At 45.4% G+C, this 144179-nt stretch overlaps 2 pseudogenes across 2 annotated transcripts; both read left to right on the top strand.

Annotated features, from left to right (window-relative positions):
• The first annotated feature begins 63488 nt into the window (after positions 1 to 63488).
• On the top strand, positions 63489 to 136546 carry LOC311121744 (2-hydroxyacyl-CoA lyase 1-like; annotated as a pseudogene). The gene is made up of 10 exons: positions 63489 to 63539; positions 63944 to 64042; positions 64272 to 64336; positions 64496 to 64568; positions 64757 to 64834; positions 65011 to 65105; positions 65405 to 65517; positions 66124 to 66259; positions 134567 to 134672; positions 136463 to 136546. The product of its transcript is annotated as a 2-hydroxyacyl-CoA lyase 1-like (transcript).
• On the top strand, positions 89012 to 132466 carry LOC311121748 (serine/threonine-protein phosphatase 6 regulatory ankyrin repeat subunit A-like; annotated as a pseudogene). The gene is made up of 25 exons: positions 89012 to 89042; positions 89075 to 89145; positions 89446 to 89646; positions 95081 to 95168; positions 95592 to 95743; positions 103541 to 103744; positions 104128 to 104206; positions 104456 to 104570; positions 104839 to 104985; positions 105514 to 105582; positions 105929 to 106069; positions 106672 to 106783; positions 107000 to 107026; positions 107203 to 107277; positions 108627 to 108828; positions 109311 to 109398; positions 109621 to 109738; positions 109962 to 110181; positions 111207 to 111378; positions 111592 to 111737; positions 111864 to 111946; positions 112041 to 112123; positions 112252 to 112330; positions 112536 to 112688; positions 132459 to 132466. The product of its transcript is annotated as a serine/threonine-protein phosphatase 6 regulatory ankyrin repeat subunit A-like (transcript).
• Positions 136547 to 144179: the final 7633 nt, after the last annotated feature.

Genomic DNA, 144179 nt, shown 5'->3' with positions numbered 1-144179 from the left:
TATGGAAGCTTCAACGTTGACATGTAACCAAATCCTGTCCATCCCTAATACAAGTATATATATGCTTTATCACCCCCAAACCCCTAAATATCTCTAAAATTCCCCATAGTCACATTGTCAGTCAAAAGCTAATCGTTTAATCATCAACGTCCTGCTCGTCTTACTACCTGGTCCATAAAAATTACATTATATTTGTCATCTCTAACCTTATGTTCATGCTTACCCAAAGTTATCATATAACATCCCAATATGATATTCCTATAAACATACCCTTTACCTCATATGTTTTATTAGAACAACAACAACTTTTATCCCTACTGTTTCACCTGCATACTTCAGGATTCCGTTGTTACCTGATTTTCCTTTCCCATTTAACAATTCCCATAGGGTAATCCCTTTACCCAAGAACACTTAAACCCTACTGTTCTGACAACTACATTATTTTATCGGTCAATGACTGTTGCCGATACCACAGTTATGACAAAGCATAACCCTGACCCAGACCCGCTAGAGGCTGCGCAACCGTCCAACACGTCTTGGGCTGGCATCCCCAACAGACATCAACCCTCAAGATTCCTCACTGATTCTTACAGAATGAGTTAATCTATCTCTAATTTTCACAACAGAGGAACGAGCAGCACTGATCAGATGCCCCCCCCCCCCTCCGTCATCAAAATCAAAAGACCCCATCCTGCAGCTTCCATGATGAATCTATATTCTCCATTTCAGATTAATCTATATTACTCTCTACTACTATCTGCTCTACTTTTTTAACCCTATTCGTAGTAACCTAAACCCCTGAGTCTCTCTTGCTGCCTCCTTTAATTTCAGAAAAGTTGTCATCCTTCCTACATTTGCTATTACCATCGTATCATTAATCCCTTCCCAAAGTTACCATTAACGTTGTTGATTTAGTTGATGAATTAAAACCCTTAATTCCCTCTAGTGGGAAACTACCAACATCCTATTCGATTATTCCCTGTTGGAGTGACTACTGTAATAAACTTATCCTTAACTCCCTCTGTGACTGTGGAAAGTTTTACAGACTTCAAATCTTCCATTATAAGCATCACCTTACAAATTACATAGCCCTTTAACCAATCATTCTTAACCGGAACAAATTTCTATGCTTTCACTAGATAAGTACACATATTCTCCCTGATCTTTATCTGTAACATTACGCAACATAAGTGAACAGTCCCTCCTAACCCTCTTCTAAACTATACCTCCTTTTACTCCTGGTCCTGATAACAATACTTATTCTCCATAATTATCTCTCCATATGAGAGAAACGTCCCCATCCTAAACCCTAATAAGTGTTTTCCCCCTAAAATTGGTGCTGTATTGGTTCCCTTATAATCAAATGCAATATATTTATGACTTTAATACCTATCAATGTTGAAAGAGTTAACTTGCTTCTCACTGTTGTTATAATAGACTGAAGTGTTAATGTCCTTATTTACTCCTAGTTTTCCCCCAGTTTTCCCCTAAGACTTTGAACTCTTTCCTTGTACTTCCATCCATCACCACTAGTGTCACTTTTTCCCCAAATCTCAGTCCTATCTCTAAATCCTTGACTTTCAAACTTTTGATTATAACAAAAGGTACCCACAATTACCTTGATCTTCCTATTCTAAAGTGTCATTCATTACTGTTCTCTCTCTCTCTTACTACTAACGTTAAAACTTAGCTTACTGTCTCAGAGTTCCTTCACCCCTAGTTCTCCTAACTTATTTTAATCTAATCTTTTCTCTCATAACATTTAAAACCTTTTCCCCTGATTTATTGACAAAATCTCCTACCACCAAATTTTTGGAATATGTGATTGGGAAAGTTCCCCACCTGCTTCTGACTCATTACACACAGACTTGGCAAACGACTAAACACCTTTTAGCCTAACCTCAAATCTCTTTGTGTCAGGATGTAACCCAGAATAACAGTCACTCTATTAAGTTTATTTTCCCAGACAGATTGTCTAACAGGTAATCTAATACATTATCATCCTTCCTAGGATATTATCTTTTAAGCAAATGATTCCCAAAAACCCTACTTCGTAAAATATTCTACCAGACAGTCAGTCGTCTAGTGTGCATCTTATTGTACGCTTCAATTCTCTTCCCAACACTACAATAACAGTATCTTCTAATATTAGTACTTTAAGAGTAAGTACTACCTCAAATCCCTATCCTAATTAGTTATCAATTAGTGAGATGTTTAACCTCTTTAGGCTGAACACAGATAAGTTTTCCCCTATTCACTATCACTTCTAATGGCCGGTGGTTTCAACTGTTAGCTATTTTCTCTTCTCCTCTAATCGATGCTCTCAGCTGATACCCCCCTTCCGGATATTGTTCAGTTGAAGCTGTAACAGTGATTGTTGATTTGGTTCACTCTGATTCTTCATCACACAAGCTTCTCTTCTCCACCAATTGTATGATTGACTTCTCAGAGTTTCTTCGTCCTGTTCTTTGTTGTTGACATATCAGGATTCTTCAAAAGCTTATATTTCAAGTTCTGTCCTCGAAATATCGTCTTCCATCATCTTCTTACTTTTCTTCAGCATCTTTGCCTCAATGTATTCTTCTTCTCCTCCAATTCTTGGGATTAAAAATGTTCTCCGCAGGTTTTCTCCTTGTCTCTTCTGTATCTTCAGCGTCTCGAGCTGTTCCTCTAGCTCCCTTACCTCTCCCAAAGTCGTCTCTTCCTCCAGGCCTGATACGCCTCGGTCTATATCTCCTATTTCTTCTTTGCCAGTCATTGTAGGATAAAATCCTCTTGAACATACAACACCTTTAATCTCCAAATCTTCATCACTTTCTTCATCAGAACTCGAATCTCTTGTCTCCTTCTTCGTTCAACTTTCATCAGAGATCAAGTCTCCAGTATCCTTCTTTCCTCTCTTGCCACTTCCTTCTGATCACAGAGTCACCTCCACCCATGGCCTCTCATCAATCACTCTCATCGTCATCATCCTCATCTCCTTAAGTTCCCAGACATCTCGGTTTTCTTCCGTCTTCTTGATTCATCTTCATCGTTGTTTCTGCTCGTATTCGTCTTCATCTCTGATGCCATAATCACCCTGCTGGATGATGTCTTTCTGCTGAATCCATATGTGAGAAAGGTGTACTAACATCTGCCATTAGTCTCTCCTAACACTACCTTAGTTAAATAATTACTATTTTAGTCAATTTTCCCCTATATCAACCCTTTTAAATTCCTTTATTGTGAACTATGTTATTCTAGCCTGTATAGCCTAAGTAGCCTTCCCCCCTGTAATTCTTAATATAACCTAAACAAATCCATTAACAATCCTGAATAATTAACCCCAATTCCTATTCCTATGTCACCAATATCAATTAGTGTTGGCTATCTTACCACAACCCATCAAATGCAAGTAAATTAAGTTAGTAAACTTCAGACTAAAATACCCATAAACAAAGCCTTCTAACCTTACAACCCTTCAATACTCCAATTCCCATAACCCCTTGCTCTATTAGCTCTAATTATCATAAATTTACAGAAGAATCCTCAATCCATCCTGGATTCCCAACACATCTGTAATTAAACCCCAGTGATACACAGCTTCCAAAATGCAATTTTTAATGAAATAGTATTTGCCAAGCCCATGTAAAATTGTCATAACATCACATATCTTGTTAGGATGATTTTGTGTACTAGCCTGATCCGATCCTCTCCTGCATCATGTGATGTCACGTCATGTGACGTCACGCCACGCACACGTCAGCCCCTCCTCTCTCTCTCGTCTCGCCGTTCCATGTTCCTCTCATATTTCAAAAAACATAGAAACACACAAGATTTCAGCAGTTTATGCAATTAACCAAGTTATCCACATTCAAGATTCGTCCGCTTTACATTCGCTCTAAGACTTTAACTCAGGACGAATAGATCGCCCAAAAACCTTGATTTTAATCCGTCATTTAATTATTTAATTCAATCTATTATAATCCGTTATCCTATATTTAATTTATAAATTCAATAGGCTACAAAACAAGTTTCATCTTTAACCAATCGCAGTTTAAACTTATAAGATTCGTGTTAAACTCTCCCTGTGCCTATTTGTTCCGTCGTCTGTGTTCCTCTGTCTCCCCCTGCAGTTTAACCAATGTGTTGTTTTGCAGAATCCCACACATGCGCAAATATCATTTTAACCTCATGCTTGAGTTGCAGCATCCCCTCGTGGTGTCGTTTAGTGCCGTAAAACAAAACGTTCCCTAATCTCGTGCCATAAACTCCCCTTTCTGTAGTGTAGTGTCGCAAAATTAAACGCATGCGCACAACCATTCAAAAACCCCTTTTCACCGTGGAAGAAAGATTCTCTCTTCTCTCTCCCCAAACAGAATAATACCAGTCCAGCTGTAATTCCCATTTCCCCCTTATAGTCAAACAACATTTAACAGCGCTCACAAAACATACAACCTGACTTACAGACAGTGACAAGTTTAGAGACTTTAATCCATCGCAATGGAATCTCTAAGGATATCCGTTAGCATGTAGCACGCAACACAATTAGCCTGTAGCATTAGCCTTTAGCTTAGCCTAAGGTACACCGTGGCACAAAACACAATTAGCCGTTAGCCTTAAGCATTAACATCAGCCTTTAGCCACGATGTACCACGTGGCCTGAAACAACCCAGCCTTAGCTTCAGCCTCTAGCCAACTGCCGCCTACTAGCTATACAAATGAACACCCCGCACCGCGGCCCAATCATTGTCCATGATTATCAATAATATCTCCTTCTAACTTTGTGTTGCCGTAAGTTCTGGATAATCATAGAGAGGTTACCCCAAGCATTATAGTTCGTCAACCATACGATGAGTATATAACATACATATAATTCGTCCAGCTTAATAATTCCCAGAATTAACCATACACCACATAACGCGTTGCAAGGATTTTATGGCCCATTCCTATGAATCGCCTCGATTCGAGGGCTTTTCCAGATCCCCCGGTGCCCTAATTATGCAGACATCTTCCCAACATTATTCTCTACCAATCCATTTGTACAATCCATTGTTGTAAACAGCGTTTACACATCAACCAAATTTAAAATATTTTCGTTCAGACTCCCAGTTAACAGCCATAACGCCACCCGAAACACGGTCGTAAGGGTACACTCCTCCAGTGTACATAAGCAGTAACAAAACCAACCACTTAGCTGTGTCTAGTCGGGTCATGACTCCAGACCAAAATCAGCCCGAGTTAGCTTGTCGACTCCAAATGCAGCAAAGAAGGATTGCATCATCCCTCCTGGCAAGCTCGCCATTCTGTCGTATATGATGAATGGTGGCAATTATCGCTGTCAACAAAAGAGTCCATCCATGCTGCATCGTGTCAGAAGTTTTTATTCATACCACGAGGTTACAGCATAGATTACAGACACGCGTTGTCCGGAGAACGGCTCCTCAAGATTGCTATGGCCGTTCTAACGTCTCATCGTTTAACCCCTATTTATAAACACTGATGCCCCCTCTTCTGGCCAATCACCAGTCTCCCCTGTCTACAACCCACCTCCTGTCTGTGATATGTGGTATTACACCTAAAACATTCCCTCTTGATACTACCATAAACAACATTCTATTTCTTCATGAAAAACATTTAACAAAGGCATAATCTTCAGATACGATAGTGGAAATCTCTTTTCCTGTCTCTCTACGTTTTTCTGAATCTCTCCACATTGCTTCACAGGCTAACTGTTCTTTTGAAGCTGCATGCTTATTTAAGCCCTTGCCTGTTCCAATTGCATGCTTCCAATCATTACATCCCTTAATGGAGAAGTTCGCGTCCGATGATACAGATTTGAATTTCCTGCACGCATAACAAAATGCGGAGTCCTTTTCCACCGAGTACTCAAGCCAGTCCCTGTTCAAATACCAGCTAGAGCAGGGGTGTCAAACGTACGGCCCGCGGGCCGGATCAGGCCCGCAAACGGGTTTAATCCGGCCCGCGAGATGATTTAAAAAATAAAAATATGTTTTTATTTTTTATTTTTATTTTTTAAGTATAAAAATGCGCTGCAATTTTTCAATAAAATAAACTGCTGTTCCAATTTCGTCCACTGGATGGCGCAATAGCAATTGTGTTAAGCAAGCAAACTGTTTATACCGGGGCAGAGCAAGTAGGTCAAGCACGTGCAGCCAATGAGCTACTTTGTTTTGCCCGCGATATTTATTACGGCTTCTACTTTTAACATTATGTGCTTTGGCACCCTCATTGCCCCAATATGTCTCTGTCAAAAAAGAGAAAAGTGGACGCAGAGTGCAGAGTGTTCCAAGAAAAATTGTCATCATATTTAATCACGGAATTGAATGGGAAAGCTGTATGTTTGGTGTGTTCAGAGCATGTTGCAGTGCTGAAAGAATATAACCTTCGTCGCCACTATGTGAGTCTTCATGCCGACAAATATGACAACTTTCAAGGACAGCGGAGATGAGAGAAGGTGAATGAACTGTTGGCGGGTCTGAAGAAACAGCAGTCTGTGTTTACTCACAGCCGAGACATCAGTGACGCTGCAGTGAAAGCTAGCTACCTCATTGCTAATGAAATCGCAGTGGCTTCAAAACCATTTAGTGAGGGTGAATTTGTAAAAACATGCATGATGAAGGCAGCTGAGATTTGGTGCCCTGAAAAGCGGCAGGCTTTTGCAAATATCAGCCTGACAAGAAACACAGTTGCAGACAGGATTTCCGATCTTTCAGTGGATTTGGACAGCCAGTTGAAGCAAAAAGTAAAGTCATTTATTGCGTTTTCGGTTGCAATTGATGAAAGCACGGACATTACAGATGTTGCACAACTGGCCATTTTTTCATCTGCGGAGTTGATGACACATTGACCGTCACCGAGGAGTTCGTGGAGTTGGTGCCGATGACAGATACAACGACAGCAGCTGATATTTTTACCGCACTGGTCGGCGCGCTGATCAGGGTCGGAGTGGACTGGTCCCGCGCTGTCAGCCTGGCTACAGAAGGTGCGCCCTCAATGATCGGGAAAAAAGCAGGCGTTGTGACAAAGTTCAGAGAGAAAGTGCAATCTGCAAATGGAGGACGTGATTTTTTGACTTTTCACTGTATTTTGCACCAGGAGGCTTTGTGTTGCAAGTCATTAAAGATGGATAACGTCATGAAGGTGGTCATCCAAACTGTTAATTTCATCCGATCCAGAAGCCTGAATCACCGTCAGTTTGACAGCCTTCTCAGAGAGAAAGACCACATCTATGGCCTGCCATACCACACTGAGGTAAGATGGTTAAGCCGAGGTGCTGTGCTGAGGCGTTTCTTTGATTTACGAGAAGAAATTGAACAGTTCATGGAAGAAAATGGCAAACCAGTGTTAGAATTTCATTCCGCAGAATGGATGCCGGACCTTGCATTTATGGTGGATGTTACAGAGCACCTGAATAACTTGAACAAACAGCTGCAAGGGCGCAACAATACGTTCTTTCAAGTTGAAGCTGTCATTGTGGGAGACGCAACTTGCCGGTGGTGATGCAGCTCACTTCCCCTGTCTGAAAAATGTGTGCGCGACCCAACATGTGGCAGACATGAAGCGGTTCAAAGATAAAATAACTGGACTGTTACGGGAGTTTGAGCAACGCTTTCAGATTTATGTTTATATGTTTTTATGTTGATGTGCTATTGTTTTTAATTGATTTTATTTTATTTGTATATTTAACCTATTCTTGACTCTGTGGTTCTTGCACTTGTTCGGGGAACAGGATTTCATTATTTTTATCTACATTTCTGCCTGAGAAATGACACCCTGATATAGTTATGTGATCTGTGAAACAGTTCTGTTAATCACTGAGGCATTGTGTGTTTGTGTGTTCTTTTTCTTAAAAATTTTCAAATAAACTTGACGTGTTTTATGATTAATAGTGATGTTGTGCTTGTACTATTTTGGACACACTGTCCTCAGGCTCCAGCTTTATGTTGTATGTTGATCGTATTAAAACAAAGAAAACAATCTGAAGTTGTTGTTTTTAAGTTATATATACCATGATTTTTCCGGTCCGGCCCACTTGGGAATAGATTTTCCTCCATGTGGCCCCTGAGCTAAAATGAGTTTGACACCCCTGAGCTAGAGGAAAATGATCATTTTTTTTAACCAAACATTTTGACTGAATATTTCCTCAACACAACCTTTTTGGGTTTGTCCATGCTGAGGTCACTCATACCCACTGATTCAACAGGCAGTTGTGGCCCAAATGCTGCCCCGGACTCCACGGAGCTACTAGCATCAGGCTCAGACTGTCGTCCAGGGTCTCCTTCTCCAACTACAACATCAGGAAGCGTCGGTGTCGTATCCAATTTGGCAGAGGAGACTGTTGGTGGGCTTTTCAACCACTTACGGATATATATGACGAACTGAAGCGAGTAAGCCGGCGAAAACTCATCCAGCTTTCAAAAATGCGCGGTAACTGTTGAGCGGCTACACTGACGTAGGCTACGTCACGTACGTAGCCTAACTTTCTTTTTATTAAGGCCGTGATAGGCTGTTGCAGTGTAGATTCCCATCAATCAAACAAAATCACACCATTGTTTCTTTATATTTTTTATGTTTTAATGATAAAGAATGCAACATTAATGCAACACAAAATTAGCAACTATTATAATATATATATATATATATTTTTTTTACATTTACATTTACGTCATTTAGCAGACGCTCTTATCCAGAGCGACTTACAAAATTGGTGCATTCACCTTACAGCCAGTGGATAACCACTTTACAACCATTTTATTTTTTATTTTTTTTGTGGGGTGAGGTAAGGGGGGGGTAGAAGGATTACTTTATCCTAACCCAGGTATTCCTTAAAGAGGTGGGGTTTCAAGTGTTGTTCCACCATTGGGGTGCGAGAGCAGCGAACAGTTTTGACTGGGCTGAGCGGGAACTGTGCTTCCACAGAGGTAGGGGGGCCAGCAGGCCAGAGGTGGATGAACGCAATGCCCTCGTTTGGGTGTAGGGACTGATCAGAGCCTGAAGGTACGGAGGTGCCTTCACAGCTCCGTAGGCAAGCACCATGGTCTTGTAGCAGATGCGAGCTTCAACTGGAAGCCAGTGGAGTGTGCGGAGGAGCGGGGTGACGTGAGAGAACTTGGGAAGGTTGAACACCAGACGGGCTGCGGCATTCTGGATGAGTTGTAGGAGTTTAATGGCACAGGCAGGGAGCCCAGCCAACAGCGAGTTGCAGTAATCCAGACGGGAGATGACAAGTGCCTGGATTAGGACCTGTGCCGCTTCCTGTGTAAGGCAGGGTCGTACTCTCCAAATGTAGTAGAGCATGAACCTACAGGATCTGGTCACCGCCTTGATGTTAGCGGAGAACGACAGGGTGTTGTCCAGGGTCACGCCAAGGCTTTTTGCACTCTGGGAGGAGGACACAACAGAGTTGTCAACCGTGATGGCGAGATCATGGAACAGGCAGTCCTTCCCCGGGAGGTTCAGCTTGACGTGGTGATCCGTCATCCACACTGATATGTCTGCCAAACATGCAGAGATGCGATTCGCAACCTGGTTATCAGAAGGGGGAAAGGAGAAGATTAGTTTTGTTTCGTCTGCGTAGCAATGATAGGAGAGGCCATGTGAGGATATGACAGAGCCAAGTGACTTGGTGTATAGCGAGAATAGAAGGGGGCCTAGAACTGAGCCCTGGGGGACACCAGTGGTGAGAGCACGTGGTGCGGAGACAGATTCTTGCCACACCACTTGGTAGGAGCGACCTGTCAGGTAGGACGCAATCCAAGAGTGAGCCGCGCCGGAGATGCCCAACTCGGAGAGGGTGGAGAGGAGGATCTGATGGTTCACAGTATCAAAGGCAGCAGACAGGTCTAGAAGGACAAGAGCAGAGGAAAGAGAGTTAGCTTTGGCAGTGCGGAGAGCCTCCGTGACACAGAGAAGAGCAGTCTCAGTTGAATGACCAGTCTTGAAACCTGACTGGTTTGGATCAAGAAGGTCATTCTGAGAGAGATAGCAAGAGAGTTGGCTAAAGACGGCACGCTCAAGAGTTTTGGAGAGAAAAGAAAGAAGGGAGACTAGTCTGTAGTTGTTGACATCGGAGGGATCGAGTGTAGGTTTTTTGAGAAGGGGTGCAACTCTCGCTCTCTTGAAGACGGAAGGGACATAGCCAGCGGTCAAGGATGAGTTGATGAGCGAGGTGAGGTAAGGGAGAAGGTCTCCGGAAATGGTCTGGAGAAGAGAGGAGGGGATAGGGTCAAGCGGGCAGCTTGTAGGGCGGCCGGCCGTCACAAGTCGCAAGATTTCATCTGGAGAGAGAGGGGAGAAAGAAGTCAAAGCATAGGGTAGGGCAGTGTGAGCAGGACCAGCAGTGTCATTTGACTTAACAAACGAGGATCGGATTTCGTCAACCTTCTTTTCAAAATGGATTCAGCAGGGAGGTGAAGGTGGTAAAGAGCTTCCTAGGGTTAGAGGCAGATGCTTGGAATTTAGAGTAGTAGAAAGTGGCTTTAGCAGCAGAAACAGAGGAAGAAAATGTAGAGAGGAGGGAGTGAAAAGATGCCAAACCCGCAGGGAGTCTAGTTTTCCTCCATTTCCGCTCGGCTGCCCGGAGCCCTGTTCTGTGAGCTCGCAATAAGTCGTCATGCCATGGAGCAGGAGGGGAGGACCGAGCCGGCCGGGAGGATAGGGGACATAGAGAGTCAAAGGATGCAGAAAGGGAGGAGAGGAGGGTTGAGGAGGCAGAATCAGGAGATTGGAGGGAGAAGGATTGAGCAGAGGGAAGAGATGATAGGATGGAGGAGGAGAGAGTAGTGGGAGAGAGAGAGGGAAGGTTGCGACGACGCATTACCATCTGAGTAGGGACAGAGTGAGTAGTGTTGGAGGAGAGCGAGAGAGAAAAGGATACAAAGTAGTGGTCGGAGACATGGAGGGGAGTTGCAGTGAGATTAGTAGAAGAACAGCATCTAGTAAAGATGAGGTCAAGCGTATTGCCTGCCTTGTGAGTAGGGGGGGACGGTGAGAGGGTGAGGTCAAAAGAGGAGAGGAGTGGAAAGAAGGAGGCAGAGAGAAATGCATCAAAGGTTGACGTAGGGAGGTTAAAGTCACCCAGAACTGTGAGGGGTGAGCCATCCTCCGGAAAGGAACTTATCAAGGCGTCAAGCTCATTGATGAACTCTCCAAGGGAACCTGGAGGGCGATAAATGATAAGGATGTTAAGCTTGAATGGGCTAGTGACTGTGACAGCATGAAATTCAAATGAGGAGATAGACAGATGGGTCAGGGGAAAAAGAGAGAATGTCCACTTGGGAGAGATGAGGATTCCTGTGCCACCACCCCGCTGACCAGATGCTCTCGGGGTATGCAAGAACACATGGTCAGACGAGGAGAGAGCAGTAGGAGTAGCAGTGTTTTCAGTGGTAATCCATGTTTCCGTCAGCGCCAAGAAGTCGAGGGACTGGAGGGTAGCATAGGCTGAGATGAACTCTGCCCTATTGGCCGCAGAACGGCAGTTCCAGATGCTGCCGGAGACCTGGAACTCCATGTGGGTCGTGCGCGCAGGAACCACCAGGTTAGAGTGGCAGCAGCCACGCGGTGTGAGGCGTTTGTATAGCCTGTGCGGAGAGGAGAGAACAGGGATAGACAGACGCATAGTTGACAGGCTACAGAAAATGGCTATAATAATGCAAAGGAGATCGGAATGAAATGAACTAAACATCTGGGAAAGCGAGAGAGCGGGGCCTCCTTCACTTACGTTTCACTGAAATATAACTCTCCCAACTTTCACCTCAGAAAGATCCACCTCACTTTTTAAGAGATCTGTGCCTCAAGTGGGGGTTGCCAAGCATTTTTGGGGGCGGGCCCGGCCCCCTATGGCCCGCCCATAGCGACGGGTGTGGTCCTCTTAAGCACATTATTTCAATATTTCCTAGCTCTGAATTGACGCAGGTTACACTTTTGCAAAACTACTCGGTTAAAAATAAGAGCATGAATGACAATAAAGGTATGACTTTAATTATATGCATAATGATGTAGTAAACAACATCGCTCAGCGTGGGAACTTTTGGTGGGGGGGAAGTAGCCTTTATAAGTCTCCATGGTGGGTAAAGACCATCACTTCGTTGTCTTGTTGGGAATAGTAATAATTTGTGACAGTACGCATTGTATTAGTCTAAGAGTTGTTTTTCATTTTATTTCTCACATTAAAAAGACATTTGAGAAGGATTTGAGAAGCGAATTGCTTGCAGTTGTACATATGACGCACAGACACACTAAAGCTGTACAGTGTAGTTAGAAAAGACAGTTTACATTATTTGCAGATGTGTTCCCTTTTATTTACAAATCGAAAAATTTAACATTTGAAATGAATGTGGCAGAACAGTTAAGCCAAGAGTTCCTGTGGGAGTCTTCTCCTTCAGTCTTTTTGCCTCCTATGCCTCGTTTCCCATTAGATGGGATTTTCCCAATGCCAACTTCACCTGAGACAGCCGCTATCCAGTGTCATGTGTTGCTGAATTACAGATCTCGCTATCCCAATGTCGCTGCTGTCCATGGTGCTGAAATATCCAATCTCGGGCTATTTGCATACATAGGACCATTCACACTTGACACCACACACACAAGTTAATGCTTTTTCTCTCACACACTTTTGAACATTGTACAACCTGCAACAAGACACTGAAACAACACTTAATTTCAAGTTTGTTTCTTTCTGAATAAAGATTAAATCAATGTGTGGAAGGAGATTGGACAATGTATAGGCATTCCCTATAGCTGTTTTTGACTGGAGCATGATCCGATTGCTTTGTTTGAGCCAGAATGGAAATTTGGTCTGAGAAACGACGCCCATTATAGCATGACTATTTCAGAGAGAATTAACTTTATGTTATATGTAAAAATATAAATAAGGCAGTGTTTATATGACCCCCTTTCAAACAGTCACTTATTTATCACTTTCTTGCAGATATACAGTGCATTCAGAAAGTATTCATACCCCTTAACTTATTCCACATGTTGTTTTCTTACAGCCTGAATTCAAAATGGATTCAATTATAATATTTTCTCTCACGCAGCTACACACAATACCCCATAATGACAAAGTGAAAACACGCTTTTGAAATTTCTGCAAATGTATTGGAAATTACATACAGAAATATCTCATTTACATAAGTATTCCCACCCCTGAGTCGATTAAAGCTGTGTCTTTCTGGGTAAATCTCCAAGAGCTTTGCACAACTGGATTGTAAAATATATGCAATATACATTATATAGACAGCCATTTTTTTTTTGCCATAGGTTTTCAAGCCGAATTAAGTCAAAACTGTAACTAAGCCACTCAGAAACATTCAATGTCGTCTTGGTAAGCAACTCCAGTGAATATTTGGCCTTGTGTTTTAGGTTATTGTCCTGCTGAAGAGGGAATTTGTCTCCCAGTGTTTGTTGGAAAGCAGACTGAACCAGGTTTTCCTCTAGGAATCTGCCTGTACTTAGCTCTATGCCGTTTATTTTTATCCTAAAAAAGTATCTAGTCCTTGCCAATGACATGCATACCCATAACATGATGCAGCCACCACCATGCTTGGAAATATGAAGAGTGGTACTCAGTGATGTGTTGTGTTGGATTTGCCCAAAACATTACGCTTTGTATTCAGGGCATGAAGTTCATTTCTTTGCCACATTATTTGCAGTTTTACTTTAGTGCCTGATTGCAAACACAATTCATGTACAGGTTTCCTTCTTTTACATTTACATTTTAGTCATTTAGCAGACGCTCTTATCCAGAGCGACTTACAGTTAGTGAGTGCATACTCTGTCAATTAGGTTAGTATTGTGGAGTAACTACAATGTTGATGATTCATCCTCAGTTTTCTCCTATCAAAGCATTAAACTTTCTAACTGTTTTAAAGTCACCATTGGCCTCATGGTGAAATCCCTGAGCGTTTTCCTTCCTCTCTGGCAGCTGAGTTAGGATGGACACCTGTATTTATGTGGTGACTGGGTGTATTGATACACCATCCAAAGCGTAATTAATACCTTCACCATGCTCAAAGGAATATTCAATGTCTGCTTTTTTTGTACCCATCTACCAAAAGGTGCCCTTTTTTGCGAGGCATTGGAAAACCTCCCTGGTCTTCATGGTTGAATCTATGTTTGAAATTCACTGCTCGACTGAGGGACCTAATAGATAATTGCATGTGTGGGGTACAGAGATTGTGTAGTCGTTCAAAAATCACTATTATTGCACACATAGTGAGTCCATCTAACTGATTATGTGACTTGTTAAGCACATTTTTACTCCTGAGCTTATTTAGGCTTGCCATAACAAAGGGTTGAAAACTAATTGATTAGATTACTAGATACTAGACTCTGTCAATATGTTTTTGGAAGTGGCTCTGCATTTCTTGCATACATATCATATTTATTTAAGGATTATGACGACTTTCTAAAAGGACAAAGCTGTTTCTGTGTGCTCCCTTGTCTCCACTGTCACTCACCACATCCCTCGATGCGTGCAAACAGAGCATCTATATCAGGGATGGGCAACTCCAGTCCTCGGGACCTGATTGGTGTTAAACTTTTTCCCCAGCCCCAGCTAACACGTTTGACTCTAATAATCAAGTACTCATGGGTTTCAGTTTAGAATGCAATAAGTTTAATCATCTGTGTTTGCTAGGGATGGGGAAAAAGTGTGACACCCCTCCGACCCCCAAGGACTGGAATTGTCCATCCCTGATCTATATGGTAGGACCAGTACCAGACCTGAATGAATGTGTCTGTTTTGAATATTCACGGAGACAGAATGATGTGGTTGATAGCAGAGACGTCATGCCAAAAGGGGGCACAGGGTCACTTGCCCCCTCAGATTTGTGATGTTTAAATTTGTCTTGTTATATTTTCTCTGTCATACTACTAACCATGAAGTTGGCTTTAGCTAGCCCAGATAGGATCCCAATCTCCCAACCTAATAACTACACTGAACAAAAATATAAACGCAACATGTAAAGAGTTGGTCCCATGTTTCATGAACTGAAATAAAAATCCCAGAAATGTTCCATTCGCACAAAAAGCTTATTTTTCTCAAATTGTGTACACAAATTTGTTTACATCCCTGTAAGCGAGCATTTCTCCTTTGCCAAGATAATCCATCCACCTGACAAATATGGCATATCAAGAAGCTGATTAAACAGCATGATAATTACACAGGTGCACCTTGTGCTGAGGACAATAAAATGCCACTCTAAAATGTGCAGTTTTGTCACACAACACAATGCACAGATGTTTCAAGTTTTGAGGCAGCGTGCAATTGGCTTACGGACTGCAGGAATGTCCACCAGAGCTGTTGCCAGATACGTTTATGTTTATTTCTCAACCATAAGCCAAGGCGGCTTTAGAGAATTTGGCAGTACTTCTAACTGGCCTCACGACTTCAGACCACTTGTAAAGCAGCGTATGGGCGAGCTGTTGGCTGATGTCAACGTTGTGAATGCCCCATGGTGGCAGTGGGGTTATGGTATGGGCAGGCATAAGCTACGGACAATGAATACAATTGCATTTTATCGATGACAATTTGAATGCACAGAGATACCGTGGGATAGTGTACGTGCACAAAGTGAATTTGTAACATGTATATCATTCTTACTTGTTGTTCTTTATATTTACTACCATTGCCTATTGTAAGTTGCCTCTCTGTGTTTTACTGTGTTGTGTAATACTCCGCAGGTAGCATTATGCCATTAATACAGCCCTTCCTTTGTTAATAGCGTTGTTGCTCTACTTGTGCTATCAGATATTGTGCATATTCATTACCCCTGTTATCTGTCCATTACAGGACCACTATCATTCCACTACCTTTCCATGTCCATTTCATCCGTGTGTGTCAATAAAGTATCCTTGAATGTAACTCTGAGGTTGCCTTATTCCCCTCTTACCGGGGGAGGTGAAAGCGCAACCTGGTCTCAGAACATTTCGTATTATTCTGTATGTACAAAGCTGTGATCAAGGCAAAGGGTGGCTACTTTGAAGAATCTCACATCTCAAACATATTTTGATATGTGTAACACGTTTTTGGTTACTACATGATGCCATATGTGTTATTTAATAGTTTTGATGTCTTCACTATTATTCTACAATGTAGAAAATACACAAGACACAGAGGAGGAGAAACTATCCAACACCCTGGGAGAGAGAACGAGTGACCTCAGTCGAACTCACAGCCAGAAAGATGGGTTAGATACAGGAGAGGAGGAGGTTACCCCGGATGCCATCACCCCTGCTCCTGTGAGCAAGGAATGAGAGGGGAAGCCTTCTAATCAGGCCAACGGGCAGGCGGAGCGAGAGGTCATAGTGATAGTGATTCACACCCAGAGAGAGACAGACAACCCATACAACCTCTTGGCTGAGATTAACCACACAGAGGTAGAGGCAGAGGGCCTTCAGGGCAAGCCAGTCAGCCTGCCTGCTCTGATCCTCAAGTCAATTGTATTTAAATTCATATTCATTAAAGATTTTTAGTCAAGACTTGAAAAGTGCCATTTATTTCAAATGATAATTATTCAGTGTCTGCAACCCTCAAGAACCAGGGTGAGTCTGGGTCGCCCTTTAACTGGGCAAACACAACTTGCATATCGTCATAGACTAGACCGAAACGTTAATCTTTTAACCTTGCTTAAATAAAACAATGCATTTTTAATAGTGAGCAAGAGTTTTCTATGATGATTAAAGTTTTTTTGTCGCGCCCTCCACTTTTTAAAAAAAAAAAATGTAATAAGTTAATTATTAAAAGCATTAAAATTGCGATTGGGATGTTTCCCACTTATTTATACAACCTACTCCACAAAGTTTAGAGAAATGTTCTGAAATTAATTAAGAATTAAACAGAAGAAAATCAGAATTGAAGGCAACTATAATGCAAAGAATTTAATGGTCTATGGTTCAATCCTGTTTCTGGTCTAATGAATAATTAATATTGTTCCTCCTCTTCCTTGTGGCAAGCGCAGCAGCACACTGCCCTCCAAAGCCTGCAAAAAAAACGCTGGACTGCCCCTTTCCTCGCCCTGCATGGAACATCCAGGGTCACGTCCTTGGTGACGTGTGGGGTGACGTGCAGGGTGACCACAGCAACATCCTCTGGAAAGGGACAAAAGCAGGACAGAATGTAAATAAATGCAAACCGTAGGTTCTAAACACTGGCCAGTTGAATGGGATCTTTTATTTCAGCTCATGAAACATGGGACCAACACTTGACATGTTATCATGATGAACGGCACCTGTCAGAGTGCTTTCTATAAGTCTTACTCACCTGCTTGGATGTCAGATGGCAGAGTGGCGTAGACGGCCACCATGAGAGGCTTTTCTTCAGGTGTGACGTCCACAACCTCCAAGAGTGAAGAAGCAGGGTATGCATCTGTGTTAGGGGTGAGGTCCACAAGCTCCAGGTGGGAAGAAGCAGGATCTGCCTCTGTGTTTGGGGTGATGTCCACAACCTCTAGGTGGGAAGAAACCGGGTCTGCATCTGTGTTAGGGGTGATGTCCACAAACTCCAGGTGGGAAGAAGCAGGATCTGCCTCTGTGTTTGGGGTGATGTCCACAACCTCCAGGTGGGAAGATGCCAGGTGTGCCTCTTTGTTAGAATTGATGTCCGCAATCTCTAGGTGGGAAGAAGCCGGGTCTGCCTCTGTGTTTGGGGTGATGTCCACAAGCTCCAGGTGGGAAGAAGCCGGGTCTGTCTCTGTGTTAGGGGTGGTTTCCACAACCTCCTGATAGGAAGAAGCCGGGTCTAACTCTGTGTTAGGGGTGATGACCACAAACTTCAGGTGGGTAGAAGCCGTCTCAGCCTCTGTGTTAGGGGTGATGTCCACAAGCTCCTTGTGGGAAGAAGCCAGGTGTGCCTCTTTGTTAGGGGTGATGTCCACAACCTCCAGGTGGGAAGAAGCAAGGTGTGCCTCTTTGTTAGGGGTGATGTCCACAACCTCCAGGTGAGAAGAAGCCGGGTCTGCCTCTGTGTTAGGGGTGATGTCCACAACCTCCAGGTGGGAAGATGCTGGGTCTGCCTCTGAGTTATGGGTGATGTCAACAACCATACGGTGGGAAGAAGCAGGGTCTGACTCTGTGTTAGGGGTGATGTCCACAAACTTCAGGTGGGTAGAAGCCGTCTCAGCCTCTGTGTTAGGGGTGACGTTCACAACCTCCATGTGGGAAGAAGCCAGGTGTGCCTCTTTGTTAGGGTTGATGACCGCAATCTCTAGGTGGGAAGAACCCGGGTCTGCCTCTGTGTTTGGGGTGATGTCCACAAGCTCCTGATGGGAAGAAGCCAGGTGTGCCTCTGTGTTAGGGGTGATGTCCTCAACTTCCAGGTGGTAAGATACTGGGTCTGCCTCTGTGCTACGGGTTTTGTCAGCAACCTCCAGGTGGGAAGAAGCCAGGTGTGCCTCTGTGTTAGGGGTGATGTCCAAAACCACTATGTGGGAAGAAGCCGGGTCTTCCTCTCTGCTACGGGTGATGTCAACAACATCTAGGTGGGGAGAAGCTGGGTCAAACTCTGTGTTAGGGGTGAATCCCTCAACCTCCAGGTGGGCAGAAGCCGGGTCTTTCTCTGTGTTAGGGGTGATGTCCACAACCTCCGGGTGGGAAGAAGCTGGGTCTGCCTCTGTGTTATGGGGGATTTCCACAACCTCCAGGTGGGAAGAAGCCTGGTCTGCATCTGTGTTAGGGGTGACAATTAAAATCCTGATTGGCTCTACTACTACAAGGCACCAGGATGTCATGACAAAAGGCATCTGTCAGAGTGCTTTCTATGAGTGCTACTCACCTGCTTGGATATCAGCTGGTAGTGTGGCGGAGAAGGCCACCACTAGGACAGGGGGAACTCGCAGGGTGTCTGCAGTAGGCTGGAAGTAGCTTTTCACCTCGTCCGCCACAAAGGCACAGACAGAGCTCATAAAAAAAGGGGTCTTGAGGTCATCCAGGGAGAAGGACTGGCTGATTCTCCCGAGGATCGACCTCACAGAGTCAAAAGCAGCAGCCCGGGAGAAAGGGGTGTGAGGAGAAGAGGCCTTCAACGTGTTGGAGAGCTTCTCCCCTACGGCCACCACCATACTCACAGCCATCCCGCTTAGGAGGATGGGGTGATCTGAATGGCCTTCCTCTGGCTGAAGCCACAGGGCCAGGAGGATCCTGGGCACCAGCTCCACCACCACCTGGGATGGGCTGAGCAGGTTGCTACAGGGCTTATTGGACAGCTTGTCCAGAATGCTCCTCACAGCTCTCTCCACGATGATGTGGACCTTGGGGTCGCTGAAATCAACAAAAAGCAGCAGAGAACGCTAAACGATGTGCAATGTTCACACAGAGAACACTGCCCTAGTTATTTTCTGCATAGCTCCAGATGTGTAGATGAATGGAGCAAGCTGTATGCAGGGCAATACATGGAACTCACATGTCAGCGCCAGCTGGAGAGGTGGTGTGCATAGAGCGGCGGAGCTTGCAGACAGCCTTGTGCTCCATGTCAATCATTTTTAGGCAGGTGTTTACTTCCCAGGTCTGCCGTAGGAAACAGGAAGTCCCATTAGTGTAATTTCACAACAGATATATTCTGCTGTACTGACTAGTTGTTGAAAGGCTAGAAAGGAGCTCACTGACTAATAGTCTAAGTCTCTAACTCTCATTCTCTTACCAGCCGAGCGAGTTCGTTCCCCTCCTCCAGGGTTTCCTTCCACACCCTTCAAATAAAACACAAAGCATTTCAACTTTCCTGGCTTCCTATTGATCTGTTGTTTATTTTACCCACACCTCCTGGAGTGCTGCTGGTGACAGAGAATGGCAGTGAAGGTGAGAGCTGACGTGGTACTCACCTCTCCCTAAGGGATTTTTTGCCCTGAGACACCAGCCAGTCGCTCATGTGCTCCATGGTGACATGGGGCGAGACCTGGCCTCGACTCTGGAGCAGCAGATAGTGGACCATGAACTTCTTCTGCAAGATGAGGTAAGGTGTGAGACCGTGCCACTAAAGACCATATAATGTGCTTTCAGAAGGGCCTCATTTCACAACTGCTCATGTCTCACAATTTGCAAGTCATATTAAAAACTCTTATGACCATCTTCTCTAAACTGTCTTGAAATAAAACTCTTGTTTTGGGATTAAATCTATCTCTTTTTTTCTGTGGTTACTTTTTTTGTGGGATGAATCTTACCTGTTTATTGTAATATGCTTCCTCCCAGCAGGCCTGCAGAGTCTGAAAATAAAGGCTGCTTCTACAGAATTCCTTTGAAGATAATTAAAACAATTATGCTTTATTAGGTACATTATGCACAGGCATTTACAGTATGCCAAAAGGAATATCTCCTAAGATTACCTTAGTGGGACCATAAGTGAACTCAGGAATGCTCCCAACCCTATCCATGGTCAGAGGGGGACGAAATGCAGCGCTATAAATATACGGGATGCTCTAGAGATAACAGGAATGACTTAAAGTCGCGAATGATCAATGCCTGTGGAGTCGTCCAATATGCTGCGCTGAGAATTGAGTTGTAGGCGATATTTGGATATGTTTGGCGCAATTTACATGTTTACATTCTATTGCCATGGAGAAATTGAGTTTCTAGAACCTGTTTTCTTCTATGTCTTTATTTCGTGAAATATTAAGATCTTTATTTTGTCATAATGTGTATATGAGGAATTTGGAGCCCGTTCCGATTCATGACGCGGTTATCCAGGTGCATGTTGCATAGACCTACTAATCCAACCTTGGCTTACAAGTTAAATTAAATTAGTATATATGCCTATACAAATCTATTGACCACATCCATTTAAATCAATGATTGTCAATTGAAAATGTGGTAGTTGTGTTATCCTGTTGTGCGTGTCAGGGCTCCTCTTAAGCACGTTATTCCAATATTTCCTAGAATTGACGCAGGTTACACTTTTGCAAAACTACTAGGTTAAAAATAAGAGCATGAATGACAATAAAGGTATGACTTGAATTATATGTGTAGTAGTGTGATGTTGTTCCCCTAGATTATGCACCAAATTGCACACAAGGACAGTTCAAGTAGGCCAGGTCAAGAGGGGATGTTAATAAATTAATAATAATAATAATTCAATGTGGTTTCTTTATTTAATTACAGCTGCATAGCTAATGTTATTTTTTGGTGTGCAAACATTTTTATGTATCTATATTGCAAATACACCTAATTGTAAAAGTTGTGTATATTTTGGTTTGGTCCATCGCGGGTTATCTGTATTTATGTACCATCTTATTGTTCTCTTTTGCCTGACCTTCAACTAGCAAGGTATGTTGTCCTTGGCGCCGTAATTTGTCGATATAAAACTGTGGTAAAGTTACACAAAGTGCTGTTACGCAACTACAGGTTTTGTTACAATGTGGACAATATAAAGATGTATGTTAACAACTTTCACCGAGCTCGCTAATTAGGGTACCTATTGTAACTCGGGAGTATTTGGGTCAGTGTTTGAGTGAGTTTCTATGTGCTCACGCAGGTGCCCGAGAGCTGTGGCTGCACCAAGGGCTAAGCTATTGTGTGTTGTCTCTTCGTGTACAGGTATGTCATTTATTTTTGTCAGAATTATGTTGTATATCATTTTACTTGTATTGTATAGTGTGTTGTTAGGCACTGAATGTGTGCATGCAGCACCTGTTCATTTTTGCCTGACCTTCAACTAGCAAGGTGCCCGAGAGCTGTGGCTGCACCAAGAGCTAACATATTGTGTGTTGTCTCTTCGTGTGCAGGTCGAATAAAAATTATCCAACCATCAGAATTCCAGTTGTGGCAGTGTCCTGTGGCAAGCCGACCGCCGGAGCTGTGCATGTGGATGAGGTGCACGACCTGCGCATGTGAATTTGTTGATGGCTTACTGTAAGTGAATATATACTGTAAACAGTGAAAGTGAATCTAGCATATTCATTAGATACAGGTATTCGTGCTTATTTGTATGTTTTGGATGAATTTGTTTATTGCATTAATTTTTTTGGGTATTTGAATGCACTAAATTACATTGTATTTTAGTGCTCTGTTGAGCCATGGAAGATTCTCAAATCCATAAGACGTGTTATGCTGTGGATTTTAGTGTGGGTAGAGGGAGGGGTGTCCTTCCATTTACACCAATTGTACATTCAGCTCCTGGGAGTAGAGCGTTTGCTAGTCCTGAGTTTGCAAACACTGGGAGGGGTAGGCTGTTTGTTCCACCTGACCAGGGTATCCCACCTCTGTCTTTTGATGTACCATCATCCACAGTACTCGGTGATAATGGGACGCCTCCGAGTCAGCTTAGTGACCTTATTAAGCAGATTGGTTCAGAGATAGGAGAATCTATCAGAGCGAGTTTACTGCAGCCTGGGGTTTCAAGTCTTTCTCCTGCCCGTCCCCCTCACCAACCCCAGCAGTTTCCCCTGCCTGAGCAGTGTGGGTCAACCTTTATTGATGCGTCCAAGCTGAATCTGGTTGTGAAGTCAGATGTTAGTGCTCCACCTCTTTTTAGGGGTGATGGCTCAGATAAGTACTCTGTCCTGGAGTGGGAGGAGTTAATGGAAGTCTACCTAGAGAAGAGGGGTTACACTGGGTCTGGGAATGTTGGGGAGGTGATGTCTAGGCTCATGGGGAGGGCACGTGATGTGACCAAAGTCTGGAAGCGTAACAACCTTGTTGTCACAGATGTTAAGGCGGTGTTCAGTGTTTTCAAGCAACACTTTGGGGATACTGTCTGCTCAGGTATGCCATTAGCTGATTTCTATTCAATCAAACCATATGCTAATGAGGGTCCAATAGATTTCTGGATTAGGCTTAACAAAGCTGCAGAGGCAGCCGAACAGTACCTTGTGAGTGAGGGCAGGACCTTACCCAATCAGTGCTCAGAGTTGGCAGTCATGTTTGTACGCAACTGTCCTGATAAAGAGTTGGCCCAAGTGTTCAAGAGCAAACCCATTCGTGACTGGACAGCCAGTGAGGTACAGGATCGGTTGGATGAACTGTTAAGGGAACGTAAAGCATGTAGAACACAACTTTCACAGCAGGTTGCTGCTGTTTTTGACTGCCCTCAGGAGGGAGTGGGTCCTGTGAAAAGACCTAATGTGTCATCTTTTTCTCAATGTGGCCGTGAACCAGACCAGGCATCATCTGTATCTGAGGGTGGGACATTAAATAAAATTTTGACTTTGTTAGAGAAGGCTCTGGTCAGCAATACTCAGCAATACTCAGTCTGTGAGTGGCACAGTGGTCTAAGGCACTACATCGCAGTGCTAGCTGTGCCACTAGAGATCCTGGTTTGAATCCAGGCTCTGTCGTAGCCGGCCGCGACCGGGAGACCCATGGGGCGGCGCACAATTGGACCAGCGTCGCCTAGGGTAGTGGCGGGAATGGCCGGCTCAGTTCGTAGTGCATGGTGTTTGCAACGCCAGGGTTGTGGGTTTGATTCCCACGGGGGGTATGAAAAAATAAAAATAACGTATGCACTAACTGTAAGTCGCTCTGGATAAAAGCGTCTGCTAAATGACTTAAACATGTTAAATGTAGAGGGCCCCGTAAACAGTTCCACAAATGTCAGCATGAGTGCGCTGACTGTGGAAGCACTAATCACTGGACCAAAGCTCACTGTCAGATGCACCAGCTGTGTGTCAAGTGCTTTTCTCCGGGCCACATGAGCTTTGACTGTAGTGAGGCTGGGCAGCGACAGAACCCTGGATGTGGACAGACTGGCAGGTCTCAGGAAAACTAGAAAGCCTCCGTTCTGAGGAGGGCAATGTGGGGCATTCTTATTTTTCCTCCACTGATGATGATATCCAATCTGTTTATTCTTACTTTTGTGAGTCAGTACCCAAGAACAACACAGTCATTTTTCAGAACACAATGAGAATTACTCAGAATGACAGTTTGTTTTACACCACTGTGCTAGTACAGGATAAAGTTGAGCTGAAGGGGATGTTAGATAGTGGGTCCATGGCTACTACTCTGCGCGCAGATATTGTACCTCGGTTGAGGGAGGCAGGAGTGGTAGAGGGGAACTTTCTAGCTCCTTCAGACATCATCCTGGTGGGTTGTGGTGGGAACAAACTAGCCCAGTGGGCATGTGTGACTTAAAAATTCAACTTTATGGCTTCTGTTATGTAGTCCCAGTGCTTATTGTTGATGGGCAGGTTGATGAACTCATTGTGGGAACTAATGTGTTGAAGTCTCTGATTAGACAGTGAGTTTCTATGTGCTCACGCAGGTGCCCGAGAGCTGTGGCTGCACCAAGGGCTAAGCTATTGTGTGTTGTCTCTTCGTGTACAGGTATGTCATTTATTTTGTCAGAATTATGTTGTATATCATTTTACTTGTATTGTATAGTGTGTTGTTAGGCACTGAATGTGTCCCCTGTCGGTCTGTCCCCCTGTCGGTCTGTCACCTGTTTTTCTGTCTGTGTCCCAGGAGCCAGAGTAAATGCCAAAGACAACAAGTGGCTCACTCCTCTGCACCGGGCCTTGGCTTCCTGCAGTGAGGTACGTGTACTGATACTGTCAGCCCTCACACACACTCCTGTGCATATGTGTTTGACTGTTAAGTGTGTTGTGATTTTTAAATGCACTTTAAACAAAGTTGAACATGATTTGTTCAACTTTGGACTGTGGTCCTCTGTAGCTCAGCTGGTAGAGCACGGCGCTTGTAACGCCAAGGTAGTGGGTTCGATCCCTGGGACCACCCATACACAAAAATGTATGCACGCACGACTGTAAGTCGCTTTGGATAAAAGCGTCTGTTAATGGCATATTATTATTATTATTTGAACTGTGTTCCTGTAGGAGGCTGTCCAGGTGTTATTGAAACACTCTGCTGATGTGAACGCCAGGGACAAGAACTGGCAAACGCCGCTCCACATCGCTGCGGCCAATAAGGCAGTCCGCTGGGCCGAGGCCCTGGTCCCTCTCCTCAGCAACGTGAACGTGTCAGACCGGGCCGGGCGCACGGCGCTGCACCATGCAGCCTTCAGTGGACACCAGGAGGTTAGCAATTAGCATGGACATGATTACACACTGTAGTCTACACTTTATACCTGTCCTATCCCCATGTTGAGCTTACTGTGCATCCGATTACTTACAATGGTTGAATGTAGGGCTGTGACGGTAATTGGATAACCGTGACATTGACGGTTTTGGATGAAGAACACCATGAAAATAAAATTACCGTCAAAACCAAAAAGAAGTATGATTTTCTCTCCATAAAATGTTTTATCACCTTTATTTTAATGTAGATATACTTTATCCATAGCGGGAGTGTTAACTATTGATTATATGGTATTGTTTTGCTGACTTAGTTGGAGGAGATATAGACAGTTTAATAGATGGACTATCTTTTGATGCACCGCAATCACCAAATCTGCTCTATGCGCGAATAGGAGAGAATCTTTGAAGGTCAATTCAGGTTAATTGAAGAGGGGGGGGGGGGGGGGGGTGAGGTGAAAAGTGGGGACCGGGGGTAACTATAGTACCTCTAGATCTATAGCCTACAGGCTGGGGGTGGGTGGGTAGCCTCTGACCTCTGACCTTCACCTCTGACCTTTTTCATTGTTACAGTAGATCAGAGGAGTGAGGTGAAAAAGATGGCTCTCATAGCAAAAAAAAAAACATAACAACCTGTTTGGGCACATTTCAGTTTCACACCTAACGACGATGGAGAACCAGATGACTTGGCCAGCCTGTTTGCAGAATATGCGCAAAACCCATAGGCTACCTACTAAGAATTCCAGCACCACAAACGGGACACCGATAAGTGGCGAGCACTGCCAGACACTGGAACTCGTTATTTAGTCATAGGAATGGTGCCTTTACGAACGGTGGAGAAACCCGCCTTCAAATAAATGCTCTGGAAATTTGACAGACTATACGAGTTACCGGGGAGAAAGTATTTGTCTCAAACAGCGGTCCCTACCTTGTTCAACAAGGTGAAGGGGGAGGTTCAGGCATGTCACGGTTTCGGCCGAGGCGGCTCCTCCTCCTTGTTCGGGCAGGTTTCGCCGGTCGTCGTCTCCGGAGTTCTAGCTGCCACCGCTCGATGTTTCTTGTTTGTTTGGTTTTGTCTGTTAGTCACACCTGTTTTGTGTTAGGTCTCATTTAGCACCCTATTTAGTTTCCTTGTTGTTAGGTTTGTGTTGTGTGTGATTGTTCGTGTCGTGGTTGCGCTACCCGTGTCGGTACGCTATTTTTCCTGAGCTTCCTCCTCGTTTTGTGAGGAGAGATTTACGCACCTGTGTGTGTGCTTGTATTTTATGCCTGTGTGCGTCTTTTCCCTCCGGGCTGTTTTGGATTAATTTTCGTGCTCAGTAAAGTCTTGTTGGACTTACCCTCTGCTGCCTGCGCCTGATTCTACACCACACCCATACACAGCACCGTGACAAGGCAGAGCTAAAGGACGTAGATTTGTTTATTTTTGCACTGAATATGGACATGTGGTCAAGTGTAAATATGACTCCTTACATGAACCTAACAGTGCACTATCTGACGAAAGACTGGACACTGAAATCCAACTGTTTGGAAACAACCTACATTCCGGAATTCCTTGACTGGGCCCTTGACGAAAATCTAATGTCCTGTATCGCCACAGACAACAGGGCCAACATTGTGGCTGAAGTGAGGCAACTGAACTGGCCTTGGCTAAATTGCTTTGGCCACAATCTCCATCTCGCTGTCACCATCAATGTGAAGCCAGAGCACAGGCCGTGTTCTAGGCCTATGTAGAACTCTGGTGGGCACTTTTTAGCAGAGCTGGCGATTTAAAAGAGGGACCTAGTAAGGCCCAGACCGAGCTGAACCTCCCAATTCACAACCTCATTCTTGTGAGAAATTAAGTTTTAATAACTAAGCTGTAATAACCATTTATAGGCTATTCAATGTTAAAAGAATAAGCTATGCAAAATTATTGTTCATGAATAATTGTAATTCAGATGCCCGAGCAAATAAACAAACAAAATAGGCTAGTTTCCTTGAATCACTTAATGTTGCATTACCATAGGCCCATTGTTTTATTTAGCCAATCATACTCTAATTAAACCACTGATTATAATGAGTTAATAATGAGAATATAGAACATATTCTGGGAATCCTACATGTTACGTGTGTATACTATACCAGAAAGCATGATCATTAGCTTCTTCTGGATTGTTTTAAATCGCGTAGCCTGTCGGAAGGCAGCGGGTGCGGCGAATAGGCTTCCAAATAGATGACTGTTGAGTTGTGAATGTCAGTGAAAGAGAGGCTCAACCAGGCATATCGCAATTTTTCAAAATACAATGGAGGGAAAACAGTTTGGAAAGCAATTGGCTTATTGCTTCAAAGAGAAGAAGATGAAAATACTAATGTCTTTTTAATGATCAAAATCCTCAACTTAATTGAGGGAACAGTATTATTGGCATCGGCTATATCCCCGGTGAGTGTGCATATTCACTGTCTTTATCACTGGGTCAGTGCCACTTGTAAGTCGTGTTGAAAAAGATTCTGCTAATCTCTCTAGTCATATAAAGTGTAGTAGAATTGCGTGATTTTAAAATAATAAAAGGCCACATTTTTCCAGTGAAAAGAAACCTACTCCACCACCCGCTGCATTGAACAGCCTGTGATTGAGTTATATTATTAGCCTAAATTATGACTATCCAATTTACTAATCACATTAGGAATAGTCAGCTATTTTACATAAGTTCCGAGCTGGTCATGGGTGCACTTCAGCCACGCTCAAGGTCCTAAACGATATTATAACCGCAATTGATAATAGACAGTACTGTGCAGCCGTCTTCATCGACCTGGCCAAGGCTTTCGACTCTGTCAACCACCGCATTCTTATTGGCAGACTAAATAGCCTTGGTTTCTCAAATGACTGCCTCGCCTGGTTCACCAACTACTTCTCAGATAGAGTTCAGTGTGTCAAATCGGAGGGCCTGTTGTCTGGACCTATGGCAGTCTCTATGGGGGTGCCACAGGGTTCAATTCTTGGGCCGACACTTTTCTCCGTGTATATCAATGATGTCGCTCTTGCTGCTGGTGACTCTCAGATCCACCTCTACGCAGACGACACCATTTTGTATACATCTGGCCCTTCATTGGACACTGTGTTAACAAACCTCCAAACGAGCTTCAATGCCATACAACACTCCTTCAGTAGCCTCCAACTGCTCTTAAACACTAGTAAAACTAAATGTATGCTTTTCAATCGAACGCTGCTGGCACCCGCCCACCCGACTAGAATCACCACTCTCGACGGGTATGACCTAGAGTATGTGGACAACTACAAATACCTAGGTGTCTGTTTAGACTGTAAACTCTCCTTCCAGACTCACATAAAGAATCTCCAATCCAAAGTTAAATCTAGAATCGGCTTCCTATTTCGCAAACAAAGCCTCCTTCACTCATGCTGCCAAACATGCCCTCGTAAAACTGACTATCCTACCGATCCTTGACTTCGGCGATGTCATTTACAAAATAGCCTCCAACACTCTACTCAGCAAACTGGATGTAGTCTATCACAGTGCCATCCGTTTTGTCTCCAAAGCCCCATACACTACCCACCACTGTGACCTGTACGCTCTTGTTGGCTGGTCCTCACTACATGTTCGTCGTCAAACCCACTGGCTCCAGGCCATCTATAAATCACTGCTAGGCAAATCCCCGCCTTATCTTAGCTCATTGGTCACCATAGCAGCACCCACCCGTAGTCTGCGCTCCAGCAGGTATATCTCACTGGTCATTCCCAAAGCCAACACCTCCTTTGGCCGCCATTCCTTCCAGTTCTCTGCTGCCAATGACTGGAACGAATTGCAAAAATCTCTGAAGCTGGAGACTCTTATCTCCCTCACTAACTTTAAGCATCAGTTGTCAGAGCACCTTACCGATCACTGCACCTGTACACAGCCCATCTGAAATTAGCCCACCCAACTACCTCATCCCTATATTGTTATTTATTTTGCTCTTTTGCACCCCGGTATCTCTATTTGCACATAATCTCTTGCACATCTAGCATTCCAGTGTTAATACTATTGTAATTATTTTGCACTATAGCCTATTTATTGCCTTACCTCCATAACTTGCTACATTTGCACACACTGTATATATATTTTCTGTTGTATTTTTGACTTTATGTTTTTTTACCCCAAATGTAACTCTGTGTTGTTTTTATCGCACTGCTTTGCTTTATCTTGGCCAGGTCGCAGTTGTAAATGAGAACTTGTTCTCAACTGGCTTACCTGGTTAAATAAAGGTGAACAAATTTTTTTTTTTTAAATAAGTTTGCAAATGTGATGATGCATGGAATGCTTGATATTTTTCATGGAGAAAATTAGCTTCCCCAAACTTGAGAGCAAGACTGGCCTAAACGCGCTAATGTTTTCCTTTGCTAATGTCCGTCCCGCCCCCCTGTCAGCTGTCAGTTTTGTCGATGACCACGTACATAAGACACGCCAATCACCGACACCTGAAGTTCCATGACCATCACAGCCCTAGTTGTATGCTTGAGTTTGTTCAGAGGAGGCTTTTAATAAAATCCGATCTGAGTGTGAAATGCCTTACTGAGGGTAAATGGAAGCTCCTCTTGTGCCCGGCTCAGCCTTATACAGTTTAAGGTACTTTACCGTATCCATTTCAGTAAGGCCAGATTGTCCAAATTCTACCCAAATATTGATGGTACATGTGACATGTGTAAAAGCTCCTTGGCGGACTTGACCCACATGTTCTGGTCCTGTCCCCGTCTGGCAGATTATTTGTCCACTATTTAAAACCCTTTCTGAAGCATTTGATATAAAGTTGCAGCCTAGTGCAGAAATTGCTATTTTTGGAGTACCAAACAACAATCCTTCTCTGACCAATAGACAGCTAGATGCCATTGCCTTTGCCTCCATGTTAGCCCGCAGAAGGATTTTATTGGATTGGAAATCTATCAATCCTCCCTTAGCCTCTCTTTGGCTCAAAGATCTGAAGCTGTTCCTAAAATGAGAAAAAATGAAGTTACCATTCGAGGGTCAACCAACTCATTTTATTCCTCCTGGGACCCGATGATATCCTATTTTGAACAGCTCCAAACACTTCCTCCAGATTAGTACTCTTGGCCCCACCTTGAGATTACTGCTATATAGGCCTATAAAATCACTTAATCACCTGAAATTGTTAGCCTATTACATTTTTGCTTGAAGTAACGTTGTTGTATACTTTTGTTTTGTTTTCTGACATGTAACTCAATTACTTTCCCTTTCTTTTTAAATGTGTTTGGAGGCATTCTGGGGGGAGGGGGAGGTCAAAGGGGGACTAAAAGGGGAGAAATGTACCATGTCTTTACATGTTATCTTTCATTCATTGTGAATACAAAATATATAATTTTAAAGGGAAGGCTTTGAAGCCAGATTTAGCGGATTTTGCTGTTTAGTTTTCCTCAACCTGTGTTTTGTTTCTCTCTCCTCTCCCTGTTAGATGGTGAGGCTGCTTCTCTCCAGAGGAGCCAACATTAATGCCTTTGACAAGAAGGATCGCCGAGCAATCCACTGGGCTGCTTACATGGGTGATGAGTTTACCACATCATTTACATTCTGACTAATGTCCTTTATACCAATGAATGAATGAATGAATGGACTGTGTGTTAGTCTCACAGCTCAGCTGTATGAGCCACGTCTAGTGTGTTATTATGTCAGAATCATGTACTAAGTAGGTTGATTAGATGTTTTCAGTTGTACTAACATGATGTAGGTGTTGCTTATGGTGCTGTGTACCACTGTAAACTAATCTATCTCTCCCTCTCTCTGCCTATCTCTCTGTGTTTGTATCTCTGTTTCTCTCTTAACCCCCTTACTATCTCCCTCCCCTCTCTCTCTCTCTCTCTCTCTCTCTCTCTCTCTCTCTCTCTCTCTCTCTCTCTCTCTCTCTCTCTCTCTCTCTCTCTCTCTCTCTCTCTCTCTCTCTCTCTCTCTCTATTTATCCCTCCCCCTCTCTCTCTACCATAGGGCACATTGAGGTGGTGAAACTGCTGGCCTCTCATGGATCAGAGGTGTCCTGTAAAAACAAGAAGGCCTACACCCCTCTCCACTCTGCAGCCTCCAGTGGAATGATCAGTGTGGTCAAGTACCTCCTGGACCTTGGTGTGGATGTGAGTCAACACGCATTCAAATGTGTAGGGGGTTTTCATAATAGTAATGAAGAGAGAGAGGTTAGAGCCAGTGATTTGGACCAGGGGGTTTTCATAACCAAGTAATGAAGAGAGAGAGGTTGGACCAGGGGGTTTTCATAACCAAGTAATGAAGAGAGAGAGGTTGGACCAGGGGGTTTTCAGAACCAAGTAATGAAGAGAGAGAGGTTGGACCAGGGGGTTTTCAGAACCAAGTAATGAAGAGAGAGAGGTTGGACCAGGGGGTTTTCATAACCAAGTAATGAAGAGAGAGAGGTTGGACCAGGGGGTTTTCATAAGCAAGTAATGAAGAGAGAGAGGTTGGACCAGGGGGTTTTCAGAACCAAGTAATGAAGAGAGAGAGGTTGGACCAGGGGGTTTTCATAACCAAGTAATGAAGAGAGAGAGGTTGGACCAGGGGGTTTTCATAACCAAGTAATGAAGAGAGAGAGGTTGGACCAGGGGGTTTTCATAACCAAGTAATGAAGAGAGAGAGGTTGGACCAGGGGGTTTTCATAACCAAGTAATGAAGAGAGAGAGGTTGGACCAGGGGGTTTTCATAACCAAGTAATGAAGAGAGAGAGGTTGGACCAGGGGGTTTTCAGAACCAAGTAATGAAGAGAGAGAGGTTGGACCAGGGGGTTTTCATAACCAGGTAATGAAGAGAGAGAGGTTGGACCAGGGGGTTTTCATAACCAAGTAATGAAGAGAGAGAGGTTGGACCAGGGGGTTTTCATAACCAAGTAATGAAGAGAGAGAGGTTGGACCAGGGGGTTTTCAGAACCAAGTAATGAAGAGAGAGAGGTTGGACCAGGGGTTTTTCATAACCAAGTAATTTACATTTACATTTTAGTCATTTAGCAGACGCTCTTATCCAGAGCGACTTACAGGAGCAATTAGGGTTAAGTGCCTTGCTCAAGGGAACATTTACGTCATTAGCAGATGCTCTTATCCAGAGCGACTACAAACACCCTATAGCCAGTGGGATACCCACTTTACAATTATACTTTTTTTTTTTTTTTTTTTTTTTGGGGGGGGGGGGGGGGGTAGAAGGATTACTTTATCCTATCCCAGGTGTTCCTTAAAGAGGTGGGGTTTCAAATGTCTCCGGAAGGTGGTGAGTGACTCCGCTGTCCTGGCGTCGTGAGGGAGCTTGTTCCACCATTGGGGTGCCAGAGCAGCGAACAGCTTTGACTGGGCTGAGCGGGAACTATGCTTCCGCAGAGGAAGGGGAGCCAGCAGGCCAGAGGTGGATGAACGCAATGCCCTCGCCTGGGTGTAAGGACTGATCAGAGCCTGAAGGTACGGAGGTGCCGTTCCCCTCACTGCTCCATAGGCAAGCACCATGGTCTTGTAACGGATGCGAGCTTCAACTGGAAGCCAGTGGAGTGTGCGGAGGTGGGGGGTGACGTGAGAGAACTTGGGAAGGTTGAACACCAGACGGGCTGCGGCATTCTGGATGAGTTGTAGGGGTTTAATGGCACAGGCAGGGAGCCCAGCCAACAGCGAGTTGCAGTAATCCAGACGGGAGATGACAAGTGCCTGGATTAGGACCTGTGCCGCTTCCTGTGTAAGGCAGGGTCGTACTCTCCGAATGTTGTAGAGCATGAACCTGCAGGATCGGGTCACCGCCTTGATGTTGGCGGAGAACGACAGGGTGTTGTCCAGGGTCACGCCAAGGCTCTTCGCACTCTGGGAGGAGGACACAACGGAGTTGTCAACCGTGAATGCGAGATCATGGAACGGGCAGTCCTTCCCCGGGAGGAAGAGCAGCTCCGTCTTGCCAGGGTTCAGCTTGAGGTGGTGATCCGTCATCCATACTGATATGTCGGCCAGACATGCAGAGATGCGATTCGCCACCTGGTTATCAGAAGGGGGAAAGGAGAAGATTAGTTGTGTATCGTCAGCGTAGCAATGATAGGAGAGGCCATGTGAGGATATGACAGAGCCAAGTGACTTGGTGTATAGGGAGAAAAGGAGAGGGCCTAGAACTGAGCCCTGGGGGACACCAGTGGTGAGAGCACGTGGTGCGGAGACAGCTTCTCGCCACGCCACTTGGTAGGAGCGACCGGTCAGGTAGGACGCAATCCAGGAGTGAGCCGCGCCGGAGATGCCCAGCTCGGAGAGGGTGGAGAGGAGGATCTGATGGTTCACTGTATCAAAGGCAGCAGACAGGTCTAGAAGGACAAGAGCAGAGGAGAGAGAGTTAGCTTTAGCAGTGCGGAGAGCCTCCGTGACACAGAGAAGAGCAGTCTCAGTTGAATGACCAGTCCTGAAACCTGACTGGTTTGGATCAAGAAGGTCATTCTGAGAGAGATAGCAAGAGAGTTGGCTAAAGACGGCACGCTCAATAGTTTTGGAAAGAAAAGAAAGAAGGGATACTGGTCTGTAGTTGTTGACATCAGTGGGATCGAGTGTTGGTTTTTTGAGAAGGGGTGCAACTCTCGCTCTCTTGAAGACGGAAGGGACATGGCCAGCGGTCAAGGATGAGTTGATCAGCGAGGTGAGGTAGGGGAGAAGGTCACCGGAGATGGTCTGGAGAAGAGAGGAGGGGATGGGGTCAAGCGGGCAGGTTGTTGGGCGGCCTGCAGTCACTAGTCGCAAGATTTTATCTGGAGAGAGAGGGGAGAAAGAAGTCAAAGCATAGGGTAGGGCAGTGTGAGCAGGACCAGCAGTGTCATTAGACTTAACAAACGAGGATCGGATGTCGTCAACCTTTTTTTCAAAGTGGTTGACAAAGTCATCCACAGAGGGGGGGGGGGGGGGGGGATTCAGCAGTGAGGAGAATGTGGCAAAGAGCTTCCTAGGGTTAGAGGCAGATGCTTGGAATTTAGAGTGGTAGAAAGTGGCCTTAGCAGCAGAAACAGATGAAGAAAATGTAGAGAGGAGGGAGTGAAAAGATGCCAGGTCGGCAGGGAGTCTAGTTTTCTTCCATTTCCGCTCAGCTGCCCGGAGCTCTGTTCTGTGAGCTCGCAATGAGTCATCAAGCCACAGAGCTGGGGGGGAGGACCGAGCCGGCCGGGAGGATAGGGGACACAGGGAGTCAAAGGATGCAGAAAGGGAGGAGAGGAGGGTTGAGGAGGCAGAATCAGGAGATTGGAGGGAGAAGGATTGAGCAGAGGGAAGAGATGATAGGATGGAAGAGGAGAGAGTAGTGGGAGAGAGAGAGCGAAGGTTGCGGCGGCGCGTTACCATCTGTGTAGGGGCAGAGTGAGTAGTGTTGGAGGAGAGCGAGAGAGAAAAGGATACAAAGTAGTGGTCGGAGACATGGAGGGGAGTTGCAGTGAGATTAGTAGAAGAGCAACATCTAGTAAAGATGAAGTCAAGCGTATTGCCTGCCTTGTGAGTGGGGGGGGATGGTGAGAGGGTGAGGTCAAAAGAGGAGAGGAGTGGAAAGAAGGAGGCAGAGAGAAATGAGTCAAATGTAGACGTGGGGAGGTTGAAATCCCCCAAAACTGTGAAGGGTGAGCCATCCTCAGGAAAGGAACTTATCAAGGCGTCAAGCTCATTGATGAACTCTCCAAGGGAACCTGGAGGGCGATAGATGACAAGGATATTAAGCTTAAATGGGCTAGTGACTGTGACAGCGTGGAATTCAAATGAGGAGATAGACAGATGGGTTAGGGGAAAAATTGAGAATGACCACTTAGGAGAGATGAGGATTCCTGTGCCACCACCCCTCTGACCAGATGCTCTCGGGGTATGCGAGAACACATGGTCAGACGAGGAGAGGGCAGTAGGAGTAGCAGTGTTTTCAGTGGTAATCCATGTTTCCGTCAGTGCCAGGAAGTCGAGGGACTGGAGGGTGGCATAGGCTGGGATGAAGTCAGCCTTGTTGGCGGCAGAACGGCAGTTCCAGAGGCTGCCTGAGGTGTGTGGTGCGTGCAGGGACCACCAGGTTAGAGAGGCAGCAGCCACGCGGTGTGGGGCGTTTGTGTAGCCTGTGCGGAGAGGAGAGAACAGGGATAGGCAGAGGCATAGTTGACAGGCTGCAGCAGATGGCTACAATAATGCAGAGGAGATCGGGATGAAATGAACTAAACATCAGGGAAAGGAGAGAGCAGGCCTCCCTCACCAAAAAAATATATATATATATAACTCTCCCAACTTCCACCTCAGAAACTATAATTGTTTCACTGAACCACCCGAGTAAAACTCTCCCAACTTCCACTTTAGAAATTAGAATTGTTGTAAACTACAGCAGACTGTTATCAGTAGCTATAATTAAGTACAGCAGCTACCAACCACCTAACGTTAATGCCTCGGATGAGGTTAGAAAAACAGCTGAATGGTAGCAGCTAGCTGGCTCAATCACAGGTACTCTTAACCATGAAATAACATTGGAAACAATTAACCATAGTTGCAAAGAGTTACCAGTAGCTACCCGCTAGCTAGCTAGCTAGCTTTGTTGGTCCAAGTAGTGGGTAGGCTAGCCTCGTGCTTCGCCGGAGTCCGCCGAATACAGTCCTTACCTACAATAATTACCTACAATAACCTTCAATAACTACCTGAGTAAGCTACCTATAATACCAAACTACAATACCTACCTACAATCTAAATACATGGTTTAAGCTTAACTCAACACCATATAAGAAGCCAAGCTTACCTTTCATAACGCAGCAACGATTAAACGTTGGGTAGCTAGCACAAAGATATTGTATTTAGCTACCACAGCCTGCTGGTAGTGTTGGCTGGCTAGCAATGGCTACTGTGTTGACTTTGTTTGAAAAACGGCGTCGCTGCGAACGAATGTAGCTGGCTAAAAGGATATTGTTTTTAGTTGCAACCGTTGCTATTAGCAACTCACCAGCTAATCCAGGAGGTGAGTTAGCTAGCTAGCTTAGTAATGAAGAGAGAGAGGTTGGACCAAGGGGTTTTCATAACCAAGTGATGAAGAGAGAGAGGTTGGACCAGGGGGTTTTCATAACCAAGTAATGAAGAGAGAGAGGTTGGACCAGGGGGGTTTCAGAACCAAGTAATGAAGAGAGAGAGGTTGGACCAGGGGGTTTTCATAACCAAGTAATGAAGAGAGAGAGGTTGGACCAGGGGGTTTTCATAACCAAGTAATGAAGAGAGAGAGGTTGGACCAGGGGGTTTTCAGAACCAAGTAATGAAGAGAGAGAGGTTGGACCAGGGGGTTTTCAGAACCAAGTAATGAAGAGAGAGAGGTTGGACCAGGGGGTTTTCATAACCAAGTAATGAAGAGAGAGAGGTTGGACCAGGGGTTTTTCAGAACCAAGTAATGAAGAGAGAGAGGTTGGACCAGGGGGTTTTCATAACCAAGTAATGAAGAGAGAGAGGTTGGACCAGGGGTTTTTCAGAACCAAATAATGAAGAGAGAGAGGTTGGACCAGGGGGTTTTCAGAACCAAGTAATGAAGAGAGAGAGGTTGGACCAGGGGGTTTTCATAACCAAGTAATGAAGAGAGAGAGGTTGGACCAGGGGGTTTTCATAACCAAGTAATGAAGAGAGAGAGGTTGGACCAGGGGGTTTTCAGAACCAAGTAATGAAGAGAGAGAGGTTGGACCAGGGGTTTTTCATAACCAAGTAATGAAGAGAGAGAGGTTGGACCAGGGGTTTTTCAGAACCAAGTAATGAAGAGAGAGAGGTTGGACCAGGGGGTTTTCAGAACCAAGTAATGAAGAGAGAGAGGTTGGACCAGGGGGTTTTCATAACCAAGTAATGAAGAGAGAGAGGTTGGACCAGGGGGTTTTCATAACCAAGTAATGAAGAGAGAGAGGTTGGACCAGGGGGTTTTCAGAACCAAGTAATGAAGAGAGAGAGGTTGGACCAGGGTGTTTTCATAACCAAGTAATGAAGAGAGAGAGGTTGGACCAGGGGGTTTCCATAACCAAGTAATGAAGAGAGAGAGGTTGGACCAGGGGTTTTTCAGAACCAAGTAATGAAGAGAGAGAGGTTGGACCAGGGGGTTTTCATAACCAAGTAATGAAGAGAGAGAGGTTGGACCAGGGGGGTTTCATAACCAAGTAATGAAGAGAGAGAGGTTGGACCAGGGGGTTTTCATAACCAAGTAATGAAGAGAGAGAGGTTGGACCAGGGGGTTTTCAGAACCAAGTGACCTGATCAGGAATGTATTGTTCTGTTCTCTTCCCCCCCCCCCTCTCTCTCTCCACTCTTTTCCCTCCCTTGCTCCCTCCAGATAAATTAGCCCAATGGGTACGGTAACACCCCCCTCCACGTGGCATGCTACAACGGGCATGATGTGGTGGTGAATGAGCTGATCGAGTGTGGCGCCAACGTGAACCAGGTGTACGAGAAGGGTTTCGCCCCACTCCACTTCACGGCCGCCTCGCGCCATGGGGCGCTCTGCCTGGAGCTGCTGGTGGGCAACGGGGCCCTCGTCAACATCAAGGTGAGGAGACCGGATGACCAACACTGTGTCTGAACTAAATAACACCCTATTCCCTATGTAGTGCACTACTTTTGACCAGGGGCCCATAGAGCAAGGAGCCGTGATGACACTGTCTATGTCCCAAATGGCACCCTGTTCCCTTTATAAGTACACTACTTTGGTTCAAAAAGTAGTGTACTTATAAATAGGGTGCCATTTGGGACGCACACACTGACGCAGCACATGGCTTAGTATTTGGCCCTGGTCTACATTCAAATACCAATGGAATAGGCCTAACAATGCAAACTAAATGCCATCAAGCGCTCCTCCAATACGTGTTTGATTTTGCCTGTGGTCAGCAGCACAGACTGCCGTGTGAACCATCTTTGTCTTTCTATCTGCAGAGTAAAGATGGAAAGACCCCCCTCCACATGACGGCCATCCACGGACGCTTCTCCAGATCTCAAGCCATCATCCAGAATGGTGAGTCGCTGTGAATGCTCTCAACTGAATATATATGAACCAGTAGGCTCTTCAGCATTGTCTTTTGTCTTCAAACCATGATTCAGTGGCACAGAGCAATGTTACTTGCAATGTGGTTGAACATGAAGCTTCATGAGGCCTCTAGGGTCAAGTGGTTGACGTGTGTGTGTGTCTGTGTGTGTGTATGTGTGTGTGTCTGTGTGTGTCTGTGTGTGTCTGTGTGTGTGTGTGTGTGTGTGTGTTCTGTAGGTGCTGAGATCGACTGTGAAGAAAAGAATGGAAACACACCTCTGCACATCTCTGCTCGCTACGGCCATGAGTTACTCATCAATACACTCATCACGAACGGAGCTGACACAGCCAAGTGAGAACACACACAGTTTCCAGCAAAAATGCAACATGCATCTGCAATTCTGTCATTGACCGAATTCCCGCTTGGAGACTATGCTCAACACATTGTGGTGTGTGGGGGGTTGATAGACAGGGCATTGCAGCATGCTGATGTGTTGATCTGCTGTGGGGTTTAATGAGGACTGTGATGTGGTGCTGTTTCCAATCTTAGCTGAATCAACTGTAAGTCGCTCTGGATAAGAGTGTCTGCTTAAAGTCTAAAATGTAAAAATGTGTTGCAGGCGAGGCGTCCATGGGATGTTCCGCCTCCACCTGTCTGCTCTCAGTGGGTTCTCTGACTGCTGTCGGAAGCTCCTCTCATCAGGCTTTGATATAGACACCCCTGACGACTTTGGAAGGACCTGTTTACATGCTGCAGCAGCTGTTGGGTGAGTGGACTGGTCCAGGCTTTACACCAAGGAATATTTAGTTCATGAACTGGAAAGCCACCAGAAAGAACAAACACATATTCACACTCTTACATTTCACATTGTTTAGCAGTATAAAAAAATCGTATAGATCATTAGTGCAGTATAATTTCTGTATAATGTGGTTCCATGCCATGGTGGTATTGACTTGCGCTCTGGTCTAAATTGTCTTTATATCTTCTTGAAAGAGAAGAGAAACCTGCAAACTGCTCTTGCTAGTATCACTTTTTATTATTGCTTTTATTAGCATTATAAAAACAGTGATACTAGCAAGAGCGGTGTACGGGTTTCTCTTTTCTTTAAGGTTCTCATTGTTACCATCCACCTGATAGCTTAGATGTGAAAGGGCCTTTCTGAACTTGATATCTTGTTACCATCCACCTGATAGCTCAGATGTACGAGAGCCTTTCTGAACTTGATATCTTGTTACCATCCACCTGATAGCTCAGATGTACGAGGGCCTTTCTGAACTTGATATCTTGTTACCATTCACCTGATAGCTCAGATGTACGAGGGCCTTTCTGAACTTGATATCTTGTTACCAGGAACCTGGACTGTCTGAATCTGCTGCTCAACACAGGGGCAGACTTCAACAGAAAGGACAGCTTCGGAAGGTCTGTCTGTGGCATCAAATAACTTTCATATGTGATCTTTATGATAATGGGGAATATAGTATAGGGGCATATAGGAATTATTATGGGAAATATTGTGCGGCAGGTAGCCTAGCGGTTAAGAGCGTTGGGTCAGTAAACGAAAGGTTGCTGGTTCAAATTCCCTAGCTGACTAGGTGAAAAATGTGTCTATGTGCACTGCAGCAAGGCACTTAACCCTAATTGCTCCTGTAAGTCGCACTGGATAAGAGTGTCTGGTAAATGACGTAAATGTAAAATGTAAATGTTTTACAGCTCCAATAAGTTGTTTCTGTTGTTGATGTTGAATGGTTTCTGTGCGTTCTTCTAGGAGTCCTCTGCATTATGCGGCAGCCAATTGTAACTACCAGTGTCTGTTTGCCTTGGTGGGGTCTGGGGCCAGTGTGAACGATCTGGATAAAAGGGGTTGCACCCCGCTCCACTACGCTGCTGCCTCCGACACAGACGGAAAGTACGTCTCACACCTCTCTTACGGTTGTGTGTGTTGTGGTGCCATGACCTTTCACATTTCACTGTAGTCTGGAGAGTATGTTGTGGTGCCATGACCTTTCACATTTCACTGTAGTCTGGAGAGTATGTTGTGGTGCCATGACCTTTCACATTTCACTGTAGTCTGGAGAGTATGTTGTGGTGCCATGACCTTTCACATTTCACTGTAGTCTGGAGAGTATGTTGTGGTGCCATGACCTTTCACATTTCACTGTAGTCTGGAGAGTATGTTGTGGTGCCATGACCTTTCACATTTCACTGTAGTCTGGAGAGTATGTTGTGGTGCCATGACCTTTCACATTTCACTGTAGTCTAGAGTATGTTGTTGGCCGTGTTTGAATACATACTAGTGTTAAATCTGCAGTGTGAAAGCTTGGCCACGTCTCCTTTGGGAAAGTGTCTCTGCTTGCTTATCTGTCTGTCTTGATGTTGGTATAATGATTAGTGAACTCTTGACCTCTGACCTCTAGGTGTCTGGAATATTTGCTGCGAAACGACGCTAACCCAGGCATCAGGGACAATCAGGGCTACAACGCAGTCCATTACGCGTCTGCGTACGGACACCGCCTCTGTCTGGAGCTGGTGAGTCAGAACCACAGGGGACTAGACGCCCTGCATTCACAGACCATTTTGTCTGCGTCCCAAATGGATGTAGGGCCCATAGGGCTCTGGTCAAAAGTAATGCACTATATAGGGAATAGGGTGCCATTTGGGACAGACGTTGATATTCAGTAGGTTTTAAGGTGTGGTTGCATGTTTGTCGTGGCCGCATCGTCACTCTTGATGTTCTTTTTCCAGATTGCAAGTGAAACACCTTTAGATGTGGTAAGTACCAGTTGGTTACTTTTCCTCACACTAGCTTGTTTAAGATACGAATGCAACACCCCAGTATGTCTGCAGGGGCTGGTCACTGAGATTTACAACATGAAACATGCTACTAGACTAACCTTCAAAGTAAATATGTTACAAGTCTAAACTGGCCCGTCCTTGTCTTTCCCCAGCTAATGGAAACCTCAGGGACAGACATCCTGAACGACTCTGATGTCAGAGCTCCCATCAGCCCCCTACACTTAGCTGTGAGTAAAGCCTACCTGCTCCTGTAGGGGTCTCGCCACATGACAAATGGCACCCTATTCCCTATTTAGTGCACTACTTTTGACCAGAACCTTATGGGCCCAGATCAAAAGTACTGCACTACATGGGAAATAGGGTGCTATCTGGGATGCAGGCATGGTGTTGTTTTTCCACGAAAAGTTGATTGTCCAGACACTCACACACCATGTTCCTATCTGTTCCTGATTAGTGTAAAATACATGCATATTTTGACACGGTGATGATGAGGATGATTTCCTTATTTTGCCATTTGAGTTAATCAACCTCCAACAGAGGAGTAGTAGTGTGTTTGTTTCTAAATCTCACGCTTGGCAGGGACCTTCGATGTTGATGCTGGGCGGGAGAAAAAATGGGCACCCGATTTGAGAGACACTGGTCTACTTTAGAGGTCTAGGACTGTTTCTGTTCAGGCATACCACTGGTCTACTATAGGACATTGATTATATTAAGAGTGTATATCTGTTCAGGCATACCACTGGTCTACTATAGGACATTGATTATATTAGGAGTGTATTTCTGTTCAGGCGCACCACTGGTCTACTATAGGACATTGATTATATTAGGAGTGTATATCTGTTCTGGCATACCACTGGTCTACTATAGGACATTGATTATATTAGGAGTGTATATCTGTTCTGGCATACCACTGGTCTACTATAGGACATTGATTATATTAGGAGTGTATATCTGTTCAGGCGCACCACTGGTCTACTATAGGACATTGATTATATTAGGAGTGTATATCTGTTCTGGCATACCACTGGTCTACTATAGGACATTGATTATATTAGGAGTGTATATCTGTTCTGGCATACCACTGGTCTACTATAGGACATTGATTATATTAGGAGTGTATATCTGTTCTGGCATACCACTGGTCTACTATAGGACATTGATTATATTAGGAGTGTATATCTGTTCTGGCATACCACTGGTCTACTATAGGACATTGATTATATTAGGAGTGTATATCTGTTCAGGCATACCACTGGTCTACTATAGGACATTGATTATATTAGGAGTGTATATCTGTTCTGGCATACCACTGGTCTACTATAGGACATTGATTATATTAGGAGTGTATATCTGTTCTGGCATACCACTGGTCTACTATAGGACATTGATTATATTAGGAGTGTATATCTGTTCAGGCATACCACTGGTCTACTATAGGACATTGATTATATTAGGAGTGTATATCTGTTCAGGCATACCACTGGTCTACTATAGGACATTGATTATATTAGGAGTGTATATCTGTTCAGGCATACCACTGGACTTTGCTTCAGACTGTGTGTTTGTTTCCATTCAGGCGTACCACGGCCACCACCATGCTATGGAGGTCCTGGTTCAGTCTCTGCTGGATCTAGACGTGAGGAACAGCCAGGGGCGCACCCCTCTGGACCTGAATGCCTTTAAAGGCCATGTGGAGTGTGTTGACGTCCTCATCAACCAGGGAGCCTCCATCCTCGTTAAAGACTTCACCCTGAAGAGGACCCCCATCCACGCTGCAGGTACGCATAGGATATCACGTAAGACCTAGAGATTCTGTAATTCAAAAGTTTTCCTTACCAAGATGGACATTTGTTTGGTCATGTTGCTAGGACGCCAATGTCCACTCTAGGGATATTATATAGCATAGTGTGAAAATGCCCACTACACACTGATCTAAGGTCATTTTTTGTCATTATTGCTGAGGATCTGGGGAGGGTAAGCTGATCCTAGATCAGTGCACAGGGGGACTTCTATCCAGAGCCAGGTACACAGCTAGCAGGTGACAGGCTTCAAGGGCCTCAGTCCCAAAATGTTTTATTATCTGCTGTGTTAACATCATGAGGATGTCATCTACCAATACCACTGTTCTAGAAATCTGTCTGTTCATGTGAAGGTAATAGTCGTCCAGCAATCAGCTCATATCCTCTCTGTTTAGCCTCCTCTAGCTACCAACGGTCAATCATCTCACATTCTTATATCCTCTCTGTTTAGCCTCCTCTAGCTACCAACGGTCAATTATCTCACATTCTTATATCCTCTCTGTTTATCCTCCTCTAGCTACCAACGGTCATTCGGAGTGTTTGCGTTTGCTGATTGGAAATGCTGACCTCCAGAGTGCAGTGGACGTTCAAGACGGGAATGGACAGTAAGTCAATTGGGTTTTGGATACAATTCCTGAAATAAAGAGATTTTGACACTAGGTCTACGTCCCAAATGGCACCCTATGCCCTACTTGGTGCACTACTTTAAACCAGAACCCTATGGGCTCGGGTCAAAAGTAGTGTACCATATAGGGAATAGGTTGCCATTTGGGACTCAGCCTGGTTATTACCAGTTTGTAATATGACCTTGTTGTCTTGTGTATCAGAACCCCTCTGATGCTGTCGGTGCTGAGCGGACACACAGACTGTGTGTACTCACTGCTCAACAAGGGAGCCAGCGTAGAAGCCAAAGACAAGTGGGGCAGAACAGCGCTACACAGAGGGGTGAGGAGGAGAGCTGGCTGTATACGCTCACACACAGAAAGAGACGGGGAGGCTCAAATATACATATTATCTTCAGAAAAGTAGTTGTCCATGGGTAGTGGTGTATTCATCCCTGTAGGGGGACCTGCCTCCAGACATCATTTGTAATAATTGATGATTCATTATTATATCATTGATTATTAGTTATTCAAATCCATTCTTGTCTCCCCGCCCTTCCTCCCAGGCGTTGACGGGTCATGAGGAGTGTGTGGAGGCCCTGCTGCAGCACAGCGCCAGCTTCCTGGTTCGGGACTGTAAGGGGCGGACCCCTGTCCACCTGGCGGCGGCATCCAGACACATCGGGGTGCTGGGGGGGCTCCTACACGCCGCCCAGTCAGTGGAGACCCTCCCCGTCATCACAGACAACCAGGGCTACACGCCACTACACTGGGCCTGCTACAACGGTACGTACTGGACTAACGGAACACTAGATCTTTTCTGATTTTCTCTCTTCAGCACCGTAAACATGTCCCTGAATTAGGCAGGCCATACAACTAGGGGTGTAACGATTCGATTTGTATCACGATTCGTGGTTGTCGATACGATTCAAGGACGATATTGGTTCATTTAGAACGATACGATCCGAAACGATTCAGTGACTTGAAATCGATTCAGTAACCTTTTAGCCAAAAATTCAACCAGTGTGACTGAAATAAATACCTGGATACTGGACAGTGCAGGTGAAGTTTCCTAGATTCCTGTTCCTTGTAAGGACCGCAATGGTGGCTTGATAATTTCTCGCTCGTCGGCTTCTCCTCTGTCGTCCGCCATGCTATGTTTTGTTGTCTTTGCGCCTTTGCGCTGCTGCTGGCGTGGGGCGATGACGTCACGGATAGGCAGACTGAATCGAGTAATGTTTAAAGCCTTTATCATTAAAAGTGCTAAGAAAAAACATCCATATAAAGTCTGACGTGCTTAAATCCAATGGGTTATTTCCTAGTATCGATACAATCGATTGATTACATTTTAAAACGATGTTAGAGTGATATATGTTGTCCAAAAGGCCAACTCGCCGAGCACAGATCGATGTAGTTGGATCATAGGAATATAAATCGATACATCGATGTAGTAGATGGATCGTTACACCCCTACATACAACGGTACGTACTGACTAACTGGACTGTAGCTCTGTTCTCTCCTCCATGAAGTGTACACTCATTCATTCCCTCTTGTGGCTTGAAAAGCATTCGATTGGTGTGGACGGAGCCATGTGGGGGAATGAACAAGACTACAACAGAATTAGGGGTTATGACTCTCAGTGGAGGACCTTACACTGAAACAGGACTTTGTCAGGGATTGACATAGCATATGTTGTAGCTAAAACATATTTTGTGACTTCACCATTGTCAGATGTGTAGCTTTCTCTGAGAGTATTGTTGTGGTCTGCAGCGACGTCATCTTTTTCCGGTATGAATCAATCTTCCACTAGGCCATGACACGTGTGTAGAGGTGCTGCTGGAACAGGAGGTTTTCCACAAGACCGAGGGCAACTCGTTCAGCCCCCTCCACTGAGCTGTGATCAATGACAACGAGGGGGCTGCAGAGATGCTGATTGACACTCTGGGGCCGGCCATTGTCAACGCCACTGACACCAAGAACCGGTAACTACAGCACATGACAAAGTCCTTTTCTTCTGGAGAATAATGTTGTCTTGGGAATAAAATGACCTCTGGGGTTGGATGAGGGATTGTAGATTACTTTTAATACATCTATTAGTGATTTTATATTTCTATGGTATAAACAGGGTTAATTGAACAAACTTGTTTACAACAGTCCTACATGATATCGGTGAAATAAGTTTCCTCTCTCTCCAGGACCCCCCTGCATGCGGCGGCTTTCACGGACCACGTGGAGTGTCTTCAGCTGCTGCTAGGCCACAACGCCCAGGTCAACTCCCCCGATGCCTCCGGGAAGACCTCCCTCATGATGGCTGCTGAGAACGGACAAACCAACGCTGTCGGTACGCAGCCCCCTCTCCTCCGCTTTGCCTCGCCCAGCCGGCTTAAGTTCAACATGTCTGTTTTACATTTTAATAAGTCGCTTAATTTCCTAATTGAGTTTCTTTATGTTTCTCTGTCTGTGTCAGAGCTGTTGGTGAGCAGTGCCAAAGCAGAGCTCACCCTGCAGGATGCAGTCAAGAACACTGCTCTTCATCTGGCCTGCAGTAAGGTGAGCATCCCCACATGAAGATGACGTTCATCTGAACAGTTGGCTCTCTCTGGTTGAAATTTTGGTCTGACATGTTTGACTCTGGTTTTTAAAGGGGCATGAAACCAGTGCTTTGTTGATATTGGAGAAGATTACAGACAGGAACCTCATCAACTCGACTAACGCAGCCTTACAGACGTACGTATGGTTCAGCTGTATTAATTGGGCCAGAAGAATTAGAAGAAGTGCACTATATAGGGAATAGTCTGGCATTTGGGAGGTATCCTCATTTGCTGCTGGCTAATCTGACGGTACTTTCTCCTCAGGCCGTTACACGTTGCAGCCAGAAATGGTCTGACGGTGGTGGTTCAGGAGCTACTAGTGTGCTCGCAGTCGATGAGAATGGTAAGATCCATAACGCTAACACCGTTTTCTTCTGTACTTCTCTTCTCAATGTGTCCACAAATGTTTCTCTCTAGTCCACTGCTTAGTTATTGTCTTAACTTTGTATCTCCTAGCCTGGTGTTATTTCATGTTTTTCACCAAAAGTGTTATAGTAAACGGTGATGCTCCTGAAGTGACCCTCTGCTGTTCTGTTTGAACCCCTCAGGTTACACGCCTGCCTTGGCCTGCGCCCCCAACAAAGACGTGGCGGACTGCTTGGCGCTGATCCTGGCCACCATGATGCCCGTGTCCCCCTGCAACCCGGCGCCCAGCCTGTCCTTCAGTGCCATTAACCACTACACCACCAGCCCCTCCAAGAGTGTGACCTTCGACAGCCTGCCCGTGCTGCGCAGCGAGCACAGCTCCTACTGCAGCTTCAACAACATCGGCCACCGCGACCACGATGGAGGCTTCTACAAGGATGAGGAACTCAACGACTCAGACTCAGAGACATACTGAGGGGGGTGGTGGTCGCTGCCCAGGAGGGGAGCCAAGGGCAGGCGGATGGACAGTGAAGTGGGGCAGAGGCCACAAACAAATCCACACATACACACCGTGTCTTAAATCACCACAGCCAGCTTTGGGAGGGCACGAGCCGAGACAGTCCGCACAGGAGCCTTAAGAGTCCCGCAGTTGGAGAGAGAGAAATGGAGGGAGGGAGGGAGGGAGGGAGAGGGGGAGGCACAACAGGCTGGCTGGCCACACTCATCCTCTCATACCACCAGGTGTCCTTCCAGCAGATACTGGACTTCAGAGGAACTGCTGCTGCTATACCCCACCTTTACCTTTACCCACAAAGGTCCTAAACGGTAGAAACTGTCCAGCCAACAGACAGACGGACACCTTATGACGGCAATAACCTGTAGTCCAAGGGGATAGTAGCACTTCACTGAGTGAAAAACAGACATGGACCAAAAGATGTGGAAGAAGCCTTTTCAAAACCTGTTTTGACAGTAGAAATGGGATTGAGCGTTTTGGCCTGAGAAAAAACATAAGGAGTGATGTTTCATTTAAGTTTTATGAGAGTGATGGTCATGTTTATCCGCACACTAAGACAGTCAGAACGCACCTAGCCTCTTGTCTGTAATCCATGTGGGAGGAGGGGAAATCATTTATTTTTTATGAACAAACATTTTAATAAAATCATTCATGTCTTAAGCTCCTGACCCTCTGTGGGAACCAAAGAATCGTAGTATTTGCTCTCATGAGTAATTTCAAAGAATTTCCATCCCCAATGGCACCCTATTCCCTTTATAGTACACTACTTTTGACCAGGGCCATAGGGTTCTGGTCAAAAGTAGTGTACTCTATAAAGAATAGGGTGCCATTTAGATTTTGCATTTGTATGTGAGCGACAGGACTTTTTACATTTGCGTTATTAAACCTACCTGTCCTTTGCCCTCTAGAAAATATTTTAGAAAGTAAATTATTAATTCATGTATTCTTTCTTGTGATATTTATGTCATCATTTTGTGCCTTCTTTAGTTACTGAGGGGAGGTTAGGAGAGTAGGGGCAGCTGTATGAGCGAAAACAATGATGCACACTAAGTACTACAACGTTTGTGAAAAGCACTGATACTATTCCGAGGCATACGAGGGGGAAAACATGCCTCCCTTGGAGAGGAGAAACACTGTAAACCAATGGTAGGACAGCAGCATTTAGATTTTCTTCTGTTGAAAAAAATATATATATATTATTTGTCTTGGTCTTATAATCAATGTATTTTGACAGGTTTTGCTTGCTTAACTTCTTCAAAAAAATGAAACCACTCAATCCTTTTATGTGATTGCTTGTTCAAACCCCCGTTTTTGTCTCTTTTTGAAAATAATTTTAACTGGAAATATGTACAATACATATGCTATGTTCGTCAAATCAGGATCAGGAGGTTCACAGGTTTTTTCGTGTCCTTTTTTTTCTTTAAAAGGATGAAACTAGCATGTACATATGAAATAGTGACTGAATTCGAAACTCCCATGAATTCTTTCAGTATCTGAAGATTGCTGTATATTTTATGAGTAATAAAATAAAGAAATGAGTTATGTTATTTAATAATGAACTATGGGTTATCTGTTTTATGTGACAACCGCAGTATAAATTTCTAGGTGACAGTGGTGCTAATCCCAAAAGAAAGGCTACATACAACAAGGAACAAGAAGTCTATTGGCAAAGTGATGAATATTGCATGTACCTTGGCCTAACGGTGTGGGTTATGTATTTTATTTTTCATGGCGTCCTCAACATTACAGTTTTAAGGGCAACAATAGCCTACATTTGTTTACAACTCGCAGGATTTCCATACATGAGCTTTCAACAACACAGAGTGTTGCATCAGCACGAGATCGAAAGTGCGTCAAATCTGTACAGGTCATTGTTACGTCATCACTGATAAATGTTGAAACTGATCAAAAACCGCTGGAGCAGTTCAGTCTAATCCTCCCTAGTGCTGGAGGATTGCGTTTGTTTTCGCTCTGGATGCGCGTTCATTTTGGCAAGGAAATGTGCTGATTTTGCAAGGAGATGGAGAATAAAGAGTTCAAGGTAGACATGTTATTTATTTTTAAATCTTCAATTATATTAATTACTGTGGATTAAATATTGTTTAACAAATGAAATAATGTGCTATTCATGCTGTAATATCAAACTAGAAAGTATATGGCCGGGGAGTCATGAGAGTTGGCTAAAGGTACAGTAGGGTCAAATGGGGGTCAAAGGTTATGACAGCACCTTCATAAATTCGTCCAAAATGGCACCCTATTCCCTATGTAGGCTAGTGTACTACTTTTGACCAGGAGCCATAGAAGGGTTGGCTGACGTCACGAAAATGATGCTCGCGCATCGATGGCCGGAAGTCGTGTATCTTGTTATGATTCTGTACCTCAGCTAACAACAAGCTGCCATGTGGGGAATCGTAGCTCTATGGCATGTTTCAGCTCGTTGTATGGTGTTATTGATACCATGTCTTGTTTTGAGGTGTTTTGACTGATATCATGTCTATGCAATGACTAAAATTCGCTACCTAGCTAACCAACAACAACTGTAACAATGTATTTGAGACGAGTTCATTGTTCAAATGTATTTATGTTTGCATTAAACATTTAGAGACTAAATATAGTTTACATGTTGTCTAAGTCAAACCCTGTCTATTTTGCCCCATAGTTGCATGCCAGTTTTGTTGCTAAACAACCAACCCCTCTATAGAGTGTTACAGTGGAGGTGTGATAATACCCATAAAACCTAGCGGTCAAACAGGGAAATGGTTCCAATCGTTTTTCCACCATTAATTTTTCCCATAGGCGATTTTAGAAACACATAAAATAAGGGCTGTATTTCGTGTAGGCTTTTATTTTTATTTTATTTTTATTTATTTCACCTTTATTTAACCAGGTATGCCAGTTGAGAACAGGTTCTCATTTACAACTGCGACCTGGCCAAGATAAAGCAAAGTAGTGCAATAAAAACAACACAGAGTTACATATGGGGTAAAAAAACATAAAGTCAGAAATACAACAGAAAATATATACAGTGATCCCTCGCCACTTCGCGGTTCACTTATCGCGGATTCGCTATTTCGCGGATTTTCATAATGCATTTTTTTTTTTTTGGTGCATTGTGCTCTGCATTCTGATTCGCTAAAAACTCACTCCCGCTTCTTGTATCAAAACATGCTACGAATTGTGCTATCATTTTGTCGTCTCGTGCAGTTATGTGTACGTACATAAAACAGCTTGGCAAATTTACATTAAGTTGGCCAAATTATCTTGTAATTTCGAACATCTCCTAAACCCATAATGTCGACGAAACGGCCTGGACCGACAAAAGCACCTGCGGATGGGCCCAAACGGCGGAAGATGCTACCTATCTCAGATAAAGTTAAACTTCTGGACATGCTAAGGGAAGGTAAAAGCTATGCAGCCGTTGCTCGCCATTACGGAATCAATGAATCTTCCGTTCGTTACATAAAGAAGGAGGAAAAAAGAGAACACTGCAGAGCGCAGTCAGGATGCAGCGGCCCAGTCTGAAGAGCAGTGAAACGGCCTACACGTGAGTCACTGTATTTGTATACATGTAATAGTTGCTAATTGTAAAAAAAAAAAGTTTTCTATTTCGCGGATTTCACTTATCGCGGGTCATTTTCGGAACGTAACCCCCGCGATAAACGAGGGATTACTGTATACAGTGTGTGCAAATGTAGCAAGTTATGGAGGTAAGGCAATAAATAGGCTATAGTGCAGAATAATTACAATAGTATTAACACTGGAATGCTAGATGTGCAAGAGATTATGTGCAAATAGAGATACTGGGGTGCAAAAGAGCAAAATAAATAACAATATAGGGATGAGGTAGTTGGGTGGGCTAATTTCAGATGGGCTGTGTACAGGTGCAGTGATCGGTAAGGTGCTCTGACAACTGATGCTTAAAGTTATTGAGGGAGATAAGAGTCTCCAGCTTCAGAGATTTTTGCAATTCGTTCCAGTCATTGGCAGCAGAGAACTGGAAGGAATGGCGGCCAAAGGAGGTGTTGGCTTTGGGAATGACCAGTGAGATATACCTGCTGGAGCGCAGACTACGGGTGGGTGCTGCTATGGTGACCAATGAGCTAAGATAAGGCGGGGATTTGCCTAGCAGTGATTTATAGATGGCCTGGAGCCAGTGGGTTTGACGACGAACATGTAGTGAGGACCAGCCAACAAGAGCGTACAGGTCACAGTGGTGGGTAGTGTATGGGGCTTTGGAGACAAAACGGATGGCACTGTGATAGACTACATCCAGTTTGCTGAGTAGAGTGTTGGAGGCTATTTTGTAAATGACATCGCCGAAGTCAAGGATCGGTAGGATAGTCAGTTTTACGAGGGCATGTTTGGCAGCATGAGTGAAGGAGGCTTTGTTGCGAAATAGGAAGCCGATTCTAGATTTAACTTTGGATTGGAGATTCTTTATGTGAGTCTGGAAGTTGAGTTTACAGTCTAACCAGACACCTAGATATTTGTAGTTGTCCACATACTCTAGGTCAGACCCGTCGAGAGTGGTGATTCTAGTTGGGTGGGCGGGTGCTAGCAGCATTCGATTGAAAAGCATGCATTTAGTTTTACTAGTGTTTAAGAGCAGTTGAAGGCTACTGAAGGATTGTTGTATGGCATTGAAGCTCGTTTGGAGGTTTGTTAACACAGTGTCCAATGAAGGGCCAGATGTATACAAAATGGTGTCGTCTGCGTAGAGGTGGATCTGAGAGTCACCAGCAGCAAGAGCGACATCATTGATATACACGGAGAAAAGTGTCGGCCCAAGAATTGAACCCTGTGGCACCCCCATAGAGACTGCCATAGGTCCAGACAACAGGCCCTCCGATTTGACACACTGAACTCTATCTGAGAAGTAGTTGGTGAACCAGGCGAGGCAGTCATTTGAGAAACCAAGGCTATTTAGTCTGCCAATAAGAATGCGGTGGTTGACAGAGTCGAAAGCCTTGGCCAGGTCGATGAAGACGGCTGCACAGTACTGTCTATTATCAATCGCGGTTATAATATCGTTTAGGACCTTGAGCGTGGCTGACGTGCACCCGTGACCAGCTCGGAAACCGGATTGCATAGCGGAGAAGGTACGGTGGTATTCGAAATGGTCGATGATCTGTTTGTTAACTTGGCTTTCGAATACTTTCGAAAGGCAGGGCAGGATGGATATAGGTCTGTAGCAGTTTGGATCTAGAGTGTCACCCCCTTTGAAGAGGGGGATGACTGCAGCAGCTTTCCAATCTCTGGGGATCTCAGACGTTATGAAAGAGAGGTTGAACAGACTAGTAATAGGGGTTGCGACAATTTCGGCGGCTAGTTTTAGAAAGAAAGGGTCCAGATTGTCTAGCCCAGCTGATTTGTAGGGGTCCAGATTTTGCAGCGCTTTCAAAACATCAGCTGTCTGAATTTGTGTGAAGGAGAAGCGGGGGGGGCATGGGCAAGTTGCAGCAGAGGGTGCAGAGTTGGTGGCCGGGTTAGTGGTAGCCAGATGGAAAGCATGGCCAGCTGTAGCAAAATGCTTGTTGAAATTCTCGATTATTGTAGATTTATCGGTGGTGATAGTGTTTCCTAGCCTCAGTGCAGTGGGCAGCTGGGAGGAAGTGCTCTTATTCTCCATGGACTTTACAGTGTCCCAAAACTTTTTGGAGTTAGTGCTACAGGATGCAAATTTCTGTTTGAAAAAGTTAGCCTTTGCTTTCCTGACTGCTTGTGTATATTGGTTCCTAACTTCCCTGAAAAGTTGCATATCGCGGGGGCTATTTGATGCTAATGCTGTACGCCACAGGATGTTTTTGTGCTGGTCAAGGGCAGTCAAGTCTGAGGAGAACCAGGGGCTATATCGGTTCTTAGTTCTGTATTTTTTGAATGGGGCATGTTTATTTAAGATTGAGAGGAAATTACTTTTAAGGAACAACCAGGCATCCTCTACTGACGGAATGAGATCTATATCCATCCAGGATACCTGGGCCAGGTCAATTAGGAAGGCCTCCTCGCTAAAGTGTTTTAGGGAGCGTTTGACAGTGATGAGGGGTGGCCGTTTGACCGCGGACCCGTTACGGACGCAGGCAATAAGGCAGTGATCGCTGAGATCCTGGTTGAAGACAGCTGAGGTGTATTTAGAGGGTATGTTAGTCAGGATGATATCTATGAGGGTACCCATGTTTACGGATTTAGGGTTGTACCTGGTAGGTTCGTTGATAATTTGCGTGAGGTTGAGGGCATCTAGCTTGGATTGTAGGATGGCTGGGGTATTAAGCATATCCCAATTTAGGTCACCAAGCAGTACAAACTCTGAGGATAAATGGGGGGCAATCAATTCACATATGGTGTCCAGGGCACAGCTGGGGGCTGAGGGGGGTCTGTAGCAAGCGGCAACAGTGAGAGACTTATTTCTGGAAAGGTGGATTTTTAGAAGTAGAAGCTCAAACTGTTTGGGCACAGACCTGGATAGTATGATAGAGCTCTGCAGGCTATCTCTACAGTAGATTGCAACTCCACCCCCTTTGGCAGTTCTATCTAGACGGAAAATGTTATAGTTGGGGATGGACATTTCAGAATTTTTGGTGGCCTTCCTGAGCCAGGATTCAGACACTGCTAGAACATCAGGGTTGGCAGAGTGTGCTAACGCAGTGAATAACTCAAACTTAGGAAGTAGACTTCTGATATTTATGTGCAAGAAACCAAGACTTTTGCGATTACAGAAGTCATCAAATGATAGCGCCTGGGGAGTAGGAGTGATACTGAGGGCTGCAGGGCCTGGGTTAGCCTCTACATCACCAGAGGAACAGAGGAGGACTAGAATAAGGATACGGCTAAAGGCTTTAAGAACTGGTCTTCTAGTGCGTTGGGTACATAGAATAAAGGGGGCAGATTTCCGGGTGTTATAGAAAAGATTCAGGGCATTATGTACAGACAAGGATATGGAAGGATATGAGTAAAGTGGAGGTAAACCTAAGCGTTGGGTAACAATGAAAGAGATAGCATCGCTGGAGTCATCAATTGAGTCGGTCTCCGCGTGTATAGGGGAAGGTGCAAAGGAGCTATCTAAGGCAGGTTTAGCTAGGCTGGGGGGTCTACAGTGATATAGTACAATTAGAAATAACCGAAACAACAATAAACTAACCATGTTTGGGCTGAGGCTAAACATAAACAGGATGTAGTACCGTAAAAAGGAACAGTCCAGCAGATATCAGCTGTATATCTGAGTTATCATAAGGTCCGGTGGTGAAGCACTAGTAAGAGGCCACGGCTAGCGTGTGCTAGCGGGCCAGGGCTAGCAGATGGATGGAATCTTCGTGGTTAACGTCGTAACCACATCAGACGATTTCGTCGGTAGACCAGTCGTGTAGGATCGGCGGGGCTCCGTGTCAACACTAGGTGGTCCCGTCCGGTTGACAGAGAGGTAGATAGCCGGGAGATGGGCGATGGGCCTAGCTCAGGATGATTAGCCAGACCACAGCGTCCGTTTTGTTGTAGCTGGCTGGTGGTAGCTAGCTGGTAGCGATGAATCCGGAGTTAAAGGTCCAGTGATTCAGTGATTCCGGCGGAAAAACTGATATGTTCTGGGTCGATAACGCGCTGTGCAGACTGGCCGAATATCCGGTGATCAATGTCCAGTGATTAAAATTAATCCCGCGGAAAAAAATCCAATGTTCTGGGTGAAACACCGCTAGCTGTGGCTAATAGCAAGTAGCTAGTTAGATGGCTAGCTAGTTTCAACTGGAGATTCTAGATTCTAGATAAAGGTAAGTTGATAATAGAATCCGTTCCACATTGAGTGAGGCGGGTTGCAGGAAAGTATATTTTGTAGAAGGATGAAAAGTCTGATAGGGAAATATGTACGAAAAATACAAAAAACAGGGTATTTACAGGCTATTTACAGACACACGACAGAAACAGGACTGCACTACTTCGCCATCTTGGAAAAAAGTGGCGTGACGTTTTTGTAACCATGTAAATCTCTCTCGGACAAGTTGATGTATTTGATGTATTTTTCTATTACATGTATGACATTTCATTGAGATATTTTGTGTTTTAATGACGCAAAATTGAATTACAGCCTAACTCTGCTTTCTGTTGTCGCCATCAGGCTGCAGTGGTGACCTTCACTACCGTGACCCACAAGGATGAAACTTCCCAGACCAGCCTCACCCTCAGCAGGGGAAAGAGAAGCTACCCAGACCTACACACCTTTGTGCAGGACATGAAGGACGAGTAAGTTGCTCTTTGGCTTCCCCATGCATCCCCTAGATATGTTCCCTATCTCAATTGCATACTCCTCGTGTCCTCTCTTCTCAAAACCCATTGGATGAGAAAGCCAGAGGTCCCGCCCTTCTGACCTTCTCATCCAATGGGTTTTGAGAAGGAGGCGAGGAGATTGAGAGTCTCCCATAGTCTCGGGCCAATACAAAGGACTCAACGGACCAAATAACCAATCAGGGATGTCTGGGTGTGGCCTAGTTCCATAGAGGTCCATCCATAACGTAGTCTAAGATAATAGAGGTAATGTCCATCCATAACGTAATCTAAGATAATAGAGGTAATGTCCATCCATAACGTAATCTAAAATAATAGAGGTAATGTCCATCCATAACGTAATCTAAAATAATAGAGGTAATGTCCATCCATAACGTAATCTAAAATAATAGAGGTAATGTCCATCCATAACGTAATCTAAAATCATAGAGGTAATGTCCATCCATAACGTAATCTAAAATAATAGAGGTAATGTCTATCCATAACATAGTCTAAGATAATAGAGGTAATGTCATGTAGTTCATTGTGTACTTGCATTTATTTACTTTTCAGCCATTGGAATCAGCTGAGTGAGAATATGCGTGCCGGGGTGAGTTATAGTCACCTCTAAAGTAGTTAATGTTGGTAAAATGGACCAAACATTCATTTGTGGAAATCCTGCAGGACCTTTAATCCTGAACCACTGCTTTAATTGACTAGCTTGAGTAAATGGTTCTACATTTTATATCAGTGCAGCCCCTTTAACAAACTAACTCTGTATGGTCTTTTAACATTGCAGATGAGCAGACATGAGTTTAGTGCCAAGTGCATGGATATTGTAGCATGGGTGATGGAGTCTACATCCACTGTGGTTGTTCCCGCCCTTGACCTCACCATGCAGATAGAGCTCTCTGATTCGCCAAGCTCTTCTGGATCAGGAAGTAATGAGGCAGGAGAGGTGACCTCTCTTGGCCGCAGCGTCAGATTCAGCTGTAGTGGAGGACCCAGCAGGTGCACCAGCGCCAGAACTGCCTGCAGCACACGCACTCCCACGCCTTTCCCCTCCTCTCACAGGTACCTAGCCCTATCCCCTCCTCTCACAGGTACCTAGCCCTATCCACGCATCTCACAGGTACCTAGCCTTATCCACGCCTCTCACAGGTACCTAGCCCTATCCATGCCTCTAACAGGTACCTAGCCCTATCCATGCCTCTCACAGGTACCTAGCCCTATCCGCTCCTCTCAAAGGTACCTAGCCCTATCCTCTCCTCGCACAGGTACCTAGCCCTATCCCCTCCTCTCAAAGGTACCTACCCCTATCCCCTCCTCTCACAGGTACCTACCCCTATCCACGCCTCTCAAAGGTACCTAGCCCTATCCCCTCCTCTCACAGGTACCTACCCCTATCCACGCCTCTCAAAGGTACCTAGCCCTATCCCCTCCTTTCACAGGTACCTAGCCCTATCCCCTCCTCTCACAGGTACCTACCCCTATCCACGCCTCTCACAGGTACCTAGCCCTATCCCCTCCTCTCACAGGTACCTAGCCCTATCCCCTCCTCTCACAGGTACCTAGCCCTATCCCCTCCTCTCACAGGTACCTACCCCTATCCCCTCCTCTCACAGGTACCTACCCCTATCCACGCCTCTCACAGGTACCTAGCCCTATCCCCTCCTCTCACAGGTACCTACCCCTATCCACGCCTCTCACAGGTACCTAGCCCTATCCCCTCCTCTCACAGGTACCTAGCCCTATCCCCTCCTCTCACAGGTACCTAGCCCTATCCATGCCTCTAACAGGTACCTAGCCCTATCACCTCCTCTCACAGGTACCTAGCCCTATCCACGCCTCTCACAGGTACCTAGCCTTATCCATGCCTCTCACAGGTACCTAGCCCTATCCATGCCTCTAACAGGTACCTAGCCCTATCCATGCCTCTCACAGGTACCTAGCCCTATCCCCTCCTCTCAAAGGTACCTAGCCCTATCCTCTCCTCTCACAGGTACCTAGCCCTATCCCCTCCTCTCAAAGGTACCTAGCCCTATCCTCTCCTCTCACAGGTACCTACCCCTATCCCCTCCTCTCACAGGTACCTACCCCTATCCACGCCTCTCAAAGGTACCTAGCCCTATCCCCTCCTCTCACAGGTACCTACCCCTATCCACGCCTCTCAAAGGTACCTAGCCCTATCCCCTCCTTTCACAGGTACCTAGCCCTATCCCCTCCTCTCACAGGTACCTACCCCTATCCACGCCTCTCACAGGTACCTAGCCCTATCCCCTCCTCTCACAGGTACCTAGCCCTATCCCCTCCTCTCACAGGTACCTAGCCCTATCCCCTCCTCTCACAGGTATCTAGCCCTATCCCCTCCTCTCACAGATACCTAGCTCTATCCCCTCCTCTTTTTGCAGGTATTTCCTGTTATAGGTACAAATATCCATTCCAGATCCACTTAGTGAGAAATACTACTTAGATACTACACAACCACTCTAAAACGTTTACTCTGAATGTTAATGTTTGCTCTGAGTGTGGTTTGAGATGGTTCACAATGCTTCCTTTGAATAATAATAACAAGGTTGAGTTAGTGTCCCAAATTCTTGGATCATATTTTTTATTTTGTTACCATATACTATTCATTTATGTTGTGCATTCTGCAGGTCCATGACCTCTTTGCTAAGTGAGAACGAAGAGCGATATGTCTCCTCACCTGAGGGTGGCGATAGAGAGATGAGACACAGACAACACTCAGCACCACTGAGATCTGTGTTTGGCATCTCTGAGGACTCTGTCTTCGACATGGTCCAGAGCGGCCAGTCGCAGGGTGACATCGTACCGCTGCCCAAACGGAGTAGACAGGAGAAATACAGACCTAGCAAAATGTCAACGGACGGCAAGTTTATGATGGGTATTGTCGAGTTGGTTATAAACCTTCTCAACTCCAGATTGGCTGAGCTAATGCGAAGTGTCAGTCAGGGAACTCTAGTTCTGCTGACTGGAAGTATCTCAGCAAGTCAACAGTTTGCCCAAGAGATGCTAAGCATGGCGACTTCTAAGATGTATTCCCATGCCATAGAGCATATTGCGCTCGGCCACAAGTCTCCCCTTGAGTTAGAGAGGGAGCTTGAGGCCATCTTGGGTCCTCTGGCTGGACAGGTCATAGTCATCATCATAGATAGCATCATCAAGGCTAAAACCAACGGAGGAAATGAGGGGAGAGCGTCCAGCCCCTTGACCTATTTTCTAACTGCCATTTCGGCAGAAATACAAAGCCTAGTGGTTCACAGATCGGCTAGCAGACCATCCACCAGACTGTCCAACAACGACCCACTGCTGAACATTTCCAAGTCAAAGGTCTTAAGATCAGTTCTGCTCAAAATGGCAGAGCTCTTTGGCCAAGGTCCAAGTGAAACCTGTCTAGTTCCACTAGTCAAGAGTCAGTCCAACAACTCCATTTGCGACTGGACTGTGAATGCAGGCACCATTCATCCAAGTACATTTCTGTCCGACAACAGAGTGACAGAAGTGTCATCCGATGTTGTGGATCTTGTACTTGAGGTTTTTTGGATAACAGGATTTTTGGATAACAGGAACCCGTCAAGGCCACAGAGTGCCTGCTCCCACAACTCAGCTAGTGGAGCAATAGATATGAGAGCTCTTGCTGGGGACTTGGTCAGACAGGTGTCTGTCAAACTCAGCCCATTTGTCTCTGAGAGTCAACTCTCCACCATGTCCATGACAGATCTGTCATCATCTTTTTCTGACTCCACCTTGAAGCAGTTGTGTTCTCGCTCTGTTGTTGCTCTGGCAACTGCCTGTCAAGCAATCAAAACAGAGCTTGAGAACCAGAGACCTACCAACCTGGCAGCCAGAGACCTACTATCGTCTCTGGTAGAGACCATTGAGGACATGGATATCTCTGACATCCTCCAGGGCCCGTCGGCCATTTTGGAGGAGGCTGCTGTGATAAAGCACCCAGAGATGTCCACCTCGACAATATACAGATCTCTGCTTCTCGACTCATCTCTCGCCTCCTCTAAGATGGTCACTGAGAGCATTATCTTCAACAACCCATGCCCATCAGAGGAGAATGTGAGTATTCAGAAGGAGCTCCCTGCTGATAAAGTTGACATCCTCCATGGTCAACCAGTGGAGGAGTATATTGTCAAAGCTGAGCAATGCATCACTCAGGTCATTCAGGATGCAGCTGTGACATATACTGCTGCGCTGGATAAAACCGACACTTGTGGGAAACTGTCGGAAATCCTATCTGTCCATGTTTCCTCAGAGAATATTGAGGAGGCATCCTCTGATCTCTTTGGTGGAATTATTTCCGACCTGCATGAGGTATCTGAGGTCAATAAGGCCTCCATGCGTACGAAATCAGGTCGCAAAATGTTCTGGGTGGAAGTGAGTTCAGGTTCCCAGAAGATTTATACCAAAACCCTGGACAAACTAAGGAAGCTGTTCACCTCCCACCATCTCACTGAGGGAAAAAATACTCCTGTGCAAATCGAGCTTTCTGCAACTGGACTACTTGTAACTGAGGCCACTGTGCAGGAATCTCCTGTAACTGAGGCCACTTTGGCAGTGTCTCCTGTACAGAAGACAGACAGTAAGACCCTTCTAAGTCCCCAGCCTCAGCCTACCAGCTCACCCTCGACACCTGCACTAAAGGGGTAATCAAACAGGTGATCTCGGTGCTGAGGGTGGACACTTCAAAGGAAGACTGCTCCGCTTCCGTTGGGGAGAGCACGTCAAATTCATCCTTCGACTTCAACCAGAAGTTGGACTCGATAATTTCGAAATTGGAGGACCTCACCATTTCGAGTGATGTGACATCAGCCGAGATTGCCACACTCACGCGATCTCTTAGTGCAGCCAGCAGAACCTCTAACATTTCCATCCAGAGCTTTCACAGTGCTGAGTTCCGAGCTAAGGCCAAACACATTGTGAGTGAGACCATTCTCAGAGCTGCTAGCAAAGCCAGCCATTCTTTGCTACAGAGCATGCCTAGCACCACCTTCTCACACCATGCGGTTTCTACAGCCGAAGATATAGTAAATATTATCATGCAAGACCTTGAAAGTGTATCCCAGTACACTGTGGACGACGCAGACTCCTTCCCACTAGGAGAGAAAAAGCTGGAGTTCCAGCTCAAACCCAGAGTTGTCTTTGACAACTTATTGGATGCTGCTCAAACCATGTACCACAGAGTAAAGGATAGACTGAACATCTTTTTCTCTTTTCCACCAGTGTCAGTCACCACAGCCAAATATGTGCTGGACTCCGCCCCTGTGGAGACACTCAGACATTCTAAGTCCGCTGACACTGCTCTTGTTGAGGACAGGAGCCGCCCTCCGTCTGTGAGAAGTGAGAAGCCTTTGTCAAAAGTCTGTTTGGCTAAAAGGTCTAAAGCCCTTGTGTCTTCGAGTGGCTCTTCAACAGACCACCATATAATTGACACATGCAGTGAGGATGTCACTCTGCCCACCAGGAGTATGTCAGTTGTGAGCAACAACAGTTTGAAGAGAGCCTCTCCTCTCCACGGCAGTGGATTGAGTGAAAGTTGCAAACCTCTTGTGGCTCTAAAAGACGTAACAGTGGCAGTCAGCCAAGAAGGCTTTAGCAAAACTGCAAAGAAGACGCTCAGCTTGATCCTAAATGTGATCAAGTGTAGAGTGGCCAACTCTGAGAGTTCATCTGTTGGGCAGATTGCAAGTGAGGAGTGTCTGATAGCCACTAACATGTTAGACTCGACCAGTTGCCTGACATGAGCGCTGCCGATGAAATCACAAGGACAGAATCCCATACCTCTATCGCAATGGACGAGACAGGTTCACGTTCAACGCTTGTGAGCCAACAAGAAATAAACATATCTGACACCAATATCATAGTGAAAACTATAATGGACACATTGAAGACGGACGACCCAGAGATGACTTCAGCAGAAGAACATCTGGATAGGCTCCTGTCAGTTGAAGCCCTTCAAGGTGCATCTGGCAACCTGATCGCAAAGGTCCATGGTCTCATTCAGGAGATAACCATAAACCGCCAGCTTCAATCCATGGTTGGCCACAGAAGCCTCTCTCAACCAGCGCTGCCTAAACCAGCCCTGAGGAAGCTGTCAAAGGACGATGCCTCAGAGCTCATTTACAACTTTGCCCAGACTTCTGTTAGGAGACTCCTGGGGCAGTGTATGGGAAGGCCTATGCCACCATCGGCTGAAATGGTTTTGGATCAGGTCATCAAGTTGATGACAGACGTGGTGATGGACAGCCTGACTTATGTGTCCAAGTCTACAATGGAGGATGGTAAGTGAAAGTACCTATTTTCATCTGCATAGGACTTAATTGTAACATGATGCTCAATACATTGCGTTTTATGATGTGAAATTCACTGGTTGTGTCCAAAATGGCACCTTCTTCCATATTTAGTGCACTACTTTTGACCAGACCCTATGGGCCCTGGTCAAAAGTAGTGCACTATAAAGTGAAGAGAATGCCATTTGGGATGCAGTGACTGACTTCAATGGCTGCGTCCTCTTCTCCCAGTTATTGTACACAGGTCGGTCACACTAGCGTGCTCTTCTCACTCAGACACCAGCAATGCCACAAGTGACATCACTCATGGTGTTGTAGCTGACCTTAATGCTACTGAGGAATTCCCTGCCAGGAGCCTTAGCCCGGCTGATGTAAAGGCTGACGGCATGGCCCGTCTTCCCTCTGCCAGAGGGGAAGAGACTAAGAAGAACAGGAAGTGGCGTTTCCTACCGAAAATGCATAAGTTTCCAAAGATCATGATTAAGGTAGGGTGCTCTGTGTTTTGAGATTACCTCTGTAAGGCAGGGCTGAAATTTACCCTACAGATTCACTACACCCCTATTGTCTCTCAGCATTAGAACAAAACTGTTGTCATTGTCTTTAGGAGGTTGAGTGAGGACGCTGTAATGCAATCCTAATACACATGGGAGAGTCCCAAATGGCACCCTATTCCCTATATAGTGCACGACTTTTTACCAGAGCTCTCTGGGCCCTTGTCAAAAGTAGTGCCTTACGTAGCGAATAGGGTGCCTTTTAGGATGCACACTCTGTATTTTACACAGGCTCAGTTGTCCTGATGTGTTTTGTCAACAGCTGTTCAAGACAAAAGGGGAACCGAAGAGACACCCTGAACAGGATGCGCTGCCTACCAAACATCTCAGAGAGACTCATATTTCACAGGGTAAGTGATAAGCATCGATAATGTCATATTGATGTATCACCCTATGACAAGCTTGTTAAAACAGTGACAACAGATACAGGCAGACCGACGGACAGACATGCAGACAGACAGGCAGACTGACAGGCAGACGGACGGGCAGACAGACATACAGGCAGACAAAAAGACAGGCAAACAGGCAGACAGACAGACGGACAGGCAGACGGACAGGCAGGCAGGCAGACAGACAGACTGACTGACGGACAGACAGACAGACAGACAGACAGGCAGACAGGCATACAGACGGACAGACAGGCAGACGGACAGACAGGCAGACAGGCAGACAGACGGACAGGCAGACGGACAGACGGACAGACACAAACACACACATTCATTTTCTGATTATGAAATGTTCTCATGACAGATGCTGAGTGTGAGGTTCCAGAGGTTCCATCCACTTCCCCACCCAAGGAGGACCTGACAACCACACCGGCCCCTGCTCCCCAGGAGTCCCAGTCCCGTAAACGCCCACTCATAGTCAGGGTGTTACACGCTCTCTCCAGAGCCATCTCCAAACCATTCACAGGAGCTTCTGGGAAGAAGAATTAGCCAAATGCCTGATTTTATTAATATGATATTTTAATCAGAGCCTTTATTTAATAAAACATTACTGCATTGATTTCTGTCTATAGTAGTCTTCATGTATGTGCAAGATAACGGTAAAGTACTTCAAACCACATAGTCAAAAGTATTCATAGTGAAGTACCGTTTATGATTATTGATTGTGGAAATACACATAATACAGAAAAGTTGTTGTCACATATAAAGACAGACATAAAGGAGAACTCCGTAGACCAGTCACATTCTCAAGCCATAACTAAATCCATGAATGGATCTCCTATAAGATGACAGGAGAACATTTGTAACACTTTCTATGAAGCCTATATCTATAATGCATACACTCAAGTCATTTACATTTTACATTTTAGTCATTTAGCAGAAGCTCTTATCCAGAGCGACTTACAGTTAGTGAGTGCATACATTTTTTTTTTCATACTGTCATACACTCATAATGACTTAACTGAGTTAAGTGTTAAGTAAAGTGCAGTTATAAACACATAATGAGGGATTATTATGTATTTCTTGCAATAAAAAAAGAAAAATGCTACTAGTTTATTAAATATTCATGACTGCTATTGCACGGCTCATGTCCACACTTCTGTACAATAGGGGGCAGTAATGCACCATAACGTTGGATGCCAACTTCCTATAAACCCCACTGAAGAAGAAAAAGCTACTCATGTAATGCATGCTGGAAAGCAGACAAAACTAATGATTTGCAAGAGATCTAAACACGATTTATAAGCTACTGAACAACAAGTCCAAGAAATCATTGCTAACCGCGTTTGCACTTTGAACAGATTTCTCGACAATAATAATGGAAGATGTGACTGGGGCTCAGCTCATTGCAGAGGCACTAAAAGCTCAGGTGAAGTGTGTGCAATATATATAAAACAGTGTTATACTGTGTAACCGTGTTGCTAATAATATATTAGTCGCTGATCATGTCCTTGGCAGTGAGAATGTAACACTATGAGTTGTGAAAGTGTGCCATAGGTCATTGCACTGGTATAGCTAACTATTAATATTGTTGTAGAAAAACATTTAGATGTTTATGTGGAATAGTATATGTTAACACCCTTGTTGATGCATGCCAATGTGTGTGTCAATGCAAAGAAAATCTAAACTACATTGTAACAATTCATATACAATTCAGTATGAAAATGTATGCACTCACTAACTGTAAATCGCTCTGGATAAGAGCGTCTGCTAAATGACTAAAAATGTTTAAAAAAAGGTAAATATACTGTATCTACATGTAACTCTCTACAGAATGTAGAATATATGTTTGGAATAGTTGGTGTTCCAGTCATTGAAGTAGCTAAGGCAGCTCAAGCCTCAGGAATCAAGTATGTGGGAATGCGCAATGAACAAGCCATAAGCCACCTTTTTATTACTAAACCAGCTCTCCCCAAATCATGTGATATTAACTACCCGTACATAGACTACAGGAGCGTGTAGTGTGTGAGGGTCAGTTTCATAGCTTTTTTGCATTGCTAATTATGTCTGCCTGTCTGTCTGACCCTTTGTGTGTCTGTCTGCCTGTCTTCCTGTCTGTCCCTCTGTCTGTCTGTTCCTCTCCAGTCCAGGTGCGTGTCTGGTTGTGTCTGGACCGGGACTCATCCATGCACTTGGTGGAATGGCCAACGCTAACATGAACTGCTGGTATGCTAGAACTCCACAAACAGAAGACCCTACTACTCATGTTCAGTGGTCCTTTCAAAAGAAGGGATGCTATCCGCACACTGCAAAAAATGATCTGAGGACTCCAAACTATCTCAGATTGTCAGTTGATGTCATTGTGTGATACCTCTCTCTCTGTAGGCCTGTGATTGTTATTGGAGGCTCCTCCGATCAAAACCAAGAGACCACTGGGGCGTTTCAAGAGTTTCCACAGGTACCGATTGAACCATGATATTTATGACTTTTGAACATTAGGGGGTTGTTTCCCAGGACACAGATTAAGCCTAGTCATGGCCTAAAAAGCAAACTCAATAGAGAATCTCTGTCTGGGAAACTGGCCCTAGCAGTTTAATTGCTGAAAGAGGAAATAATTTGTTATTTGTGGTCCTCTTTCTCTGTCAGGTGGAGGCATGCAGATTGTACAGTAAGTTCTCTGCTAGGTCTAGCAGTCTGGATATGATCTCCTCAGTGGTAGAGAAGGTATACAGTCTACTCTGACTCCCTCTGTGTAGTCCTCTTCATATCATTTGGTATCACCTGCAATTGTCTTTTTTCTGACCTCTAATTTTCCAGCTTAGCAAGGTACCTTAACTGCTTCATAAGAGCACAGCACAGCCTTAATTGATCTGAATTTAAGGGTGTTTGGTATGTCTAAGGCAGCACGCACTAGCATGTATGGACGTCCAGGTGCTGTATACGTAGACATATCTGGGGACATGGTCAATGCTAAATTGGACAGGAGCAGAGCCAGGTTAGTGGCCATCACTGTCTTTCATCCATTTAAAATGTATACTAATGTGTTACTGTTGAATATGTATACCTCTGAATTCACATCACCGTAGTCATTTTTATTTTATCTTGTTATACCTTTTAACGTCTGAAGTGAACCAGAAATTAAATTACTTAGAAAATATAGCACTATATCAAAATATTCTCATCAGAGAATAGCAATAAGCCTCGATAGACCTTCATGGTTTATTTACATATGCAATAAAGTTGCTAGGTAACATGTTTAATGTTTGACCTATTATTTATTATTTCCTTTGTCAGAGAGGTGCCCTGTAGTCCACCTCCTCCTGTGAGTATGGCTAACCATATGGCGATCACAGAAGCACTGGCGGTCCTGAAAGGAGCCAAACGGACTTTACTCATCATTGGCAAAGGTAGGCATTGCTTTTTTAATAGCCAGATAATCTGGGGGAAACAGAACTAAAATCTTGCATAATTGCGTCAGATACTTGGATAAGGTCTGGGGAGATGTTAAGAGAAAGATACTAACGCCACTTGCGAACTCTCCACCCCCCTAAACGGAAACTCTCTGCAAGTTTCCGGCAAGTTTATGGGCCAAATGTCCCCTCCCGTTCTGAAATTGAAAAGATGCGAGCACCTGCGAAATCGGGATTTGTCCAAATGATTAGTGGTGAAAAATCAGCGTACCGGAACAAAGTTGTCACATCCCATTCTGTTGACAGACGCTACTTCCAGTTATGTTACGTGCGTCTGTCCAAGAGAGATCAATAGCCAGCTGAGACGCACTGTAACACATATAGCACTGTACCACGGTTCAGTTGAAAACTGGGCCACGTTCAGTCGACAAATGTTGTTGACATGATTTCTCATTCTACCTGTCTGAGAGGCACGTTCGTTCTACATGCTATATTTCTATCTGAACGTTGCACAACGTTTTGCTCAGCTGAATGCATCCCAGTTGTGAAGACCAGTCTGTTGAAATCCGTGTGGCAGTGCCCTCTGTCTGTGTCCCTCTGCAGGTGCAGCCCATTGAAGAGCAGAGGGGGCTCTGAAGGAGCTGGTGGAGGGGTGTGACCTTCCCTTCCTGCCCACCCCCATGGGTAAAGGGGTGCTGCCTGACGATCACCCCAACTGTGTTGCTGCTGCCCGCTCCAGGTCAGCCTCTCCTTCTCTCAGCTGGCATCATATTCATGTACAGACCATTGACTGTATAAGTAGGACCAAGAATTTCCCTGACCATTTGAACGGACCACGAAACTCCTGAAATCCCTATCTATAACTAGTCTCTCCTGGCCAGGTCATGTCAATGTAAACTGGTGTCAATCAAACAACTACACTACTCCTATAACTAGCCTCTTTTCATTACATTTTGTTTTGTCCCTGCTCTCCTCCTCCTCTCTTCCTATCCTCCTCCTCCTCTCTTCCTATCCTCCTCCTCCTCTCTTCCTCCTCCTCCTCCTCTTCCTATCCTCCTGGTTCTATGGTCTTGGTGGGGACTGCAGAGCTCTGCTCCAGTCTGATGTTGTGGTGCCAGACTCAACTGGATCCTGCACTTTGGCCTTCCCCCCAGGTTTGACACCCAAGTAAAGGTCATCCAGCTAGGTCAAAGGTCACCAGTAGGGTTTCTTTTTTTTCCTTCTTTTTTTCGGATTCCAGATTTTCTGCTTATTCCGTTCTGATTTCTGGAATCTTCCAACAGGGATTTCTGGGAATTTGGGGAAAGTAACTGTAATTTTGCAACCCTAGTCACAGGTCATTTCATAGTGAACTACATTTCATTGTAACCAGGTATAAAGGTATTTGACTCAGTCTATTGGATTTAGTCTATCAATTATATAGCTTCTCTATAAGTCTTTGTGGTCTCTCCAAATAATGTCATGGCTGTCTTAGTGCTGTACAGTACATCTATATTTAAGCAATAAGGCCCGATGGGGTGTGGTATATGGCCAATATACCACGTCTAGGGGCTGTTCTTAAGCACGATGCAACGCAGAGTGCCTCGACGATACAGCCCTTAGCCGTGGTATATTGGCCCTATACCACAAACCCCAGAGGTGCCTTATTGCTATTATAAACTGGTTACCAACGTAATTCGAACAGTCAAAATAAATTTCAAATCAAATCAAATCAAATTTTATTGGCCACATGCGCCGTAATACAACAGGTGCAGACATTACAGTGAAATGCTTACTTACAGCCCTTAACCAACAGTGCATTTATTTTAAACAAAAAAGTAAAAATAAAACAACAACAAAAAAAGTGTTGAGAAAAAAAGAGCAGAAGTAAAATAAAATAACAGTAGGGAGGCTATATATACAGGGGGGTACCGGTGCAGAGTCAATGTGCGGGGGCACCGGCTAGTTGAGGTAGTTGAAGTAATATGTACATGTGGGTAGAGTTAAAGTGACTATGCATAAATAATTAACAGAGTAGCAGCAGCGTAAAAGGATGGGGTGGGGGGGCAGTGCAAATAGTCCGGGTAGCCATGATTAGCTGTTCAGGAGTCTTAAGGCTTGGGGGTAGAAGCTGTTGAGAAGTCTTTTGGACCTAGACTTGGCACTCCGGTACCGCTTGCCGTGCGGTAGCAGAGAGAACAGTCTATGACTAGGGTGGCTGGAGTCTTTGACAATTTTGAGGGCCTTCCTCTGACACCGCCTGGTATAGAGGTCCTGGATGGCAGGAAACTTGGCCCCAGTGATGTACTGGGCCGTACACACTACCCTCTGTAGTGCCTTGCGGTCGGAGGCCAAGCAGTTGCCATACCAGGCGGTGATGCAACCAGTCAGGATGCTCTCGATGGTGCAGCTGTATAATTTTTTGAGGATCTGAGGACCCATGCCAAATCTTTTCAATCTCCTGAGGGGGAATAGGCTTTGTCGTGCCCTCTTCACGACTGTCTTGGTGTGTTTGGACCATGATAGTTCGTTGGTGATGTGGACACCAAGGAACTTGAAGCTCTCAACCTGTTCCACTACAGCCCCGTCGATGAGAATGGGGGCGTGCTCAGTCCTCTTTTTTTTCCTGTAGTCCACAATCATCTCCTTTGTCTTGGTCACGTTGAGGGAGAGGTTGTTATCCTGGCACAACACGGCCAGGTCTCTGACCTCCTCCCTCAACGTGACCCATGTTATACGGTCAGATATACCACAGCTTTCAGCCAATCAGCATTCAGGGCTCGAGTCACCCGGTTTATAAAAGGGAACATGTGTGTGTCAGCCTTAGCATTATGTGGTGGTGCCTGGTTATTTCTGTTGTGTTTAGCTTGAGGTTTGGCCACTCCTCCAGCTGCTGTTACATGTGTCACGCACGGCGCTCTTCCTGTCGTGTCGTTGCTGGTATGTTGTAGTAACGTTCCACATACGTTATTTATGTCAAGGTCAATGTCAAGGTTGATCTGTGTGCTGAGGAGATGGGGAACAACGTGCAACCTGCTGCTGCTCTCCTGGGGGACATCAATACTATTGTCAAGCAGGTAACACAACACAGTCCTGGTTTGAATCCAGGCTCTGTCGTAGCCGGCCGCGACCGGGAGACCCATGGGGCGGCGCACAATTGGACCAGCGTCGCCTAGGGTAGTGGAGGGAATGGCCGGCTCAGTTCGTAGAGCATGGTGTTTGCAACGCCAGGGTTGTGGGTTCGATTCCCACGGGGGGTATGAAAAAAAAAAGTTACGTATGCACTAACTGTAAGTCGCTCTGGATAAGAGCGTCTGCTAAATGACTTAAACATGTTAAATGTAGAGGGCCCCGTAAACAATTCCACAAACGTCAGCATGAGTGCGCTGACTGTGGAAGCACTAATCACTGGACCAAAGCTCACTGTCAGATGCACCAGCTGTGTGTCAAGTGCTTTTCTCCGGGCCACATGAGCTTTGACTGTAGTGAGGCTGGGCAGCGACAGAACCCTGGATGTGGACAGACTGGCAGGTCTCAGGAAAACTAGAAAGCCTCTGTTCTGAGGAGGGCAATGTGGGGCATTCTTATTTTTCCTCCACTGATGATGATATCCAATCTGTTTATTCTTACTTTTGTGAGTCAGTACCCAAGAACAACACAGTCATTTTTCAGAACACAATGAGAATTAATCAGAATGACAGTTTGTTTTACACCACTGTGCTAGTACAGGATAAAGTTGAGCTGAAGGGGATGTTAGATAGTGGGTCCATGGCTACTACTCTGCGCGCAGATATTGTACCTCGGTTGAGGGAGGCAGGAGTGGTAGAGGGGAACTTTCTAGCTCCTTCAGACATTATCCTGGTGGATTGTGGTGGGAACAAACTAGCCCAGTGGGCATGTGTGACTTAAAAATGCAACTTTATGGCTTCTGTTATGTAGTCCCAGTGCTTATTGTTGATGGGCAGGTTGATGAACTCATTGTGGGAACTAATGTGTTGAAGTCTCTGATTAGACAGTGAGTTTCTATGTGCTCACGCAGGTGCCCGAGAGCTGTGGCTGCACCAAGGGCTAAGCTATTGTGTGTTGTCTCTTCGTGTACAGGTATGTCATTTATTTTGTCAGAATTATGTTGTATATCATTTTACTTGTATTGTATAGTGTGTTGTTAGGCACGGAATGTGTGCATGCAGCACCTGTTCTCTTTTGCCTGACCTTCAACTAGCAAGGTGCCCGAGAGCTGTGGCTGCACCAAGAGCTAACATATTGTGTGTTGTCTCTTCGTGTGCAGGTCGAATAAAAATTATCCAACCATCAGAATTCCAGTTGTGGCAGTGTCCTAATTACGTGACCTGCCGACTGGTCAGCTCAAGCCGACCGCCGGAGCTGTGCATGTGGATGAGGTGCACGACCTGCGCATGTGAATTTGTTGATGGCTTAATGTAAGTGAATATATACTGTAAACAGTGAAAGTGAATGTAGCATATTCATTAGATACAGGTATTCGTGCTTATTTGTATGTTTTGGATGAATTTGTTTATTGCATTAATTTTTTGGGTTATTTAAATGCACTAAATTACATTGTATTTTAGTGCTCTGTTGAGCCATGGAAGATTCTCAAATCCATAAGACGTGTTATGCTGTGGATTTTAGTGTGGGTAGAGGGAGGGGTGTCCTTCCATTTACACCAATTGTACAGTCAGCTCCTGGGAGTAGAGCGTTTGCTAGTCCTGAGTTTGCAAGCACTGGGAGGGGTAGGCTGTTTGTTCCACCTGACCAGGGTATCCCACCTCTGTCTTTTGAAGTACCATCATCCACAGTACTCGGTGATAATGGGATGCCTCCGAGTCAGCTTAGTGACCTTATTAAGCAGATTGGTTCAGAGATAGGAGAATCTATCAGAGCGAGTTTACTGCAGCCTGGGGTTTCAAGTCTTTCTCCTGCCCGTCCCCCTCACCAACCCCAGCAGTTTCCCCTGCCTGAGCAGTGTGGGTCAACCTTTATTGATGCGTCCAAGCTGAATCTGGTTGTGAAGTCAGATGTTAGTGCTCCACCTCTTTTTAGGGGTGATGGCTCAGATAAGTACTCTGTCCTGGAGTGGGAGGAGTTAATGGAAGTCTACCTAGAGAAGAGGGGTTACACTGGGTCTGGGAATGTTGGGGAGGTGATGTCTAGGCTCATGGGGAGGGCACGGGATGTGACCAAAGTCTGGAAGCGTAACAACCTTGTTGTCACAGATGTTAAGGCAGTGTTCAGTGTTTTCAAGCAACACTTTGGGGATACTGTCTGCTCAGGTATGCCATTAGCTGATTTCTATTCAATCAAACCATAAGCTAATGAGGGTCCAATAGATTTCTGGATTAGGCTTAACAAAGCTGCAGAGGCAGCTGAACAGTACCTTGTGAGTGAGGGCAGGACCTTACCCAATCAGTGCTCAGAGTTGGCAGTCATGTTTGTACGCAACTGTCCTGATAAAGAGTTGGCCCAAGTGTTCAAGAGCAAACCCATTCGTGACTGGACAGCCAGTGAGGTACAGGATCGGTTGGATGAACTGTTAAGGGAACGTAAAGCATGTAGAACACAACTTTCACAGCAGGTTGCTGCTGTTTTTGACTGCCCTCAGGAGGGAGTGGGTCCTGTGAAAAGACCTAATGTGTCATCTTTTTCTCAATGTGGCCGTGAACCAGACCTGGCACCATCTGTATCTGAGGGTGGGACATTAAAGAAAGTTTTGACTTTGTTAGAGAAGGCTCTGGTCAGCAATACTCAGTCTGTGAGTGGCGCAGTGGTCTAAGGCACTACATCGCAGTGCTAGCTGTGCCACTAGAGATCCTGGTTCGAATCCAGGCTCTGTCGTAGCCGGCCGCGACCGGGAGACCCATGGGGCGGCGCACAATTGGACCAGCGTCGTGGAGGGAATGGCCGGCTCAGTTCGTAGAGCATGGTGTTTGCAACGCCAGGGTTGTGGGTTTGATTCCCACGGGGGGTATGAAAATTTTTAATAACGTATGCACTAACTGTAAGTTGCTCTGGATAAGAGCGTCTGCTAAATGAGGGCAATGTGGGGCATTCTTATTTTTCCTCCACTGATGATGATATCCAATCTGTTTATTCTTACTTTTGTGAGTCAGTACCCAAGAACAACACAGTCATTTTTCAGAACACAATCAGAATGACAGTTTGTTTTACACCACTGTGCTAGTACAGGATAAAGTTGAGCTGAAGGGGATGTTAGATAGTGGGTCCATGGCTACTACTCTGCGCGCAGATATTGTACCTCGGTTGAGGGAGGCAGGAGTGGTAGAGGGGAACTTTCTAGCTCCTTCAGACATCATCCTGGTGGGTTGTGGTGGGAACAAACTAGCCCAGTGGGCATGTGTGACTTAAAAATTCAACTTTATGGCTTCTGTTATGTAGTCCCAGTGCTTATTGTTGATGGGCAGGTTGATGAACTCATTGTGGGAACTAATGTGTTGAAGTCTCTGGTTAGACAGTTCAAATCAAATGACAGCTACTGGCGGGTGGCGGGTACACCAGGTTCCTCTAGCCAGTGTGATGTCAAATCTGGAGAGATGGAGAGGAGACTCCATCCCAGATAAAGTGGGCACCATTAAGTTGAAGATAGCAGTAACGCTCCAACCCATGAGTGAGCATCTGGTGTGGGGCCGCCTACCGCCAAAGACAAAACTCTCTGTGGGCAGTACTGTTGTTGTCGAGCCCAGCACGTCTCGTTGTGTGAATCGACACATACTAGTGGGGAGAGTAGTTACGCCTCTGTGGGGGGATGGATGGCTCCCTGTGAAGATTGTGAATCCAACAACATCGGCAGTTACCCTGAGACGAAATGCTAAAGTGGCGGATGTGTACCCTTGCATTGCATTGGAGTATTTTAATGATGTCAAGCAGCAAGCAGCTCATCAGAATGTGGCAAAGGCTCAATGTGACAGATCACATGGCAGTCTGACAGCGAAGAGTTCAGTTGGTGGCAGTGTAGATAATGGCAACAGTACACTGAGGAATCTTGGACTTCAAGGCCTGTCTGTTGAGGAGTGTCCAGTTTCACAGTTCTGGAAAGATAAACTTGTCAACTTAATTGGGAAGTATGACACAGTGTTCTCTAGACATAGCCTAGATTGTGGCGAGGCAAAGGAGTTCTGCCTTCGCATACGGCTGACTGATGACCGCCCATTTCGATGACCTTATCGTAGGCTGTCTCCAGCTCATTACCAAAAACTCAGGGAAACACTGGATGATATGGAGGAAAAGGAAATCGTCAGAAAATCCAGCAGCGAGTATGCCTCACCATTGGTGCTGGTATGGAAAAAGAATGGGGACTTGCGCCTATGTACTGACTTCAGGTGGTTAAATGCCCGCACAGTAAAGGATGCTCATCCCCTGCCTCATCAGGCTGATGTACTGGCCGCGCTGGGAGGTAATGCCTTCTTCAGCACAATGGATTTGACGTCAGGGTATTACAACGTGCCACTGCATGAAGAGGACAAGAAATACACTGCCTTTTCCTCCCCTTTAGGTCTGCACGAGTACAATCGGTTACCTCAGGGCCTCTGCAACAGCCCGGCTACTTTTATGAGAATGATGCTGACCATCTTTGGTGACCAAAACGTTCTAAGTCTCCTTTGTTACTTGGATGATCTGATGGTTTTTGCTAAGACGGAGGAAGAGAGTCTGCAGAGACTTGAGATGGTTTTTCAGCGGTTGCAGGCGCACAACCTTAAACTGTCTCCGTCTAAGTGCAAGTTTCTGAGGAGGTCTGTAAAGTTTTTGGGCCACATCATTTCTCAGGAGGGTGTAGCCACTGACCCTGCTAAAGTTCAAACCATTTTGAATGTGACTGAGAGTGAAGCTGAGAGTGAAGCTGATGGTGTCACACCGTCTCCTATCAAAATAGGTTCTTTCCTTGGTATGGTAGTATACTATTAGCACTACATTGAGAATTGTTCCATGGTTGCTAGGCCATTGTTTCAGCTAACTACAGGTCAGAAGAAGCCTAGGAGAGGCAAGGGTAGGAAGAGGCCTGGTCCCCCTCGCAGGCTCACTGCTGCAGACTGGACTGCCGAATGTCGACTCGCTTTTGAAGCTTTGAAATCAGCACTAGTTGACCAGGCACTGCTGGTTCATCCAGATTTTTCTCAGCCATTTCTACTTTCCGTGGATGCATCTACTAGTGTTTTGGGAGCTGTACTATCACAAGTGCAAGATGGGAAGGACATAGCCAGGCCGATAGCTTTTGCTAGTAAATCTCTTAATCATGCACAATCCAAGTATCCTGCTCACCGGCTGGAATTTCTAGCCATGAAATGGGCCATTCATGATAAATTCAGCCATTGGCTGCGAGGGCATAAGTTTACTGTGTGGACCGACAACGATCCACTCAAATATATTCTTACAAAGCCGAGACGATGCATGCGAGCAGAGATGGGTTGCAAAGCTGGCACCCTTTGAGTGGCGCAGTGGTCTAAGGCACTGCATCGCAGTGCTAGCTGTGCCACTAGAGATTCTGGTTCGAATCCAGGCTCTGTCGTAGCCGGCTGCGACCGGGAGACCCATGGGGCGCCGCACAATTGGCCCAGCGTTGTCCAGGGTAGGGGAGGGAATGGCCGGCAGGGATGTTGCTCAGTTGGTAGAGCAGGGTTGTGGGTTCGATTCCCACGGGGGGCCAGTATGAAAAATAAAAATGATGTATGCACTCACTAACTGTAAGTCGCTCTGGATAAGAGCGTCTGCTAAATGACTAAAAATGTAAAATAAAAATGATATCCAGTACATACAGTGGGGAGAACAAGTATTTGATACACTGCCGATTTTGCAGGTTTTCCTACTTACAAAGCATGTAGAGGTCTGTAATTTTTATCATACATACACTTCAACTGTGAGAGACGGAATGTAAAACAAAAATCCAGAAAATCACATTGTATGATTTTTAAGTAATTAATTTGCATTTTATTGCATGACATAAGTATTTGATACATCAGAAAAGCAGAACTTATTATTTGGTACAGAAACCTTTGTTTGCAATTACAGAGATCATACGTTTCCTGTAGGTCTTGACCAGGTTTGCACACACTGCAGCAGGGATTTTGGCCCACTCCTCCATACAGACCTTCTCCAGATCCTTCAGGTTTCGGGGCTGAGATCCCCAAAGCCTACAAGAATTCAGATAGTGAAACTCCACTCAGCTGGGATGGTGCTGTGCCTGATGTTGTTAACTTGGTTGAAGATGCTTTGTCAGTCTGGTCTGTGACAATCTACCAGGATTCTGATCAGTCGTCTGACACTACTAGTGTTGAGTCGGAAATTGAAAGTGTGCTGGCTCCGGATATGCTGATCTGTAGTACTCCCCAACCTGAGGTTAGACCTTTGAGCACGGTTGGTGCTGTCCGTGACATTCCTGCTAGGTTTTTGGGTGAGGGTGTTCGGACTAGACTAGGTAGATTTATTAATCCAGTGAATAGGCTAATCCAAACTATGTCTACACAGGAAATGAAACAATTCTTGGTTTCTCAGTGACGGTAGGATATTGCCTACCTTTTCTTTGTTGTGTGTATGTGGTAATCTAAGTGGGTCTTAGAGTGATTTGTGGGTTTGTCTAATATTTTTGACAATTCATGTAACTTTGTGTGTAGTTCATCAGCATAAAATGTATTTGGCATTTTTTGTATAGGGTTGAATAAGGGATTAGCTACCTCTTATTTTTCCTAATCCTTCACGGGATAGCTTTCCAGCTGATCGACCATTTGTGGGTCTAGAATTAAGGGACTACACTGGGTTACTCTGTCGCCCTGTGGGTGTGGAATGTTTTTTTTCTTTCTTTGCTTTGTTACCTTCGAGGTTATGTGTTTTGTTTTGTGTTTATAATATAGTGTAAAACAGTAGGGGTGAATGTAGTAGTGTGATGTTGTTCCCCTAGATTATGCACCAAATTGCACACAAGGACAGTTCAACTAGGCCAGGTCAAGAGGGGATGTTAATAAGTTAATAATAATAATAATAATAATAATAATTCAATGTGGTTTTTATTTAATTACAGCTGCATAGCTAATGTAATTTTTTGGTGTACAAACATTTTTATATATCTATATTGTAAATACACCTAATTGTAAAAGTTGTGTATATTTTGGTTTGGTCCATCGCGGGTTATCTGTATTTATGTACCCTCTTATTGTTCTCTTTTGCCTGTCCTTCAACTAGCAAGGTATGTTGTCCTTGGCGCCGTAATTTGTCAATGTAAAACTGTGGTAAAGTTACACAAAGTGCTGTTACGCAACTATAGGTTTTGTTACAATGTGGACAATATAAAGATTTATGTTAACAACTTTCACCAAGCTCGCTAATTTGGGTACCTATTGTAACTCGGGAGTATTTGGGTCAGTGTTTGAGTGAGTTTCTATGTGCTCACACAGGTGCCCGAGAGCTGTGGCTGCACCAAGGGCTAACCTATTGTGTGTTGTCTCTTCGTGTACAGGTATGTCATTTATTTTGTCAGAATTATGTTGAATATCATTTTACTTGTATTGTATAGTGTGTTGTTAGGCACTGAATGTGTGCATGCAGCACCTGTTCTCTTTTGCCTGACCTTCAACTAGCAAGGTGCCCGAGAGCTGTGGCTGCACCAAGGGCTAACATCATTTTTTTGTCTCTTCGTGTGCAGGTCGAATAAAAATTATCCAACCATCAGAATTCCAGTTGTGGCAGTGTCCTAATTAAAAGTACACAACGCAGAACGAACCACGCTGCATATGCATAATGATGTAGTAAACAACATCGCTCAGCGTGGGAACTTTTGGTGGGGGGGAAGTAGACTTTATAAGTCTCCATGGTGGGTAAAGACCATCACTTCGTTGTCTTGTTGGGAATAGTAATAATTTGTGACAGTACGCATTGTATTAGTCTAACGGTTGTTTTTAATTTAGTTTCTCACATTAAACAGACATTTGAGAAGGATTTGAGAAGCGAATTGCTTGCAGTTGTACCTATGACACACAGACACACTAAAGCTGTACAGTGTAGTTAGAAAAGTCCATTTACATTATTTGCAGATGTGTTCCCTTTTATTTACAAATCGAAAAATGTAACATTTGAAATGAATGTGGCAGAACAGTTAAGCATAGAGTTCCTGTGGGAGTCTTCTCCTTCAGTCTTTTTGCCTCCTATGCCTCGTTTCCTATTAGATGGGATTTTCCCAATGCCAAGTTCACCTGAGACAGCCACTATCCAGTGTCATGTGTTGCTGAATTACAGATCTCGCTATCCCAATGTCGCTGCTGTCCATGGTGCTGAAATATCCAATCTCGGCTATTTGCATACATAGGACCATCCACACTTGACACCACACACACAAGTTAATGCTAATATCACACACACTTTTGAACATTGCACAACCTGCAACAAGACACTGAAACAGCACTTAATTTCAAGTTTGTTTGTTTCTGAATAAAGATGCGAAGAATGAAATCAATGTGTGGAAGGAGATTGGACAATGTATAGGCATTCCCTATAGCTATATTTGACTGGAGCATGATCAGATTGCTTTGTTTCAGCCAGAATGGAAATTTGGTCTGAGAAACTATGCCCATTATAGCATGACTATTTCAGACAGAATTCACTTAATATTGTCTGTAAAAATATAAATAAGGCAATGTTTATATGACCCCCTTTCAAACATTCACATATTTATCATTTTCTTGCAGATATACAGTACATTCAGAAAGTATTCATACCCCTTAACTTATTCCACATGTTGTTTTCTTACAGCCTGAATTCAAAATGGATTCAATTATAATATTTTCTCTCACGCAGTTACATACAATACCCCATAATGACAAAGTGAAAAAACGTTTTTGAAATTTTTGCAAATGTATTGGAAATGAAATACAGAAATATCTCATTTATATAAGTATTCACACCCCTGAGTCGATTAAAGCTGTGTCTTTCTGGGTAAGTCTCCAAGAGCTTTGCACAACTGGATTGTAAAATATATGCAATATACATTATATAGACAGCCATTTTTTTTTTTGCCATAAGTTTTCAAGCCAAATTAAGTCAAAACTGTAACTAAGCCACTCAGGAACATTCAATGTCATCTTGGTAAGCAACTCCAGTGAATATTTGGCCTTGTGTTTTAGGTTATTGTCCTGCTGAAGAGGGAATTTGTCTCCCAGTGTCTGTTGGAAAGCAGACTGAACCAGGTTTTCCTCTAGGATTCTGACTGTACTTAGCTCTATTCTGTTTCTTTTTATCCTAAAAAAGTCTCTAGTCCTTGCCAATGACATGCATACCCATAACATGATGCAGCCACCACCATGCTTGGAAATATGAAGAGTGGTACTCAGTGATGTGTTGTGTTGGATTTGCCCCAAACATTACACTTTGTATTCAGGACATAAAGTTAATTTCTTTGCCACATTATTTGCAGTTTTACTTTAGTGCCTTATTGCAAACACAATGCATGTAAGGTTTCCTTCTTTTACATTTACATTTTAGTCATTTAGCAGACGCTCTTATCCAGAGCGACTTACAGTTAGTGAGTGCATACTCTGTCAATTAGGTTAGTATTGTGGAGTAACTACAATGTTGATGATTCATCCTCAGTTTTCTCCTATCAAAGCCATTAAACTTTCTAACTGTTTTAAAGCCACCATTGGCCTCATGGTGAAATCCCTGATAGTTTTCCTTCCTCTCCTGCAGCTGAGTTAGGAAGGACGCCTGTATTTTTGTAGTGACTGGGTGTATTAATACACCATCCAAAGCGTAATTAATACCTTCACCATGCTCAAAGGAATATTCAATGTCTGCTTTAATTGTACCCATCTACCAAAAGGTGCCCTACTTTGCGAGGCATTGGAAAACCTCCCTGGTCTTTGTGGTTGAATCTATGTTTCAAATTCACTGCTGGACTGAGGGACCTTATAGATAATTGTATGTGTGGGGTACAGAGATTATGTAGTCATTTTAAAATCACTATTATTGCACACATAGTGAGTCCATCTAACTGATTATGTGACTTGTGACATTTTTACTCCTGAGATTATTTAGGCTTGCCATAACAAAGGGGTTGAAAACTAATTGATTAGATTACTAGATACTAGACTCTGTCAATATGTTTTTGGAAGTGGCTCTGCATTTCTTGCATACACATCATATTTATGTAAGGATTATGACGACCTTCTAAAAGGACAAAGCTGTTTATGTGTGTTCCCTTGTCTCCACTGTCACCACATCCCTCGATGTGTGCAAACAGAGCATCTATATCAGGGATGGGCAACTCCAGTCCTCGGGACCTGATTGGTGTTACACTTGTTCCCCAGCCCCAGCTAACACGTTTGACTCTAATAATCAAGTACTCATGGGCTTCAGTTTAGAATGCAATAAGTTTAATCAGCTGTGTTTGCTAGGGATGGGGAAAAAGTGTGACACCACTCCGACCCCCAAGGACTGGAATTGTCCATGCCTGATCTATATGGTAGGACCAGTACCAGATTAATATGGAGGCGAAAGAAACGCACACCTATTTAGGCGAGATGCTGGCTATCGGAGTAGAACACTTGAAAAAGAAAAGGAGAGCCGCACACTCTAGGAGCTCAGATGCAATAATTTAATAACTTAATAACCAACGTCAGGATACCCTGATGAAGACAGCTTGTCTGTCGAAACTTTGGTTATTAGGTTATTAAATTATTGCATCTGAGCTCCTAGAGTGTGCGGAAAAAGTGTGACACCACTCCGGCCCCCAAGGACAGGAATTGTCCATCCCTGATCTATATGGTAGGAACTGTACCAGACCTGAATGAATGTGTCTGTTTTGAATATTCACGGAGACAGAATGATGTGGTTGATAGCAGAGACGTCATGCCCAAAGGGGGCACAGGGTCACCTGCCCCCTCAGATTTGTGATGTTTAAATTTGTCTTGTTATTTTTTCTCTGTCATACTACTAACCATGAAGTTGGCTTTAGCTAGCCCAGATAGGATCCCATTCTCCCAACCTAATAACTACACTGAACAAAAATATTAACGCAATATGTAAAGTGTTGGTCCCATGTTTCATGAGCTGAAATAAAAGCGTGAAATATTTTGTTCGCACAAAAAGCTTATTTTTCTCAAATTGTGTGCACACATTTGTTTTCATCCCTGTAAGCGAGCATTTCTCCTTTGCCAAGATAATCCATCCACCTGACAAATATGGCATATCAAGAAGCTGATTAAACAGCATGATAATTACACAGGTGCACCTTGTGCTGAGGATAATAAAATGCCACTCTAAAATGTGCAGTTTTGTCACACAACACAATGCACAGATGTTTCAAGTTTTGAGGCAGCGTGCAATTGGCTTACGGACTGCAGGAATGTCCACCAGAGCTGTTAACAGATATGTTTATGTTAATTTCTCAACCATAAGCCAAGGCGGCTTTAGAGAATTTGGCAGTACTTCTAACTGGCCTCACGACTTCAGACCACTTGTAAAGCAGCGTATGGGCGAGCTGTTGGCTGATGTCAACGTTGTGAATGCTCCATGGTGGCAGTGGGGTTATGGTATGGGCAGGCATAAGCTACAGACAATGAACACAATTGCATTTATCGATGACAATTTGAATGCACAGATATACCGTGGGATAGTGTACGTGCACAAAGTGAGTTTGTAACATGTATATCATTCTTACTTGTTGTTCTTTATATTTACTACCATTGCCTATTGTAAGTTGCCTCTCTGTGTTTTACTGTGTTGTGTAATACTCCGCAGGTAGCATTATGCCATTAATACAGCCCTTCCTTTGTTAATAGCGTTGTTGCTCTACTTGTGCTATCAGATATTGTGCATATTCATTACCCCTGTTATCTGTCCATTACAGGACCACTATCATTCCACTACCTTTCCATGTCCATTTCATCCGTGTGTGTCAATAAAGTATCCTTGAATGTAACTCTGAGGTTGCCTTATTCCCCTCTTACCGGGGGAGGTGAAAGCGCAACCTGGTCTCAGAACATTTCGTATTATTCTGTATGTACAAAGCTGTGATCAAGGCAAAGGGTGGCTACTTTGAAGAATCTCAAATCTGAAATATATTTTGATATGTGTAACACATTTTGGGTTACTACATGATGCCATATGTGTTATTTAATAGTTTTGATGTCTTCACTATTATTCTACAATGTAGAAAATACACAAGACACAGAGGAGGAGAAACTATCCAACACCCTGGGAGAGAGAACGAGTGACCTCAGTCGAACTCACAGCCAGAAAGATGGGTTAGATACAGGAGAGGAGGAGGTTACCCCGGATGCCATCACCCCTGCTCCTGTGAACAAGGAATGAGAGGGGAAGCCTTCTAATCAGGCCAACGGGCAGGCGGAGCGAGAGGTCATAGTGATAGTGATTCACACCCAGAGAGAGACAGACAACCCATACAACCTCTTGGCTGAGATTAACCACACAGAGGTAGAGGCAGAGTGCCTTCAGGGCAAGCCAGTCAGCCTGCCTGCTCTGATCCTCAAGTCAATTGTATTTAAATTCATATTCATTAAAGATTTTTAGTCAAGACTTGAAAAGTGCCATTTATTTCAAATGATAATTATTCAGTGTCTGCAACCCTCAAGAACCAGGGTGAGTCTGGGTCCCCCTTTAACTGGGCAAACACAACTTGCATATTGTCATAGACTAGGCCGAAACGTTAATCTTTTAACCTTGCTTAAATAAAACAATGCATTTTTAATAGTGAGCAAGAGTTTTCTATGATGATTAAAGTTTTTTTGTCGCGCCCTCCACTTTTTTGTCAAATAATACATCTAAAAAAAATGTAATAAGTTAATTATTAAAAGCATTAAAATTGGGATTGGGATGTTTCCCACCTATTTATATAACCTACTCCACAAAGTTTAGAGAAATGTTCTGAAATTAATTAAGAATTAAACAGAAGAAAATCAGAATTGAAGGCAACTATAATGCAAAGAATTTAATGGTATATGGTTCAATCCTGTTTCTGGTCTAATGAATAGTTAATATTGTTCCTCCTCTTCCTTGTGGCAAGCGCAGCAGCACACTGCCCTCCAAAGCCTGCAAAAAAAACGCTGGACTGCCCCTTTCCTCGCCCTGGATGGAACATCCAGGGTCACGTCCTTGGTGACGTGTGGGGTGACGTCCAGGGTGACCACAGCATCATCCTCTGGAAAGGGACAAAAGCGGGACAGAATGTAAATAAATGCAAACCGTAGGTTCTAAACACTGGCCAGTTGAATGGGATCTTTTATTTCAGCTCATGAAACATGGGACCAACACTTTACATGTTATCATGATGAACGGCACCTGTCAGAGTGCTTTCTATAAGTCTTACTCACCTGCTTGGATGTCAGATGGCAGAGTGGCGTAGACGGCCACCATGAGAGGCTTTTCTTCAGGTGTGACGTCCACAACCTCCAAGAGTGAAGAAGCAGGGTATGCATCTGTGTTAGGGGTGAGGTCCACAAGCTCCAGGTGGGAAGAAGCAGGATCTGCCTCTGTGTTTGGGGTGATGTCCACAACCTCTAGGTGGTAAGAAGCCGGGTCTGCATCTGTGTTAGGGGTGATGTCCACAAACTCCAGGTGGGAAGAAGCAGGATCTGCCTCTGTGTTAGGGTTGATGTCCACAACCTTCAGGTGGGAAGAAGCCGGGTCTGCCTCTTTGTTAGGGGTGATGTCCACAAGCTCCAGGTGGGAAGAAGCCAGGTGTGCCTCTTTGTTAGAATTGATGTCCGCAATCTCTAGGTGGGAAGAAGCCGGGTCTGCCTCTGTGTTTGGGGTGATGTCCACAAGCTCCAGGTGGGAAGAAGCCGGGTCTGTCTCTGTGTTAGGGGTGGTTTCCACAACCTCCTGATAGGAAGAAGCCGGGTCTAACTCTGTGTTAGGGGTGATGACCACAAACTTCAGGTGGGTAGAAGCCGTCTCAGCCTCTGTGTTAGGGGTGATGTCCACAAGCTCCTTGTGGGAAGAAGCCAGGTGTGCCTCTTTGTTAGGGGTGATGTCCACAACCTCCAGGTGGGAAGAAGCAAGGTGTGCCTCTTTGTTAGGGGTGATGTCCACAACCTCCAGGTGAGAAGAAGCCGGGTCTGCCTCTGTGTTAGGGGTGATGTCCACAACCTCCAGGTGGGAAGATGCTGGGTCTGCCTCTGAGTTATGGGTGATGTCAACAACCATACGGTGGGAAGAAGCAGGGTCTGACTCTGTGTTAGGGGTGATGTCCACAAACTTCAGGTGGGTAGAAACCGTCTCAGCCTCTGTGTTAGGGGTGACGTTCACAACCTCCAGGTGGAAAGAAGCCAGGTGTATCTCTTTGTTAGGGTTGATGACCGCAATCTCTAGGTGGGAAGAACCCGGGTCTGCCTCTGTGTTTGGGGTGATGTCCACAAGCTCCTGATGGGAAGAAGCCAGGTGTGCCTCTGTGTTAGGGGTGATGTCCTCAACTTCCAGGTGGTAAGATACCGGGTCTGCCTCTGTGCTACGGGTTTTGTCAGCAACCTCCAGGTGGGAAGAAGCCAGGTGTGCCTCTGTGTTAGGGGTGATGTCCAAAACCACTATGTGGGAAGAAGCCGGGTCTTCCTCTCTGCTACAGGTGATGTCAACAACATCTAGGTGGGGAGAAGCTGGGTCAAACTCTGTGTTAGGGGTGAATCCCTCAACCTCCAGGTGGGCAGAAGCCGGGTCTTTCTCTGTGTTAGGGGTGATGTCCACAACCTCCGGGTGGGAAGAAGCTGGGTCTGCCTCTGTGTTATGGGGGATTTCCACAACCTCCAGGTGGGAAGAAGCCTGGTCTGCATCTGTGTTAGGGGTGACAATTAAAATCCTGATTGGCTCTACTACTACAAGGCACCAGGATGTCATGACAAAAGGCATCTGTCAGAGTGCTTTCTATGAGTGCTACTCACCTGCTTGGATATCAGCTGGTAGTGTGGCGGAGAAGGCCACCACTAGGACAGGGGGAACTCGCAGGGTGTCTGCAGTAGGCTGGAAGTAGCTTTTCACCTCGTCCTCCACAAAGGCACAGACAGAGCTCATAAAAAAAGGGGTCTTGAGGTCATCCAGGGAGAAGGACTGGCTGATTCTCCCGAGGATCGACCTCACAGAGTCAAAAGCAGCAGCCCGGGAGAAAGGGGTGTGAGGAGAAGAGGCCTTCAACGTGTTGGAGAGCTTCTCCCCTACGGCCACCACCATACTCACAGCCATCCCGCTTAGGAGGATGGGGTGATCTGAATGGCCTTCCTCTGGCTGAAGCCACAGGGCCAGGAGGATCCTAGGCACCAGCTCCACCACCACCTGGGATGGGCTGAGCAGGTTGCTACAGGGCTTATTGGACAGCTTGTCCAGAATGCTCCTCACAGCTCTCTCCACGATGATGTGGACCTTGGGGTCGCTGAAATCAACAAAAAGCAGCAGAGAAAGCTAAACGATGTGCAATGTTCACACAGAGAACACTGCCCTAGTTATTTTCTGCATAGCTCCAGATGTGTAGATGAATGGAGCAAGCTGTATGCAGGGCAATACATGGAACTCACATGTCAGCGCCAGCTGGAGAGGTGGTGTGCATAGAGCGGCGGAGCTTGCAGACAGCCTTGTGCTCCATGTCAATCATTTTTAGGCAGGTGTTTACTTCCCAGGTCTGCCGTAGGAAACAGGAAGTCCCATTAGTGTAATTTCACAACAGATATATTCTGCTGTACTGACTAGTTGTTGAAAGGCTATAAAGGAGCTCACTGACTGATAGTCTAAGTCTCTAACTCTCATTCTCTTACCAGCCGAGCGAGTTCGTTCCCCTCCTCCAGGGTTTCCTTCCACACCCTTCAAATAAAACACAAAGCATTTCAACTTTCCTGGCTTCCTATTTATCTGTTGTTTATTTTACCCACACCTCCTGGAGTGCTGCTGGTGACAGAGAATGGCAGTGAAGGTGAGAGCTGACGTGGTACTCACCTCTCCCTAAGGGATTTTTTGCCCTGAGACACCAGCCAGTCGCTCATGTGCTCCATGGTGACATGGGGCGAGACCTGGCCTCGACTCTGGAGCAGCAGATAGTGGACCATGAACTTCTTCTGCAAGATGAGGTAAGGTGTGAGACCGTGCCACTAAAGACCATATAATGTGCTTTCAGAAGGGCCTCTCGCAACATTTCACAACTGCTCATGTCTCACAATTTGCAAGTGATATTAAAAACTCTTATGACCATCTTCTCTAAACTGTCTTGAAATAAAACTCTTGTTTTGGGATTAAATCTATCTCTTTTTTTCTGTGGTTACTTTTTTTGTGGGATGAATCTTACCTGTTTATTGTAATATGCTTCCTCCCAGCAGGCCTGCAGAGTCTGAAAATAAAGGCTGCTTCTACAGAATTCCTTTGAAGATAATTAAAACAATTATGCTTTATTAGGTACATTATGCACAGGCATTTACAGTATGCCAAAAGGAATATCTCCTAAGATTACCTTAGTGGGACCATAAGTGAACTCAGGAATGCTCCCAACCCTATCCATGGTCAGAGGGGGACGAAATGCAGCGCTATAAATATACGGGATGCTCTAGAGATAACAGGAATGACTTAAAGTCGCGAATGATCAATGCCTGTGGAGTCGTCCAATATGCTGCGCTGAGAATTGAGTTGTAGGCGATATTTGGATATGTTTGGCGCAATTTACATGTTTACATTCTATTGCCATGGAGAAATTGAGTTTCTAGAACCTGTTTTCTTCTATGTCTTTATTTCGTGAAATATTAAGATCTTTATTTTGTCATAATGTGTATATGAGGACGTTGGAGCCCGTTCCGATTCATGACGCGGTTATCCAGGTGCATGTTGCATAGACCTACTAATCCAACCTTGGCTTACAAGTTAAATTAAATTAGTATATATGCCTATACAAATCTATTGACCACATCCATTTAAATCAATGATTGTCAATTGAAAATGTGGTAGTTGTGTTATCCTGTTGTGCGTGTCAGGGCTCCTCTTAAGCACGTTATTCCAATATTTCCTAGAATTGACGCAGGTTACACTTTTGCAAAACTACTAGGTTAAAAATAAGAGCATGAATGACAATAAAGGTATGACTTGAATTATATGTGTAGTAGTGTGATGTTGTTCCCCTAGATTATGCACCAAATTGCACACAAGGACAGTTCAAGTAGGCCAGGTCAAGAGGGGATGTTAATGAATTAATAATAATAATAATTCAATTTGGTTTCTTTATTTAATTAAAGCTGCATAGCTAATGTTATTTTTTGGTGTACAAACATTTTTATGTATCTATATTGCAAATACACCTAATTGTAAAAGTTGTGTATATTTTGGTTTGGTCCATCGCGGGTTATCTGTATTTATGTACCCTCTTATTGTTCTCTTTTGCCTGACCTTCAACTAGCAAGGTATGTTGTCCTTGGCGCCGTAATTTGTCGATATAAAACTGTGGTAAAGTTACACAAAGTGCTGTTACGCAACTACAGGTTTTGTTACAATGTGGACAATATAAAGATGTATGTTAACAACTTTCACCGAGCTCGCTAATTAGGGTACCTATTGTAACTCGGGAGTATTTGGGTCAGTGTTTGAGTGAGTTTCTATGTGCTCACGCAGGTGCCCGAGAGCTGTGGCTGCACCAAGGGCTAAGCTATTGTGTGTTGTCTCTTCGTGTACAGGTATGTCATTTATTTTGTCAGAATTATGTTGTATATCATTTTACTTGTATTGTATAGTGTGTTGTTAGGCACTGAATGTGTGCATGCAGCACCTGTTCATTTTTGCCTGACCTTCAACTAGCAAGGTGCCCGAGAGCTGTGGCTGCACCAAGAGCTAACATATTGTGTGTTGTCTCTTCGTGTGCAGGTCGAATAAAAATTATCCAACCATCAGCATTCCAGTTGTGGCAGTGTCCTAATTACGTGACCTGCCGACTGGTCAGCTCAAGCCGACCGCCGGAGCTGTGCATGTGGATGAGGTGCACGACCTGCGCATGTGAATTTGTTGATGGCTTACTGTAAGTGAATATATACTGTAAACAGTGAAAGTGAATGTAGCATATTCATTAGATACAGGTATTCGTGCTTATTTGTATGTTTTGGATGAATTTGTTTATTGCATTACATTTTTTTGGTATTTGAATGCACTAAATTACATTGTATTTTAGTGCTCTGTTGAGCCATGGAAGATTCTCAAATCCATAAGACGTGTTATGCTGTGGATTTTAGTGTGGGTAGAGGGAGGGGTGTCCTTCCATTTACACCAATTGTACAGTCAGCTCCTGGGAGTAGAGCGTTTGCTAGTCCTGAGTTTGCAAGCACTGGGAGGCACGAATACCTGTATCTAATGAATATGCTACATGTTTGTTCCACCTGACCAGGGTATCCCACCTCTGTCTTTTGATGTACCATCATCCACAGTACTCGGTGATAATGGGACGCCTCCGAGTCAGCTTAGTGACCTTATTAAGCAGATTGGTTCAGAGATAGGAGAATCTATCAGAGCGAGTTTACTGCAGCCTGGGGTTTCAAGTCTTTCTCCTGCCCGTCCCCCTCACCAACCCCAGCAGTTTCCCCTGCCTGAGCAGTGTGGGTCAACCTTTATTGATGCGTCCAAGCTGAATCTGGTTGTGAAGTCAGATGTTAGTGCTCCACCTCTTTTTAGGGGTGATGGCTCAGATAAGTACTCTGTCCTGGAGTGGGAGGAGTTAATGGAAGTCTACCTAGAGAAGAGGGGTTACACTGGGTCTGGGAATGTTGGGGAGGTGATGTCTAGGCTCATGGGGAGGGCACGTGATGTGACCAAAGTCTGTAAGCGTAACAACCTTGTTGTCACAGATGTTAAGGCGGTGTTCAGTGTTTTCAAGCAACACTTTGGGGATACTGTCTGCTCAGGTATGCCATTAGCTGATTTCTATTCAATCAAACCATATGCTAATGAGGGTCCAATAGATTTCTGGATTAGGCTTAACAAAGCTGCAGAGGCAGCCAAAAGTACCTTGTGAGTGAGGACAGGACCTTACCCAATCAGTGCTTAGAGTTGGCAGTCATGTTTGTACGCAACTGTCCTGATAAAGAGTTGGCCCAAGTGTTCAAGAGCAAACCCATTCGTGACTGGACAGCCAGTGAGGTACAGGATCGGTTGGATGAACTGTTAAGGGAACGTAAAGCATGTAGAACACAACTTTCACAGCAGGTTGCTGCTGTTTTTGACTGCCCTCAGGAGGGAGTGGGTCCTGTGAAAAGACCTAATGTGTCATCTTTTTCTCAATGTGGCCGTGAACCAGACCAGGCATCATCTGTATCTGAGGGTGGGACATTAAATAAAATTTTGACTTTGTTAGAGAAGGCTCTGGTCAGCAATACTCAGCAATACTCAGTCTGTGAGTGGCACAGTGGTCTAAGGCACTACATCGCAGTGCTAGCTGTGCCACTAGAGATCCTGGTTTGAATCCAGGCTCTGTCGTAGCCGGCCGCGACCGGGAGACCCATGGGGCGGCGCACAATTGGACCAGCGTCGCCTAGGGTAGTGGCGGGAATGGCCGGCTCAGTTCGTAGTGCATGGTGTTTGCAACGCCAGGGTTGTGGGTTTGATTCCCACGGGGGGTATGAAAAAATAAAAATAACGTATGCACTAACTGTAAGTCGCTCTGGATAAATGCGTCTGCTAAATGACTTAAACATGTTAAATGTAGAGGGCCCCGTAAACAGTTCCACAAATGTCAGCATGAGTGCGCTGACTGTGGAAGCACTAATCACTGGACCAAAGCTCACTGTCAGATGCACCAGCTGTGCGTCAAGTGCTTTTCTCCGGGCCACATGAGCTTTGACTGTAGTGAGGCTGGGCAGCGACAGAACCCTGCATGTGGACAGACTGGCAGGTCTCAGGAAAACTAGAAAGCCTCCGTTCTGAGGAGGGCAATGTGGGGCATTCTTATTTTTCCTCCACTGATGATGATATCCAATCTGTTTATTCTTACTTTTGTGAGTCAGTACCCAAGAACAACACAGTCATTTTTCAGAACACAATGAGAATTACTCAGAATGACAGTTTGTTTTACACCACTGTGCTAGTACAGGATAAAGTTGAGCTGAAGGGGATGTTAGATAGTGGGTCCATGGCTACTACTCTGCGCGCAGATATTGTACCTCGGTTGAGGGAGGCAGGAGTGGTAGAGGGGAACTTTCTAGCTCCTTCAGACATCATCCTGGTGTGTTGTGGTGGGAACAAACTAGCCCAGTGGGCATGTGTGACTTAAAAATGCAACTTTATGGCTTCTGTTATGTAGTCCCAGTGCTTATTGTTGATGGGCAGGTTGATGAACTCATTGTGGGAACTAATGTGTTGAAGTCTCTGATTAGACAGTGAGTTTCTATGTGCTCACGCAGGTGCCCGAGAGCTGTGGCTGCACCAAGGGCTAAGCTATTGTGTGTTGTCTCTTCGTGTACAGGTATGTCATTTATTTTGTCAGAATTATGTTGTATATCATTTTACTTGTATTGTATAGTGTGTTGTTAGGCACTGAATGTGTCCCCTGTCGGTCTGTCCCCCTGTCGGTCTGTCACCTGTTTTTCTGTCTGTGTCCCAGGAGCCAGAGTAAATGCCAAAGACAACAAGTGGCTCACTCCTCTGCACCGGGCCTTGGCTTCCTGCAGTGAGGTACGTGTACTGATACTGTCAGCCCTCACACACACTCCTGTGCATATGTGTTTGACTGTTAAGTGTGTTGTGATTTTTAAATGCACTTTAAACAAAGTTGAACATGATTTGTTCAACTTTGGACTGTGGTCCTCTGTAGCTCAGCTGGTAGAGCACGGCGCTTGTAACGCCAAGGTAGTGGGTTCGATCCCCGGGACCACCCATACACAAAAATGTATGCACGCACGACTGTAAGTCGCTTTGGATAAAAGCGTCTGTTAATGGCATATTATTATTATTATTTGAACTGTGTTCCTGTAGGAGGCTGTCCAGGTGTTATTGAAACACTCTGCTGATGTGAACGCCAGGGACAAGAACTGGCAAACGCCGCTCCACATCGCTGCGGCCAATAAGGCAGTCCGCTGTGCCGAGGCCCTGGTCCCTCTCCTCAGCAACGTGAACGTGTCAGACCGGGCCGGGCGCACGGCGCTGCACCATGCAGCCTTCAGTGGACACCAGGAGGTTAGCAATTAGCATGGACATGATTACACACTGTAGTCTACACTTTATACCTGTCCTATCCCCATGTTGAGCTTACTGTGCATCCGATTACTTACAATGGTTGAATGTAGGGCTGTGACAACCGTGACATTGACGGTTTTGGATGAAGAACACCATGAAAATAAAATTACCGTCAAAACCAAAAAGAAGTATGATTTTCTCTCCATAAAATGTTTTATCACCTTTATTTTAATGTAGATATACTTTATCCATAGCGGGAGTGTTAACTATTGATTATATGGTATTGTTTTGCTGACTTAGTTGGAGGAGATATAGACAGTTTAATAGATGGACTATCTTTTGATGCACCGCAATCACCAAATCTGCTCTATGCGCGAATAGGAGAGAATCTTTGAAGGTCAATTCAGGTTAATTGAAGAGGGGGGGGGGGGGGGGGGGGATGAGGTGAAAAGTGGGGACCGGGGGTAACTATAGTACCTCTAGATCTATAGCCTACAGGCTGGGGGTGGGTGGGTAGCCTCTGACCTCTGACCTTCACCTCTGACCTTTTTCATTGTTACAGTAGATCAGAGGAGTGAGGTGAAAAAGATGGCTCTCATAGCAAAAAAAAAAACATAACAACCTGTTTGGGCACATTTCAGTTTCACACCTAACGACGATGGAGAACCAGATGACTTGGCCAGCCTGTTTGCAGAATATGCGCAAAACCCATAGGCTACCTACTAAGAATTCCAGCACCACAAACGGGACACCGATAAGTGGCGAGCACTGCCAGACACTGGAACTCGTTATTTAGTCATAGGAATGGTGCCTTTACGAACGGTGGAGAAACCCGCCTTCAAATAAATGCTCTGGAAATTTGACAGACTATACGAGTTACCGGGGAGAAAGTATTTGTCTCAAACAGCGGTCCCTACCTTGTTCAACAAGGTGAAGGGGGAGGTTCAGGCATGTCACGGTTTCGGCCGAGGCGGCTCCTCCTCCTTGTTCGGGCAGGTTTCGCCGGTCGTCGTCTCCGGAGTTCTAGCTGCCACCGCTCGATGTTTCTTGTTTGTTTGGTTTTGTCTGTTAGTCACACCTGTTTTGTGTTAGGTCTCATTTAGCACCCTATTTAGTTTCCTTGTTGTTAGGTTTGTGTTGTGTGTGATTGTTCGTGTCGTGGTTGCGCTACCCGTGTCGGTACGCTATTTTTCCTGAGCTTCCTCCTCGTTTTGTGAGGAGAGATTTACGCACCTGTGTGTGCGCTTGTATTTTACGCCTGTGTGCGTCTTTTGCCTCCGGGCTGTTTTGGATTAATTTTCGTGCTCAGTAAAGTCTTGTTGGACTTACCCTCTGCTGCCTGCGCCTGATTCTACACCACACCCATACACAGCACCGTGACAAGGCAGAGCTAAAGGACGTAGATTTGTTTATTTTTGCACTGAATATGGACATGTGGTCAAGTGTAAATATGACTCCTTACATGAACCTAACAGTGCACTATCTGACGAAAGACTGGACACTGAAATCCAACTGTTTGGAAACAACCTACATTCCGGAATTCCTTGACTGGGCCCTTGACGAAAATCTAATGTCCTGTATCGCCACAGACAACAGGGCCAACATTGTGGCTGAAGTGAGGCAACTGAACTGGCCTTGGCTAAATTGCTTTGGCCACAATCTCCATCTCGCTGTCACCATCAATGTGAAGCCAGAGCACAGGCCGTGTTCTAGGCCTATGTAGAACTCTGGTGGGCACTTTTTAGCAGAGCTGGCGATTTAAAAGAGGGACCTAGTAAGGCCCAGACCGAGCTGAACCTCCCAATTCACAACCTCATTCTTGTGAGAAATTAAGTTTTAATAACTAAGCTGTAATAACCATTTATAGGCTATTCAATGTTAAAAGAATAAGCTATGCAAAATTATTGTTCATGAATAATTGTAATTCAGATGCCCGAGCAAATAAACAAACAAAATAGGCTAGTTTCCTTGAATCACTTAATGTTGCATTACCATAGGCCCATTGTTTTATTTAGCCAATCATACTCTAATTAAACCACTGATTATAATGAGTTAATAATGAGAATATAGAACATATTCTGGGAATCCTACATGTTACGTGTGTATACTATACCAGAAAGCATGATCATTAGCTTCTTCTGGATTGTTTTAAATCGCGTAGCCTGTCGGAAGGCAGCGGGTGCGGCGAATAGGCTTCCAAATAGATGACTGTTGAGTTGTGAATGTCAGTGAAAGAGAGGCTCAACCAGGCATATCGCAATTTTTCAAAATACAATGGAGGGAAAACAGTTTGGAAAGCAATTGGCTTATTGCTTCAAAGAGAAGAAGATGAAAATACTAATGTCTTTTTAATGATCAAAATCCTCAACTTAATTGAGGGAACAGTATTATTGGCATCGGCTATATCCCCGGTGAGTGTGCATATTCACTGTCTTTATCACTGGGTCAGTGCCACTTGAAAGTCGTGTTGAAAAAGATTCTGCTAATCTCTCTAGTCATATAAAGTGTAGTAGAATTGCGTGATTTTAAAATAATAAAAGGCCACATTTTTCCAGTGAAAAGAAACCTACTCCACCACCCGCTGCATTGAACAGCCTGTGATTGAGTTATATTATTAGCCTAAATTATGACTATCCAATTTACTAATCACATTAGGAATAGTCAGCTATTTTACATAAGTTCCGAGCTGGTCATGGGTGCACTTCAGCCACGCTCAAGGTCCTAAACGATATTATAACCGCAATTGATAATAGACAGTACTGTGCAGCCGTCTTCATCGACCTGGCCAAGGCTTTCGACTCTGTCAACCACCGCATTCTTATTGGCAGACTAAATAGCCTTGGTTTCTCAAATGACTGCCTCGCCTGGTTCACCAACTACTTCTCAGATAGAGTTCAGTGTGTCAAATCGGAGGGCCTGTTGTCTGGACCTATGGCAGTCTCTATGGGGGTGCCACAGGGTTCAATTCTTGGGCCGACACTTTTCTCCGTGTATATCAATGATGTCGCTCTTGCTGCTGGTGACTCTCAGATCCACCTCTACGCAGACGACACCATTTTGTATACATCTGGCCCTTCATTGGACACTGTGTTAACAAACCTCCAAACGAGCTTCAATGCCATACAACACTCCTTCAGTAGCCTCCAACTGCTCTTAAACACTAGTAAAACTAAATGTATGCTTTTCAATCGAACGCTGCTGGCACCCGCCCACCCGACTAGAATCACCACTCTCGACGGGTATGACCTAGAGTATGTGGACAACTACAAATACCTAGGTGTCTGTTTAGACTGTAAACTCTCCTTCCAGACTCACATAAAGAATCTCCAATCCAAAGTTAAATCTAGAATCGGCTTCCTATTTCGCAAACAAAGCCTCCTTCACTCATGCTGCCAAACATGCCCTCGTAAAACTGACTATCCTACCGATCCTTGACTTCGGCGATGTCATTTACAAAATAGCCTCCAACACTCTACTCAGCAAACTGGATGTAGTCTATCACAGTGCCATCCGTTTTGTCTCCAAAGCCCCATACACTACCCACCACTGTGACCTGTACGCTCTTGTTGGCTGGTCCTCACTACATGTTCGTCGTCAAACCCACTGGCTCCAGGCCATCTATAAATCACTGCTAGGCAAATCCCCGCCTTATCTTAGCTCATTGGTCACCATAGCAGCACCCACCCGTAGTCTGCGCTCCAGCAGGTATATCTCACTGGTCATTCCCAAAGCCAACACCTCCTTTGGCCGCCATTCCTTCCAGTTCTCTGCTGCCAATGACTGGAACGAATTGCAAAAATCTCTGAAGCTGGAGACTCTTATCTCCCTCACTAACTTTAAGCATCAGTTGTCAGAGCACCTTACCGATCACTGCACCTGTACACAGCCCATCTGAAATTAGCCCACCCAACTACCTCATCCCTATATTGTTATTTATTTTGCTCTTTTGCACCCCGGTATCTCTATTTGCACATAATCTCTTGCACATCTAGCATTCCAGTGTTAATACTATTGTAATTATTTTGCACTATAGCCTATTTATTGCCTTACCTCCATAACTTGCTACATTTGCACACACTGTATATATATTTTCTGTTGTATTTTTGACTTTATGTTTTTTTACCCCAAATGTAACTCTGTGTTGTTTTTATCGCACTGCTTTGCTTTATCTTGGCCAGGTCGCAGTTGTAAATGAGAACTTGTTCTCAACTGGCTTACCTGGTTAAATAAAGGTGAACAATTTTTTTTTTTTTAAATAAGTTTGCAAATGTGATGATGCATGGAATGCTTGATATTTTTCATGGAGAAAATTAGCTTCCCCAGACTTGAGAGCAAGACTGGCCTAAACGCGCTAATGTTTTCCTTTGCTAATGTCCGTCCCGCCCCCCTGTCAGCTGTCAGTTTTGTCGATGACCACGTACATAAGACACGCCAATCACCGACACCTGAAGTTCCATGACCATCACAGCCCTAGTTGTATGCTTGAGTTTGTTCAGAGGAGGCTTTTAATAAAATCCGATCTGAGTGTGAAATGCCTTACTGAGGGTAAATGGAAGCTCCTCTTGTGCCCGGCTCAGCCTTATACAGTTTAAGGTACTTTACCGTATCCATTTCAGTAAGGCCAGATTGTCCAAATTCTACCCAAATATTGATGGTACATGTGACAGGTGTAAAAGCTCCTTGGCGGACTTGACCCACATGTTCTGGTCCTGTCCCCGTCTGGCAGATTATTTGTCCACTATTTAAAACCCTTTCTGAAGCATTTGATATAAAGTTGCAGCCTAGTGCAGAAATTGCTATTTTTGGAGTACCAAACAACAATCCTTCTCTGACCAATAGACAGCTAGATGCCATTGCCTTTGCCTCCATGTTAGCCCGCAGAAGGATTTTATTGGATTGGAAATCTATCAATCCTCCCTTAGCCTCTCTTTGGCTCAAAGATCTGAAGCTGTTCCTAAAATGAGAAAAAATGAAGTTACCATTCGAGGGTCAACCAACTCATTTTATTCCTCCTGGGACCCGATGATATCCTATTTTGAACAGCTCCAAACACTTCCTCCAGATTAGTACTCTTGGCCCCACCTTGAGATTACTGCTATATAGGCCTATAAAATCACTTAATCACCTGAAATTGTTAGGCTATTACATTTTTGCTTGAAGTAACGTTGTTGTATACTTTTGTTTTGTTTTCTGACATGTAACTCAATTACTTTCCCTTTCTTTTTAAATGTGTTTGGAGGCATTCTGGGGGGAGGGGGAGGTCAAAGGGGGACTAAAAGGGGAGAAATGTACCATGTCTTTACATGTTATCTTTCATTCATTGTGAATACAAAATATATAATTTTAAAGGGAAGGCTTTGAAGCCAGATTTAGCGGATTTTGCTGTTTAGTTTTCCTCAACCTGTGTTTTGTTTCTCTCTCCTCTCCCTGTTAGATGGTGAGGCTGCTTCTCTCCAGAGGAGCCAACATTAATGCCTTTGACAAGAAGGATCGCCGAGCAATCCACTGGGCTGCTTACATGGGTGATGAGTTTACCACATCATTTACATTCTGACTAATGTCCTTTATACCAATGAATGAATGAATGAATGGACTGTGTTAGTCTCACAGCTCAGCTGTATGAGCCACGTCTAGTGTGTTATTATGTCAGAATCATGTACTAAGTAGGTTGATTAGATGTTTTCAGTTGTACTAACATGATGTAGGTGTTGCTTATGGTGCTGTGTACCACTGTAAACTAATCTATCTCTCCCTCTCTCTGCCTATCTCTCTGTGTTTGTATCTCTGTTTCTCTCTTAACCCCCTTACTATCTCCCTCCCCTCTCTCTCTCTCTCTCTCTCTCTCTCTCTCTCTCTCTCTCTCTCTCTCTCTCTCTCTCTCTCTCTCTCTCTCTCTCTCTCTCTCTCTCTCTCTATTTATCCCTCCCCCTCTCTCTCTACCATAGGGCACATTGAGGTGGTGAAACTGCTGGCCTCTCATGGATCAGAGGTGTCCTGTAAAAACAAGAAGGCCTACACCCCTCTCCACTCTGCAGCCTCCAGTGGAATGATCAGTGTGGTCAAGTACCTCCTGGACCTTGGTGTGGATGTGAGTCAACACGCATTCAAATGTGTAGGGGGTTTTCATAATAGTAATGAAGAGAGAGAGGTTAGAGCCAGTGATTTGGACCAGGGGGTTTTCATAACCAAGTAATGAAGAGAGAGAGGTTGGACCAGGGGGTTTTCATAACCAAGTAATGAAGAGAGAGAGGTTGGACCAGGGGGTTTTCATAACCAAGTAATGAAGAGAGAGAGGTTGGACCAGGGGGTTTTCAGAACCAAGTAATGAAGAGAGAGAGGTTGGACCAGGGGGTTTTCATAACCAGGTAATGAAGAGAGAGAGGTTGGACCAGGGGGTTTTCATAACCAAGTAATGAAGAGAGAGAGGTTGGACCAGGGGGTTTTCATAACCAAGTAATGAAGAGAGAGAGGTTGGACCAGGGGGTTTTCAGAACCAAGTAATTTACATTTACATTTTAGTCATTTAGCAGACGCTCTTATCCAGAGCGACTACAAACACCCTATAGCCAGTGGGATAACCACTTTACAATTATACTTTTTTTTTTTTTTTTTTTTTTGGGGGGGGGGGGGGGGTAGAAGGATTACTTTATCCTATCCCAGGTGTTCCTTAAAGAGGTGGGGTTTCAAATGTCTCCGGAAGGTGGTGAGTGACTCCGCTGTCCTGGCGTCGTGAGGGAGCTTGTTCCACCATTGGGGTGCCAGAGCAGCGAACAGCTTTGACTGGGCTGAGCGGGAACTATGCTTCCGCAGAGGAAGGGGAGCCAGCAGGCCAGAGGTGGATGAACGCAATGCCCTCGCCTGGGTGTAAGGACTGATCAGAGCCTGAAGGTACGGAGGTGCCGTTCCCCTCACTGCTCCATAGGCAAGCACCATGGTCTTGTAACGGATGCGAGCTTCAACTGGAAGCCAGTGGAGTGTGCGGAGGAGGGGGGTGACGTGAGAGAACTTGGGAAGGTTGAACACCAGACGGGCTGCGGCATTCTGGATGAGTTGTAGGGGTTTAATGGCACAGGCAGGGAGCCCAGCCAACAGCGAGTTGCAGTAATCCAGACGGGAGATGACAAGTGCCTGGATTAGGACCTGTGCCGCTTCCTGTGTAAGGCAGGGTCGTACTCTCCGAATGTTGTAGAGCATGAACCTGCAGGATCGGGTCACCGCCTTGATGTTGGCGGAGAACGACAGGGTGTTGTCCAGGGTCACGCCAAGGCTCTTCGCACTCTGGGAGGAGGACACAACGGAGTTGTCAACCGTGAATGCGAGATCATGGAACGGGCAGTCCTTCCCCGGGAGGAAGAGCAGCTCCGTCTTGCCAGGGTTCAGCTTGAGGTGGTGATCCGTCATCCATACTGATACAGTGGCGAAAAAAAGTATTTAGTCAGCCACCAATTGTGCAAGTTCTCCCACTTAAAAAGATGAGAGAGGCCTGTAATTTTCATCATAGGTACACGTCAACTATGACAGACAAATTGAGAAAAGAAAATCCAGAAAATCACATTGTAGGAGCTTTAATGAATTTATTTGCAAATTATGGTGGAAAATAAGTATTTGGTCACCTACAAACAAGCAAGATTTCTGGCTCTCACAGACCTGTAACTTCTTCTTTAAGAGGCTCCTCTGTCCTCCACTCGTTACCTGTATTAATGGCACCCGTTTGAACTTGTTATCAGTATAAAAGACACCTGTCCACAACCTCAAACAGTCACACTCCAAACTCCACTATGGCCAAGACCAAAGAGCTGTCAAAGGACACCAGAAACAAAATTGTAGACCTGCACCAGGCTGGGAAGACTGAATCTGCAATAGGTAAGCAGCTTGGTTTGAAGAAATCAACTGTGGGAGCAATTATTAGGAAATGGAAGACATACAAGACCACTGATAATCTCCCTCGATCTGGGGCTCCACGCAAGATCTCACCCCGTGGGGTCAAAATGATCACAAGAACGGTGAGCAAAAATCCCAGAACCACACGGGGGGACCTAGTGAATGACCTGCAGAGAGCTGGGACCAAAGTAACAAAGCCTACCATCAGTAACACACTACGCCGCCAGGGATTCAAATCCTGCAGTGCTAGACGTGTCCCCCTGCTTAAGCCAGTACATGTCCAGGCCCGTCTGAAGTTTGCTAGAGTGCATCCAGAAGAGGATTGGGAGAATGTCATATGGTCAGATGAAACCAAAATAGAACTTTTTGGTAAAAACTCAACTCGTCGTGTTTGGAGGACAAAGAATGCTGAGTTGCATCCAAAGAACACCATACCTACTGTGAAGCATGGGAGTGAAAACATCATACTTTGGGGCTGTTTTTCTGCAAAGGGACCAGGACGACTGATTCGTGTAAAGGAAAGAATGAATGGGGCCATGTATCGTGAGATTTTGAGTGAAAACCTCCTTCCATCAGCAAGGGCATTGAAGATGAAACGTGGCTGGGTCTTTCAGCATGACAATGATCCCAAACACACCGCCCGGGCAACGAAGGAGTGGCTTCGTAAGAAGCATTTCAAGGTCCTGGAGTCTCCAGATCTCAACCCCATAGAAAATCTTTGGAGGGAGTTGAAAGTCCGTGTTGCCCAGCGACAGCCCCAAAACATCACTGCTCTAGAGGAGATCTGCATGGAGGAATGGGCCAAAATACCAGCAACAGTGTGTGAAAACCTTGTGAAGACTTACAGAAAACGTTTGACCTGTGTCATTGCCAACAAAGGGTATATAACAAAGTATTGAGAAACTTTTGTTATTGACCAAATACTTATTTTCCACCATAATTTGCAAATAAATTCATTAAAAATACTACAATGTGATTTTCTGGATTTTTTTTCCTCATTTTGTCTGTCATAGTTGACGTGTACCTATGATGAAAATTACAGGCCTCTCTCATCTTTTTAAGTGGGAGAACTTGCACAATTGGTGGCTGACTAAATACTTTTTTTCCCCACTGTATGTCGGCCAGACATGCAGAGATGCGATTCGCCACCTGGTTATCAGAAGGGGGAAAGGAGAAGATTAGTTGTGTATCGTCAGCGTAGCAATGATAGGAGAGGCCATGTGAGGATATGACAGAGCCAAGTGACTTGGTGTATAGGGAGAAAAGGAGAGGGCCTAGAACTGAGCCCTGGGGGACACCAGTGGTGAGAGCACGTGGTGCGGAGACAGCTTCTCGCCACGCCACTTGGTAGGAGCGACCGGTCAGGTAGGACGCAATCCAGGAGTGAGCCGCGCCGGAGATGCCCAGCTCGGAGAGGGTGGAGAGGAGGATCTGATGGTTCACTGTATCAAAGGCAGCAGACAGGTCTAGAAGGACAAGAGCAGAGGAGAGAGAGTTAGCTTTAGCAGTGCGGAGAGCCTCCGTGACACAGAGAAGAGCAGTCTCAGTTGAATGACCAGTCCTGAAACCTGACTGGTTTGGATCAAGAAGGTCATTCTGAGAGAGATAGCAAGAGAGTTGGCTAAAGACGGCACGCTCAATAGTTTTGGAAAGAAAAGAAAGAAGGGATACTGGTCTGTAGTTGTTGACATCAGTGGGATCGAGTGTTGGTTTTTTGAGAAGGGGTGCAACTCTCGCTCTCTTGAAGACGGAAGGGACATGGCCAGCGGTCAAGGATGAGTTGATCAGCGAGGTGAGGTAGGGGAGAAGGTCACCGGAGATGGTCTGGAGAAGAGAGGAGGGGATGGGGTCAAGCGGGCAGGTTGTTGGGCGGCCTGCAGTCACTAGTCGCAAGATTTTATCTGGAGAGAGAGGGGAGAAAGAAGTCAAAGCATAGGGTAGGGCAGTGTGAGCAGGACCAGCAGTGTCATTAGACTTAACAAACGAGGATCGGATGTCGTCAACCTTTTTTTCAAAGTGGTTGACAAAGTCATCCACAGAGAGAGAGGAGGGGGGGGGGGGGGGGAGGATTCAGGAGGGAGGAAAATGTGGCAAAGAGCTTCCTAGGGTTAGAGGCAGATGCTTGGAATTTAGAGTGGTAGAAAGTGGCCTTAGCAGCAGAAACAGATGAAGAAAATGTAGAGAGGAGGGAGTGAAAAGATGCCAGGTCGGCAGGGAGTCTAGTTTTCTTCCATTTCCGCTCAGCTGCCCGGAGCTCTGTTCTGTGAGCTCGCAATGAGTCATCAAGCCACAGAGCTGGAGGGGAGGACCGAGCCGGCCGGGAGGATAGGGGACACAGGGAGTCAAAGGATGCAGAAAGGGAGGAGAGGAGGGTTGAGGAGGCAGAATCAGGAGATTGGAGGGAGAAGGATTGAGCAGAGGGAAGAGATGATAGGATGGAAGAGGAGAGAGTAGTGGGAGAGAGAGAGTGAAGGTTGCGGCGGCGCGTTACCATCTGTGTAGGGGCAGAGTGAGTAGTGTTGGAGGAGAGCGAGAGAGAAAAGGATACAAAGTAGTGGTCGGAGACATGGAGGGGAGTTGCAGTGAGATTAGTAGAAGAGCAACATCTAGTAAAGATGAAGTCAAGCGTATTGCCTGCCTTGTGAGTGGGGGGGGATGGTGAGAGGGTGAGGTCAAAAGAGGAGAGGAGTGGAAAGAAGGAGGCAGAGAGAAATGAGTCAAATGTAGACGTGGGGAGGTTGAAATCCCCCAAAACTGTGAAGGGTGAGCCATCCTCAGGAAAGGAACTTATCAAGGCGTCAAGCTCATTGATGAACTCTCCAAGGGAACCTGGAGGGCGATAGATGACAAGGATATTAAGCTTAAATGGGCTAGTGACTGTGACAGCGTGGAATTCAAATGAGGAGATAGACAGATGGGTTAGGGGAAAAATTGAGAATGACCACTTGGGAGAGATGAGGATTCCTGTGCCACCACCCCTCTGACCAGATGCTCTCGGGGTATGCGAGAACACATGGTCAGACGAGGAGAGGGCAGTAGGAGTAGCAGTGTTTTCAGTGGTAATCCATGTTTCCGTCAGTGCCAGGAAGTCGAGGGACTGGAGGGTGGCATAGGCTGGGATGAAGTCAGCCTTGTTGGCGGCAGAACGGCAGAACGGCAGTTCCAGAGGCTGCCTGAGGTGTGTGGTGCGTGCAGGGACCACCAGGTTAGAGAGGCAGCAGCCACGCGGTGTGGGGCGTTTGTGTAGCCTGTGCGGAGAGGAGAGAACAGGGATAGGCAGAGGCATAGTTGACAGGCTGCAGCAGATGGCTACAATAATGCAGAGGAGATCGGGATGAAATGAACTAAACATCAGGGAAAGGAGAGAGCAGGCCTCCCTCACCAAAAAAAAAAATATATATATAACTCTCCCAACTTCCACCTCAGAAACTATAATTGTTTCACTGAACCACCCGAGTAAAACTCTCCCAACTTCCACTTTAGAAATTAGAATTGTTGTAAACTACAGCAGACTGTTATCAGTAGCTATAATTAAGTACAGCAGCTACCAACCACCTAACGTTAATGCCTCGGATGAGGTTAGAAAAACAGCTGAATGGTAGCAGCTAGCTGGCTCAATCACAGGTACTCTTAACCATGAAATAAAATTGGAAACAATTAACCATAGTTGCAAAGAGTTACCAGTAGCTACCCGCTAGCTAGCTAGCTAGCTTTGTTGGTCCAAGTAGTGGGTAGGCTAGCCTCGTGCTTCGCCGGAGTCCGCCGAATACAGTCCTTACCTACAATAATTACCTACAATAACCTTCAATAACTACCTGAGTAAGCTACCTATAATACCAAATTACAATACCTACCTACAATCTAAATACATGGTTTAAGCTTAACTCAACACCATATAAGAAGCCAAGCTTACCTTTCATAACGCAGCAACGATTAAACGTTGGGTAGCTAGCACAAAGATATTGTATTTAGCTACCACAGCCTGCTGGTAGTGTTGGCTGGCTAGCAATGGCTACTGTGTTGACTTTGTTTGAAAAACGGCGTCGCTGCGAACGAATGTAGCTGGCTAAAAGGATATTGTTTTTAGTTGCAACCGTTGCTATTAGCAACTCACCAGCTAATCCAGGAGGTGAGTTAGCTAGCTAGCTTAGTAATGAAGAGAGAGAGGTTGGACCAAGGGGTTTTCATAACCAAGTGATGAAGAGAGAGAGGTTGGACCAGGGGGTTTTCATAACCAAGTAATGAAGAGAGAGAGGTTGGACCAGGGGGTTTTCAGAACCAAGTAATGAAGAGAGAGAGGTTGGACCAGGGGGTTTTCATAACCAAGTAATGAAGAGAGAGAGGTTGGACCAGGGGTTTTTCAGAACCAAGTAATGAAGAGAGAGAGGTTGGACCAGGGGGTTTTCATAACCAAGTAATGAAGAGAGAGAGGTTGGACCAGGGGTTTTTCAGAACCAAGTAATGAAGAGAGAGAGGTTGGACCAGGGGGTTTTCATAACCAAGTAATGAAGAGAGAGAGGTTGGACCAGGGGGTTTTCATAACCAAGTAATGAAGAGAGAGAGGTTGGACCAGGGGGTTTTCATAACCAAGTAATGAAGAGAGAGAGGTTGGACCAGGGGGTTTTCAGAACCAAGTAATGAAGAGAGAGAGGTTGGACCAGGGGGTTTTCATAACCAAGTAATGAAGAGAGAGAGGTTGGACCAGGGGTTTTTCAGAACCAAGTAATGAAGAGAGAGAGGTTGGACCAGGGGGTTTTCAGAACCAAGTAATGAAGAGAGAGAGGTTGGACCAGGGGTTTTTCATAACCAAGTAATGAAGAGAGAGAGGTTGGACCAGGGTTTTTTCAGAACCAAGTAATGAAGAGAGAGAGGTTGGACCAGGGTGTTTTCAGAACCAAGTAATGAAGAGAGAGAGGTTGGACCAGGGTTTTTTCAGAACCAAGTAATGAAGAGAGAGAGGTTGGACCAGGGGGTTTTCATAACCAAGTAATGAAGAGAGAGAGGTTGGACCAGGGGGTTTTCATAACCAAGTAATGAAGAGAGAGAGGTTGGACCAGGGTGTTTTCAGAACCAAGTAATGAAGAGAGAGAGGTTGGACCAGGGGGATTTCATAACCAAGTAATGAAGAGAGAGAGGTTGGACCAGGGGGTTTTCATAACCAAGTAATGAAGAGAGAGAGGTTGGACCAGGGGGTTTTCATAACCAAGTAATGAAGAGAGAGAGGTTGGACCAGGGGGTTTTCATAACCAAGCAATGAAGAGAGAGAGGTTGGACCAGGGTTTTTTCAGAACCAAGTAATGAAGAAAGAGAGGTTGGACCAGGGGGTTTTCATAACCAAGCAATGAAGAGAGAGAGGTTGGACCAGGGTTTTTTCAGAACCAAGTAATGAAGAGAGAGAGGTTGGACCAGGGGGATTTCATAACCAAGTAATGAAGAGAGAGAGGTTGGACCAGGGGGTTTTCATAACCAAGTAATGAAGAGAGAGAGGTTGGACCAGGGGGTTTTCATAACCAAGTAATGAAGAGAGAGAGGTTGGACCAGGGGGTTTTCATAACCAAGCAATGAAGAGAGAGAGGTTGGACCAGGGTTTTTTCAGAACCAAGTAATGAAGAAAGAGAGGTTGGACCAGGGGGTTTTCATACCAAGTAATGAAGAGAGAGAGGTTGGACCAGGGGTTTTTCAGAACCAAGTAATGAAGAGAGAGAGGTTGGACCAGGGGGTTTTCATAACCAAGTAATGAAGAGAGAGAGGTTGGACCAGGGGGTTTTCATAACCAAGTAATGAAGAGAGAGAGGTTGGACCAGGGGGTTTTCATAACCAAGTAATGAAGAGAGAGAGGTTGGACCAGGGGGTTTTCAGAACCAAGTAATGAAGAGAGAGAGGTTGGACCAGGGGGTTTTCAGAACCAAGTGACCTGATCAGGAATGTATTGTTTTGTTCTCTCTTCCCCCCCCCCCCCCCTCTCTCTCTCTCTCCACTCTTTTCCCTCCCTTGCTCCCTCCAGATAAATTAGCCCAATGGGTACGGTAACACCCCCCTCCACGTGGCATGCTACAACGGGCATGATGTGGTGGTGAATGAGCTGATCGAGTGTGGCGCCAACGTGAACCAGGTGTACGAGAAGGGTTTCGCCCCACTCCACTTCACGGCCGCCTCGCGCCATGGGGCGCTCTGCCTGGAGCTGCTGGTGGGCAACGGGGCCCTCGTCAACATCAAGGTGAGGAGACCGGATGACCAACACTGTGTCTGAACTAAATAACACCCTATTCCCTATGTAGTGCACTACTTTTGACCAGGGGCCCATAGAGCAAGGAGCCGTGATGACACTGCCTGTGTCCCAAATGGCACCCTGTTCCCTTTATAAGTACACTACTTTGGTTCAAAAAGTAGTGTACTTATAAATAGGGTGCCATTTGGGACGCACACACTGACGCAGCACATGGCTTAGTATTTGGCCCTGGTCTACATTCAAATACCAATGGAATAGGCCTAACAATGCAAACTAAATGCCATCAAGCGCTCCTCCAATACGTGTTTGATTTTGCCTGTGGTCAGCAGCACAGACTGCCGTGTGAACCATCTTTGTCTTTCTATCTGCCGAGTAAAGATGGAAAGACCCCCCTCCACATGACGGCCATCCACGGACGCTTCTCCAGATCTCAAGCCATCATCCAGAATGGTGAGTCGCTGTGAATGCTCTCAACTGAATATATATGAACCAGTAGGCTCTTCAGCATTGTCTTTTGTCTTCAAACCATGATTCACTGGCACAGAGCAATGTTACTTGCAATGTGGTTGAACATGAAGCTTCATGAGGCCTCTAGGGTCAAGTGGTTGACGTGTGTGTGTGTCTGTGTGTGTGTATGTGTGTGTGTCTGTGTGTGTCTGTGTGTGTGTGTCTGTGTGTGTGTGTGTGTGTGTTCTGTAGGTGCTGAGATCGACTGTGAAGAAAAGAATGGAAACACACCTCTGCACATCTCTGCTCGCTACGGCCATGAGTTACTCATCAATACACTCATCACGAACGGAGCTGACACAGCCAAGTGAGAACACACACAGTTTCCAGCAAAAATGCAACATGCATCTGCAATTCTGTCATTGACCGAATTCCCGCTTGGAGACTATGCTCAACACATTGTGGTGTGTGGGGGGTTGATAGACAGGGCATTGCAGCATGCTGATGTGTTGATCTGCTGTGGGGTTTAATGAGGACTGTGATGTGGTGCTGTTTCCAATCTTAGCTGAATCAACTGTAAGTCGCTCTGGATAAGAGTGTCTGCTTAAAGTCTAAAATGTAAAAATGTGTTGCAGGCGAGGCGTCCATGGGATGTTCCGCCTCCACCTGTCTGCTCTCAGTGGGTTCTCTGACTGCTGTCGGAAGCTCCTCTCATCAGGCTTTGATATAGACACCCCTGACGACTTTGGAAGGACCTGTTTACATGCTGCAGCAGCTGTTGGGTGAGTGGACTGGTCCAGGCTTTACACCAAGGAATATTTAGTTCATGAACTGGAAAGCCACCAGAAAGAACAAACACATATTCACACTCTTACATTTCACATTGTTTAGCAGTATAAAAAAATCGTATAGATCATTAGTGCAGTATAATTTCTGTATAATGTGGTTCCATGCCATGGTGGTATTGACTTGCGCTCTGGTCTAAATTGTCTTTATATCTTCTTGAAAGAGAAGAGAAACCTGCAAACTGCTCTTGCTAGTATCACTTTTTATTATTGCTTTTATTAGCATTATAAAAACAGTGATACTAGCAAGAGCAGTGTACGGGTTTCTCTTTTCTTTAAGGTTCTCATTGTTACCATCCACCTGATAGCTCAGATGTGAAAGGGCCTTTCTGAACTTGATATCTTGTTACCATCCACCTGATAGCTCAGATGTACGAGAGCCTTTCTGAACTTGATATCTTGTTACCATTCACCTGATAGCTCAGATGTACGAGGGCCTTTCTGAACTTGATATCTTGTTACCAGGAACCTGGACTGTCTGAATCTGCTGCTCAACACAGGGGCAGACTTCAACAGAAAGGACAGCTTCGGAAGGTCTGTCTGTGGCATCAAATAACTTTCATATGTGATCTTTATGATAATGGGGAATATAGTATAGGGGCATATAGGAATTATTATGGGAAATATTGTGCGGCAGGTAGCCTAGCGGTTAAGAGCGTTGGGTCAGTAACCGAAAGGTTGCTGGTTCAAATCCCCTAGCTGACTAGGTGAAAAATGTGTCTATGTGCACTGCAGCAAGGCACTTAACCCTAATTGCTCCTGTAAGTCGCACTGGATAAGAGTGTCTGCTAAATGACGTAAATGTAAAATATAAATGTTTTACAGCTCCAATAAGTTGTTTCTGTTGTTGATGTTGAATGGTTTCTGTGCGTTCTTCTAGGAGTCCTCTGCATTATGCGGCAGCCAATTGTAACTACCAGTGTCTGTTTGCCTTGGTGGGGTCTGGGGCCAGTGTGAACGATCTGGATAAAAGGGGTTGCACCCCGCTCCACTACGCTGCTGCCTCCGACACAGACGGAAAGTACGTCTCACACCTCTCTTACTGTTGTGTGTGTTGTGGTGCCATGACCTTTCACATTTCACTGTAGTCTGGAGAGTATGTTGTGGTGCCATGACCTTTCACATTTCACTGTAGTCTGGAGAGTATGTTGTGGTGCCATGACCTTTCACATTTCACTGTAGTCTGGAGAGTATGTTGTGGTGCCATGACCTTTCACATTTCACTGTAGTCTGGAGAGTATGTTGTGGTGCCATGACCTTTCACATTTCACTGTAGTCTGGAGAGTATGTTGTGGTGCCATGACCTTTCACATTTCACTGTAGTCTGGAGAGTATGTTGTGGTGCCATGACCTTTCACATTTCACTGTAGTCTGGAGAGTATGTTGTGGTGCCATGACCTTTCACATTTCACTGTAGTCTGGAGAGTATGTTGTGGTGCCATGACCTTTCACATTTCACTGTAGTCTAGAGTATGTTGTTGGCCGTGTTTGAATACATACTAGTGTTAAATCTGCAGTGTGAAAGCTTGGCCACGTCTCCTTTGGGAAAGTGTCTCTGCTTGCTTATCTGTCTGTCTTGATGTTGGTATAATGATTAGTGAACTCTTGACCTCTGACCTCTAGGTGTCTGGAATATTTGCTGCGAAACGACGCTAACCCAGGGATCAGGGACAATCAGGGCTACAACGCAGTCCATTACGCGTCTGCGTACGGACACCGCCTCTGTCTGGAGCTGGTGAGTCAGAACCACAGGGGACTAGACGCCCTGCATTCACAGACCATTTTGTCTGCGTCCCAAATGGATGTAGGGCCCATAGGGCTCTGGTCAAAAGTAATGCACTATATAGGGAATAGGGTGCCATTTGTGACAGACGTTGATATTCAGTAGGTTTTAAGGTGTGGTTGCATGTTTGTCGTGGCCGCATCGTCACTCTTGATGTTCTTTTTCCAGATTGCAAGTGAAACACCTTTAGATGTGGTAAGTACCAGTTGGTTACTTTTCCTCACACTAGCTTGTTTAAGATACGAATGCAACACCCCAGTATGTCTGCAGGGGCTGGTCACTGAGATTTACAACATGAAACATGCTACTAGACTAACCTTCAAAGTAAATATGTTACAAGTCTAAACTGGCCCGTCCTTGTCTTTCCCCAGCTAATGGAAACCTCAGGGACAGACATCCTGAACGACTCTGATGTCAGAGCTCCCATCAGCCCCCTACACTTAGCTGTGAGTAAAGCCTACCTGCTCCTGTAGGGGTCTCGCCACATGACAAATGGCACCCTATTCCCTATTTAGTGCACTACTTTTGACCAGAACCTTATGGGCCCAGATCAAAAGTACTGCACTACATGGGAAATAGGGTGCTATCTGGGATGCAGGCATGGTGTTGTTTTTCCACGAAAAGTTGATTGTCCAGACACTCACACACCATGTTCCTATCTGTTCCTGATTAGTGTAAAATACATGCATATTTTGACACGGTGATGATGAGGATGATTTCCTTATTTTGCCATTTGAGTTAATCAACCTCCAACAGAGGAGTAGTAGTGTGTTTGTTTCTAAATCTCACGCTTGGCAGGGACCTTCGATGTTGATGCTGGGCGGGAGAAAAAATGGGCACCCGATTTGAGAGACACTGGTCTACTTTAGAGGTCTAGGACTGTTTCTGTTCAGGCATACCACTGGTCTACTATAGGACATTGATTATATTAAGAGTGTATATCTGTTCAGGCATACCACTGGTCTACTATAGGACATTGATTATATTAGGAGTGTATTTCTGTTCAGGCGCACCACTGGTCTACTATAGGACATTGATTATATTAGGAGTGTATATCTGTTCTGGCATACCACTGGTCTACTATAGGACATTGATTATATTAGGAGTGTATATCTGTTCTGGCATACCACTGGTCTACTATAGGACATTGATTATATTAGGAGTGTATATCTGTTCTGGCATACCACTGGTCTACTATAGGACATTGATTATATTAGGAGTGTATATCTGTTCTGGCATACCACTGGTCTACTATAGGACATTGATTATATTAGGAGTGTATATCTGTTCTGGCATACCACTGGTCTACTATAGGACATTGATTATATTAGGAGTGTATATCTGTTCTGGCATACCACTGGTCTACTATAGGACATTGATTATATTAGGAGTGTATATCTGTTCTGGCATACCACTGGTCTACTATAGGACATTGATTATATTAGGAGTGTATATCTGTTCAGGCATACCACTGGTCTACTATAGGACATTGATTATATTAGGAGTGTATATCTGTTCTGGCATACCACTGGTCTACTATAGGACATTGATTATATTAGGAGTGTATATCTGTTCTGGCATACCACTGGTCTACTATAGGACATTGATTATATTAGGAGTGTATATCTGTTCAGGCATACCACTGGTCTACTATAGGACATTGATTATATTAGGAGTGTATATCTGTTCAGGCATACCACTGGTCTACTATAGGACATTGATTATATTAGGAGTGTATATCTGTTCAGGCATACCACTGGACTTTGCTTCAGACTGTGTGTTTGTTTCCATTCAGGCGTACCACGGCCACCACCATGCTATGGAGGTCCTGGTTCAGTCTCTGCTGGATCTAGACGTGAGGAACAGCCAGGGGCGCACCCCTCTGGACCTGAATGCCTTTAAAGGCCATGTGGAGTGTGTTGACGTCCTCATCAACCAGGGAGCCTCCATCCTGGTTAAAGACTTCACCCTGAAGAGGACCCCCATCCACGCTGCAGGTACGCATAGGATATCACGTAAGACCTAGAGATTCTGTAATTCAAAAGTTTTCCTTACCAAGATGGACATTTGTTTGGTCATGTTGCTAGGACGCCAATGTCCACTCTAGGGATATTATATAGCATAGTGTGAAAATGCCCACTACACACTGATCTAAGGTCATTTTTTGTCATTATTGCTGAGGATCTGGGGAGGGTAAGCTGATCCTAGATCAGTGCACAGGGGGACTTCTATCCAGAGCCAGGTACACAGCTAGCAGGTGACAGGCTTCGAGGGCCTCAGCCCCAAAATGTTTTATTATCTGCTGTGTTAACATCATGAGGATGTCATCTACCAATACCACTGTTCTAGAAATCTGTCTGTTCATGTGAAGGTAATAGTCGTCCAGCAATCAGCTCATATCCTCTCTGTTTAGCCTCCTCTAGCTACCAACGGTCAATCATCTCACATTCTTATATCCTCTCTGTTTATCCTCCTCTAGCTACCAACGGTCATTCGGAGTGTTTGCGTTTGCTGATTGGAAATGCTGACCTCCAGAGTGCAGTGGACGTTCAAGACGGGAATGGACAGTAAGTCAATTGGGTTTTGGATACAATTCCTGAAATAAAGAGATTTTGACACTAGGTCTACGTCCCAAATGGCACCCTATGCCCTACTTGGTGCACTACTTTAAACCAGAACCCTATGGGCTCGGGTCAAAAGTAGTGTACCATATAGGGAATAGGTTGCCATTTGGGACTCAGCCTGGTTATTACCAGTTTGTAATATGACCTTGTTGTCTTGTGTATCAGAACCCCTCTGATGCTGTCGGTGCTGAGCGGACACACAGACTGTGTGTACTCACTGCTCAACAAGGGAGCCAGCGTAGAAGCCAAAGACAAGTGGGGCAGAACAGCGCTACACAGAGGGGTGAGGAGGAGAGCTGGCTGTATACGCTCACACACAGAAAGAGACGGGGAGGCTCAAATATACATATTATCTTCAGAAAAGTAGTTGTCCATGGGTAGTGGTGTATTCATCCCTGTAGGGGGACCTGCCTCCAGACATCATTTGTAATAATTGATGATTCATTATTATATCATTGATTATTAGTTATTCAAATCCATTCTTGTCTCCCCGCCCTTCCTCCCAGGCGTTGACGGGTCATGAGGAGTGTGTGGAGGCCCTGCTGCAGCACAGCGCCAGCTTCCTGGTTCGGGACTGTAAGGGGCGGACCCCTGTCCACCTGGCGGCGGCATCCAGACACATCGGGGTGCTGGGGGGGCTCCTACACGCCGCCCAGTCAGTGGAGACCCTCCCCGTCATCACAGACAACCAGGGCTACACGCCACTACACTGGGCCTGCTACAACGGTACGTACTGGACTAACGGAACACTAGATCTTTTCTGATTTTCTCTCTTCAGCACCGTAAACATGTCCCTGAATTAGGCAGGCCATACAACTAGGGGTGTAACGATTCGATTTGTATCACGATTCGTGGTTGTCGATACGATTCAAGGACGATATTGGTTCATTTAGAACGATACGATCCGAAACGATTCAGTGACTTGAAATCGATTCAGTAACCTTTTAGCCAAAAATTCAACCAGTGTGACTGAAATAAATACCTGGATACTGGACAGTGCAGGTGAAGTTTCCTAGATTCCTGTTCCTTGTAAGGACCGCAATGGTGGCTTGATAATTTCTCGCTCGTCGGCTTCTCCTCTGTCGTCCGCCATGCTATGTTTTGTTGTCTTTGCGCCTTTGCGCTGCTGCTGGCGTGGGGCGATGACGTCACGGATAGGCAGACTGAATCGAGTAATGTTTAAAGCCTTTATCATTAAAAGTGCTAAGAAAAAACATCCATATAAAGTCTGACGTGCTTAAATCCAATGGGTTATTTCCTAGTATCGATACAATCGATTTATTACATTTTAAAACGATGTTAGAGTGATATATGTTGTCCAAAAGGCCAACTCACCGAGCACAGATCGATGTAGTTGGATCATAGGAATATAAATCGATACATCGATGTAGTAGATGGATCGTTACACCCCTACATACAACGGTACGTACTGACTAACTGGACTGTAGCTCTGTTCTCTCCTCCATGAAGTGTACACTCATTCACTCCCTCTTGTGGCTTGAAAAGCATTCGATTGGTGTGGACGGAGCCATGTGGGGGAATGAACAAGACTACAACAGAATTAGGGGTTATGACTCTCAGTGGAGGACCTTACACTGAAACAGGACTTTGTCAGGGATTGACATAGCATATGTTGTAGCTAAAACATATTTTGTGACTTCACCATTGTCAGATGTGTAGCTTTCTCTGAGAGTATTGTTGTGGTCTGCAGCGACGTCATCTTTTTCCGGTATGAATCAATCTTCCACTAGGCCATGACACGTGTGTAGAGGTGCTGCTGGAACAGGAGGTTTTCCACAAGACCGAGGGCAACTCGTTCAGCCCCCTCCACTGAGCTGTGATCAATGACAACGAGGGGGCTGCAGAGATGCTGATTGACACTCTGGGGCCGGCCATTGTCAACGCCACTGACACCAAGAACCGGTAACTACAGCACATGACAAAGTCCTTTTCTTCTGGAGAATAATGTTGTCTTGGGAATAAAATGACCTCTGGGGTTGGATGAGGGATTGTAGATTACTTTTAATACATCTATTAGTGATTTTATATTTCTATGGTATAAACAGGGTTAATTGAACAAACTTGTTTACAACAGTCCTACATGATATCGGTGAAATAAGTTTCCTCTCTCTCCAGGACCCCCCTGCATGCGGCGGCTTTCACGGACCACGTGGAGTGTCTTCAGCTGCTGCTAGGCCACAACGCCCAGGTCAACTCCCCCGATGCCTCCGGGAAGACCTCCCTCATGATGGCTGCTGAGAACGGACAAACCAACGCTGTCGGTACGCAGCCCCCTCTCCTCCGCTTTGCCTCGCCCAGCCGGCTTAAGTTCAACATGTCTGTTTTACATTTTAATAAGTCGCTTAATTTCCTAATTGAGTTTCTTTATGTTTCTCTGTCTGTGTCAGAGCTGTTGGTGAGCAGTGCCAAAGCAGAGCTCACCCTGCAGGATGCAGTCAAGAACACTGCTCTTCATCTGGCCTGCAGTAAGGTGAGCATCCCCACATGAAGATGACGTTCATCTGAACAGTTGGCTCTCTCTGGTTGAAATTTTGGTCTGACATGTTTGACTCTGGTTTTTAAAGGGGCATGAAACCAGTGCTTTGTTGATATTGGAGAAGATTACAGACAGGAACCTCATCAACTCGACTAACGCAGCCTTACAGACGTACGTATGGTTCAGCTGTATTAATTGGGCCAGAAGAATTAGAAGAAGTGCACTATATAGGGAATAGTCTGGCATTTGGGAGGTATCCTCATTTGCTGCTGGCTAATCTGACGGTACTTTCTCCTCAGGCCGTTACACGTTGCAGCCAGAAATGGTCTGACGGTGGTGGTTCAGGAGCTACTAGTGTGCTCGCAGTCGATGAGAATGGTAAGATCCATAACGCTAACACCGTTTTCTTCTGTACTTCTCTTCTCAATGTGTCCACAAATGTTTCTCTCTAGTCCACTGCTTGGTTATTGTCTTAACTTTGTATCTCCTAGCCTGGTGTTATTTCATGTTTTTCACCAAAAGTGTTATAGTAAACGGTGATGCTCCTGAAGTGACCCTCTGCTGTTCTGTTTGAACCCCTCAGGTTACACGCCTGCCTTGGCCTGCGCCCCCAACAAAGACGTGGCGGACTGCCTGGCGCTGATCCTGGCCACCATGATGCCCGTGTCCCCCTGCAACCCGGCGCCCAGCCTGTCCTTCAGTGCCATTAACCACTACACCACCAGCCCCTCCAAGAGTGTGACCTTCGACAGCCTGCCCGTGCTGCGCAGCGAGCACAGCTCCTACTGCAGCTTCAACAACATCGGCCACCGCAACCACGATGGAGGCTTCTACAAGGATGAGGAACTCAACGACTCAGACTCAAAGACATACTGAGGGGGGTGGTGGTCGCTGCCCAGGAGAGGAGCCAAGGGCAGGCGGATGGACAGTGAAGTGGGGCAGAGGCCACAAACAAATCCACACATACACACCGTGTCTTAAATCACCACAGCCAGCTTTGGGAGGGCACGAGCCGAGACAGTCCGCACAGGAGCCTTAAGAGTCCCGCAGTTGGAGAGAGAGAAATGGAGGGAGGGAGGGAGGGAGGGAGAGGGGGAGGCACAACAGGCTGGCTGGCCACACTCATCCTCTCATACCACCAGGTGTCCTTCCAGCAGATACTGGACTTCAGAGGAACTGCTGCTGCTATACCCCACCTTTACCTTTACCCACAAAGGTCCTAAACGGTAGAAACTGTCCAGCCAACAGACAGACGGACACCTTATGACGGCAATAACCTGTAGTCCAAGGGGATAGTAGCACTTCACTGAGTGAAAAACAGACATGGACCAAAAGATGTGGAAGAAGCCTTTTCAAAACCTGTTTTGACAGTAGAAATGGGATTGAGCGTTTTGGCCTGAGAAAAAACATAAGGAGTGATGTTTCATTTAAGTTTTATGAGAGTGATGGTCATGTTTATCCGCACACTAAGACAGTCAGAACGCACCTAGCCTCTTGTCTGTAATCCATGTGGGAGGAGGGGAAATCATTTATTTTTTATGAACAAACATTTTAATAAAATCATTCATGTCTTAAGCTCCTGACCTTCTGTGGGAACCAAAGAATCGTAGTATTTGCTCTCATGAGTAATTTCAAAGAATTTCCATCCCCAATGGCACCCTATTCCCTTTATAGTACACTACTTTTGACCAGGGCCATAGGGTTCTGGTCAAAAGTAGTGTACTCTATAAAGAATAGGGTGCCATTTAGATTTTGCATTTGTATGTGAGCGACAGGACTTTTTACATTTGCGTTATTAAACCTACCTGTCCTTTGCCCTCTAGAAAATATTTTAGAAAGTAAATTATTAATTCATGTATTCTTTCTTGTGATATTTATGTCATCATTTTGTGCCTTCTTTAGTTACTGAGGGGAGGTTAGGAGAGTAGGGGCAGCTGTATGAGCGAAAACAATGATGCACACTAAGTACTACAACGTTTGTGAAAAGCACTGATACTATTCCGAGGCATACGAGGGGGAAAACATGCCTCCCTTGGAGAGGAGAAACACTGTAAACCAATGGTAGGACAGCAGCATTTAGATTTTCTTCTGTTGAAAAAAATATATATATATTATTTGTCTTGGTCTTATAATCAATGTATTTTGACAGGTTTTGCTTGCTTAACTTCTTCAAAAAAATGAAACCACTCAATCCTTTTATGTGATTGCTTGTTCAAACCCCCGTTTTTGTCTCTTTTTGAAAATAATTTTAACTGGAAATATGTACAATACATATGCTATGTTCGTCAAATCAGGATCAGGAGGTTCACAGGTTTTTTCGTGTCCTTTTTTTTCTTTAAAAGGATGAAACTAGCATGTACATATGAAATAGTGACTGAATTCGAAACTCCCATGAATTCTTTCAGTATCTGAAGATTGCTGTATATTTTATGAGTAATAAAATAAAGAAATGAGTTATGTTATTTAATAATGAACTATGGGTTATCTGTTTTATGTGACAACCGCAGTATCAATTTCTAGGTGACAGTGGTGCTAATCCCAAAAGAAAGGCTACATACAACAAGGAACAAGAAGTCTATTGGCAAAGTGATGAATATTGCATGTACCTTGGCCTAACGGTGTGGGTTATGTATTTTATTTTTCATGGCGTCCTCAACATTACAGTTTTAAGGGCAACAATAGCCTACATTTGTTTACAACTCGCAGGATTTCCATACATGAGCTTTCAACAACACAGAGTGTTGCATCAGCACGAGATCGAAAGTGCGTCAAATCTGTACAGGTCATTGTTACGTCATCACTGATAAATGTTGAAACTGATCAAAAACCGCTGGAGCAGTTCAGTCTAATCCTCCCTAGTGCTGGAGGATTGCGTTTGTTTTCGCTCTGGATGCGCGTTCATTTTGGCAAGGAAATGTGCTGATTTTGCAAGGAGATGGAGAATAAAGAGTTCAAGGTAGACATGTTATTTATTTTTAAATCTTCAATTATATTAATTACTGTGGATTAAATATGGTTTAACAAATGAAATAATGTGCTATTCATGCTGTAATATCAAACTAGAAAGTATATGGCCGGGGAGTCATGAGAGTTGGCTAAAGGTACAGTAGGGTCAAATGGGGGTCAAAGGTTATGACAGCACCTTCATAAATTCGTCCAAAATGGCACCCTATTCCCTATGTAGGCTAGTGTACTACTTTTGACCAGGAGCCATAGAAGGGTTGGCTGACGTCACGAAAATGATGCTCGCGCATCGATGGCCGGAAGTCGTGTATCTTGTTATGATTCTGTACCTCAGCTAACAACAAGCTGCCATGTGGGGAATCGTAGCTCTATGGCATGTTTCAGCTCGTTGTATGGTGTTATTGATACCATGTCTTGTTTTGAGGTGTTTTGACTGATATCATGTCTATGCAATGACTAAAATTCGCTACCTAGCTAACCAACAACAACTGTAACAATGTATTTGAGACGAGTTCATTGTTCAAATGTATTTATGTTTGCATTAAACATTTAGAGACTAAATATAGTTTACATGTTGTCTAAGTCAAACCCTGTCTATTTTGCCCCATAGTTGCATGCCAGTTTTGTTGCTAAACAACCAACCCCTCTATAGAGTGTTACAGTGGAGGTGTGATAATACCCATAAAACCTAGCGGTCAAACAGGGAAATGGTTCCAATCGTTTTTCCACCATTAATTTTTCCCATAGGCGATTTTAGAAACACATAAAATAAGGGCTGTATTTCGTGTAGGCTTTTATTTTTATTTTATTTTTATTTATTTCACCTTTATTTAACCAGGTAAGCCAGTTGAGAACAGGTTCTCATTTACAACTGCGACCTGGCCAAGATAAAGCAAAGTAGTGCAATAAAAACAACACAGAGTTACATATGGGGTAAAAAAACATAAAGTCAGAAATACAACAGAAAATATATATACAGTGTGTGCAAATGTAGCAAGTTATGGAGGTAAGGCAATAAATAGGCTATAGTGCAGAATAATTACAATAGTATTAACACTGGAATGCTAGATGTGCAAGAGATTATGTGCAAATAGAGATACTGGGGTGCAAAAGAGCAAAATAAATAACAATATAGGGATGAGGTAGTTGGGTGGGCTAATTTCAGATGGGCTGTGTACAGGTGCAGTGATCGGTAAGGTGCTCTGACAACTGATGCTTAAAGTTAGTGAGGGAGATAAGAGTCTCCAGCTTCAGAGATTTTTGCAATTCGTTCCAGTCATTGGCAGCAGAGAACTGGAAGGAATGGCGGCCAAAGGAGGTGTTGGCTTTGGGAATTACATTTACATTTACATTTTAGTCATTTAGCAGACGCTCTTAACCAGAGCGACTTACAGGAGCAATAAGGGTTAAGTGCCTTGCTCAAGGGCACATTAACGTCATTTAGCAGACGCTCTTAGCCAGAGCGACTCACAAATTGGTGCGTTCACCCTATAGCCAGTGGGATAACCACTTTACAATTTGGGGGGGGGGGGGGGGGGTTAGAAGGAATACTTTATCCTATCCCAGGTATTCCTTAAAGAGGTGGGGTTTCAAATGTCTCCGGAAGGTGGTGAGTGACTCCGCTGTCCTGGCGTCGTGAGGGAGCTTGTTCCACCATTGGGGTGCCAGAGCAGCGAACAGTTTTGACTGGGCTGAGCGGGAGCTATGCTTCCGCAGAGGAAGGGGAGCCAGCAGGCCAGAGGTGGATGAACGCAATGTCCTCGTTTGGGTGTAGGGACTGATCAGAGCCTGAAGGTACAGAGGTGCCGTTCCCCTCACTGCTCCATAGGCAAGCACCATGGTCTTGTAGCGGATGCGAGCTTCAACTGGAAGCCAGTGGAGTGTGCGGAGGAGGGGGGTGACGTGAGAGAACTTTGGAAGGTTGAACACCAGACGGGCTGCGGCATTCTGGATGAGTTGTAGGGGTTTAATGGCACAGGCAGGGAGCCCAGCCAACAGCGAGTTGCAGTAGTCCAGACGGGAGATGACCAGTGAGATATACCTGCTGGAGCGCAGACTACGGGTGGGTACTGCTATGGTGACCAATGAGCTAAGATAAGGCGGGGATTTGCCTAGCAGTGATTTATAGATGGCCTGGAGCCAGTGGGTTTGACGACGAACATGTAGTGAGGACCAGCCAACAAGAGCGTACAGGTCACAGTGGTGGGTAGTGTATGGGGCTTTGGAGACAAAACGGATGGCACTGTGATAGACTACATCCAGTTTGCTGAGTAGAGTGTTGGAGGCTATTTTGTAAATGACATCGCCGAAGTCAAGGATCGGTAGGATAGTCAGTTTTACGAGGGCATGTTTGGCAGCATGAGTGAAGGAGGCTTTGTTGCGAAATAGGAAGCCGATTCTAGATTTAACTTTGGATTGGAGATTCTTTATGTGAGTCTGGAAGTTGAGTTTACAGTCTAACCAGACACCTAGATATTTGTAGTTGTCCACATACTCTAGGTCAGACCCGTCGAGAGTGGTGATTCTAGTTGGGTGGGCGGGTGCTAGCAGCGTTCGATTGAAAAGCATGCATTTAGTTTTACTAGTGTTTAAGAGCAGTTGAAGGCTACTGAAGGATTGTTGTATGGCATTGAAGCTCGTTTGGAGGTTTGTTAACACAGTGTCCAATGAAGGGCCAGATGTATACAAAATGGTGTCGTCTGCGTAGAGGTGGATCTGAGAGTCACCAGCAGCAAGAGCGACATCATTGATATACACGGAGAAAAGTGTCGGCCCAAGAATTTAACCCTGTGGCACCCCCATAGAGACTGCCATAGGTCCAGACAACAGGCCCTCCGATTTGACACACTGAACTCTATCTGAGAAGTAGTTGGTGAACCAGGCGAGGCAGTCATTTGAGAAACCAAGGCTATTTAGTCTGCCAATAAGAATGCGGTGGTTGACAGAGTCGAAAGCCTTGGCCAGGTCGATGAAGACGGCTGCACAGTACTGTCTATTATCAATCGCGGTTATAATATCGTTTAGGACCTTGAGCGTGGCTGACGTGCACCCGTGACCAGCTCGGAAACCGGATTGCATAGCGGAGAAGGTACGGTGGTATTCGAAATGGTCGATGATCTGTTTGTTAACTTGGCTTTCGAATACTTTCGAAAGGCAGGGCAGGATGGATATAGGTCTGTAGCAGTTTGGATCTAGAGTGTCACCCCCTTTGAAGAGGGGGATGACCGCGGCAGCTTTCCAATCTCTGGGGATCTCAGACGTTATGAAAGAGAGGTTGAACAGACTAGTAATAGGGGTTGCGACAATTTCGGCGGCTAGTTTTAGAAAGAAAGGGTCCAGATTGTCTAGCCCAGCTGATTTGTAGGGGTCCAGATTTTGCAGCGCTTTCAAAACATCAGCTGTCTGAATTTGTGTGAAGGAGAAGCGGGGGGGGCATGGGCAAGTTGCAGCAGAGGGTGCAGAGTTGGTGGCCGGGTTAGTGGTAGCCAGATGGAAAGCATGGCCAGCTGTAGCAAAATGCTTGTTGAAATTCTCGATTATTGTAGATTTATCGGTGGTGATAGTGTTTCCTAGCCTCAGTGCAGTGGGCAGCTGGGAGGAAGTGCTCTTATTCTCCATGGACTTTACAGTGTCCCAAAACTTTTTGGAGTTAGTGCTACAGGATGCAAATTTCTGTTTGAAAAAGTTAGCCTTTGCTTTCCTGACTGCTTGTGTATATTGGTTCCTAACTTCCCTGAAAAGTTGCATATCGCGGGGGCTATTTGATGCTAATGCTGTACGCCACAGGATGTTTTTGTGCTGGTCAAGGGCAGTCAAGTCTGAGGAGAACCAGGGGCTATATCGGTTCTTAGTTCTGTATTTTTTGAATGGGGCATGTTTATTTAAGATTGAGAGGAAATTACTTTTAAGGAACAACCAGGCATCCTCTACTGACGGAATGAGATCTATATCCATCCAGGATACCTGGGCCAGGTCAATTAGGAAGGCCTCCTCGCTAAAGTGTTTTAGGGAGCGTTTGACAGTGATGAGGGGTGGCCGTTTGACCGCGGACCCGTTACGGACGCAGGCAATAAGGCAGTGATCGCTGAGATCCTGGTTGAAGACAGCTGAGGTGTATTTAGAGGGTATGTTAGTCAGGATGATATCTATGAGGGTACCCATGTTTACGGATTTAGGGTTGTACCTGGTAGGTTCGTTGATAATTTGCGTGAGGTTGAGGGCATCTAGCTTGGATTGTAGGATGGCTGGGGTATTAAGCATATCCCAATTTAGGTCACCAAGCAGTACAAACTCTGAGGATAAATGGGGGGCAATCAATTCACATATGGTGTCCAGGGCACAGCTGGGGGCTGAGGGGGGTCTGTAGCAAGCGGCAACAGTGAGAGACTTATTTCTGGAAAGGTGGATTTTTAGAAGTAGAAGCTCAAACTGTTTGGGCACAGACCTGGATAGTATGATAGAGCTCTGCAGGCTATCTCTACAGTAGATTGCAACTCCACCCCCTTTGGCAGTTCTATCTAGACGGAAAATGATATAGTTAGGGATGGACATTTCAGAATTTTTGGTGGCCTTCCTGAGCCAGGATTCAGACACTGCTAGAACATCAGGGTTGGCAGAGTGTGCTAACGCAGTGAATAACTCAAACTTAGGAAGTAGACTTCTGATATTTATGTGCAAGAAACCAAGACTTTTGCGATTACAGAAGTCATCAAATGATAGCGCCTGGGGAGTAGGAGTGATACTGAGGGCTGCAGGGCCTGGGTTAGCCTCTACATCACCAGAGGAACAGAGGAGGACTAGAATAAGGATACGGCTAAAGGCTTTAAGAACTGGTCTTCTAGTGCGTTGGGTACATAGAATAAAGGGGGCAGATTTCCGGGTGTTATAGAAAAGATTCAGGGCATTATGTACAGACAAGGATATGGAAGGATATGAGTAAAGTGGAGGTAAACCTAAGCATTGGGTAACAATGAAAGAGATAGCATCGCTGGAGTCATCATTTGAGTCGGTCTCCGCGTGTATAGGGGAAGGTGCAAAGGAGCTATCTAAGGCAGGTTTAGCTAGGCTGGGGGGTCTACAGTGATATAGTACAATTAGAAATAACCGAAACAACAATAAACTAACCATGTTTGGGCTGAGGCTAAACATAAACAGGATGTAGTACCGTAAAAAGGAACAGTCCAGCAGATATCAGCTGTATATCTGAGTTATCATAAGGTCCGGTGGTGAAGCACTAGTAAGAGGCCACGGCTAGCGTGTGCTAGCGGGCCAGGGCTAGCAGATGGATGGAATCTTCGTGGTTAACGTCGTAACCACATCAGACGATTTCGTCGGCAGACCAGTCGTGTAGGATCGGCGGGGCTCCGTGTCAACACTAGGTGGTCCCGTCCGGTTGACAGAGAGGTAGATAGCCGGGAGATGGGCGATGGGCCTAGCTCAGGATGATTAGCCAGACCACAGCGTCCGTTTTGTTGTAGCTGGCTGGTGGTAGCTAGCTGGTAGCGATGAATCCGGAGTTAAAGGTCCAGTGATTCAGTGATTCCGGCGGAAAAACTGATATGTTCTGGGTCGATAACGCGCTGTGCAGACTGGCCGAATATCCGGTGATCAATGTCCAGTGATTAAAATTAATCCCGCGGAAAAAAATCCAATGTTCTGGGTGAAACACCGCTAGCTGTGGCTAATAGCAAGTAGCTAGTTAGCTGGCTAGCTAGTTTCAACTGGAGATTCTAGATTCTAGATAAAGGTAAGTCGATAATAGAATCCGTTCCACATTGAGTGAGGCGGGTTGCAGGAAAGTATATTTTGTAGAAGGATGAAAAGTCTGATAGGGAAATATGTACGAAAAATACAAAAAACAGGGTATTTACAGGCTATTTACAGACACACAACAGAAACAGGACTGCACTACTTCGCCATCTTGGAAAAAAGTGGCGTGACGTTTTTGTAACCATGTAAATCTCTCTCGGACAAGTTGATGTATTTGATGTATTTTTCTATTACATGTATGACATTTCATTGAGATATTTTGTGTTTTAATGACGCAAAATTGAATTACAGCCTAACTCTGCTTTCTGTTGTCGCCATCAGGCTGCAGTGGTGACCTTCACTACCGTGACCCACAAGGATGAAACTTCCCAGACCAGCCTCACCCTCAGCAGGGGAAAGAGAAGCTACCCAGACCTACACACCTTTGTGCAGGACATGAAGGACGAGTAAGTTGCTCTTTGGCTTCCCCATGCATCCCCTAGATATGTTCCCTATCTCAATTGCATACTCCTCGTGTCCTCTCTTCTCAAAACCCATTGGATGAGAAAGCCAGAGGTCCCGCCCTTCTGACCTTCTCATCCAATGGGTTTTGAGAAGGAGGCGAGGAGATTGAGAGTCTCCCATAGTCTCGGGCCAATACAAAGGACTCAACGGACCAAATAACCAATCAGGGATGTCTGGGTGTGGCCTAGTTCCATAGAGGTCCATCCATAACGTAGTCTAAGATAATAGAGGTAATGTCCATTCATAACGTAATCTAAGATAATAGAGGTAATGTCCATCCATAACGTAATCTAAAATAATAGAGGTAATGTCCATCCATAACGTAATCTAAAATAATAGAGGTAATGTCCATCCATAACATAGTCTAAGATAATAGAGGTAATGTCATGTAGTTCATTGTGTACTTGCATTTATTTACTTTTCAGCCATTGGAATCTGCTGAGTGAGAATATGCGTGCCGGGGTGAGTTATAGTCACCTCTAAAGTAGTTAATGTTGGTAAAATGGACCAAACATTCATTTGTGGAAATCCTGCAGGACCTTTAATCCTGAACCACTGCTTTAATTGACTAGCTTGAGTAAATGGTTCTACATTTTATATCAGTGCAGCCCCTTTAACAAACTAACTCTGTATGGTCTTTTAACATTGCAGATGAGCAGACATGAGTTTAGTGCCAAGTGCATGGATATTGTAGCATGGGTGATGGAGTCTACATCCACTGTGGTTGTTCCCGCCCTTGACCTCACCATGCAGATAGAGCTCTCTGATTCGCCAAGCTCAGGAAGTAATGAGGCAGGAGAGGTGACCTCTCTTGGCCGCAGCGTCAGATTCAGCTGTAGTGGAGGACCCAGCAGGTGCACCAGCGCCAGAACTGCCTGCAGCACACGCACTCCCACGCCTTTCCCCTCCTCTCACAGGTACCTAGCCCTATCCCCTCCTCTCACAGGTACCTAGCCCTATCCACGCATCTCACAGGTACCTAGCCTTATCCACGCCTCTCACAGGTACCTAGCCCTATCCATGCCTCTAACAGGTACCTAGCCCTATCCATGCCTCTCACAGGTACCTAGCCCTATTCGCTCCTCTCAAAGGTACCTAGCCCTATCCTCTCCTCGCACAGGTACCTAGCCCTATCCCCTCCTCTCAAAGGTACCTACCCCTATCCCCTCCTCTCACAGGTACCTACCCCTATCCACGCCTCTCAAAGGTACCTAGCCCTATCCCCTCCTCTCACAGGTACCTACCCCTATCCACGCCTCTCAAAGGTACCTAGCCCTATCCCCTCCTTTCACAGGTACCTAGCCCTATCCCCTCCTCTCACAGGTACCTACCCCTATCCACGCCTCTCACAGGTACCTAGCCCTATCCCCTCCTCTCACAGGTACCTAGCCCTATCCCCTCCTCTCACAGGTACCTAGCCCTATCCCCTCCTCTCACAGGTACCTACCCCTATCCCCTCCTCTCACAGGTACCTACCCCTATCCACGCCTCTCACAGGTACCTAGCCCTATCCCCTCCTCTCACAGGTACCTACCCCTATCCACGCCTCTCACAGGTACCTAGCCCTATCCCCTCCTCTCACAGGTACCTAGCCCTATCCCCTCCTCTCACAGGTACCTAGCCCTATCCCCTCCTCTCACAGGTACCTACCCCTATCCCCTCCTCTCACAGGTACCTACCCCTATCCACGCCTCTCACAGGTACCTAGCCCTATCCCCTCCTCTCACAGGTACCTACCCCTATCCACGCCTCTCACAGGTACCTAGCCCTATCCCCTCCTCTCACAGGTACCTAGCCCTATCCCCTCCTCTCACAGGTACCTACCCCTATCCACGCCTCTCAAAGGTACCTAGCCCTATCCCCTCCTCTCACAGGTACCTACCCCTATCCACGCCTCTCAAAGGTACCTAGCCCTATCCCCTCCTTTCACAGGTACCTAGCCCTATCCCCTCCTCTCACAGGTACCTACCCCTATCCACGCCTCTCACAGGTACCTAGCCCTATCCCCTCCTCTCACAGGTACCTAGCCCTATCCCCTCCTCTCACAGGTACCTAGCCCTATCCCCTCCTCTCACAGGTACCTACCCCTATCCCCTCCTCTCACAGGTACCTACCCCTATCCACGCCTCTCACAGGTACCTAGCCCTATCCCCTCCTCTCACAGGTACCTACCCCTATCCACGCCTCTCACAGGTACCTAGCCCTATCCCCTCCTCTCACAGGTACCTAGCCCTATCCCCTCCTCTCACAGGTACCTAGCCCTATCCCCTCCTCTCACAGGTACCTACCCCTATCCCCTCCTCTCACAGGTACCTACCCCTATCCACGCCTCTCACAGGTACCTAGCCCTATCCCCTCCTCTCACAGGTACCTACCCCTATCCACGCCTCTCACAGGTACCTAGCCCTATCCCCTCCTCTCACAGGTACCTAGCCCTATCCATGCCTCTAACAGGTACCTAGCCCTATCACCTCCTCTCACAGGTACCTAGCCCTATCCACGCCTCTCACAGGTACCTAGCCTTATCCATGCCTCTCACAGGTACCTAGCCCTATCCATGCCTCTAACAGGTACCTAGCCCTATCCATGCCTCTCACAGGTACCTAGCCCTATCCCCTCCTCTCAAAGGTACCTATCCCTATCCTCTCCTCTCACAGGTACCTAGCCCTATCCCCTCCTCTCAAAGGTACCTAGCCCTATCCTCTCCTCTCACAGGTACCTACCCCTATCCCCTCCTCTCACAGGTACCTACCCCTATCCACGCCTCTCAAAGGTACCTAGCCCTATCCCCTCCTCTCACAGGTACCTACCCCTATCCACGCCTCTCAAAGGTACCTAGCCCTATCCCCTCCTTTCACAGGTACCTAGCCCTATCCCCTCCTCTCACAGGTACCTACCCCTATCCACGCCTCTCACAGGTACCTAGCCCTATCCCCTCCTCTCACAGGTACCTAGCCCTATCCCCTCCTCTCACAGGTACCTAGCCCTATCCCCTCCTCTCACAGGTACCTACCCCTATCCCCTCCTCTCACAGGTACCTACCCCTATCCACGCCTCTCACAGGTACCTAGCCCTATCCCCTCCTCTCACAGGTACCTACCCCTATCCACGCCTCTCACAGGTACCTAGCCCTATCCCCTCCTCTCACAGGTACCTAGCCCTATCCCCTCCTCTCACAGGTACCTAGCCCTATCCCCTCCTCTCACAGGTACCTACCCCTATCCCCTCCTCTCACAGGTACCTACCCCTATCCACGCCTCTCACAGGTACCTAGCCCTATCCCCTCCTCTCACAGGTACCTACCCCTATCCACGCCTCTCACAGGTACCTAGCCCTATCCCCTCCTCTCACAGGTACCTAGCCCTATCCCCTCCTCTCACAGGTACCTAGCCCTATCCATGCCTCTAACAGGTACCTAGCCCTATCACCTCCTCTCACAGGTACCTAGCCCTATCCACGCCTCTCACAGGTACCTAGCCTTATCCATGCCTCTCACAGGTACCTAGCCCTATCCATGCCTCTAACAGGTACCTAGCCCTATCCATGCCTCTCACAGGTACCTAGCCCTATCCCCCCCTCTCAAAGGTACCTATCCCTATCCTCTCCTCTCACAGGTACCTAGCCCTATCCCCTCCTCTCAAAGGTACCTAGCCCTATCCTCTCCTCTCACAGGTACCTACCCCTATCCCCTCCTCTCACAGGTACCTACCCCTATCCACGCCTCTCAAAGGTACCTAGCCCTATCCCCTCCTCTCACAGGTACCTACCCCTATCCACGCCTCTCAAAGGTACCTAGCCCTATCCCCTCCTTTCACAGGTACCTAGCCCTATCCCCTCCTCTCACAGGTACCTACCCCTATCCACGCCTCTCACAGGTACCTAGCCCTATCCCCTCCTCTCACAGGTACCTAGCCCTATCCCCTCCTCTCACAGGTACCTAGCCCTATCCCCTCCTCTCACAGGTATCTAGCCCTATCCCCTCCTCTCACAGATAACTAGCTCTATCCCCTCCTCTTTTTGCAGGTATTTCCTGTTATAGGTACAAATATCCATTCCAGATCCACTTAGTGAGAAATACTACTTAGATACTACACAACCACTCTAAAACGTTTACTCTGAATGTTAATGTTTGCTCTGAGTGTGGTTTGAGATGGTTCACAATGCTTCCTTTGAATAATAATAACAAGGTTGAGTTTGTGTCCCAAATTCTTGGATCATATTTTTTATTTTGTTACCATAATCTATTCATTTATGTTGTGCATTCTGCAGGTCCATGACCTCTTTGCTAAGTGAGAACGAAGAGCGATATGTCTCCTCACCTGAGGGTGGCGATAGAGAGATGAGACACAGACAACACTCAGCACCACTGAGATCTGTGTTTGGCATCTCTGAGGACTCTGTCTTCGACATGGTCCAGAGCGGCCAGTCGCAGGGTGACATCGTACCGCTGCCCAAACGGAGTAGACAGGAGAAATACAGACCTAGCAAAATGTCAACGGACGGCAAGTTTATGATGGGTATTGTCGAGTTGGTTATAAACCTTCTCAACTCCAGATTGGCTGAGCTAATGCGAAGTGTCAGTCAGGGAACTCTAGTTCTGCTGACTGGAAGTATCTCAGCAAGTCAACAGTTTGCCCAAGAGATGCTAAGCATGGCGACTTCTAAGATGTATTCCCATGCCATAGAGCATATTGCGCTCGGCCACAAGTCTCCCCTTGAGTTAGAGAGGGAGCTTGAGGCCATCTTGGGTCCTATGGCTGGACAGGTCATAGTCATCATCATAGATAGCATCATCAAGGCTAAAGCCAACGGAGGAAATGAGGGGAGAGCGTCCAGCCCCTTGACCTATTTTCTAACTGCCATTTCGGCAGAAATACAAAGCCTAGTGGTTCACAGATCGGCTAGCAGACCATCCACCAGACTGTCCAACAACGACCCACTGCTGAACATTTCCAAGTCAAAGGTCTTAAGATCAGTTCTGCTCAAAATGGCAGAGCTCTTTGGCCAAGGTCCAAGTGAAACCTGTCTAGTTCCACTAGTCCAGAGTCAGTCCAAAAACTCCATTTGCGACTGGACTGTGAATGCAGGCACCATTCATCCAAGTACATTTCTGTCCGACAACAGAGTGACAGAAGTGTCATCCGATGTTGTGGATCTTGTACTTGAGGTTTTTTGGATAACAGGATTTTTGGATAACAGGAACCCGTCAAGGCCACAGAGTGCCTGCTCCCACAACTCAGCTAGTGGAGCAATAGATATGAGAGCTCTTGCTGGGGACTTGGTCAGACAGGTGTCTGTCAAACTCAGCCCATTTGTCTCTGAGAGTCAACTCTCCACCATGTCCATGACAGATCTGTCATCATCTTTTTCTGACTCCACCTTGAAGCAGTTGTGTTCTCGCTCTGTTGTTGCTCTGGCAACTGCCTGTCAAGCAATGAAAACAGAGCTTGAGAACCAGAGACCTACCAACCTGGCAGCCAGAGACCTACTATCGTCTCTGGTAGAGACCATTGAGGACATGGATATCTCTGACATCCTCCAGGGCCCGTCGGCCATTTTGGAGGAGGCTGCTGTGATAAAGCACCCAGAGATGTCCACCTCGACAATATACAGATCTCTGCTTCTCGACTCATCTCTCGCCTCCTCTAAGATGGTCACTGAGAGCATTATCTTCAACAACCCATGCCCATCAGAGGAGAATGTGAGTATTCAGAAGGAGCTCCCTGCTGATAAAGTTGACATCCTACATGGTCAACCAGTGGAGGAGTATATTGTCAAAGCTGAGCAATGCATCACTCAGGTCATTCAGGATGCAGCTGTGACATATACTGCTGCGCTGGATAAAACCGACACTTGTGGGAAACTGTCGGAAATCCTATCTGTCCATGTTTCCTCAGAGAATATTGAGGAGGCATCCTCTGATCTCTTTGGTGGAATTATTTCCGACCTGCATGAGGTATCTGAGGTCAATAAGGCCTCCATGCGTACGAAATCAGGTCGCAAAATGTTCTGGGTGGAAGTGAGTTCAGGTTCCCAGAAGATTTATACCAAAACCCTGGACAAACTAAGGAAGCTGTTCACCTCCCACCATCTCACTGAGGGAAAAAATACTCCTGTGCAAATCGAGCTTTCTGCAACTGGACTACTTGTAACTGAGGCCACTGTGCAGGAATCTCCTGTAACTGAGGCCACTTTGGCAGTGTCTCCTGTACAGAAGACAGACAGTAAGACCCTTCTAAGTCCCCAGCCTCAGCCTACCAGCTCACCCTCGACACCTGCACTAAAGGGGTAATCAAACAGGTGATCTCGGTGCTGAGGGTGGACACTTCAAAGGAAGACTGCTCCGCTTCCGTTGGGGAGAGCACGTCAAATTCATCCTTCGACTTCAACCAGAAGTTGGACTCGATAATTTCGAAATTGGAGGACCTCACCATTTCGAGTGATGTGACATCAGCCGAGATTGCCACACTCACGCGATCTCTTAGTGCAGCCAGCAGAACCTCTAACATTTCCATCCAGAGCTTTCACAGTGCTGAGTTCCGAGCTAAGGCCAAACACATTGTGAGTGAGACCATTCTCAGAGCTGCTAGCAAAGCCAGCCATTCTTTGCTACAGAGCATGCCTAGCACCACCTTCTCACACCATGCGGTTTCTACAGCCGAAGATATAGTAAATATTATCATGCAAGACCTTGAAAGTGTATCCCAGTACACTGTGGATGACGCAGACTCCTTCCCACTAGGAGAGAAAAAGCTGGAGTTCCAGCTCAAACCCAGAGTTGTCTTTGACAACTTATTGGATGCTGCTCAAACCATGTACCACAGAGTAAAGGATAGACTGAACATCTTTTTCTCTTTTCCACCAGTGTCAGTCACCACAGCCAAATATGTGCTGGACTCCGCCCCTGTGGAGACACTCAGACATTCTAAGTCCGCTGACACTGCTCTTGTTGAGGACAGGAGCCGCCCTCCGTCTGTGAGAAGTGAGAAGCCTTTGTCAAAAGTCTGTTTGGCTAAAAGGTCTAAAGCCCTTGTGTCTTCGAGTGGCTCTTCAACAGACCACCATATAATTGACACATGCAGTGAGGATGTCACTCTGCCCACCAGGAGTATGTCAGTTGTGAGCAACAACAGTTTGAAGAGAGCCTCTCCTCTCCACGGCAGTGGATTGAGTGAAAGTTGCAAACCTCTTGTGGCTCTAAAAGACGTAACAGTGGCAGTCAGCCAAGAAGGCTTTAGCAAAACTGCAAAGAAGACGCTCAGCTTGATCCTAAATGTGATCAAGTGTAGAGTGGCCAACTCTGAGAGTTCATCTGTTGGGCAGATTGCAAGTGAGGAGTGTCTGATAGCCACTAACATGTTAGACTCTGTACTGGAGAGCCTTGACCAGTTGCCTGACATGAGCGCTGCCGATGAAATCACAAGGACAGAATCCCATACCTCTATCGCAATGGACGAGACAGGTTCACGGTCAACGCTTGTGAGCCAACAAGAAATAAACATATCTGACACCAATATCATAGTGAAAACTATAATGGACACATTGAAGACGGACGACCCAGAGATGACTTCAGCAGAAGAACATCTGGATAGGCTCCTGTCAGTTGAAGCCCTTCAAGCCCATCTGGCAACCTGATCGCAAAGGTCCATGGTCTCATTCAGGAGATAACCATAAACCGCCAGCTTCAATCCATGGTTGGCCACAGAAGCCTCTCTCAACCAGCGCTGCCTAAACCAGCCCTGAGGAAGCTGTCAAAGGACGATGCCTCAGAGCTCATTTACAACTTTGCCCAGACTTCTGTTAGGAGACTCCTGGGGCAGTGTATGGGAAGGCCTATGCCACCATCGGCTGAAATGGTTTTGGATCAGGTCATCAAGTTGATGACAGACGTGGTGATGGACAGCCTGACTTATGTGTCCAAGTCTACAATGGAGGATGGTAAGTGAAAGTACCTATTTTCATCTGCATAGGACTTAATTGTAACATGATGCTCAATACATTGCGTTTTATGATGTGAAATTCACTGGTTGTGTCCAAAATGGCACCTTCTTCCATATTTAGTGTACTACTTTTGACCAGACCCTATGGGCCCTGGTCAAAAGTAGTGCACTATAAAGTGAAGAGAATGCCATTTGGGATGCAGTGACTGACTTCAATGGCTGCGTCCTCTTCTCCCAGTTATTGTACACAGGTCGGTCACACTAGCGTGCTCTTCTCACTCAGACACCAGCAATGCCACAAGTGACATCACTCATGGTGTTGTAGCTGACCTTAATGCTACTGAGGAATTCCCTGCCAGGAGCCTTAGCCCGGCTGATGTAAAGGCTGACGGCATGGCCCGTCTTCCCTCTGCCAGAGGGGAAGAGACTAAGAAGAACAGGAAGTGGCGTTTCCTACCGAAAATGCATAAGTTTCCAAAGATCATGATTAAGGTAGGGTGCTCTGTGTTTTGAGATTACCTCTGTAAGGCAGGGCTGAAATTTACCCTACAGATTCACTACACCCCTATTGTCTCTCAGCATTAGAACAAAACTGTTGTCATTGTCTTTAGGAGGTTGAGTGAGGACACTGTAATGCAATCCTAATACACATGGGAGAGTCCCAAATGGCACCCTATTCCCTATATAGTGCACGACTTTTTACCAGAGCTCTCTGGGCCCTTGTCAAAAGTAGTGCCTTACGTAGCGAATAGGGTGCCTTTTAGGATGCACACTCTGTATTTTACACAGGCTCAGTTGTCCTGATGTGTTTTGTCAACAGCTGTTCAAGACAAAAGGGGAACCGAAGAGACACCCTGAACAGGATGCGCTGCCTACCAAACATCTCAGAGAGACTCATATTTCACAGGGTAAGTGATAAGCATCGATAATGTCATATTGATGTATCACCCTATGACAAGCTTGTTAAAACAGTGACAACAGATACAGGCATACCGACGGTTAGACATGCAGACAGACAGGCAGACTGACAGGCAGACGGACGGGCAGACAGACATACAGGCAGACAAAAAGACAGGCAAACAGGCAGACAGACAGACGGACAGGCAGACGGACAGGCAGGCAGGCAGGCAGACAGACAGACTGACGGACAGACAGACAGACAGACAGACAGGCAGACAGGCATACAGACGGACAGACAGGCAGACGGACAGACAGGCAGACAGGCAGACAGACGGACAGGCAGACGGACAGACGGACAGACACAAACACACACATTCATTTTCTGATTATGAAATGTTCTCATGACAGATGCTGAGTGTGAGGTTCCAGAGGTTCCATCCACTTCCCCACCCAAGGAGGACCTGACAACCACACCGGCCCCTGCTCCCCAGGAGTCCCAGTCCCGTAAACGCCCACTCATAGTCAGGGTGTTACACGCTCTCTCCAGAGCCATCTCCAAACCATTCACAGGAGCTTCTGGGAAGAAGAATTAGCCAAATGCCTGATTTTATTAATATGATATTTTAATCAGAGCCTTTATTTAATAAAACATTACTGCATTGATTTCTGTCTATAGTAGTCTTCATGTATGTGCAAGATAACGGTAAAGTACTTCAAACCACATAGTCAAAAGTATTCATAGTGAAGTACCGTTTATGATTATTGATTGTGGAAATACACATAATACAGAAAAGTTGTTGTCACATATAAAGACAGACATAAAGGAGAACTCCGTAGACCAGTCACATTCTCAAGCCATAACTAAATCCATGAATGGATCTCCTATAAGATGACAGGAGAACATTTGTAACACTTTCTATGAAGCCTATATCTATAATGCATACACTCAAGTCATTTACATTTTACATTTTAGTCATTTAGCAGAAGCTCTTATCCAGAGCGACTTACAGTTAGTGAGTGCATACATTTTTTTTTTCATACTGTCATACACTCATAATGACTTAACTGAGTTAAGTGTTAAGTAAAGTGCAGTTATAAACACATAATGAGGGCTTATTATGTATTTCTTGCAATAAAAAAAGAAAAATGCTACTAGTTTATTAAATATTCATGACTGCTATTGCACGGCTAATGTCCACACTTCTGTACAATAGGGGGCAGTAATGCACCATAACGTTGGATGCCAACTGCCTATAAACCCCACTGAAGAAGAAAAAGCTACTCATGTAATGCATGCTGGAAAGCAGACAAAACTAATGATTTGCAAGAGATCTAAACACGATTTATAAGCTACTGAACAACAAGTCCAAGAAATCATTGCTAACCGCGTTTGCACTTTGAACAGATTTCTCGACAATAATAATGGAAGATGTGACTGGGGCTCAGCTCATTGCAGAGGCACTAAAAGCTCAGGTGAAGTGTGTGCAATATATATAAAACAGTGTTATACTGTGTAACCGTGTTGCTAATAATATATTAGTCACTGATCATGTCCTTGGCAGTGAGAATGTAACACTATGAGTTGTGAAAGTGTGCCATAGGTCATTGCACTGGTATAGCTAACTATTAATATTGTTGTAGAAAAACATTTAGATGTTTATGTGGAATAGTATATGTTAACACCCTTGTTGATGCATGCCAATGTGTGTGTCAATGCAAAGAAAATCTAAACTACATTGTAACAATTCATATACAATTCAGTATGAAAATGTATGCACTCACTAACTGTAAATCGCTCTGGATAAGAGCGTCTGCTAAATGACTAAAAATGTTTAAAAAAAGGTAAATATACTGTATCTACATGTAACTCTCTACAGAATGTAGAATATATGTTTGGAATAGTTGGTGTTCCAGTCATTGAAGTAGCTAAGGCAGCTCAAGCCTCAGGAATCAAGTATGTGGGAATGCGCAATGAACAAGCCATAAGCCACCTTTTTATTACTAAACCAGCTCTCCCCAAATCATGTGATATTAACTACCCGTACATAGACTACAGGAGCGTGTAGTGTGTGAGGGTCAGTTTCATAGCTTTTTTGCATTGCTAATTATGTCTGCCTGTCTGTCTGACCCTTTGTGTGTCTGTCTGCCTGTCTTCCTGTCTGTCCCTCTGTCTGTCTGTTCCTCTCCAGTCCAGGTGCGTGTCTGGTTGTGTCTGGACCGGGACTCATCCATGCACTTGGTGGAATGGCCAACGCTAACATGAACTGCTGGTATGCTAGAACTCCACAAACAGAAGACCCTACTACTCATGTTCAGTGGTCCTTTCAAAAGAAGGGATGCTATCCGCACACTGCAAAAAATGATCTGAGGACTCCAAACTATCTCAGATTGTCAGTTGATGTCATTGTGTGATACCTCTCTCTCTGTAGGCCTGTGATTGTTATTGGAGGCTCCTCCGATCAAAACCAAGAGACCACTGGGGCGTTTCAAGAGTTTCCACAGGTACCGATTGAACCATGATATTTATGACTTTTGAACATTAGGGGGTTGTTTCCCAGGACACAGATTAAGCCTAGTCATGGCCTAAAAAGCAAACTCAATAGAGAATCTCTGTCTGGGAAACTGGCCCTAGCAGTTTAATTGCTGAAAGAGGAAATAATTTGTTATTTGTGGTCCTCTTTCTCTGTCAGGTGGAGGCATGCAGATTGTACAGTAAGTTCTCTGCTAGGTCTAGCAGTCTGGATATGATCTCCTCAGTGGTAGAGAAGGTATACAGTCTACTCTGACTCCCTCTGTGTAGTCCTCTTCATATCATTTGGTATCACCTGCAATTGTCTTTTTTCTGACCTCTAATTTTCCAGCTTAGCAAGGTACCTTAACTGCTTCATAAGAGCACAGCACAGCCTTAATTGATCTGAATTTAAGGGTGTTTGGTATGTCTAAGGCAGCACGCACTAGCATGTATGGACGTCCAGGTGCTGTATACGTAGACATATCTGGGGACATGGTCAATGCTAAATTGGACAGGAGCAGAGCCAGGTTAGTGGCCATCACTGTCTTTCATCCATTTAAAATGTATACTAATGTGTTACTGTTGAATATGTATACCTCTGAATTCACATCACCGTAGTCATTTTTATTTTATCTTGTTATACCTTTTAACGTCTGAAGTGAACCAGAAATTAAATTACTTAGAAAATATAGCACTATATCAAAATATTCTCATCAGAGAATAGCAATAAGCCTCGATAGACCTTCATGGTTTATTTACATATGCAATAAAGTTGCTAGGTAACATGTTTAATGTTTGACCTATTATTTATTATTTCCTTTGTCAGAGAGGTGCCCTGTAGTCCACCTCCTCCTGTGAGTATGGCTGACCATATGGTGATCACAGAAGCACTGGCGGTCCTGAAAGGAGCCAAACGGACTTTACTCATCATTGGCAAAGGTAGGCATTGCTTTTTTAATAGCCAGATAATCTGGGGGAAACAGAACTAAAATCTTGCATAATTGCGTCAGATACTTGGATAAGGTCTGGGGAGATGTTAAGAGAAAGATACTAACGCCACTTGCGAACTCTCCACCCCCCTAAACGGAAACTCTCTGCAAGTTTCCGGCAAGTTTATGGGCCAAATGTCCCCTCCCGTTCTGAAATTGAAAAGATGCGAGCACCTGCGAAATCGGGATTTGTCCAAATGATTAGTGGTGAAAAATCAGCGTACCGGAACAAAGTTGTCACATCCCATTCTGTTGACAGACGCTACTTCCAGTTATGTTACGTGCGTCTGTCCAAGAGAGATCAATAGCCAGCTGAGACGCACTGTAACACATATAGCACTGTACCACGGTTCAGTTGAAAACTGGGCCACGTTCAGTCGACAAATGTTGTTGACATGATTTCTCATTCTACCTGTCTGAGAGGCACGTTCGTTCTACATGCTATATTTCTATCTGAACGTTGCACAACGTTTTGCTCAGCTGAATGCATCCCAGTTGTGAAGACCAGTCTGTTGAAATCCGTGTGGCAGTGCCCTCTGTCTGTGTCCCTCTGCAGGTGCAGCCCATGGAAGAGCAGAGGGGGCTCTGAAGGAGCTGGTGGAGGGGTGTGACCTTCCCTTCCTGCCCACCCCCATGGGTAAAGGGGTGCTGCCTGACGATCACCCCAACTGTGTTGCTGCTGCCCGCTCCAGGTCAGCCTCTCCTTCTCTCAGCTGGCATCATATTCATGTACAGACCATTGACTGTATAAGTAGGACCAAGAATTTCCCTGACCATTTGAACGGACCACGAAACTCCTGAAATCCCTATCTATAACTAGTCTCTCCTGGCCAGGTCATGTCAATGTAAACTGGTGTCAATCAAACAACTACACTACTCCTATAACTAGCCTCTTTTCATTACATTTTGTTTTGTCCCTGCTCTCCTCCTCCTCTCTTCCTATCCTCCTCCTCTCTTCCTATCCTCCTCCTCCTCTCTTCCTCCTCCTCCTCCTCTTCCTATCCTCCTGGTTCTATGGTCTTGGTGGGGACTGCAGAGCTCTGCTCCAGTCTGATGTTGTGGTCCTACTTGGTGCCAGACTCAACTGGATCCTGCACTTTGGCCTTCCCCCCAGGTTTGACACCCAAGTAAAGGTCATCCAGCTAGGTCAAAGGTCACCAGTAGGGTTTCTTTTTTTTCCTTCTTTTTTTCGGATTCCAGATTTTCTGCTTATTCCGTTCTGATTTCTGGAATCTTCCAACAGGGATTTCTGGGAATTTGGGGAAAGTAACTGTAATTTTGCAACCCTAGTCACAGGTCATTTCATAGTGAACTACATTTCATTGTAACCAGGTATAAAGGTATTTGACTCAGTCTATTGGATTTAGTCTATCAATTATATAGCTTCTCTATAAGTCTTTGTGGTCTCTCCAAATAATGTCATGGCTGTCTTAGTGCTGTACAGTACATCTATATTTAAGCAATAAGGCCCGAGGGGGTGTGGTATATGGCCAATATACCACGTCTAGGGGCTGTTCTTAAGCACGATGCAACGCAGAGTGCCTCGACGATACAGCCCTTAGCCGTGGTATATTGGCCCTATACCACAAACCCCAGAGGTGCCTTATTGCTATTATAAACTGGTTACCAACGTAATTCGAACAGTCAAAATAAATTTCAAATCAAATCAAATCAAATTTTATTGGCCACATGCGCCGTAATACAACAGGTGCAGACATTACAGTGAAATGCTTACTTACAGCCCTTAACCAACAGTGCATTTATTTTAAACAAAAAAGTAAAAATAAAACAACAACAAAAAAAGTGTTGAGAAAAAAAGAGCAGAAGTAAAATAAAATAACAGTAGGGAGGCTATATATACAGGGGGGTACCGGTGCAGAGTCAATGTGCGGGGGCACCGGCTAGTTGAGGTAGTTGAAGTAATATGTACATGTGGGTAGAGTTAAAGTGACTATGCATAAATAATTAACAGAGTAGCAGCAGCGTAAAAGGATGGGGTGGGGGGGCAGTGCAAATAGTCCGGGTAGCCATGATTAGCTGTTCAGGAGTCTTAAGGCTTGGGGGTAGAAGCTGTTGAGAAGTCTTTTGGACCTAGACTTGGCACTCCGGTACCGCTTGCCGTGCGGTAGCAGAGAGAACAGTCTATGACTAGGGTGGCTGGAGTCTTTGACAATTTTGAGGGCCTTCCTCTGACACCGCCTGGTATAGAGGTCCTGGATGGCAGGAAACTTGGCCCCAGTAATGTACTGGGCCGTACACACTACCCTCTGTAGTGCCTTGCGGTCGGAGGCCAAGCAGTTGCCATACCAGGCGGTGATGCAACCAGTCAGGATGCTCTCGATGGTGCAGCTGTATAATTTTTTGAGGATCTGAGGACCCATGCCAAATCTTTTCAATCTCCTGAGGGGGAATAGGCTTTGTCGTGCCCTCTTCACGACTGTCTTGGTGTGTTTGGACCATGATAGTTCGTTGGTGATGTGGACACCAAGGAACTTGAAGCTCTCAACCTGTTCCACTACAGCCCCGTCGATGAGAATGGGGGCGTGCTCAGTCCTCTTTTTTTTCCTGTAGTCCACAATCATCTCCTTTGTCTTGGTCACGTTGAGGGAGAGGTTGTTATCCTGGCACAACACGGCCAGGTCTCTGACCTCCTCCCTCAACGTGACCCATGTTATACGGTCAGATATACCACAGCTTTCAGCCAATCAGCATTCAGGGCTCGAGTCACCCGGTTTATAAAAGGGAACGTGTGTGTGTCAGCCTTAGCATTATGTGGTGGTGCCTGGTTATTTCTGTTGTGTTTAGCTTGAGGTTTGGCCACTCCTCCAGCTGCTGTTACATGTGTCACGCACGGCGCTCTTCCTGTCGTGTCGTTGCTGGTATGTTGTAGTAACGTTCCACATACGTTATTTATGTCAAGGTCAATGTCAAGGTTGATCTGTGTGCTGAGGAGATGGGGAACAACGTGCAACCTGCTGCTGCTCTCCTGGGGGACATCAATACTATTGTCAAGCAGGTAACACAACACAGTCCTGGGGGACTGGAGATCCTGGTTTGAATCCAGGCTCTGTCGTAGCCGGCCGCGACCGGGAGACCCATGGGGCGGCGCACAATTGGACCAGCGTCGCCTAGGGTAGTGGAGGGAATGGCCGGCTCAGTTTGTAGAGCATGGTGTTTGCAACGCCAGGGTTGTGGGTTCGATTCCCACGGGGGGTATGAAAAAAAAAAGTTACGTATGCACTACCTGTAAGTCGCTCTGGATAAGAGCGTCTGCTAAATGACTTAAACATGTTAAATGTAGAGGGCCCCGTAAACAGTTCCACAAACGTCAGCATGAGTGCGCTGACTGTGGAAGCACTAATCACTGGACCAAAGCTCACTGTCAGATGCACCAGCTGTGCGTCAAGTGCTTTTCTCCGGGCCACATGAGCTTTGACTGTAGTGAGGCTGGGCAGCGACAGAACCCTGGATGTGGACAGACTGGCAGGTCTCAGGAAAACTAGAAAGCCTCCGTTCTGAGGAGGGCAATGTGGGGCATTCTTATTTTTCCTCCACTGATGATGATATCCAATCTGTTTATTCTTACTTTTGTGAGTCAGTACCCAAGAACAACACAGTCATTTTTCAGAACACAATGAGAATTAATCAGAAAGACAGTTTGTTTTACACCACTGTGCTAGTACAGGATAAAGTTGAGCTGAAGGGGATGTTAGATAGTGGGTCCATGGCTACTACTCTGCGCGCAGATATTGTACCTCGGTTGAGGGAGGCAGGAGTGGTAGAGGGGAACTTTCTAGCTCCTTCAGACATTATCCTGGTGGATTGTGGTGGGAACAAACTAGCCCAGTGGGCATGTGTGACTTAAAAATGCAACTTTATGGCTTCTGTTATGTAGTCCCAGTGCTTATTGTTGATGGGCAGGTTGATGAACTCATTGTGGGAACTAATGTGTTGAAGTCTCTGATTAGACAGTGAGTTTCTATGTGCTCACGCAGGTGCCCGAGAGCTGTGGCTGCACCAAGGGCTAAGCTATTGTGTGTTGTCTCTTCGTGTACAGGTATGTCATTTATTTTGTCAGAATTATGTTGTATATCATTTTACTTGTATTGTATAGTGTGTTGTTAGGCACGGAATGTGTGCATGCAGCACCTGTTCTCTTTTGCCTGACCTTCAACTAGCAAGGTGCCCGAGAGCTGTGGCTGCACCAAGAGCTAACATATTGTGTGTTGTCTCTTCGTGTGCAGGTCGAATAAAAATTATCCAACCATCAGAATTCCAGTTGTGGCAGTGTCCTAATTACGTGACCTGCCGACTGGTCAGCTCAAGCCGACCGCCGGAGCTGTGCATGTGGATGAGGTGCACGACCTGCGCATGTGAATTTGTTGATGGCTTACTGTAAGTGAATATATACTGTAAACAGTGAAAGTGAATGTAGCATATTCATTAGATACAGGTATTCGTGCTTATTTGTATGTTTTGGATGAATTTGTTTATTGCATTAATTTTTTGGGGTATTTAAATGCACTAAATTACATTGTATTTTAGTGCTCTGTTGAGCCATGGAAGATTCTCAAATCCATAAGACGTGTTATGCTGGGGATTTTAGTGTGGGTAGAGGGAGGGGTGTCCTTCCATTTACACCAATTGTACAGTCAGCTCCTGGGAGTAGAGCGTTTGCTAGTCCTGAGTTTGCAAGCACTGGGAGGGGTAGGCTGTTTGTTCCACCTGACCAGGGTATCCCACCTCTGTCTTTTGAAGTACCATCATCCACAGTACTCGGTGATAATGGGATGCCTCCGAGTCAGCTTAGTGACCTTATTAAGCAGATTTGTTCAGAGATAGGAGAATCTATCAGAGCGAGTTTACTGCAGCCTGGGGTTTCAAGTCTTTCTCCTGCCCGTCCCCCTCACCAACCCCAGCAGTTTCCCCTGCCTGAGCAGTGTGGGTCAACCTTTATTGATGCGTCCAAGCTGAATCTGGTTGTGAAGTCAGATGTTAGTGCTCCACCTCTTTTTAGGGGTGATGGCTCAGATAAGTACTCTGTCCTGGAGTGGGAGGAGTTAATGGAAGTCTACCTAGAGAAGAGGGGTTACACTGGGTCTGGGAATGTTGGGGAGGTGATGTCTAGGCTCATGGGGAGGGCACGGGATGTGACCAAAGTCTGGAAGCGTAACAACCTTGTTGTCACAGATGTTAAGGCGGTGTTCAGTGTTTTCAAGCAACACTTTGGGGATACTGTCTGCTCAGGTATGCCATTAGCTGATTTCTATTCAATCAAACCATAAGCTAATGAGGGTCCAATATATTTCTGGATTAGGCTTAACAAAGCTGCAGAGGCAGCCGAACAGTACCTTGTGAGTGAGGGCAGGACCTTACCCAATCAGTGCTCAGAGTTGGCAGTCATGTTTGTACGCAACTGTCCTGATAAAGAGTTGGCCCAAGTGTTCAAGAGCAAACCCATTCGTGACTGGACAGCCAGTGAGGTACAGGATCGGTTGGATGAACTGTTAAGGGAACGTAAAGCATGTAGAACACAACTTTCACAGCAGGTTGCTGCTGTTTTTGACTGCCCTCAGGAGGGAGTGGGTCCTGTGAAAAGACCTAATGTGTCATCTTTTTCTCAATGTGGCCGTGAACCAGACCTGGCACCATCTGTATCTGAGGGTGGGACATTAAAGAAAGTTTTGACTTTGTTAGAGAAGGCTCTGGTCAGCAATACTCAGTCTGTGAGTGGTGCAGTGGTCTAAGGCACAACATCGCAGTGCTAGCTGTGCCACTAGAGATCCTGGTTCGAATCCAGGCTCTGTCGTAGCTGGCCGCGACCGGGAGACCCATGGGGCGGCGCACAATTGGACCAGCGTCGTGGAGGGAATGGACGGCTCAGTTCGTAGAGCATGGTGTTTGCAACGCCAGGGTTGTGGGTTTGATTCCCACGGGGGGTATGAAATTTTTTTATATCGTAAGTCGCTCTGGATAAGAGCGTCTGCTAAATGAGGGCAATGTGGGGCATTCTTATTTTTCCTCCACTGATGATGATATCCAATCTGTTTATTCTTACTTTTGTGAGTCAGTACCCAAGAACAACACAGTCATTTTTCAGAACACAATCAGAATGACAGTTTGTTTTACACCACTGTGCTAGTACAGGATAAAGTTGAGCTGAAGGGGATGTTAGATAGTGGGTCCATGGATACTACTCTGCGCGCAGATATTGTTCCTCGGTTGAGGGAGGCAGGAGTGGTAGAGGGGAACTTTCTAGCTCCTTCAGACATCATCCTGGTGGGTTGTGGTGGGAACAAACTAGCCCAGTGGACATGTGTGACTTAAAAATTCAACTTTATGGCTTCTGTTATGTAGTCCCAGTGCTTATTGTTGATGGGCAGGTTGATGAACTCATTGTGGGAACTAATGTGTTGAAGTCTCTGGTTAGACAGTTCAAATCAAATGACAGCTACTGGCGGGTGGCGGGTACACCAGGTTCCTCTAGCCAGTGTGATGTCAAATCTGGAGAGATGGAGAGGAGACTCCATCCCAGATAAAGTGGGCACCATTAAGTTGAAGATAGCAGTAACGCTCCAACCCATGAGTGAGCATCTGGTGTGGGGCCGCCTACCGCCAAAGACAAAACTCTCTGTGGGCAGTACTGTTGTTGTCGAGCCCAGCACGTCTCGTTGTGTGAATCGACACATACTAGTGGGGAGAGTAGTTACGCCTCTGTGGGGGGATGGATGGCTCCCTGTGAAGATTGTGAATCCAACAACATCGGCAGTTACCCTGAGACGAAATGCTAAAGTGGCGGATGTGTACCCTTGCATTGCATTGGAGTATTTTAATGATGTCAAGCAGCAAGCAGCTCATCAGAATGTGGCAAAGGCTCAATGTGACAGATCACATGGCAGTCTGACAGCTAAGAGTTCAGTTGGTGGCAGTGTAGATAATGGCAACAGTACACTGAGGAATCTTGGACTTCAAGGCCTGTCTGTTGAGGAGTGTCCAGTTTCACAGTTCTGGAAAGATAAACTTGTCAACTTAATTGGGAAGTATGACACAGTGTTCTCTAGACATAGCCTAGATTGTGGCGAGGCAAAGGAGTTCTGCCTTCGCATACGGCTGACTGATGACCGCCCATTTCGATGACCTTATCGTAGGCTGTCTCCAGCTCATTACCAAAAACTCAGGGAAACACTGGATGATATGGAGGAAAAGGAAATCGTCAGAAAATCCAGCAGCGAGTATGCCTCATCATTGGTGCTGGTATGGAAAAAGAATGGGGACTTGCGCCTATGTACTGACTTCAGGTGGTTAAATGCCCGCACAGTAAAGGATGCTCATCCCCTGCCTCATCAGGCTGATGTACTGGCCGCGCTGGGAGGTAATGCCTTCTTCAGCACAATGGATTTGACGTCAGGGTATTACAACGTGCCACTGCATGAAGAGGACAAGAAATACACTGCCTTTTCCTCCCCTTTAGGTCTGCACGAGTACAATCGGTTACCTCAGGGCCTCTGCAACAGCCCGGCTACTTTTATGAGAATGATGCTGACCATCTTTGGTGACCAAAACGTTCTAAGTCTCCTTTGTTACTTGGATGATCTGATGGTTTTTGCTAAGACGGAGGAAGAGAGTCTGCAGAGACTTGAGATGGTTTTTCAGCGGTTGCAGGCGCACAACCTTAAACTGTCTCCGTCTAAGTGCAAGTTTCTGAGGAGGTCTGTAAAGTTTTTGGGCCACATCATTTCTCAGGAGGGTGTAGCCACTGACCCTGCTAAAGTTCAAACCATTTTGAATGTGACTGAGAGTGAAGCTGAGAGTGAAGCTGATGGTGTCACACCGTCTCCTATCAAAATAGGTTCTTTCCTTGGTATGGTAGTATACTATTAGCACTACATTGAGAATTGTTCCATGGTTGCTAGGCCATTGTTTCAGCTAACTACAGGTCAGAAGAAGCCTAGGAGAGGCAAGGGTAGGAAGAGGCCTGGTCCCCCTCGCAGGCTCACTGCTGCAGACTGGACTGCCGAATGTCGACTCGCTTTTGAAGCTTTGAAATCAGCACTAGTTGACCAGGCACTGCTGGTTCATCCAGATTTTTCTCAGCCATTTCTACTTTCCGTGGATGCATCTACTAGTGTTTTGGGAGCTGTACTATCACAAGTGCAAGATGGGAAGGACATAGCCAGGCCGATAGCTTTTGCTAGTAAATCTCTTAATCATGCACAATCCAAGTATCCTGCTCACCGGCTGGAATTTCTAGCCATGAAATGGGCCATTCATGATAAATTCAGCCATTGGCTGCGAGGGCATAAGTTTACTGTGTGGACCGACAACGATCCACTCAAATATATTCTTACAAAGCCGAGACGATGCATGCGAACAGAGATGGGTTGCAAAGCTGGCACCCTTTGAGTGGCGCAGTGGTCTAAGGCACTGCATCGCAGTGCTAGCTGTGCCACTAGAGATTCTGGTTCGAATCCAGGCTCTGTCGTAGCCGGCTGCGACCGGGAGACCCATGGGGCGCCGCACAATTGGCCCAGCGTTGTCCAGGGTAGGGGAGGGAATGGCCGGCAGGGATGTTGCTCAGTTGGTAGAGCATGGCGTTTGCAACGCCAGGGTTGTGGGTTCGATTCCCACGGGGGGCCAGTATGAAAAATAAAAATGATGTATGCACTCACTAACTGTAAGTCGCTCTGGATAAGAGCGTCTGCTAAATGACTAAAAATGTAAAATAAAAATGATATCCAGTACATACAGTGGGGAGAACAAGTATTTGATACACTGCCGATTTTGCAGGTTTTCCTACTTACAAAGCATGTAGAGGTCTGTAATTTTTATCATACATACACTTCAACTGTGAGAGACGGAATGTAAAACAAAAATCCAGAAAATCACATTGTATGATTTTTAAGTAATTAATTTGCATTTTATTGCATGACATAAGTATTTGATACATCAGAAAAGCAGAACTTATTATTTGGTACAGAAACCTTTGTTTGCAATTACAGAGATCATACGTTTCCTGTAGGTCGTGACCAGGTTTGCAGCAGGGATTTTGGCCCACTCCTCCATACAGACCTTCTCCAGATCCTTCAGGTTTCGGGGCTGAGATCCCCAAAGCCTACAAGAATTCTGATAGTGAAACTCCACTCAGCTGGGATGGTGCTGTGCCTGATGTTGTTAACTTGGTTGAAGATGCTTTGTCAGTCTGGTCTGTGACAATCTACCAGGATTCTGATCAGTCGTCTGACACTACTAGTGTTGAGTCGGAAATTGAAAGTGTGCTGGCTCCGGATATGCTGATCTGTAGTACTCCCCAACCTGAGGTTAGACCTTTGAGCACGGTTGGTGCTGTCCGTGACATTCCTGCTAGGTTTTTGGGTGAGAGTGTTCGGACTAGACTAGGTAGATTTATTAATCCAGTGAATAGGCTAATCCAAACTATGTCTACACAGGAAATGAAACAATTCTTGGTTTCTCAGTGACGGTAGGATATTGCCTACCTTTTCTTTGTTGTGTGTATGTGGTAATCTAAGTGGGTCTTAGAGTGATTTGTGGGTTTGTCTAATATTTTTGACAATTCATGTAACTTTGTGTGTAGTTCATCAGCATAAAATGTATTTGGCATTTTTTGTATAGGGTTGAATAAGGGATTAGCTACCTCTTATTTTTCCTAATCCTTCACGGGATAGCTTTCCAGCTGATCGACCATTTGTGGGTCTAGAATTAAGGGACTACACTGGGTTACTCTGTCGCCCTGTGGGTGTGGAATGTTTTTTTTCTTTCTTTGCTTTGTTACCTTCGAGGTTATGTGTTTTGTTTTGTGTTTATAATATAGTGTAAAACAGTAGGGGTGAATGTAGTAGTGTGATGTTGTTCCCCTAGATTATGCACCAAATTGCACACAAGGACAGTTCAACTAGGCCAGGTCAAGAGGGGATGTTAATAAGTTCATAATAATAATAATAATAATATTAATTCAATGTGGTTTTTATTTAATTACAGCTGCATAGCTAATGTAATTTTTTGGTGTACAAACATTTTTATATATCTATATTGTAAATACACCTAATTGTAAAAGTTGTGTATATTTTGGTTTGGTCCATCGCGGGTTATCTGTATTTATGTACCCTCTTATTGTTCTCTTTTGCCTGTCCTTCAACTAGCAAGGTATGTTGTCCTTGGCGCCGTAATTTGTCAATATAAAACTGTGGTAAAGTTACACAAAGTGCTGTTACGCAACTATAGGTTTTGTTACAATGTGGACAATATAAAGATTTATGTTAACAACTTTCACCAAGCTCGCTAATTTGGGTACCTATTGTAACTCGGGAGTATTTGGGTCAGTGTTTGAGTGAGTTTCTATGTGCACACGCAGGTGCCCGAGAGCTGTGGCTGCACCAAGGGCTAACCTATTGTGTGTTGTCTCTTCGTGTACAGGTATGTCATTTATTTTGTCAGAATTATGTTGAATATCATTTTACTTGTATTGTATAGTGTGTTGTTAGGCACTGAATGTGTGCATCCAGCACCTGTTCTCTTTTGCCTGACCTTCAACTAGCAAGATGCCCGAGAGCTGTGGCTGCACCAAGGGCTAACATAATTTTTTTGTCTCTTCGTGTGCAGGTCGAATAAAAATTATCCAACCATCAGAATTC

Source organism: Coregonus lavaretus (assembly GCF_964263955.1).
Source record: "Coregonus lavaretus genome assembly, contig: HAP1_SCAFFOLD_507, whole genome shotgun sequence".
Lineage (NCBI taxonomy): Eukaryota > Metazoa > Chordata > Actinopteri > Salmoniformes > Salmonidae > Coregonus > Coregonus lavaretus.
This window is presented reverse-complemented; position numbering and strand designations above follow the sequence as displayed.